The 121896-nt window shown below is 37.3% G+C and overlaps 3 protein-coding genes, 3 long non-coding RNA genes and 1 pseudogene across 10 annotated transcripts; 2 read left to right on the top strand and 5 right to left on the bottom strand.

Annotated features, from left to right (window-relative positions):
- Positions 1–768: 768 nt before the first annotated feature.
- cldn15b (claudin 15b) lies at positions 769–90065 on the top strand. Its single transcript, XM_058775098.1, has 6 exons — positions 769–925; positions 32315–32374; positions 33072–33236; positions 88951–89032; positions 89263–89373; positions 89544–90065. The coding sequence occupies exons 1-6, from the start codon at positions 769–771 to the stop codon at positions 89644–89646; spliced, it is 678 nt and encodes a 225-aa protein (XP_058631081.1). The 3' UTR covers positions 89647–90065.
- LOC131540374 (uncharacterized) lies at positions 25399–26745 on the bottom strand (annotated as a pseudogene).
- On the bottom strand, positions 47494–65099 carry LOC131540378 (uncharacterized). 3 transcript variants are annotated; one of them, XR_009271262.1, is made up of 6 exons: positions 64113–65099; positions 63795–63949; positions 57892–57948; positions 57312–57410; positions 57137–57199; positions 47494–47706 (listed from the first exon to the last, which is right to left on the bottom strand). It is a non-coding gene; the product is annotated as an uncharacterized LOC131540378 (long non-coding RNA). The 3 variants fall into 3 exon arrangements; XR_009271261.1 differs by having other exon boundaries at positions 63795–65099; XR_009271263.1 differs by lacking the exons at positions 63795–63949; positions 64113–65099 and adding an exon at positions 58416–61382 and having other exon boundaries at positions 57892–58341.
- LOC131540377 (uncharacterized) lies at positions 71749–78697 on the bottom strand. Of its 2 annotated transcripts, XR_009271260.1 has the most exons (6): positions 77529–78697; positions 77378–77428; positions 76990–77081; positions 76626–76704; positions 75352–75466; positions 71749–73264 (listed from the first exon to the last, which is right to left on the bottom strand). It is a non-coding gene; the product is annotated as an uncharacterized LOC131540377 (long non-coding RNA). The 2 variants fall into 2 exon arrangements; XR_009271259.1 differs by having other exon boundaries at positions 77378–78697.
- Positions 90066–90227: 162 nt separating the features above from the next.
- naa38 (N-alpha-acetyltransferase 38, NatC auxiliary subunit) lies at positions 90228–109221 on the bottom strand. Of its 2 annotated transcripts, none has more exons than XM_058775100.1 (3): positions 109008–109137; positions 108671–108839; positions 90228–91102 (listed from the first exon to the last, which is right to left on the bottom strand). In XM_058775100.1, the coding sequence occupies exons 1-3, from the start codon at positions 109011–109013 to the stop codon at positions 90987–90989; spliced, it is 291 nt and encodes a 96-aa protein (XP_058631083.1). In that variant the 5' UTR covers positions 109014–109137; the 3' UTR covers positions 90228–90986. The 2 variants fall into 2 exon arrangements, with proteins under 2 accessions (XP_058631083.1, XP_058631082.1); XM_058775099.1 differs by having other exon boundaries at positions 90237–91102; positions 109066–109221.
- A 2696-nt stretch (positions 109222–111917) lies between these two features.
- LOC131541466 (uncharacterized) lies at positions 111918–114863 on the top strand. The gene is made up of 8 exons (XR_009271516.1): positions 111918–112082; positions 112393–112511; positions 112601–112735; positions 113128–113262; positions 113367–113584; positions 113690–113872; positions 113970–114039; positions 114642–114863. It is a non-coding gene; the product is annotated as an uncharacterized LOC131541466 (long non-coding RNA).
- A 637-nt stretch (positions 114864–115500) lies between these two features.
- Positions 115501–117751, bottom strand: sat2b (spermidine/spermine N1-acetyltransferase family member 2b). The gene is made up of 6 exons (XM_058776433.1): positions 117538–117751; positions 117404–117455; positions 117228–117311; positions 116105–116206; positions 115989–116029; positions 115501–115779 (listed from the first exon to the last, which is right to left on the bottom strand). The coding sequence occupies exons 1-6, from the start codon at positions 117598–117600 to the stop codon at positions 115606–115608; spliced, it is 516 nt and encodes a 171-aa protein (XP_058632416.1). The 5' UTR covers positions 117601–117751; the 3' UTR covers positions 115501–115605.
- Positions 117752–121896: the final 4145 nt, after the last annotated feature.

Genomic DNA, 121896 nt, shown 5'->3' with positions numbered 1-121896 from the left:
GTTTATGATAGGTCAAGTACTGATTAAGTTGAACCAATTGAACTTTAATGAACTGATTGAACTTGCCTGAAATACTGAATAAATTCAAGTAATTTAAGCTTGTGTTAGGTAATGAAATTATCATCTTAATATCAACTCTTTAATTTATTATTTTTTTCTAAACATCTATATCTGTTATGTAAAGATAATCCTGACTACCTCATGGTTAATAAAAGTATCTTTAAATGAAAAATTATTAAAAGACAAAAACACAATTTTGAAAGAAATCTCTTTTTACATAATTTTTATTTTGAATCTTAATTTATACATACTATAAACTATACTGAATTTCCTGAAGTTGAGTAAGTTGTATAGGTTTTTCTATGCGGTACCATATTTGTAACTTCTGGCAGCTACCAGGCATTGAAATCAAACAGCTTAGTCATAGACTGTTGCACAATAAAATCATAAACGGCCCCTAATGTTCATTACAAGGTTAAATTCCATTTACTGATGCACCATATCATTGAATACCATATAGATTATTTTATCACTACGCATAGCTCACAGTGGTATTATGAAATTCCATGGTGATGTATAAAAACAAGCATTGATTTTTGTCGGCGATTCATTTTTGTACTTATCAGCCTTAGGAAAAACTCTGATCTATGTTTAACAGGTAACACGGATAGACAAGCAGCATATATATCTTGGAACGTTATGTGCAATAGACAATAGATTGATCTCCAGCCACTCGGAACTCCTTGGAAAAGAAGAAGATCCAGAGATATGAAAGACATATTACAAATTATTGCACTTCTCTTGGGTTTTTTGGCATGTGGCTCTGCTGTATTATCATTACATAATCACTCCTGGAAAGTGTCTACAGACGATGATAGTGTCATCATCACCTCCGACATCTTTGAGAACCTGTGGATGTCCTGTGCAGTTGACTCCACCGGTACTTTCAATTGTTGGAATTTTCAGTCCATGCTCGCTTTACCAGGTAAAACGCCATGATAACTATATAAATAACTGTAATAACGATAATAGTACTATCATTATACTACTCCTATTGCTAGTATTACTTTTTTTTTTTTTTTTTTACTGAATTTAAGAGTTACAGCTAAAAAGTGATTCAGGTTTCTTTAATTTATGTTAAAAACAAAAAGAAAACATGGTTTATGAACAAAAAGTTAGTATTCTATTGAAAACAATGGAATATTATGGAGATTATGTTTGATACAGCACATCTAGGAGTGTAATATTGCTTTTATACAGTTCTATAAACAAGTCATTAATACTGAGTAACTTGCCTTTAAGACAAAAACTGGCCAGTTAGTTTTTATATTCTTCACAAATGAAAACAGCTATAAAAGAAACCAAAAAAAATGGTGCTTTGCCGGTTATCAAGCACTGCACAGACTGAAAGCAAGATAAGAACAGCATTTATGAGTGGAGCAAAATGACAAGAATTTTATATTTCCCACTCAAATTTTCCTGTATTTGCTCAGCATAGCTCCACTCTGGGTTTTCTATTTCTCACTCCCAACTTAGTTGTGTGAGAAACACGCTCTAAGTGATCATGGAGCTAGAGAAAACAAAGGCGCTCTGATGCAATCAAATATAACCACACAATTCTGCTTTCATCAATGAAAAAAAAAAAAAAAATGTTGACTTTCCAAAACTACACTCCCTGCTCTGATTACAGTCTTCACATACTCTGGTCTGCAACAGCAAACATAAAAGTGAAGTGATACAAACAGCCAAAAGTCCTAATGCTGTTGGACTAAATAGAGTGCTGCAGGGATAATTTATTTGTAGGTCCAAAAACAAGCAACCCCAAAACTAGTTAAGGCATTTTAGCACTTCTGGTTCCATTTGTTCAAAGTCAGTAGGCTTTTGGTTATATGCCTGAAATTTAACACAGCACTTTCACATTTTATTATAGAAAATGAAACAATAAATCCTTTTTAATTTAAAAGGACAAAAATAAAAAGCTTTTGCTTGTCTTGGATGAAAAAATGTTGGATGCTAATAAGTGGCTAAATGAGACCACAGAGGTTGTCAGGGACTTTAAATGTCATCACACAAATAGGAAAACTCATCTACTCACTGGTCCGCTTTCATAGTTTCACTGTTTGTAATCATGAATTTTTTTTTTTCTAAATAAAGACTGAAAGAGTTGCCACCACAGTCATGCATCTGTGGTGTAGTTTGTTTATAGCAGAGGTACCCAATCCTGTTCTTGGTAATCAAACTTCCTGCAAAGTTCAGCTCTAATCTGAACCACCTAGTTAAGATATTTAGAAGCACTTGATAATTACAGACAGGTGTGTTGGAGCAAAACAACTTGCCAAACAACTAGCATAAACAACAAATCAAGAATGCACTTTTTATTTTTAACACTATTTTGTCTAAATCATTATGTGAAATTTTTAATAAAACGTTATAAATAATGAAAAGCTTAGTAGTTTAAAAAAAATGTAATGAAAAATTTTAAGTTAATGGTTTTTACCATTTTAATGAGTTCAAAAATGTTTTTTATTGTAAACTGAGTACATATCAACCGCTCACCCTTCTACATATTACTGTCACGGACACAGTCACATGACCAAAATGAAGAGAGGAGGGACACCTACTGGGCTATAAGTCATTAAAGGGATAATTCACCCAAAAATTAAAATTCTGTCATTAATTACTCACCCTCAGTGTTGGGGAGTAACTAGTTACATGTAATGGAATTACGTAATTTAATTACAAAATAAATGTAATTGTAATTAGTTTCAGTTACTGAGAAAAAATGTGTAATTAAATTACAGTTACATTTGAAACTGTTAATGATTACAAAGGGGGTTACATCTGATTTTTTTCACACACGCACACACACACACACACACACACACAGATTTAATTGACTTCTTTCATAAATTGCATTGACCTATAGTGCCATTTTGGAGAGTATCACATATGTAAACAACGTATGCTGTTCTGTGTCTGCAGCACCGTACATGGATACGCTGTTTACGTTGCTTACGTGTTGATCTGAATGAAAACAACGTATCTACGTGCATATGTTGTTTACGCATGCAATACTCTCTAAAATGGCTCTATAGGGTGACGCGGAGGAGATGAATTGTTGAATAAAGTCGTTATATTTGTTTTCTTTGCGCACAAAAAGTATTCTCGTAGCTTTATCACATTAAGGTTGAACCACTGATGTCACATGGATTATTTTAATGATCTCCTTGCTACGTTTTTGAGCCTTGATTGTGTAAGGATCCTTGCTGTCTATGGAAGGGTCAGAGATGCTCTCGGAATTCATCAAAAATAACTTAATTTGTGTTCCGAAGATGAACGAAGGTCTTACAGGTTTGGAAAGACATGAGGGTGAGTAATTAATGACAGAATTTTAATTTTGAACTATCCCTTTAAGTCATTCAACATTTAAATGCTGTTGCCTAACAGGACAAAGTGATCAATGTTAATATCAGTTCATTTCTGAGTATCTCTAGCCTATTGCTCAAAATTTTATTTACATGAGAGACTCTGAGAAGATTGTAAACAAGGATACAAACAAGCCATCTTTCATTGAAAATTGCTGTTTTGAATTCAAAATAGGCCATTTGTCAAGTCAAGTCACCTTTATTTATATAGCGCTTTTAACAATACAGATTGTATCAAAGCACTTAACAGTATCAAATTGGAGGATAGAGTGTCAGTAATGTATAATTGATAAGATTAAACACTCAATTTTCAGTTAAAGGCATTTCATTACTGAATTCAGAGATGTCATTGTCTAGCTCAGTTTGTTTTAAATACTATCTGTGCAATCAAATCGGCGATAATCGCTAGAAATTAAGTGTCCCCAACTGAGCAAGCCAGAGGCGACAGCGGCAAGGAACCAAAACTCCCTCTGTGACAGAATAGAGAAAAAAACCTTGGGAGAAACCAGGCTCAGTCGGGGGTCAGTTCTCCTCTGGCCAGACAAAACCCGCAATTCAAAAGTTTATATTTCTATTTTTTCTTTTGTTGCAATTTCTAACAATAATAGTATTATGTAGTTAGGTATTTTATAATATTTTTAGTTATTTTGTTATATTTTTAGTTTTATTGTATTTTAATCTAGGTCTTCACTGGGGATATAACTCTGGGGCTCATCTAGGTGTCCTGGTCTCCGCTGACGATCAGGGCTGTAGACATCATCTCTTGGTGCTTATCCACCATCTGATCGGATACGGACTGAGAAACAGAATAGGAAAGAAACAGACAAATATTAGCGTAGATGCCATTCTACTTACGATGTAACAAGTAAATTGTGTGTTATGGGGAGTGTTCCCGGTTCCGGTTGATCTATTTAATGCAGCCTAATAATCCTTTAACGGATTTGAATAATAGAAGCGTATTAGTATGTTATGTGTAAGCCAGGCTAAAGAGATGGGTCTTTAATCTAGATTTAAACTGACAGAGTGTGTCTGCCTCCCGAACAGTCTTAGGTAGACTGTTCCAGAGTTTGGGTGCTAAATAGGAAAAGGATCTGCCGCCTGCAGTCGATTTTGATATTCTAGGTATTATCAAACGGCCAGAGTTTTGAGAATGCAGTGGACGTGGAGGACTATAGTGTGAAAAGAGCTCGCTCAAGTACTGAGGAGCTAAGCCATTCAGGGCTTTATAAGTAATTAACAAGATTTTAAAATCTATCCGATGTTTGATAGGGAGCCAGTGCAGTGTTGACAGAACCGGACTAATATGGTCATATTTCCTGGTTCTAGTAAGGACTCTAGCCGCTGCATTTTGGACCAACTGTAGTTTGTTGATCAAGCGTGCAGAACAACCACCCAATAAAGCATTACAATAGTCTAACCTTGAGGTCATAAACGCATGAATTAACATTTCTGCATTTGACGTTGAGAGCATAGGTCGCAATTTAGATATGTTTTTGAGATGAAAAAACACAGTTTTACAGATGCTAGAAACATGGCTTTCAAATGAAAGATTGCTATCAAACTTTTTGAATTGACAGAGCAGCCATCAAGTGTTAGATAATGTTCTAGATTATTACATGTGGGGTTTTTAGGTCCGATAATTAACACCTCTGTTTTTTCAGAATTTAGCAGTAAAAAATTACTCATCATCCAGTTTTTTATATTGACTATGCATTCCGTTAGTTTCTCAATTTGGTGTGTTTCACCGGGCCGCGAAGAAATATAGAGCTGAGTATTATCAGCATAACAGTGAAAGCTAACACCATGTCTCCTAATTATATCTCCCAAGGGTAACATGTAAAGCGTGAAAAGTAATGGCCCTAGTACTGAGCCTTGAGGTACTCCATACTGCACTTGTGATCGATATGATACCTCTTCATTCACTGCTACGAACTGATGGCAGTCAGATAAGTACGATTTGAACCATGCTAAGGCACTTCCACTAATGCCAACAAAGTTTTCTAGTCTATTCAAAAGAATGTTGTGGTTGATAGTGTCGAATGCAGCGCTAAGATCCAGTAGAACTAATAAAGAGATACAACCACGATCAGATGATAGAAGCAGGTCATTTGTAACTCTAATGAGAGCAGTCTCAGTACTATGATACGGTCTAAATCCTGACTGGAATTCCTCACAGATATCATTTTTCTCTAAGAAGGAATATAATTGTGAGGATACTACCTTTTCTAGTATCTTTGACATAAAAGGGAGATTTGAGATCGGTCTGTTATTAACTAGATCTTTGGGGTGAAGTTGTGGTTTTTTAACGAGAGGCTTAATAATAGCCAATTTGAAGGTTTTGGGGACATATCCTAATGACAATGATGAATTAATAATAGCCAAAAGACGATCTATGACTTCTCGAAGCAGAGTAGCTTTAGTAGTTGGTTTAGATGATTTAACAAGTTTATACAATTCTTCCTCTCCTACAGTAGAGAATGAATGGAATTGTTCCTCAGGGGATCTATAGTGTGCTATCTGATGCGATACTGTAGCTGACGGCTGCAAGGATACAATTTTATCTCTGATAGTATCGATCTTGGAAGTAAAGTAGTTCATAAAGTCATTACTGCTATGCTCTTTAGTCACTGTATTGAATAAATACAGAGGGTTATGTTTGTTTTCTTCTAGAAGAGACGAAAAGTAATCAGATCTAGCAGTTTTTAAAGCTTTTCTGTAGGATAGGGTACTTTCCCGCCAAGCTAAACGAAATACCTCTAGTTTAGTTTTCCTCCAGCTGCGCTCCATTTTCCTGGCTGCTCTCTTTAGGGCGCGAGTCTGCTCATTACACCACGGTGTTGGACTCTTATCCATAATCTTCCTTAAGCGTAAAGGAGCAACCGTATTTAAAGTGCTAGAAAAGAGAGAGTCCATAGTTCCGGTTAAATCATCAAGTTGTTCTGAGCTATTGGATATGCTGAGGAACTGAGATAAGTCAGGAAGATTATTTATAAAGCAGTCTTTTGTGGTAGAGGTAATGGTTCTACAATATTTGTAACAAGGAGTTGGCTTTACAGCTTTAGCTATATGGAATATACAGGAGACTAGATAATGATCTGAGATATCATCGCTCTGCTGCCAAATTTCAATGCCACTGACATCAATTCCATGTGACAGTATTAAATCTAGAGTATGATTTCGACAACGAGTAGGTCCTGACACATGTTTTTTAACACCAGTAGAGTTTAGAATGTCTATAAATGCTGATCCCAACAAATCTTTTTCATTATCAATATGGATATTAAAATCACCAACAATTAGAACTTTGTCTGCAGTCAGCACTAACTCCGATAGAAAATCTGAAAATTCTTTTATAAAGTCTGTATGTTGCCCTGGTGGCCTGTATACAGTAGCCAGTACAAACATCACAGGGGATTTATCATTAATACTTGTTTCTTTGGATAACGTTATATGAAGCACCATTGCTTCGAACGAATTATACTTGAAACCCAACCTCTGAGAGATACTGAAAATATTGCTATAAATTGTAGCAACAGCTCCCCCTTTACCTTTTGGACGCGGTTCATGTTTGTAACAGTAATCTTGTGGTGTAGACTCGTTTAAAGTAATGTAATCATTGTTTTAGCCAGGTGTCTGTCAGACAAAGCACATCTAGTTTATGGTCAGTGAACATATCATTTACAAAAAGTGCTTTTGAAGAAAGGGATCTAATATTCAATAAGCCAAGCTTTATCATGTGTTTATCTGTATTATATCAGTTTTTTATTTGTTGAACATCAATTAAATTGTTACTATTACTTTGGTTTGGATGTTTTCTGTATTTTCTAGTTCGGGGAACAGACACAGTCTCTATAGTGTGATATCTAGGTGAAAAAGTTTCTATGTGCTGAGAGTTAACTGACTTCTGTGACTTGAGGCGGCTAGCAGATGGTCAGTTTAGCCAGTCTGTCTGCTTCCTGACCTGGGCCCCAGTTAGTCAAATACGAACTCTAAGACTATGTGCCATATTTCTAGAGAGCAGAGCGGCACCACCCCAGGAGGGATGAACACCATCTCTTTTCAACAGGTCAGGTCTGCCCTAAAAATTCTTCCAATTGTCTATAAAGCCTATGTTATTTTGCGGGCACCACTTAGACATCCAGCCATTGAGTGACGACAGTCTGCTATGAATCTCATCGTCACGATAAGCGGGGAGCGGACCAGAGCATATTACAGTGTCTGACATCGTACTTACAAGTTCACACACCTCTTTAACATTATTTTTGGTGATCTCCAACTGGCGAAGTCAAACATCATTAGCACCGACGTGGATAACAATCTTACTGAATTTACATATAGCATTAGTCAGCACTTTTAAATTTGCCAAGATGTCAGGCGCTCTGGCTCCTGGTAAACAATGGACTATGGTGGCTGGTGTCTCTATTTTCACGTTCCGTACAATAGAATCACCAATAACTAGAGCACTGTCATCAGGTTTCTCAGTGGGTGCTTCACTGAGTGGGGAGAACCTGTTTGATGTTTTGATCGGAACGGAAGAGTAGTGTTTTTGACCCGCGACTAGGCCGCCTCACAGTCACCCAGTTGCCCTGCTGCACGGGCTCAACCGAAACCAAACAATGTACAGGACTCCCTGAGCTAGTCGCATCCAAAGCAGTATCTACAGCCCTCACATTCTTACTATCCTCAACTAAAGTTTGGATGCGTGTCTCTAGTTCTAAAACCTTCTCTGTCAGCCTAACTATTTCCCTGCATTTATCACATGTGAATCCCTCGCTGCTGACAGAGACAGAAAAACTGTATATGTGGCAAACAGTGCAAACAACAATAGCAGGAGAAGAAGCCATTACTCACCGTGATTGATGAATGATATCAACTTAACTTACCACTTACCACTGTTGTTTGATGAGCACGAGTAGTTGTATCCAATACGCCACGTCAAAGATGATTTATGACCATGATTTATGACCGGATTTATGAGCATCGTGTCAACGTTGATCGACATGTTGTCCTATGTCAAATGTATACCAGGGTAGATTTCTGACCTGATTTATGGGTATATGACCCCTCTGTCACCCTGACTGTCACGTCACGGGGTCCTGTCACCCCTGACATGACAGTAGGGGTTTGTAAATCAAAAGATCTAAACAGATGACATTTGTTGGATTTATGAGTGGATTTACGTGGGGGTTTCATGGCGTTCCTTCATGGCCTGTAGCTAACGGTCAGTCTGGAGGTGTTGGGCCTCTTCTTGGTTCTGGAAAAAATGGCTGAGCTAAGAATGTGTATTGCCACCTTATGTTTGTTTGATCTGTATGTTATATGTTAATGCCTAGTCAGGTGGGTCTTCCTGGTTGTGGAAAAAGTGGCTGAGTGATGGGTGATGTGGTGGCTCCTTAAGAGGACCAATGTTTGTTTGATTTGTATGGCATATGTTATTGTCTAGACACCAATTTGTTCCTACGGGCTTGTCTACATCCGCCTCTGAATAAGGAAGATTGTCAGGACATCTGCTTTTCCAGGTATGGATCAAGAAAGGTGTCGTGTCTGAGGGTAGTTCTTTGTTTTTGGGGGGATAGAAGGCATCCAAACACGTGTCTAATGTCAAACCCCTAAACGGTTCAGTTCTGCTTGATCTATAGGCTAAATGTTGATAGCTAAGACATCACTGTTTTGATTGTGTGAAAACTGAAAGATAGAATTAAAGAATTCACCAATTGATTAAAATTTCTATATGCGTCTGGAAAAGGTGCTATGTCTGGGCAAGTTTTTCTTTATCATCTCATCGTGTGTATGCTAACACCTCTGTAGGATCAGAACAACCTAATCTGTAGGTTGAATAGATAAACTTATGAGAAGCAGTCTTAAGTTAAAAATTATTCAAACCACCATTTACTTCTGACAGTGAAGGTGATTGTGGGGTCTAACTGACAGCGGACGACAGTATCCTCTTTGTGCTTGTGTTAATGACTTTACAGCATTCGCTCATATAGATGTGCACAGAATCATGCTTTAGTTCAGTTCAGTTCATTTTATTTATAAAGCCCAATAAAACAACAATGGTTGACCATTGTGCTAAACAACATTGTTTAAATGAAAAGTACATAGCATGATATGACAAGACAAACAAATAAACATTTTTAAATAAGCCCTGTTTTAGACAATGAACACACACATACACACACGTAATGGTTTTATAATGTGCAAACTGTACACCAACCTTACACATAAACCTAACCCTTACAGAAAACTTTGTGTGTTTTAAGATTTTCAAAAAACTTTGTTCTGTATGATTTATAAGCTTTGTTTCCTCATGGGGACAAAAAGGACATGGATTTTGGATATTGCCATCTTTGTCCCCCATAACGTAGGGTATACCTGAACCACACACACAAAATCTGAGTATACTAAATTTTAAGTACGAGCAAAATCGTATATGTTGTTTACTTTTTTTGTTGTTATTTAAGAAATGATTTCATTTTAATGTAGCCCGTAGATAGTATGTGTACTGTAAAATAACATATACATTTCACTTAAAACTTCTCAGTAAAACAATTACACCTACGGTTTTAAACATGTTTAAAAAGTTTTAAACACATTGTGTGCTACTAAAACAAGTCATGCTGTCTATTGTCTTTAAATTAAACTTTAGTTTTATTCTTTAATTTCTTTAAAATAGCCTGATGATAATGCACCCAAGTGCTTTTCTCACACAGTAGAAAACTCTTTGGATGTGTTTGTGAAAAACACAATTTTTACTTCAGAAAAGTTTTTTTTTTTTTCTATTTTTATTTTTTTTAAATGTATGACTGAACCTTTCTCATTTGACAGACTTATGTTTTCAAATTATTTATTATTTCAAATTATGTTTAACAGCCACAGGGAATACATGTTGTTTTCTAACGTTCATGAAAACTTTATTGGTGTAAATTTCTCACCTAGAACACAAAACTTGGTTTACTAAACACTAAATGGTTTACTAAAAGATTAAAGCACTAGCATCTGTGATTTTCAAAATGAAAGATATATAAAATATAAGGATGTTTCAACTATTATCATCATTTCCTTTTGACCCTAATAAACTGGTAATGAATTTACTATGACAATCGATACAAAGTAGGCTACAGTTCTCATACTATGCGTGTAAATAGCTGTGGTAAAACATTTATGAGTATTTTGCATGCCAACAGATTTTGTCAGGGACGAGTCTCATCTAAGAATCACAGTGTTTTGTAAATTACATTTTTTTTCTTTTCTTTGTTTTACATTACTAGATTTTATCAATATTATCATATTATCAAGATTTCAGATGGCCGTTCACAATTTGTTTGTTGCACTGTGTATGTTTTTAGGTGAAGACACCTCTTTGTGAGCTGTCATCATAACAGGAATAAATGAAAATTAAGAAATTAAGTAACAGTCTTTTCTTTTTGAGAAATTTCTTTTAGTGCAACTTTGTGTCTGTCCATGATGTGCGAACACACGAAACATCAACACGAAAATTAAGTCTTGCTGTTTTACCCTTAAAACTATTACAATTGAAACAAATCAAACTATTGCACTGAGAGAGATAGTAGTATGCTTTGTGTCCAAATTTTTGATTTATTGCCCCCTCATAAAGATAAGACCCCCACCCTCCCACCCACCCAAACTGGACACCTGTTTGTCCGCCCCCACCCATCTAAATGAGCATCTGTTTTTACTGTCCAGTGATCCTAAGGTATTTATGAATGTTTTGGGAAGCGTGTTTTTGTGTGGGCCATTGAAGACTATTATGTGTTTAAACTTTAAATTGTGAAACTGTGTTAAACGGGATAAAGGGAAGTTTTTATTAGAGTTTTTCACGCACACATATCAACAAAAAAACATCAAACATATACGTAAAATGAGCAACGACTTGCTAGCGTTGTTCTAACGAACTCTAACTAGTTTAAAAACGTTTTAAGTTAAATAAAAAGAAGTGTACGTGTTTGTTTATTTAAAACAAACAAAACACCTTAGTTAAAACAATAGCATAACATTACAAGCTAAATAATGTCGACTCATCTTCTAAAACAAAAAAAGCATACTTTACAACGTTCTATCATTACAGATTAAAGGTAGCTTTTCTCACAAGTTACAGCAAATAGCTCTGACTTATCTTACCCGTCTTCTAAAACAGAAAAAGCATCAGACACGTTCGTTATGTAAGCTACTCGTCAAAATCTTGTTACAAGTTAGGAAATAAAGAAAGAGAAAAATAACTGCGATGTAAAATAAAGAAAGAAAGAAAAAAAGAAAAAGAGCAGACTCCGTCAGATAACCGCACACTAGCGCGTCAAAACTCAGAATGCGTTTACGCCGGTGAATCCAGACCACGCCTTCCGCCACCCCCTAACAGCGTGAGGAGAGACCGATGCAAAGACTTAAAAGAATTAAAGTAATGTTTTAACATTAGAACGAACGTTATTTTAATAAATCTTTAGTATTTCTTAATTAATGAAACAATTCGGCACTCATCCTAAAGCTTTTCATTTTAAAATTAGGTTAGTCTAGTTTTGACCTTTTAAACAAACAGTAGGCCTACCTAACCCGCAGGGAAATGGTGCTTATTTTATTTACTTTAGTTTAGTTATTTACTCTTCTATTTTTGTCAAGTTTAAGACTTCTGACGTGTTATATAACCCAGACTTTTTCACTTTAAAATTTGTTTTTATTTTTTCTTATAAAAATCGCCTCTAAGCCGCAGGAAAAGGTTGTCTGTCTTGTTTTATTTTATTTTAGTAGTGTAATGCCTTTATTTACTCTTGATTTTTGTCAATCTTTAAACTTTCTAGCCTGCTATAACGGTTCAAACGCATACGCGCATGTGAGCGGAAACCGGAATGAAAGCAAATATTTCGGACGTCTTTGGATTTTTCAGCCATAATTAGACGCCTAAACTTTTACATTATCGCACGAAATGTAAAGGGACAACGAAATGAGAACTGCGTGTCTGGACGAATGATTAACGACGCGTCCGTATCAGATCGAGAGAGTTGCTGTAAAACATCTAAAGGTGTTTCTGGAGACGCAACTCATTTGCAATCTAACGAGTTTTGGGGATCTGGCATCGTAAACTTTGGTGTAGCTGTTCATTTATCAAAGGATGTGTCCCCTTTTGAAGTTTTTATATGACACATAGCTGGTTAAGTTAAAAGTTTAGGTATAGTTTAGGAAAAACATACTCAAACATACACAAACAATCCCCTACATTTAAACATGTAAACTTTTATGATGTCTCATACAAACCTTTTAGAAATAAAAACTTTTAGCATCACACAGGGTATCTCTACAAGATGATGAAAAGCAGCATGATTAAACAACAATATAACTATTGTTTTAACAAATAAGTTAAGATTTGTAGTTTTTATATCTCTCAAACCTAACATGAACCTCTAAAGCGAGGATCAGAAGCAGTCAAACGATCCTGTGGTGAATACAGAGAATTTCTTCATGAATTAGACTGAAAATTAATTGTCATAGGTTGTTTACAACAAAAGTAATTCCTAAACAAGGTGCTACAAATCCCTCACAGAATCTTTCTTTCTCACTTTAAAATTGTATTATTTACTGTGGTGTTTAAATGCAGCATATTTATTTTCAAAGTATGATGTTTTATTTTATTAAAATAAAAACGATTGGTCTATATAGGTTTATTTTACTAAGAATTGATCAAATAATTGACAGAAGTAGTAATTCAAATAAGCGATAAGTCCAACTTATCAACCCCGCCTGACCTGTCTGACGGTTTGTGACAAATATCTTACTGATACAGTTGTGTTAAGATATTAAGTATGTGTAAAACATGTACAAAGTTCAATATTACTGTTAAAAATAGTATAATAAAACACAAACACTGCAAACAAACACACACACACACACACACACACACACACTAAAACAAACCTATACAGTTAAACATTTAGACTTGTATGATGTTTCATACGAGACGTTTACAAATAAAAACTTCACACTGGGTATCTCTACAAGATGATGAAAAGCAGTATGATTAAACAATGATATATATCTTTTGTTTTAACAAATAAGTTTTAGATCTTTCAAACCTAAATCATGATGAGGATCAGAAGTTGTCAAATTAACTTCTGATGAATGCAAGTCAGCTACAGAGATTTTCTTTATGAATTAGAGCTAAATAGACTAAAATTAGTTGTCATAAGGTAGTTTGCAACAAAAGTAATTCCTAAACAAGGTGGTGCAAATGTCTCACAGAATCTTTTTCACAGTATAATGTTTTATTTTATTAAAATAAAACAACTGGTCTATATAGGTTTATTTTACTAAGATGTGATCAAATAATTGACAGAGGAAATAATTCAAATAAGCGATAAGTCCAATTTATCAACCCCGCCTGATGTGTCTGACGGTTTGTGACAAATATCTTACTGATACAATTGTGTTAAGATGTTAAGTATGTGTAAAACATGTACAAAGTTCAATATTACTGCTAAAAATAGTTTAATAAACCACAAACACTCACATGAAAAACACACACACACACACACACACACACACACACACACACACACACTAAAACAACCCCTGCAGTTAAACATTTCAACTTTTACGATGTCGTATAAATACACTTTTAGCATCACACAGGGTATCTCTACAAGATGATGGAAAACAGTATGATTAAACAATGATGTAACTTTTGTTTTAACAAATAATTTAAGGTTTTGTAGATTTTAGATCTTTCACACCTAAAACCGTGATGAGGATCAGAAGCAGTCAAATGATCCTGTGATGAATACAGAGAATTTCTTCATGAATTAGACTAAAATTAGCTGTTGTAAGGTTGTTACAACAAAAGTAATTCTAAACAAGGTGCAACAAATCCCTCACAGAATCTTTCTTTCTCACTTTAAAAACGGCATTATTAACCATGCTGTTTAAATGCAACATTTATTTTTCACATGTGAATCCCTCGCTGCTGACAGAGACAGAAAAACTGTATATGTGGCAAACAGTGCAAACAACAATAGCAGGAGAAGAAGCCATTACTCACCGTGATTGATGAATGATATCAACTTAACTTACCACTTACCACTGTTGTTTGATGAGCACGAGTAGTTGTATCCAATACGCCACGTCAAAGATGATTTATGACCATGATTTATGACCGGATTTATGAGCATCGTGTCAACGTTGATCGACAGGTTGTCCTATGTCAAATGTATACCAGGGTAGATTTCTGACCTGATTTATGGGTATATGACCCCTCTGTCACCCTGACTGTCACGTCACCGGGGTCCTGTCACCCCTGACATGACAGTAGGGGGTTTGTAAATCAAAAGATCTAAACAGATGACATTTGTTGGATTTATGAGTGGATTTACGTGGGGGTTTCATGGCGTTCCTTCATGGCCTGTAGCTAACGGTCAGTCTGGAGGTGTTGGGCCTCTTCTTGGTTCTGGAAAAAATGGCTGAGCTAAGAATGTGTATTGCCACCTTATGTTTGTTTGATCTGTATGTTATATGTTAATGCCTAGTCAGGTGGGTCTTCCTGGTTGTGGAAAAAGTGGCTGAGTGATGGGTGATGTGGTGGCTCCTTAAGAGGACCAATGTTTGTTTGATTTGTATGGCATATGTTATTGTCTAGACACCAATTTGTTCCTACGGGCTTGTCTACATCCGCCTCTGAATAAGGAAGATTGTCAGGACATCTGCTTTTCCAGGTATGGATCAAGAAAGGTGTCGTGTCTGAGGGTAGTTCTTTGTTTTTGGGGGGATAGAAGGCATCCAAACACGTGTCTAATGTCAAACCCCTAAACGGTTCAGTTCTGCTTGATCTATAGGCTAAATGTTGATAGCTAAGACATCACTGTTTTGATTGTGTGAAAACTGAAAGATAGAATTAAAGAATTCACCAATTGATGAAAATTTCTATATGCGTCTGGAAAAGGTGCTATGTCTGGGCAAGTTTTTCTTTATCATCTCATCGTGTGTATGCTAACACCTCTGTAGGATCAGAACAACCTAATCTGTAGGTTGAATAGATAAACTTATGAGAAGCAGTCTTAAGTTAAAAATTATTCAAACCACCAACTATCCATTTACTTCTGACAGTGAAGGTGATTGTGGGGTCTAACTGACAGCGGACGACAGTATCCTCTTTGTGCTTGTGTTAATGACTTTACAGCATTCGCTCATATAGATGTGCACAGAATCATGCTTTAGTTCAGTTCAGTTCATTTTATTTATAAAGCCCAATAAAACAACAATGGTTGACCATTGTGCTAAACAACATTGTTTAAATGAAAAGTACATAGCATGATATGACAAGACAAACAAATAAACATTTTTAAATAAGCCCTGTTTTAGACAATGAACACACACATACACACACGTAATGGTTTTATAATGTGCAAACTGTACACCAACCTTACACATAAACCTAACCCTTACAGAAAACTTTGTGTGTTTTAAGATTTTCAAAAACTTTGTTCTGTATGATTTATAAGCTTTGTTTCCTCATGGGGACAAAAGGACATGGATTTTGGATATTGCCATCTTTGTCCCCATAACGTAGGGTATACCTGAACCACACACACAAAATCTGAGTATACTAAATTTTAAGTACGAGCAAAATCGTATATGTTGTTTACTTTTTGTTGTTATTTAAGAAATGATTTCATTTTAATGTAGCCCGTAGATAGTATGTGTACTGTAAAATAACATATACATTTCACTTAAAACTTCTCAGTAAAACAATTACACCTACGGTTTTAAACATGTTTAAAAGTTTTAAACACATTGTGTGCTACTAAAACAAGTCATGCTGTCTATTGTCTTTAAATTAAACTTTAGTTTTATTCTTTAATTTCTTTAAAATAGCCTGATGATAATGCACCCAAGTGCTTTTCTCACAGTAGAAAACTCTTTGGATGTGTTTGTGAAAAACACAATTTTTACTTCAGAAAAGTTTTTTTTTTTTTCTATTTTTATTTTTTTTAAATGTATGACTGAACCTTTCTCATTTGACAGACTTATGTTTTCAAATTATTTATTATTTCAAATTATGTTTAACAGCCACAGGAATACATGTTGTTTTCTAACGTTCATGAAAACTTTATTGGTGTAAATTTCTCACCTAGAACACAAAACTTGGTTTACTAAACACTAAATGGTTTACTAAAAGATTAAAGCACTAGCATCTGTGATTTTCAAAATGAAAGATATATAAAATATAAGGATGTTTCAACTATTATCATCATTTCCTTTTGACCCTAATAAACTGGTAATGAATTTACTATGACAATCGATACAAAGTAGGCTACAGTTCTCATACTATGCGTGTAAATAGCTGTGGTAAAACATTTATGAGTATTTTGCATGCCAACAGATTTTGTCAGGGACGAGTCTCATCTAAGAATCACAGTGTTTTGTAAATTACATTTTTTTCTTTTCTTTGTTTTACATTACTAGATTTTATCAATATTATCATATTATCAAGATTTCAGATGGCGTTCACAATTTGTTTGTTGCACTGTGTATGTTTTAGGTGAAGACACCTCTTTGTGAGCTGTCATCATAACAGGAATAAATGAAAATTAAGAAATTAAGTAACAGTCTTTTCTTTTGAGAAATTTCTTTTAGTGCAACTTTGTGTCTGTCCATGATGTGCGAACACAAAACATCAACACGAAAATTAAGTCTTGCTGTTTTACCCTTAAAACTATTACAATTGAAACAAATCAAACTATTGCACTGAAAGCTGCACATTCATTTAAGTTTGAGCATGTTAAAATTTCCACACTCTTGTATTGATAAATTTAATCCATAACCTTTCATACACTCAAGAGACCAAATCTCTAAGAAAGCGTGTATAGCAAGACAAGAAAATGTTTATAATGCATATAGAATTCGGAAAATCTGTTTCATAAACAATTGTGAAAGGATAACTGAATTTAGTCATCTTGCTCAGATAGCAGATGACACAATTCATATTTCGTATGTTTGGCTGTATTTGTTTTAAGACTCCTCTGGAAGCTCATGCTAATCCTTGCATGGGAAAGAGAGCATGACGAGCACATACTTATTCATTTAAGAAAATGATTGAACATTTGACTGAACTTTTTATTATTTTGACAAACCTCCATTTCAAATTATTTCCCTCAAGGTGTTTATCCACAGAATCTTTTTCAACACAACGACATTAAACATTAAAGAATGTCATCAGTCACTGTCACCATCTTCTTTGACTCAAATAAAGCAACATCTCAGGTGTACGTAAGCATCTACAATGTGTGCATGTGCTAAACATCTTTGTTTCTCCACTTCTGTCATATTTATTTGATGTAATGCAAACATATTTTGAGAACTACGATGTTCCACGCTTTTGTAAATGTTATAGAAATAATTCAAACATAATCTATACATAGGAATTATCTTTGCGCAAAGCAAATTGACTAAAAATCATTGAATTACAAAATGCAAAAATGTATACATCATTTAAGAAAAATTGCTATAATGCATACAGAATACAGAAATCCTCCTCTTGATCTATTGTGACTGACATTTTACTAAGTTAGACGATCAGGATTATGGACGACACGGCTCACATTTTGTTTGTTGGACTGTATATGTCACTACTATGACTGTACTGAAGATGAGGTCTTCTCTCTCTGAGAGCCATCAGCATTCAGTGTTTACAGAAATAAATGAAAATTAAGAAAATTTCTTGAGAGTGTCTGACTAAGTCGGTATTTCTTTTTAGGACGATTATTCATCTATTTGATGTGAGACCCCATTAAGTATCGACACAAAAATTAAGGCGTGCTGTTTTACACTTACAACTGAATTGACATATCTTACCATTGTGCTCAAAGCTACACATTCAGTAAAGTTTGAGGTCGTACACGGTCTTGAAAAGGTATATTGATCATGATCATCTGGGTATATTTTTGTAAATGTTGTTTTAAATTACTTTTTTCTTACGCCACTACATCTAGAGCTCTTGTTCAGATGTGCACATTTTATTTGTCGTACTCGTTTCAACATTTCAGCTTGAGATTAAAGCGTAGGTAATGTGACCGCAATTAAGAACCATGACATTATACTACATTCCCTTTTGAGGGAACATATGTTTGCACAACAGAAATATGTATCAGTATAACAAATACCTAATACTGAAATCCTCTCTTCTAAATTTGTTAAAGTTTTTAATGCCGATTTTGATGGCCTACCTGATACCACGCTATACTTTTTCATTGTTTTTAGAGGAAGACTATTCTCAGAATCTGGTCAATCATGTCGCGAGTGTTTGCAGGAAAATATGAACAAATACATTATAAGAAAATAAAAGCATAGTCCTTCTACAAGAGATTGTTTAAACCGAGATTGTGATGTACTGTAGAGCTTTTTCTGGTCCGTCTACGAAGCGGCCACGAGACACACAGATCTTACAGTTTCTCTGTTACATGTACATCTATTTCATTTAGAACTAGAAGTTGCACATTACAAGTTGAAGACAGTGTGGAAACACTATTTTCTTTGTACGCGTCTCTAAACATGACTTTAATAAATAAATCACAGATGTCATGTAGTTAATTAATTGAAAGGTGCATGTTTTTGACCATTTTAGATGGACTGCACCAGCACACAGACACATGTTTTAGGTATTTATCTGACCATTGTCTTCATAACTGATCCACTTTTATTAAAACAGTGCGGCATGAAGTTACTGTGTTCAACATCACAGTCCCTTGAAATATTGTAGTATATATATCTTTTTTTTTTCCTTCTAAATATCATGTATTTAGCTTAAATATTAGTTGTTAAGTGCTTACAAAGTTGTCATGCCTGTTGTTGAATTTTATAACATACATTTCACCAAACCTAAAGGACTGAAAAATAGGTTTAGCTTAAGCCCGCATTTCAGTTGTTAGCCTGAAAATGCAAGTGAACTGCGATTTCATACTGAGATAATCTACAGAACGTAAAACAAGCTCACAGTTTTGGATTCTAGTTTATGTTGAATATTGTTTGTTACAGTTTCACAGGTTTAACACCTCATTACTTGAAGACACGTACTGTATAAATCACAAAGTTTTTCACTGCAGTAGGCCGACTCTGAAACCTGTGAGACTTAGCTGTATGAGAATTGTTGTGTTTTTTCTTTCTATGATTTGTTCGTGTTCATCATATTTATCAATATTTATGTGGATTTCCATGATTTAATAAAATATTTAACAAAATGTTTGGGTAATGTGTGTGAGTATAGAATGTGGCACAAGGATCTTTGAAAAATTTGTATCCTAAAATATCCATGTAACACTCGGAATCATTTAAGATTGAGAATAATAATACAATTAACACATTAACATTTTACAGGAGATGTGAATGTGAGTTCTTGGCTGATTTGTACATTATTAAATTAAAATAAATCTATTAGAAATTGTCATGAACTGAAGGTGTAAACAAAAACACTGTGCATTTAACAGCGAGATACTTTTAACGCCTTGTTCGCAAGAAAAACATAAGATTGTTGTGAGATATAAACCGCAAAGTTTTTCATAGCGTTACGCTTTGAAACCAGAACCGTTTTTTTAAGTTTCCATGACTTTGTTCGCTCTTTCTGTTTGAATTTGTGTACCGTGGTTTCACCATCCTTATCTTATTTTCCCACCTAATTGTAATTGTCAGGCCTTAAGCTTTGTCTCGTTAGCTCCTCTTTGTTCGCATAAGTAAATATTTCTACGAATTTGGTTGATTTAATAAAATATTGCGTCTTCATTCGAGACATTTACGTTATATTATCATATCATCCTAGTTTATATCAGATATACAAGATTGTTTCTTATTAAATATTATTAAACTGCTAACAACAAACAAAAAAGTATCTTAGGCCTGACCAGCGTTTATGGCTTTCCTGATGACAACCCCACCCTGTGCACCACGCAACAAGTTGAGGGTGGGTCCGTACGCTAAAACCAACGACGGCCGACCCCGATAAACTCAGTTACGCTACCAGGTTTGAAAGCGCAGACGGCGAGCTACTGTAAGGTCTTGTCAAACGTTATTTATATGGATCGACAGAATCAGCTTCAAGAAACCAAATCTCCTGAGCCTGACTTGCTCTGCAATTTTTCTACTAATAACGCTCCGGCAGATCTGAACCATGAACATTAAATCAACCAAATTCGTAGAAATATTGACTTATGCGAAAAAAGAGGAGCTAACGAGACAAAGCGTAAGGCCTGACAATTACAATTAGGTGGGAAAATAAGATAAGGATGGTGAAACCACGGTACACAAATTCAAACAGAAAGAGCGAACAAAGTCATGGAAACTTAAAAAAACGGTTCTGGTTTCAAAGCGTAACGCTATGAAAAACTTTATGTTTATATCTCACAACAATCTTATGTTTTTCTTGCGAACAAGGCGTTAAAAGTATCTCGCTGTTAAATGCACAGTGTTTTGTTTACACCTTCAGTTCATGACAATTTCTAATAGATTTATTTTAATTTAATAATGTACAAATCAGCCAAGAACTCACATTCACATCTCCTGTAAAATGTTAATGTGTTAATTGTATTATTATTCTCAATCTTAAATGATTCCGAGTGTTACATGGATATTTTAGCATACAAATTTTTCAAAGATCCTTGTGCCACATTCTATACTCACACACATTACCCAAACATTTTGTTAAATATTTTATTAAATCATGGAAATCCACATAAATATTGATAAATATGATGAACACGAACAAATCATAGAAAGAAAAAACACAACAATTCTCATACAGCTAAGTCTCACAGGTTTCAGAGTCGGCCTACTGCAGTGAAAAACTTTGTGATTTATACAGTACGTGTCTTCAAGTAATGAGGTGTTAAACCTGTGAAACTGTAACAAACAATATTCAACATTAACTAGAATCCAAAACTGTGAGCTTGTTTTACGTTCTGTAGATTATCTCAGTATGAAATCGCAGTTCACTTGCATTTTCAGGCTAACAACTGAAATGCGGGCTTAAGCTAAACCTATTTTTCAGTCAAGTCAAGTCAAGTCACCTTTATTTATATAGCGCTTTTACAATACAGATTGTGTCAAAGCACTTAACAGTATCAAATTGGAGGATAGAGTGTCAGTAATGTATAATGATAAGATTAAACACTCAATTTTCAGTTAAAGGCATTTCATTATTGAATTCAGAGATGTCATTGTCTAGCTCAGTTTAGTTTAAATAGTATCTGTGCAATCAAATCGGCGATAATCGCTAGAAATTAAGTGTCCCCAACTGAGCAAGCCAGAGGCGACAACGGCAAGGAACCAAAACTCCTCTGTGACAGAATGGAGAAAAACCTTGGGAGAAACCAGGCTCAGTCGGGGCCAGTTCTCCTCTGACCAGACGAAACCCGCAGTTCAAAAGTTTCTATTTCTATTTTAATTTTGTTGCAATTTCTAACAATAGTAGTATTATGTAGTTAGGTATTTTATTATATTTTAGTTATTTTGTTATTTTTGGTTGATATATCTGGGGATATATCTCTGGGGTCATCCGGCGTCCTGGTCTCCGCCGACGATCAGGGCCGCAGACGCCACCTCCGGCGCCGACCCACCATCTGATCGGACACGGACCGAGAAACAGACTAGGAAAGAAACAGACAAACATTAGCGCAGATGCCATTCAACTTACGATGTAACGAGTACATCGTGTGTTATGGGGAGTGTTCCCGGTTCTGGTTGATCTAATTAATGCAGCCTAACAATCCTTTAACGGATTTGAATAATAGAAGCGTATTAATGTGTTATGTGTAAGCCAGGCTAAAGAGATGGGTCTTTAATCTAGATTTAAACTGACAGAGTGTGTCTGCCTCCCGAACAGTGTTAGGTAGACTGTTCCAGAGTTTGGGTGCAATAGAATAGGATCTGCCGCCCGCAGTCGATTTTGATATTCTAGGTATTATCAAACGGCCAGAGTTTTGAGAACGCAGCGGACGTGGAGGACTATAATGCGATAAGAGCTCGCTCAAGTACTGAGGAGCTAAACCATTCAGGGCTTTATAAGTAATTAACAAGATTTTAAAATCTATCCGATGCTTGATAGGGAGCCAGTGCAGTGTTGACAGAACCGGGCTAATATGGTCATATTTCCTGGTTCTAGTAAGGACTCTAGCTGCTGCATTTTGGACCAACTGTAGTTTGTTGATCAAGCGTGCAGAACAACCACCCAATAAAGCATTACAATAGTCTAACCTTGAGGTCATAAACGCATGAATTAACATTTCTGCATTTGACGTTGAGAGCATTGGTCGCAATTTAGATATGCTTTTGAGATGAAAAAATGCAGTTTTACAGATGCTAGAAACATGGCTTTCAAATGACAGATTGCTATCGAACAGCACACCTAGGTTCCTGACTGATGAAGAAGAATTGACAGAGCAGCCGTCAAGTGTTAGATAATGTTCTAGGTTACATGTGGGGTTTTTAGGTCCGATAATTAACACCTCTGTTTTTTCAGAATTTAGCAGTAAAAAATTACTCGTCATCCAGTTTTTTATATCGACTATGCATTCCGTTAGTTTCTCAATTTGGTGTGTTTCGCCTCTGGCTTGCTCAGTTGGGGACACTTAATTTCTAGCGATTATCGCCGATTTGATTGCACAGATACTATTTAAACTAAACTGAGCTAGACAATGACATTTCTGAATTCAATAATGAAATGCCTTTAACTGAAAATTGAGTGTTTAATCTTATCATTATACATTACTGACACTCTATCCTCCAATTTGATACTGTTAAGTGCTTTGACACAATCTGTATTGTAAAAGCGCTATATAAATAAAGGTGACTTGACTTGACTTGACTTGACTTGTTTCACCGGGCCGCGAAGAAATATAGAGCTGAGTATCATCAGCATAACAGTGAAAGCTAACACCATGTCTCCTGATAATATCTCCCAAGGGTAACATATAGAGCGTGAAAAGTAACGGCCCTAGTACTGAGCCTTGAGGTACTCCATACTGCACTTGTGATCGATATGATACCTCTTCATTCACTGCTACGAACTGATGGCGGTCAGATAAGTACGATTTGAACCATGCTAAGGCACTTCCACTAATGCCAACAAAGATCCAGTAGAACTAATAAAGAGATACAACCACAATCAGATGATAGAAGCAGGTCATTTGTAACTCTAATGAGAGCAGTCTCAGTACTATGATACGATCTAAATCCTGACTGGAATTCCTCACAGATATCATTTTTCTGTAGGAAGGAATATAATTGTGAGGATACTACCTTTTCTAGTATCTTTGACAGAAAAGGGAGATTTGAGATCGGTCTGTAATTAACTAGATCTTTGGGGTCAAGTTGTGGTTTTTTAATGAGAGGCTTAATAACAGCCAATTTGAAGGTTTTGGGGACATATCCTAATGACAATGATGAATTAATAATAGCCAAAAGAGGATCTATGACTTCTGGAAGCAGCTCTTTTAGTAGTTTAGATGGAATCGGGTCTAACATACATGATGTTGGTTTAGATGATTTAACAAGTTTATACAATTCTTCCTCTCCTACAGTAGAGAATGAGTGGAATTGTTCCTCAGGGGGTCTATAGTGCGCTATCTGATGCGATACTGTAGCTGACGGCTGCAGGGATACAATTTTATCTCTGATAGTATCGATCTTGGAAGTGAAGTAGTTCATAAAGTCATTACTGCTATGCTCTTGGGAAATGCCAACACCTGTTGATGCTTGATTTTTCGTTAATTTAGTTACTGTATTGAATAAATATCGGGGGTTATGTTTGTTTTCTTCTAGAAGAGACGAAAAGTAATCAGATCTAGCAGTTTTTAATGCTTTTCTGTAGGATAGGGTACTTTCCCGCCAAGCTAAACGAAATACCTCTAATTTAGTTTTCCTCCAGCTGCGCTCCATTTTCCGGGCTGCTCTCTTTAGGTCGCGAGTGTGCTCATTATACCACGGTGTTGGACTCTTATCCTTAATCTTCCTTAAGCGTAAAGGAGCAACCACATCTAAAGTGCTAGAAAAGAGAGAGTCCATAGTTCCTGTTACATCATCAAGTTGTTCTGAGCTATTGGATATGCTGAGGAACTGAGATAAGTCAGGAAGATTATTTATAAAGCAGTCTTTTGTGGTAGAGGTAATGGTTCTACCATATTTGTAACAAGAAGTTGGCTTTACAGCTTTAGCTATATGGAATATACAGGAGACTAGATAATGATCTGAGATATCATCGCCTGCTGCAAAATTTCAACGCCACTGACATCAATTCCATGTGACAGTATTAAATCTAGAGTATGATTTCGACAATGAGTAGGTCCTGACACGTGTTGTTTAACACCAATTGAGTTTAGAATGTCTATAAATGCTGATCCTAACGAATCTCTGTCATTATCAACATGGATATTAAAATCACCAACGATTAGGACTTTATCTGCAGTCAGCACTAACTCCGATAGAAGATCAGAAAATTCTTTAATAAAGTCTGTATGGTGCCCTGGTGGCCTGTATACAGTAGCCAGTACAAACATCACAGGGGATTTATCATTAACACTTGTTTCTTTGGATAACGTTATATGAAGCACCATTACTTCGAACGAATTATACTTGAAACCCAACCTCTGAGAGATACTGAAAATATTTCTATAAATTGTAGCAACACCTCCCCCTTTACCTTTTGGACGCGGTTCATGTTTGTAACAGTAATCTTGGGGTGTAGACTCGTTTAAAGTAATGTAATCATCTTGTTTTAGCCAGGTTTCTGTCAGACAAAGCACATCTAGTTTATGGTCAGTGAACATATCATTTACAAAAAGTGCTTTTGAAGAAAGGGATCTAATATTTAATAAGCCAAGCTTTATCATGTGTTTATCTGTATTATATCGTTTTTATTTGTTGAACATCAATTAAATTGTTACTATTACTTTGGTTTGGATGTTTTCTGTATTTTCTAGTTCGGGAACAGACACAGTCTCTATAGAGTGATATCTAGGTGAAAAAGTTTCTATGTGCTGAGAGTTAACTGACTTTGGTGGCGTGAGGCGGCTAGCAGACGATCGGTTTAGCCAGTCTGTCTGCTTCCTGACCTGGGCTCCAGTTAGTCAAGTACAAACTCTAAGACTATGTGCCATATTTCTAGAGAGAAGAGCGGCACCACCCCAGGAGGGATGAACACCATCTCTTTTCAACAGGTCAGGTCTGCCCCAAAAATTCTTCCAATTGTCTATAAAGCCTATGTTATTTTGCGGGCACCACTTAGACATCCAGCCATTAAGTGACGACAGTCTGCTATGAATCTCATCACCCGTTAAGCAGGAGCGGACCAGAGCATATTACAGTGTCTGACATCGTACTTGCAAGTTCACACACCTCTTTAACATTATTTTTGGTGATCTCCGACTGGCGAAGTCGAACATCATTAGCGCCGACGTGGATAACAATCTTACTGAATTTACGTTTAGCATTAGTCAGCACTTTTAAATTTGCCAAGATGTCAGGCGCTCTGGCTCGGGTAAACAATGGACTATGGTGGCTGGTGTCTCTATTTTCACGTTCCGCATAACAGAATCGCCAATAACTAGAGCACTTTCATCAGGTTTCTCGGTGGGTGCGTCACCGAGTGGGAGAACCTGTTTGATGTTCTGATCGGAACGGAAGAGTGGTGTTTTGACCCGCGACTATGCCGCCTCACTGTCACCCAGTTGCCCTGCTGCACGGGCTCAACCGAAACCGAACAATGTACAGGACTCCTTGAGCTAGTCGCATCCAAAGCAGTATCTACAGCCCTCACATTCTTACTATCCTCAACTAAAGTTTGGATGCGTGTCTCTAGTTCTAAAACCTTCTCTGTCAGCCTAACTATTTCCTGCATTTATCACATGTGAATCCCTCGCTGCTGACAGAGACAGATAAACTATACATGTGGCAAACAGTGCAAACAACAATAGCAGGAGAAGAAGCCATTACTCACCGTGATTGATGAATGATACCAACTTAACTTACCACTTACCACTGTTGTTTGATGAGCTCGTGAAAAACGGAGCGAGGAAAAAATAAAATAATAATAGGCGCGAATAGAAATGCAAATGGAACCACGAGTGACAAGCTAACGGGCTAACAAGCTGCACTCGCGTTTTTTAAAGGAGAACGATCAAATTAGTTAGATTAGTTTGAAAGATAACACCAGAAATATGGTGGGAATTAAGTTATATATTATCACTTTAGACAAAAGGGATTGAAAGTAAAGTAGAGATTCAATAAAAAGCGAAGGTACACGGAGCTACAAACACAAACCTCTCAGCAGCACAACAGACTGAAGCAATCGATCCTTTAGGTTTGGTGAAATGTATGTTATAAAATTCAACAACAGGCATGACAACTTTGTAAGCACTTAACAACTAATATTTAAGCTAAATACATGATATTTAGAAGGAAAAAAAAAAGATATATATACTACAATATTTCAAGGGACTGTGATGTTGAACACAGTAACTTCATGCCGCACTGTTTTAATAAAAGTGGATCAGTTATGAAGACAATGGTCAGATAAATACCTAAAACATGTGTCTGTGTGCTGGTGCAGTCCATCTAAAATGGTCAAAAACATGCACCTTTCAATTAATTAACTACATGACATCTGTGATTTATTTATTAAAGTCATGTTTAGAGACGCAGACAAAGAAAATAGTGTTTCCACACTGTCTTCAACTTGTAATGTGCAACTTCTAGTTCTAAATGAAATAGATGTACATGTAACAGAGAAACTGTAAGATCTGTGTGTCTCGTGGCCGCTTCGTAGACGGACCAGAAAAAGCTCTACAGTACATCACAATCTCGGTTTAAACAATCTCTTGTAGAAGGACTATGCTTTTATTTTCTTATAATGTATTTGTTCATATTTTCCTGCAAACACTGCGACATGATTGACCAGATTCTGAGAATAGTCTTCCTCTAAAAACAATGAAAAAGTATAGCGTGGTATCAGGTAGGCCATCAAAATCGGCATTAAAAACTTTAACAAATTTAGAAGAGAGGATTTCAGTATTAGGTATTTGTTATACTGATACATATTTCTGTTGTGCAAACATATGTTCCCTCAAAAGGAATGTAGTATAATGTCATGGTTCTTAATTGCGGTCACATTACCTACGCTTTAATCTCAAGCTGAAATGTTGAAACGAGTACGACAAATAAAATGTGCACATCTGAACAAGAGCTCTAGATGTAGTGGCGTAAGAAAAAAGTAATTTAAAACAACATTTACAAAAATATACCCAGATGATCATGATCAATATACCTTTTCAAGACTGTGTACGACCTCAAACTTTACTGAATGTGTAGCTTTGAGCACAATGGTAAGATATGTCAATTCAGTTGTAAGTGTAAAACAGCACGCCTTAATTTTTGTGTCGATACTTAATGGGGTCTCACATCAAATAGATGAATAATCGTCCTAAAAAGAAATACCGACTTAGTCAGACACTCTCAAGAAATTTTCTTAATTTTCATTTATTTCTGTAAACACTGAATGCTGATGGCTCTCAGAGAGAGAAGACCTCATCTTCAGTACAGTCATAGTAGTGACATATACAGTCCAACAAACAAAATGTGAGCCGTGTCGTCCATAATCCTGATCGTCTAACTTAGTAAAATGTCAGTCACAATAGATCAAGAGGAGGATTTCTGTATTCTGTATGCATTATAGCAATTTTTCTTAAATGATGTATACATTTTTGCATTTTGTAATTCAATGATTTTAGTCAATTTGCTTTATGCAAAGATAATTCCTATGTATAGATTATGTTTGAATTATTTCTATAACATTTACAAAAGCGTGGAACATCGTAGTTCTCAAAATATGTTTGCATTACATCAAATAAATATGACAGAAGTGGAGAAACAAAGATGTTTAGCACATGCACACATTGTAGATGCTTACGTACACCTGAGATGTTGCTTTATTTGAGTCAAAGAAGATGGTGACAGTGACTGATGACATTCTTTAATGTTTAATGTCGTTGTGTTGAAAAAGATTCTGTGGATAAACACCTTGAGGGAAATAATTTGAAATGGAGGTTTGTCAAAATAATAAAAAGTTCAGTCAAATGTTCAATCATTTTCTTAAATGAATAAGTATGTGCTCGTTATGCTCTCTTTCCCATGCAAGGATTAGCATGAGCTTCCAGAGGAGTCTTAAAACAAATACAGCCAAACATACGAAATATGAATTGTGTCATCTGCTATCTGAGCAAGATGACTAAATTCAGTTATCCTTTCACAATTGTTTATGAAACAGATTTTCCGAATTCTATATGCATTATAAACATTTTCTTGTCTTGCTATACACGCTTTCTTAGAGATTTGGTCTCTTGAGTGTATGAAAGGTTATGGATTAAATTTATCAATACAAGAGTGTGGAAATTTTAACATGCTCAAACTTAAATGAATGTGCAGCTTTCAGTGCAATAGTTTGATTTGTTTCAATTGTAATAGTTTTAAGGGTAAAACAGCAAGACTTAATTTTCGTGTTGATGTTTCGTGTGTTCGCACATCATGGACAGACACAAAGTTGCACTAAAAGAAATTTCTCAAAAAGAAAAGACTGTTACTTAATTTCTTAATTTTCATTTATTCCTGTTATGATGACAGCTCACAAAGAGGTGTCTTCACCTAAAAACATACACAGTGCAACAAACAAATTGTGAACGGCCATCTGAAATCTTGATAATATGATAATATTGATAAAATCTAGTAATGTAAAACAAAGAAAAGAAAAAAAATGTAATTTACAAAACACTGTGATTCTTAGATGAGACTCGTCCCTGACAAAATCTGTTGGCATGCAAAATACTCATAAATGTTTTACCACAGCTATTTACACGCATAGTATGAGAACTGTAGCCTACTTTGTATCGATTGTCATAGTAAATTCATTACCAGTTTATTAGGGTCAAAAGGAAATGATGATAATAGTTGAAACATCCTTATATTTTATATATCTTTCATTTTGAAAATCACAGATGCTAGTGCTTTAATCTTTTAGTAAACCATTTAGTGTTTAGTAAACCAAGTTTTGTGTTCTAGGTGAGAAATTTACACCAATAAAGTTTTCATGAACGTTAGAAAACAACATGTATTCCCTGTGGCTGTTAAACATAATTTGAAATAATAAATAATTTGAAAACATAAGTCTGTCAAATGAGAAAGGTTCAGTCATACATTTAAAAAAAAATAAAAAATAGAAAAAAAAAAAAAACTTTTCTGAAGTAAAAAAATTGTGTTTTTCACAAACACATCCAAAGAGTTTTCTACTCGTGTGAGAAAAGCACTTGGGTGCATTATCATCAGGCTATTTTAAAGAAATTAAAGAATAAAACTAAAGTTTAATTTAAAGACAATAGACAGCATGACTTGTTTTAGTAGCACACAATGTGTTTAAAACTTTTTAAACATGTTTAAAACCGTAGGTGTAATTGTTTTACTGAGAAGTTTTAAGTGAAATGTATATGTTATTTTACAGTACACATACTATCTACGGGCTACATTAAAATGAAATCATTTCTTAAATAACAACAAAAAAAGTAAACAACATATACGATTTTGCTCGTACTTAAAATTTAGTATACTCAGATTTTGTGTGTGTGGTTCAGGTATACCCTACGTTATGGGGACAAAGATGGCAATATCCAAAATCCATGTCCTTTTTGTCCCCATGAGGAAACAAAGCTTATAAATCATACAGAACAAAGTTTTTTGAAAATCTTAAAACACACAAAGTTTTCTGTAAGGGTTAGGTTTATGTGTAAGGTTGGTGTACAGTTTGCACATTATAAAACCATTACGTGTGTGTATGTGTGTGTTCATTGTCTAAAACAGGGCTTATTTAAAATGTTCATTTGTTTGTCTTGTCATATCATGCTATGTACTTTTCATTTAAACAATGTTGTTTAGCACAATGGTCAACCATTGTTGTTTTATTGGGCTTTATAAATAAAATGAACTGAACTGAACTAAAGCATGATTCTGTGCACATCTATATGAGCGAATGCTGTAAAGTCATTAACACAAGCACAAAGAGGATACTGTCGTCCGCTGTCAGTTAGACCCCACAATCACCTTCACTGTCAGAAGTAAATGGATAGTTGGTGGTTTGAATAATTTTAACTTAAGACTGCTTCTCATAAGTTTATCTATTCAACCTACAGATTAGGTTGTTCTGATCCTACAGAGGTGTTAGCATACACACGATGAGATGATAAAGAAAAACTTGCCCAGACATAGCACCTTTTCCAGACGCATATAGAAATTTTCATCAATTGGTGAATTCTTTAATTCTATCTTTCAGTTTTCACACAATCAAAACAGTGATGTCTTAGCTATCAACATTTAGCCTATAGATCAAGCAGAACTGAACCATTTAGGGTTTGACATTAGACACGTGTTTGGATGCCTTCTATCCCCCCAAAAACAAAGAACTACCCTCAGACACGACACCTTTCTTGATCCATACCTGGAAAAGCAGATGTCCTGACAATCTTCCTTATTCAGAGGCGGATGTAGACAAGCCCGTAGGAACAAATTGGTGTCTAGACAATAACATATGCCATACAAATCAAACAAACATTGGTCCTCTTAAGGAGCCACCACATCACCCATCACTCAGCCACTTTTTCCACAACCAGGAAGACCCACCTGACTAGGCATTAACATATAACATACAGATCAAACAAACATAAGGTGGCAATACACATTCTTAGCTCAGCCATTTTTTCCAGAACCAAGAAGAGGCCCAACACCTCCAGACTGACCGTTAGCTACAGGATACAACTACTAGCACGTGAAAAATGGAGAGAGAAAAAAAAAGAAAACAATAATAGGCGCAAATAGAAACGCAAATGGAACCGCGAGTGACAAGCTAACAGGCTAAGCTGCACTCGCGGTTTTAAAAGCGAACAATCAAATTAGTTAGATTAGTTTGAAAGATAACATCAGAAATATGGTGGGAATTAAGTTATATATTATCACTTTAGACAAAAGAGAGTGAAAGTAAGGTAGAGATTCGATAAAAAGCGAAGGTACATGGAGCTACAATCACAAACCTCTCAGCAGCACAACAGATTTGTGTGATTCAAGAAGCAAGATCTGATGAGTTATTTGAAAACTCTTGCTACTTCATGCTTCAGTACAAAACAATGATAAACCTTGACAAAAAAAAAATAAATAAATAAATGTTATAATAGTGATTTCATAATGTCTAAATATAAATCCAAAAGCAAAACATGAAAAGAGCTATATTACGAGTGTAAATGGTAAATCAGACAATGAAGGATCCTCTTCTGTCATCTAGTGGTCATAGTGGAAATATGACATTCATTTTAATAATTAAATAAACTTTTTTTTCCCGATGCAAATATGTTAGAAAGGATGCATCGTGATACAAATGCCAACTTGTATCCAATGCACACTTTTTTTTTAAAAATCGATACATCGCATCCTTAACTTTTATGGCGATGCGCTGATGCGAATCGGTGAATCTTACCATCCCTGCTAGCAAGCTTTCTTTCAGCTGGAGTCTCACACTCGTTCACGATGACGTCGATCCCTTGACCCTACAGTTAACAGGAGATGGGAAATGAATCACTGATTACAGAATATTTCCAAATATCCTTAATCCCTTGGTAAACTAATCTTAAACTCGTTCACACATCAAAGGGTGCAGAGAAACTTGTGTGGGAGCACACTCCAGTTTACCCCTTGAACGCGGGATTGAAAGCGCTATAGACAGTTGATCGTGTGAATACCATACTATATGTATATGATGGGAAAACAACAACAACAACAGATATTTGCAATATGGATGCTGCTGTCGCTGTTTGAATGCCCCACTGACTCCACTGGAGTCCACAACTGCCGGGAATTCCCGTCTTTACTAGCCTTGTCCGGTACGACAGCATGAGAAATAAAGAAAAACTTTATTTCAATATATTTAACATTTTCTAACTAAATACTTAGGCTATACGGGAAAGTTCAGAAGATTTAGCAAAAACAACATTAAAAACTGCCTTTAATGTGGAAAAGTGCTTAGCGTCACGTCAGGGTCTAAGCAGATGTACGCACTTTTTCTTGTTGGAGTAGCCTACTGCAGGTTTTTGAAAATGTAAACTGTTCTAAATTAAAGAATTTGGATGATGACTGGTGATCTTTTATATGGTAATGACATTAATTAGGAGTCATTTACAAGGCAGAGAGCTGAAATCATGCATTTGCGAGCTAGTTCAAGAGCATTTGCGATTCATAGATTTCACATCTGAAAGAGACACGTACGTGCGTTTTCTGTACGTTCATTCTATGAATCACATGTATGCATATTTAAGAGATGATCGTAAGATCAAATTTAGGATGGTTTCCGCACAACATTTTATAAATGAGGCCCAAGATCTTGGTTATTAATAGGCCTAATAATAATAATAATAATAATGTGTTATACACTGTAAGCAGAAATATGGTTTGGGTTTGTCACAACATCTGTGAACAAGAGAAAACATTTTGTGAACAAGGAAAAAAATATTTTAGGAACCTCCCAAAAAAACCACCAACCCCCTCAGCAACTTTTTGTAACTATTCCTTCTCATTTCTCAGGTTATATCCAAGCATGCCGTGCCTTAATGATCACATCCATTGTCCTGGGCACATTCGGACTACTGGCAACTCTAGTGGGTATGCAGTGCTCCAAAATAGGAGGGGAGAATTACGTAATGAAGGGTCGGATCGCTGGGGCTGGAGGTGTCTTCTTCATACTGCAAGGTAAGAACATCACCAAATGACATCATTACTGTCTTAGTAGGCCTACCTGTTATATAGGGAAGGTTGGGGTTAGTTGTCATACTTTTTCTCATGGCATGGTACACTACACAGAGCACACAGAACCATTGATGAAAACAGGGCAACGAAAAACAGCAAACCATAGTTGTGGTCATCAAAAATTTTTATTTAAGGAATTACATAAAATTTCTCTATGAAACGTAACGTTTCATAGTTAAGTTCCCAGTTAGATATATATATATAATTTAGTTGCTCAGCCAGGCAAGAAAAATTCTCTATCACTTGCTCCTTGAAAAAATCCACTTGACCCAGACAAGCATTAATGTCGAGCTCTGTTACCGCAGTGCTTAATAAACATTTACCTGTTCTAATCCTCTGTGTGAGTTTCCTTCCGTAACACTGGCATTAGATCGTGACGGTGCGTGCATGCATATGAGAGTGACCGTGTACCTGCCACTGCTGAAATTCAATATATATATATATATACACATATATACACTGTATATTTAGAAGATTAGAGTTCACAATAGAAGTCCTAATTGCCGTTACTTGGGTAATGTCAGAGTTTTCTTTTTTTTTCTTTTTTTTTACAAAAAGAGCTGGTTAATGCTTTACAACTGGATTAAATTTGTTTTCGCTGGGTATTCATTAGATTTTCAACTAACAGTGAAAAAAGCATTTTTATATAGCATTTGTTAGGTAAATGATAATCTATTTAAAAATACTAGTTTATTGTTGATTTTTAAAAATATTATTCATTGTTAAAGCTGCAGTCCATAACTTTTTTGGTTAAAAATTATCCAAAATTAAACTATCTCCTTACCTTAGCCCGAATCACAACGGTAAGCTTATAATAATGTTTTCTAATTTGAGTGGTACTGGTAGGTTTTCGCAGGAAATTCGATTATGCCGCCGCGATTATCCCTCTCTTTTACTTCAAAATACATGTGAATAAATATGTAATTCCTAATAAAGTCAAAGAATCTCATTTTAAAATAATTCGTAGATATTATGCATGTAATGATTTTATTAGTAAGTTCAAAGAAGGGTTCTCGCCCTATGCTGTTTTTGTAAAGAGGAGTCGGAAAACATTTTTCATTTATTTTTCAGTTTTAATTATACTAACCTATTTTGGTCCCAAATTTCTGTTTCTTTTTTAATTGTTTTACAAGTTTGTCACTATAAATTACAGGTGCATCTCAATAAATTAAAATGTCGTGGAAAAGTTCATTTATTTCAGTAATTCAACTCAAATTGTGAAACTCGTGTATTAAATAAATTCAATGCACACAGACTGAAGTAGTTTAAGTCTTTGGTTCTTTTAATTGTGATGATTTTGGCTCACATTTAACAAAAACCCACCAATTCACTATCTCAACAAATTAGAATACTTCATAAGACCAATAAAAAAACATTTTTAGTGAATTGTTGGCCTGTTGGCCTTCTGGAAAGTATGTTCATTTACTGTATATGTACGCAATACTTGGTAGGGGCTCCTTTTGCTTTAATTACTGCCTCAATTCGGCGTGGCATGGAGGTCATCAATTTGTGGCACTGCTGAGGTGGTATGGAAGCCCAGGTTTCTTTGACAGTGGCCTTCAGCTCATCTGCATTTTTTGGTCTCTTGTTTCTCATTTTCCTCTTGACAATACCCCATAGATTCTCTATGGGGTTCAGGTCTGGTGAGTTTGCTGGCCACTCAAGCACACCAACACCATGGTCATTTAATCAACCTTTCGTGCTTTTGGCAGTGTGGGCAGGTGCCAAATCCTGCTGGAAAATGAAATCAGCATCTTTAAAAAGCTGGTCAGCAGAAGGAAGCATGAAGTGCTCCAAAATGTTTTGGTAAATGGGTGCAGTGACTTTGGTTTTCAAAAAACACAATGGACCAACACCAGCAGATGACATTGCACTCCAAATCATCACAGACTGTGGAAACTTAACACTGGACTTCAAGCTTCTCCACCCTTCCTCCAGACTCTAGGACCTTGGTTTCCAAATGAAATACAAAACTTGCTCTCATCTGAAAAGAGGACTTTGGACCACTGGGCAACAGTCCAGTTCTTCTTCTCCTTAGCCCAGGTAAGATGCCTCTGACGCTGTCTGTGGTTCAGGAGTGGCTTAACAAGAGGAATACGACAACTGTAGCCAAATTCCTTGACACGTCTGTGTGTGGTGGCTCTTGATGCCTTGACCCCAGCCTCAGTCCATTCCTTGTGAAGTTCACCCAAATTCTTGAATCAATTTTGCTTGACAATCCTCATAAGGCTGCGGTTCTCTCGGTTGGTTGTGCATCTTTTTCTTCCACACTTTTTCCTTCCACTCAACTTTCTGTTAACATGCTTGGATACAGCATTCTGTGAACAGCCAGTTTCTTTGGCAATGAATGTTTGTGCCTTACCCTTCTTGTGAAGGGTGTCAATGATTGTCTTCTGGACAACTGTCAGATCAGCAGTCTTCCCCATGATTGTGTAGCCTAGTGAACCAAACTGAGAGACCATTTTGAAGACTCAGGAAACTTTTGCAGATGTTTTGAGTTGATTAGCTGATTGGCATGTCACCATATTCTAATTTGTTGAGATTGTGAATTGGTGGGGTTTTGTTAAATGTGAGCCAAAATCATCACAATTAAAAGAACCAAAGACTTAAACTACTTCAGTCTGTGTGCATTGAATTTATTTAATACACAAGTTTCACAATTTGAGTTGAATTACTGAAATAAACTTTTCCACGACATTCTAATTTATTGAGATGCACCTGTATATAATGGTCTTGTTTTTGGATTGTGATACTGGTCTATTGGAAATGGACAACATAATTAAAATTCTTATTTGGGAAATTACCTTACTTAACTTTATTGTCCTTAAAAGACAAATCTTTATGTAGACAGCAGTATACATATCATATACACAAAGCAAAATGTATGTTAACTGTACCAAATGGTAGACTATTTTCCATTGATTTAAAGATTTTTTATGATTCTCTAACCTACAGAACAATCGTAAAGCTGTTAAGACATCAACATCAACTACTGAATGATGTATTAGATATATAGTTGATTTTTTATGAAAAATGTGGAATTTTTGGGTTGTACAAAGAGTATGCCGCCGCATAAACATAGATCGTTTCATCGTGCGCAGCCGCCTGGACCAAAGCTTCCGGTCTGTGTTTGTTTATTGGTCTGGCTAGTGGCGCCGACTACAAACGCAGTTCAAGTTAAAGTGATGAGTAGACTGAAGTTGGGCTCATGTTGTTGTGCTGTGAGATGTGTTTCCCATGCATTTATTTATTTGTGGAGCCCTGCACAATATCAAAACCACCACAAATAGATTTCAAAAGGCTTTGACATTGTTGAATAAACATGAGCAATGCACGTTTCGTGCCACGTTATCGAAACGTGGCACGGGTGTTTTTATATCACTGTATCTCTGAAGGAAACTGACTGTCTTCAAATGTGGACAGTCAGTTGAAAATGTTCAATGTCATTTTCATTTCATCTTGCATGTAATACCTGATAAAGCAGCGTTTTGTGAGCTCAATGCAGCTTTGTGTACATCCGTTACCAGGGAAACCTCTATCTTTGCCACTCCAAAAGCACCTCTTGCTGGCAGAGAATGAATTTGCATTTGCAATAAACCTGTCTGAATTATGCAGCAAAAATATTTTGCTTGTTATAAGAAATAATCCACTCTAGAGGGACTTTGCTGTTGTTATTGATTCTTTGCGAAAGTCTACCGGAAGTCACCCAGCAAACAATGACCTGGCGGTCCACCAGCGATTTTTGGGCGGCACAAATTCAGCGGCTTAATACGGTCGGACCACCATCGGCACACCATCGGTGAGCCGACCAATCTAAAAATGTTGTCGGTCAGCCAGCGTTTTTTGGGTGGCATGCCACTAGCGGTTTGCCGCGGCTGGGCCTCCGCTCACCAGTGGCAAGTGGAGGGTCTGTGTTTCTACTGAGCTCTTACATGACATCTTTGTTTTATAAATTATATATATATATATATATATATATATATATATATATATATATATATTTTACATTTATGTTTTACATTACATTTTTACAGTTAAAAGGAAACTGAAGCACTGAATAAAAATAGTGAGAGTTAATTATTAACAAAAGTTTAGTATAAAAACTGCAAGCACATTTTTAAATGAAATAAATAGTTTGAATGATCGTAAAAACAACAATACAAAATCTAATAAAAAATAATTTAAAAAAAATCTATAAAAATTTTATAAAAATAAAAGTGCTCCTTTGTCCCACTATCATGTGTAGGTTGCAGTTTACACCTATGTATGAATGGGTCATATAACTACAAAACGATTAAAATTAAAAATTAAATACAAAATTTTGTTGTTGTTTATGTTCTGTATATTGATGTTTATTTAAATGGTGCGTGACTGTGACGTGTTTTGATGGACGCGCGCTCTGAGTCTCATTCAAACGCTGCAGCGAGGGAGTTACTATGGAAACGGGGCGGCAACTCTCCAACTGACAGCTGCAACACTGCGTCTCTTGCTGCTGTTTTCACCGTTTTCAGGTGAGTTTAGTCCCTAAAATCATACAAATATTACATACAACTGTTCCTGACACTTTTCTTTCTTGTAATTGATACGCTTCTGTTGAATATTTACTTCATAAAGACTGTTTAGTGTCTTCGAAAAAGTCCGTTAGCATCTCAACTGTTTTCAGACGATGTATGCTAACTCTGTATATTGAGCTCTGATTTATCAAAGTTTTGACTTTTCATCACATATTTATGTGTAGTTAGGAGATTTTAATAGCTTTGTAAAGAAGAGAAGAGAACAGAAGAGAAGCTCCAAGATATCTAAATTTCTGAAGGAAGCTGCTGACAGAGATGTGGGAAACAGGTAAGCTGCATGAGAAAGCTCATTAAATCACTTCATATATGCAATTACAATTCTTTATTGAAGTTATTTTAAGAAGGTTTTGACATCCAAACATGAGTGAGTGATGTTAAAATGTATTTTATTTCTGTGATCAAAAATGAATTTTCAGCATCATTACTCTTCAGTTTTACATGATGATTATTCAGAAATCATTCTAATATGCTGGTTTGCTGCTCAGAAAATATTCCTGATTTGTATTTTGTTTTGTGTGTATTATTCAGGATTCCTTAATGAACAAAGTTTAAAATGAACAGTTTTTATTTGAAACAAAAATATTTACTCTCACTTCTCATCAATTTAATGCATCCTTGCTGAATAAAAATGAATTTATTAAAAAACCTCACTGACTGTAAACTTTAGAACAGTATTGTACAATACCATTTAAAGGTCTGGAGTCTATTTAACAATGAATCCTGGAAAAAAAAAAGTTTACAATAAAATGTTTATCAGCACATCTTTTTTTAATATTGTTAATAATCAGAAATGTTTCTTGAGCAGCAAATCAGATTTATTTTTGAAGGATCATGTGACACTGAAGACTGGAGTAATGATGTTAAATTCAGCTTTGATCACAGCAATACATTACAATTTTAACATATTAAAAAAATAAAACAGTTCTCTTGAATTGTAATATCATTTCACAATGTTATTGTTTTAACTGTTTTTTGAGTTGTGAGTATAAGAGACTTCTTTCAAAGATGTAAAAATCCTACTGACCCCAGACTTTTTAACAGTTGTGTAAATTAGTTATGATGTTCCTCCCACTTCAATAATACTGCGGCATATGTACACTGTAAAAAATCCAATTAACAAAATGCTGAAAGGGCAAACATATTTGGTTACACTTTATTTTGATAGTCCACTTTAGACATTCTACTAACTATAAGTAACTTTGTAACTACGTGTCAACTAATTCTCATTAATTATCAATTACATGTCTACTAACTCAGTAGGGTAGGTTTAGGGTTAGTAGAATAAGTTGACATATACTTGTAAAGTTTCTGATAGTCAGTATGTTGTATGTTGTGGACCCATCAAAATAAAGTGTTAGAAGTTATTAAGCAGAGAGTCTACTAATACTCTAATGACTGCTAGTTGACGTGTAGTTGCAACGTTTCTTACTGTTAGTAGAATGTCTAAAGTGGACTATCAAAATAAAGTGTTACCAAATATTTAAGTTGAACTCTTTTTATTGCTTGTGCTTAGTTGAGAAGACATATTAAGTCTTCACAAATATATTTTAAATGAGTTATTTTCAAATCCAGTCAACATTCAGAATGCTAAATGTTGACTAAACTAATAAAAACAAATCCAGCCAACACTGAGATCATTCTGCACGTGCACGAGCCTGAGTGACTTCGCGGGAGAAACAGCGCCGCCATCTTGTCAAGTTCACGAGTCAGGTGAGTTGCACTAAATAAATGTTATTTTTTAGACTAAATTTTACGAGAAAATCATGCAACATATCTAATTTTTTTGAGTGGACCTTTAGAAAGTGTTTTATGAGTTGTTAAAAAGTGGATATAAGACAGTGTATGTCAAGTTCAGGCATCAAGTAAGTCAAGTGGCACTGAATAAATATTTGTACTTAACGTGATACTGCATTTCTAAAATGTATATTATAAAGGTGTAAATGTTTTATTTAAAATGTATATATTTATACACAAGCGTACAACATAAATAAAAACATTGAATAAGCGTTGTATGATACGTTATGTCTGAGGGAAGTTTAAGTTAAGGGAACGTGCTCTCACCTTGTTTAATCCATAAAACACAATGTCAAAAGCTGTGTTACTATAATGAATTCTTGTCACGTGAATGGCGCTTCGTAAGAGAACTGAATCGTTTCACGAGGTCGTTTAAAGTGTCTCAGTCAGTTCCCTAGGTAGTGAATCACTAGATAGTGTACACGAGTTCCTGCACAGGGAAAGACCGTGGCTCAGTAAACACTGGGACAACTGATCAATCAATTTGTAAAACGTCACCATTGGTATTTATCAACAACAGGCAGGACCGTTAAATTTTGATATTATTTTAGGCTATTTAAAGTAACTTAGCCCTATAATATGAAATGTACATGTTCTATTACAAATCCAGTCAGCATCAATGCTCCCTGTTGTGCAATGGATGGATTTATGTAAAAAAAAAAATTGTTTCAACTTCTGTTTCGTCACAAATTGACTTAATTAACTGATATTGATACATTGTAAGTGATTTAAAAGGCATCATTTAATTTTTTTAACTTAAAGTGTACTTTTCTTTCTCCATCAGGGTGTGGTCAAAGGTTTCATTGCTGCTTTGTCATCACTGCAAGATTTCAGATGCAACCCAGTCAGTTCTTTCAAGGCACCAAACACCAGACCGCTCCACTGCAACTACATACTGTGTGTACCTTCAAGACTAGGAGTTTATTGTTTTCATTCCAGGTAATGTGTAAATGTTTAGAGTGTTTACTACAATTAAAATGTGCTTTATTGTGCTCAGTGGCATCTATGTTAATATTAGTCTGTTTCATTCTTATTCCGAGGTCACCATAGCCAACCAGATCCAGTCCGTATCCAGATCAGATGTTGGATCAGCACCTAGAGACGACCTCTACAGCCTTGAATGTCAGCGGAGACCATGTCAGCTAGATGAGCTCCAGAGACAGATCCCCAGTGAAGACCTCGTTGGCAATCGAGACAAGACCACGAGAACCAGACAAGTCCTCTGCTCAATCTGACCTGTGCAGGAATTAAACCATGCCATGCTGGTTTCGTCTGGCCAGAGGAGAACTGCCCCTCGACTGAGCCTGGTTTCTCCCAAGGTTTTCTACTCAGTTTCTGTCACCAATAGAGTTTTGAGTCCTTGCCGCTGTCGCCTTTGGCTTGCTTATTTGGGGACGCTTGGCTGATTGCATAGACACTATTGGAAGAGAGCTGAACTGAATGATGATTTCATTGAATCATCAATGAACTGACTTTAACTGGAAAAATGATTTGTTAATGTCCTCTTGCATTATTAACAAACTATTTTCCTGTTTGACTGTAAAGCTGCTTTGACACGATCAGTATTGTATAAAGTGCATTATAAATAAAGGTGACTTGACTTGATTTTATATACTGTAAGATCTGGTTCATTTTTTTTTTTTTTTTTTTGTGACTTCTGCCTCATTTTAAAGATGAGAACAGTAGTAATATTTGTAAATGTTTGTTTGCTAACATTTTGTTTAGCTTGTTTAGGTTTTTCTTAGTTCTTTAAAGTTTAAACTGAATTTTGCAGTTGTATTACAGGTGTAATGTTTGTCAGCTGGAGCTTTAAAGGGATAGTTCACTCAAAAATGAAAATTTGCTGTTAATTTACTGACCCTTAGGCCATCCGAGATGTAGCTGACTTTTTTTTCTTTAAGCCTGTATGTTTAGTCTGTATGACAAATGTTATAAATGGAGATTGTTATTAAATAATGGCTATTATGTGTTGTACATTGTGTTTTTAGTGATTGATAAACACCAGTTAATCATTTCTAATAATTTTGTTAAACTATAAAAAATATATGTTTTAGTTCCCCCTGCAATTTCTTATGATGCCCAAATAATAAATCTTATTTCAGGTAACATGTAAAACACATGGAGTAAATGGTTAAATTTTAATTGACATAACTTGCTGTAGTCTTCTAAATGTTTGACCAATTAAAACATTTTATTTGAATGGACTATAAAACTACTTTTTAGAGTGTAGACTGTGTCTGTTCCCTGAATACTGAGGACACATTATATGCTTACTAAGGGATATAGAATAAAATCAGATTGCGATTTAACCAAATTATAGCAAAGTAAGCTAAACAATGTCACAAAACTCTGGACTATTGATAGTACCCAGAATATCAAAGTCCAGTAAAAGAGGCAGAGCTTTTTCGCATTTTACTCTTAAACTCTCAAATAGCCTTCTGATAATGTTTGAGGCTCAGACACACTCTCTCTCTGTTTAACTCTAGATTAAAAATACATCTTTTGGCCGAGCATTCACATAACAACTCATAACCTTGTACTCTACTAATAAATGCGCATGATCATCTTTTGCCTGAAATAATATGAACAGCATCTATGCTAATTCTTCTCCTTTTGTTTTCCTGTTTCTATCTCTCAGGTTGCCCATCCCAATGTTACTACAGCTTGGATCCAGCCTTACTTGTGGTTACTTCAGATGATGCCAACACCCATGAAGACTCCAGATGATGGCAACTACAGATGAACATACCAACCAGACAAATGTTATGTATTGTAATCATTGCCTTAAAGCATACGTTGAGTGATTTTCAACCCACTTTGTATTGTTACTATGATGGTAATATATGTGAACGAACAATGTTTAATCTTTCTCTGAGTTCCATGAGATATTCCCATTTATTTGTCAGCAAAATAATGTTTTGCATTATCCGAATATTGTTTATTTACGTATTACAGACTTTGTGACAGTATAAAGTGGATTTAAATTCCCCGAACCTACCCTTTAATGGTTGTCCCTTTAACTGAACATGACTTTGAACACATAACTTGTATTATCTTAGAGTTATTGACATATAGACATTATTTTTTTGCCAGAAGATTCTCCCCATTGAGTCACAGTCACCTCAGGCTGTTGGCTTTTTTTTTTTTTTGAAACCTTGAAATTTTCTAAAGCTGCTTTGATTGTGAAAAGCAGTGTACCCTTACAACAGTTAACCATGTTTTTACTATGGTAAAACTAGTAACCATAACTGTAGTAATCAGGTTTTTTTTTTGTTTTTCTCAAACTAAGGTTTTGATATCATGGTTCTACTAAAGTAATATTTTAGTAATGCTTGAGTAAAACTGTGGTAACCATAGTTTTTGAAACCATGGTGAAGTTTGTGGTTACTATACAGTAGGTTTATGTTGTAGTAAGACCATGGTTATGGTAGTTACTGTGAATTTAAAGTGGTGGCTGCCGCTGGTGGTCCGCTGGAATAACGATGAGCAAAACGCTGGTGAACCGCGGGTGGCGTCCGCCAGAGGGCCGCCGACTCTGCCACCAGTGAGCCACCAGTAACCTGCGACCTTTAGCCAAATAAAGCATAACGGCTAATGCTAACAATTTTGCTTTGGCAGTACATGGGAAAGGAGACCAAAGCCGTTTTTTTAATGGATGTCAATGGAGGAGAGGCTTCACTACACTGAATACAAAGCTTTTTATAGGAAACAGCTCATCATTTAATGAATCGACAGCCTATCGGCTAATCTCCAACATGTTTTACACTAACCAGTACTTTTAGAGTTTACCATGAAAAAAATGCTGTTTTATAAGAGAAGTCGCTGACATTTTGTGACAGATTCATCTTACGGCACTTCTCATTCATTCCTATGGTATTCGTACATGGCAATTTGCTGGCAATATTACATACTGCACCTTTAATCTGTATGATCCTGCCCACTTCCAGTTGTCGGAAAACACAGGATATTTCTGTCAAGGAATCATGTTATATAACATGAAAAATAATGCTATAGCCAGTAATTCTACCCTGAAATGTGCGTTCCGGGGCGGAATGCCTTTGTTTTTGCAGTACCCATTTCAACCGCTAGCTGTCAATCTTACATACTGCACCTTTAAGGCACACGTAATCCAAGTTGACCATTACGCTTTCTTTAAAAGTAAGTAATACAGACCCATTCATCTTCCTATAGTATATAGACTTGTTCGACTTCATGCGGCGCCACAAAGATTGGCTGCCGCCTGACAAAAGCAATGCATTCTGGTTAGAAAATTTGTCCGAATTTGATCAGCGCTAAAGCCGCCTTGCGATCACATGTGCCATCAAAGAACAGCGAGAGCAAAACGAGATATAATATGCTTCCATAGTAAAGCTTTTTGTTATGTTGAGTGAGTCACCTTTATCAAAAAACACTGATAAAAGCATATATACCCGGGCCATTCCACCTAATATAGGTGCCATTTGCTTCCAAAACTCTTCTCAAAAAAATAAATTTTAAAAAAGACTGAATAATACACATATTTTACTATTCAAAATATGTATCGGTCCATCTTAGGTCATTTTATTTAATTTTCTACACAATTTTTAAGTGGTAGATGGATGCATTTTTCTCAGTCCTGTTACCAAAACTAATGTCTTTTGAAAACATGTTTAAAAATATGTTAACAAATTCCTTAATTTTTCCCTCAGGCAGGTGTTTATTTTAAAGAAATTGTTGGTTTCATGGTCAAAAAATATTATTTTTATCATTAAAAAAATCACTATTTATCTACACAAGGTGTATTTTTCTGAAGTACACAAACGCATTTTTTCATTTTAAAGGCGACTCAAACCTCAAGTGTATAAATTTTCTTTGATGCAATTTATTAAATAATGGGATATATTATAGACCAAACTTAATTTAAAAAATAGTGGTTTAACTTAATTTTTTTAAAGAAAAAAACTATTTAGTAACAGGAATGAGTATCCATTGTGTTAATGGCCGATATAATGAACGTGTTGAACATTGACTAGTGAGCTACCCTCACTGCTAAAAAAAAAAGAAGGCCAAATCATGTTTCTATTTAAATCTAGTGGTCTGCAGAGGTTTTTGTTAGGGGTTTTGTTTGGGTCACGTGACGAGGGTGATGCGAGAGACACTACCAAAAGCGCTACTTTTGTTAATAAAAGTTTAATTTCTTCATTTAATATAAGCAAGTTCGTCTTTATTGTTGCTGTGTTTTCATTAAAAATAAAAATAAAAATAAAACATTCTTCTTATTCATATTGTTAATAAAAGTTCAAAGTTTAATATAAGTGAATTTGTCATTGTACTGTTTTATTGTATAGACTTTTATTATTATTATTATTAATAATAATAATAATAATAATAATAATGAGCCAAACTAAGCATTCGTTTGAAGTAAGGAGAAAATCCAAAAACCTTTTTATTTGTTACAACGCAGGTAGGCTATGTCTTATTCGTTCTGTTAATAAAGGTTTTGTTGTTTAATATAAGCTACTTTGTCATTGTAGTATTGCTGAGGTTGTGTGTGGGATTTTTAATTTTTTTTCCCATTAAGAGTAATACTGAATCAACCTTAAGCATTAATTTTGTTCCAAGAATAGGATCTAACGTTAAAGATCAAAATAAGCGCTGCAGATGCGAGAATGCGAGATTGGTTGCTGAGGTAAATAGACGCTCTCTATCTTTCTTTGCTGTATCTTTGCAATGGCTGTAGAAATGGTTGTTAATTCTTGATTTGGGTAGCCTACGGCACAGACATGTTACAGGTATAATATGATCAAAAAGTCATGGCAACAAACGACTTCCTAAGTCAGTTTAAGTTGAAACGACTTTCACAATCAATTTGATTCAACTTAATTCATGTTTTACTACTTATTGTCATTGTAGGCTTAGGCTTCTTTTTTTCTATTAATTTTAATGAATATACAAATTAATCAAATGAGTTTTATTCATTTTTGTTGCAAAATTTTAATTTATTTATTTTTAACACCGCACCCCCAGCAGAGATGGCAAAAGTACACACATCCTTCACTCAAGTAGAAGTACAGATACTCATGTTTAAAAATACTTTGGTAAATGTAGAAGTACTGGGTACACTTTTTTACTTAAGTTAAAGTAAAGAAGTATTGGCTATGACATTTACTTAAGTAAAAAGTACCTGTCGTGGAAAATCTGATTTAATGAAATTGTGAAGACTGAAAATGAAAAGACCAAACAAAGTTTGTCTTTGTCTTGCTTTTAATTTCTGCAGAAATTATCAATCTATTCACAGAGGAAAAATAGCTGTGAGCAGAGTGATACCCCACTCTCCCAGCACCTGTTGTTTATACCATCCAAGAAGATACATTGTTGAAAAGACTTCACCTCATAACACATGCACACCTCATGCACAGCACATGTACATCATCATCATATGTTTAGTTATTAATTAATGATTAACACACATATATATTAAAAATGTTATATGAGATTAGTACAATTTATGGCAATGCATTAAAAATTCCCATAACATACCAATTACTACTACCTGTTTTAGTGTCACGCTGGTAACTGGACAAAATAACTTACATTCAATATTTTGTTAGCTAATGAATGTATATATTTTTTTTTCTCCTGTATGGCCATCACTTTTAAAAAAAGGTTTAAAACCTTAGGCTGGGGCCATGCAAAATAATTAAAAGGTGCTCCATTCTGCACCTTCACTTCCATTTTCCTTTTCAAACTCTTTATTTTCCATGATATCTCTCTACATCTTACTTTGTGTGTGTTTACTTTTTCCACTAATTTTCTTGTACCTGTCAATTTTCCCATCAGCCATCTGCTGTTATGAACAGAACTGTTTTCACCTTGTTGCAAAACAACCACCTCATTGTATTCTATTTGCAATAACATAACTTTTTTTAGTTCAATTTAAAGTATCACATTATGACCATGTGTTGTTGTTCTATCTAACAATGACTTAACCCTCTGGTTGTGTTCGGGTCAAATTGACCCGGAGAAGATTTTCTTTTTCCCGAAAATACTAGTTAACATTATCGCATTGGACTCAAACTTACTGATTTTGTTCACACAGGGTATAAGCACTTCTTTTATTTCACCTAGTAACACTTGTGGTTTTCCCGGTCAAAAATGACCGAACTCCAAACAATTGCTTATAAATATCTCATTATGCTATATTATCACCAAATATTGGATTCATTCTTTTTGTCTTGTTTTCTTTAATTTAGGACTGGTTTTGTGTTTCTATTTGCATCTGATTGATCGTAGGCCTCATTTATCTGAGAGTAGGTACCTCATTTTTTGAGTGAATTTTTTTTTTATGAATAATTTTCACAATATTAAACAAAAAATTATAAAAATTTGCACTGTTTATCACACTTGTGTGCGTTAAAGTTTAATGAGGAAGTTTGCTTTTAAATGCTTTTATTTTTTACAAAACTGCACAAAGTCACACTCGTCAAAAAGTGAATAGGGAAGATCACAAAAAACAGCACCAGTACCACGAAAGCCTCAAAACCTATTGTCAATGTTTTGTCTAGAATATGTGATGAAAGAAAATATTCTTTTGAAGTCAATGCAGGCTAAAGACAAGGCAGTTTGACCGTGTGTGTGTGTCAGAGAGAGAGAGAGAGAGAGAGTTATCATAAAAGCATATTTCATGCAGTTCAGGGTAGGATGAAATAGGTGTAATACTTACAATAGTTTGTATGCATGTGTTACGGTCCCTAATATAAGTGTCTAGAAGCCAAGAGGGAACATAACATAATAGACGGACAGCGGCTAGAGTTTTCCAAATGAATTATTTATTTAAACACAAATTACTCACAAAAGTAACCAAAAATAAGAGATGGGGAGCCCAGCAACAAAGGAAAGAATAACTAAACTAACAGAAACAAGCAGGGACTCCCCGCTCCAAACTATAATTACAAACGAAGTAAAAGTACGCGGTGATGTGGCTGTGGAGAAAGCTGTGGCCGGTGCGAGAGGGTCCGCCTCCTTCCACTTTATAGCCTCGTATCCCCAGCTCAACCAATAAGAAACTAGAAAAGACAAAAAAAAAGATATAACAATAAGCACTAATATTTATTTGAGGACTCTGGGCCAGGGTGTACGCAATGCACGCGTAACACCCCCACCCCCAGATGGTGAATGGTGAGCCAAAAACCCACCAATCACCATGTAACGATGCGCGACAACGCATCTGCCAGGACATTATTTTTGCCGGCTACATGTTTTATTTCTAGACTAAAAGCTTGGACAAACAAAGCCCATCTCATTAGGCGTTGATTGGAATTTGATGAATAAAAGTGAGAGAGTTGTGGTCTGTATAAACAGTAACCGGACGCGAGGAGGAACCAATATAAACCTCAAAATTATTAAGGGCCAGAATTAGAGAGAGGGCTTCTTTTTCATTTGTTGAGTACGACTTCTGATGTTTTTGAAACTTTTTAGAAAAATAGCACACAGGGTGCTCAACGCCATCAGGCCCATCCTGCAACAAAACAGCAACTGCTCCCGCATCGCTAGCATCAACAGCTAGTTTAAAAGCAAGATCGTACACTGGGGCAGCAAGGACAGGTGCATGCATCAGGAGGGCTTTAAGAGACTCAAAAGCATGCTGGCATTCTGGTGACAACTTAAACGCAGTTTTCGGACTCAGCAGGTCAGTGAGTGGGGCAACCACAAAAGAAAAGTTTTTACAAAAGCTACGGTAATACCCCGCCATTCCCAAGAACCGCTGTAATTCGCAACGAGTGGCAGGAACTGGGAATGACGTGATATTTTTGCATTTACCGGCTTTACCATGCCACCACCCACAATTTTACCCAGGTAAACTACTGTCGCTTTAGCAAAATCACATTTAGCCAAATTAACAGTTATATTTGCCTCAGCCAGCCAGGAAGACCTGTTTTAACTGATTGATGTGCTCGTCCCATGTTGCCGAATGAACAACTATATTGTCCAAATACGCCTCACACCCCTGCACCCCCCACAAAATGCGGTTAACTAACTGCTGAAAAGTAGCAGGTGCATTGCGTACCCCAAAAGGCATACTGTAAAAATGCATCAGGGGTAACAAACGCACTAATTTATCTGACATGCAGAGTTAAAGGCACCTGCCAATAGCCTTTAAGGAGGTCTAACTTTGTCACAAAAGCTGCTGACCCCACATGGTCGACACAGTCCTCCATGCGAGGAAGAGGATGACAATCAGGCCTAATGACATTGTTAACCTATCTAAAGTCTGTACAAAAACGATCAGACCCATCAGACTTTATGACGAGAAGACAGGGCGAACTCCATGAACTAATACTGGGTTCCGCAATACCATGTGACAACATATAGTTAACTTGTTTTTGGAGATGCTGACGTTTTTCAGGGTTGACATGATAAGGGTGCTGTTTAATCGGCGTGTTGTCACCAATGTCGATGTCATGCTGCAATACGTGTGTTTGGGACAGCACATCTGAAAACAACGAAACATGACCATTAATTAGTTTTATTATATCTGTGCGCTATGAACAGGGGAGATGCAAAAAACAAGAATCAACAAGCATCTCAGAGTTTTTTAAACGGCCTTGTACTGTAGCAACAGAATGACTCTTAATATCACAACCAATTTCAGGGGCAGATAACGACTCACAGGCCTCAAGGACAGTTTCAGCACCGGATGGCAACACAGAAGGATCACGTACCTGCAAAGCACTAGACAAAAATGAACACAAAGTTGGAGAACACTCAGTATTGGACAAGGCCAGAACTGTGTTTAAATCACCAGAACTGGGTTTGTTCAACTGCTCACGATCATAATAAGGTCTAATCATATTGATGTGGCAAAGTCTGCTACGACGGGCATGGTCAGGAGTAGCAACGATTTAATCCCTGTCACTGACTCTTTGACATAAGGACCACTATAATGTGCCTGAAGGCTGGAACCAGGGATAGGTAAAAACACCAGAACTTTATCCCCAGGCTTAAACTGTCTGACCATGGCCTTTTTGTCAAACCAGCCTTTCATCTTGGACTGAGCAGAAGACAAGTTTTGGGTTGCCAGCTCACAAGCACGATGTAACTTGTAGCGAAAAAAGCTGACATAATCAAGCATAATTTTGCGGTTTAGACTCGTTCAACCAATTCTCCCGAAGCAGTTTTAAGGGACCACGCACATTATGAGCAAATACTAAATCTGCTGGGCTAAAACCAGTAGACTCTTGCACAACTTCTCGAGCTGCAAAAAGCAGAAGATGTACGCCATCATCCCACTCTTTTTCAAATTCAAGGCAATAGGCACGGAGCATGGATGAAACAGTGGGTGATGTTCAACTGATCGGCGGCCTGTGCAAAAACACAAGACATAAAGTTTGTCCCCTGGTCAGTTTGAATTACCTTAGGGAGTCCAAACAATGAAAAGAACTTAACAAGTGCTCTTGCAACCGCAGGTGCAGTGATTTTACGCATAGATATAGCTTTGGGAAAGCGTGTTGAGGCACACATAATGGTCAATAAGAACTGGTTGCCAGATTTAGTACGGGGCAATGGACCCACACAGTCGATAATAACATGATCAAATGGTGAATCAACAGCTGGAATAGGATATAAAGATTATGGTGGGATGGGTGGATTTGACTTTCCAGAGATTTGACATGTGTGACATGTTCTACAGTGTAACTTCACATCCCGTTTCAACCCTGGCCAAAAGAACTGGTGCAAGATACGATTGTAATTTTTGGTAACACCTAAGTGACCAGCTAAAGGACTATCATGTGCCAGACTGAGTATTTCATTTCGAAACTTGTTTGGAACCAGTGGCGGTTTTAGGCATGGGCGAACCGGGCAGCCGCCCGGGCGGCATTTTTTCAAGACACATGGGGGGCGGCACAAGCACTTGGAAAAAAATAAAATAAAATCATCTGCACCGCTAAGCGGTTTTCTATTATCTATCATATAACTGTGTGGGGAATTGGCGCCCCTGCTTGTTGAGAAGGTACCGTGCACAGAAGCTGTGTGAGAAGTGGAAAGGGGAGGGGGCGCGGCCACGGGGGACAGTTCACCTCTCCCAGTGGGACAAGTGGGCTAAAGTCAGTCACACCCAGGGGCGCGGGAAGTGAGTTGAGTTTTTGAGTTGAGTTAGATGAGTTTTTTTCTGTGGGCAACTGTTTAATTGTTGGGAATATAAAAAAAAAAAAAAATCGGAGTGTCTATTTAAGTGCAAATAGCTATGTTGCTGGCAGAGGCTATTTACATTAACTCCACCCACAAACGTATGATTGGGATAGTCAAATTTGCAAAAGACGGTTGCTAGGTGTCAGATTCAGTGGCGCAGATGGAAAAGTTTGCGTTACACTTCTTTTGACACGATCGACCGGTGTTCTAATCTGACTTTTGGCTAACTTTTTTTCTCCCTTTTTAAATTTCAAATCACATCAGAAAAGCATTTATTTTTTAATAAAAAATGAAGGAAATGGTAGGTGTAGAGAGGGCTTTTGTCCCAATAAGGTGGCATCCATTTAATAATTAGAAATAAAATTTAAAAATTACACTCAATAAGTTATGGCATACTATTTTATAATGCATTACAATGCAGAAGTGCAGATAATTACCACTATTTTTGCAATAAGTAATGTTTTTCTCTAATAATGTTTTTCGCCATGTTTTTATTTTATTTTAACATAGAATAAATAGAATCTAAAGCTATTTGCACTGTGTAAATAACATATCACTAAAGAATACTGCTATTTTCACTTTGTGGTTTAGTCTTGACTTCTGGTCGTGAGTGAAAGTGCTGGGGGATGGGAAATCTGTTGATTGTCGAGTGCCAAATAAACACATAGTGTTTATTATGTATATAGAGTATATTTATTTAAGTTCTGATAACTTATACTGTTTTGTGCAGAATTGTGTTTTTCATGTTGAAGGATTTGTGCAATTGAGAAATATAAGCTTGTCTTACACTTATATTGTTATAGTAAAACATGTTTGTGCAAAATTTTTAGCAAAAAAAACCTACAATTATTAGGGGAGGAGGTCTCGCCCGGAGAGTAATTCAATGTAGAACCGCCACTGTTTGGAACAATGACCTGTGTGACAATGCTCCAGTCATCCTGTGTGGAAGCATACAATGGTGTCCACTTACGCCGCAGGACATCATGTTTAAGAAAATAGCCAGATGCCATGTCTGCCAGCTCTTCCTCAGAGGCAACCAATTCAAATAAAGAGGAGATTGACGGATCACACTTCTGCTCAGAAATCAAATGTTTCCAGGACATGTGTGTGGCACCAAAGCTCTCCAATCGCTTCTTCGGCTCTAGCCCAGTATGGAGCGAACTGTACACGCCACCTTCACATGATGCATTGGGATCAGAGGCTGTAGTTGGAAGACAAGCAGCAGGGTTAATATCAGGGGATAACTTCGACTCTATGTCAGGATCTATCATAAAGCTACCCTCTAAACCGTCATGCTCTAAAACATCAGCTTTAGCCATAGCACGCGTGACAGCACACACAGGAAACACTGTGGGATATTTCATCTGCAATTCATCTGGGCCTTCAGAGACAAGGGGCACAGTAGTAACCTCAGGATTTACTCGAATTTTACCTCCAGCCAAATCATTGCCTAAAAGGAAATCCACTCCTTTAATGGGAAAAATGGTGCATGCAGCCACCGCAACTGGACCAGACACCAGGTCCGACTCGAGCAAATTAACTTCATTCCAAAACCCTTTACCAGCTCACCACAATTTAAGGAGGTTTTATCTGAAAGAGGTAACACACTTTGAAGAATAATAGACCTAGAAGCAGCAATATCACGTAAAATAGTTACTGAAACTTTTATGCAGCTATCAGGCAATGAAACTGCTCCCTTCATAATAAAGTGGGAATAAATGTCCAAGTCCATAGTATACATTCAGATTGAGGGGGCTGTGGCGCTGTAGATGTTTTGACCAACGCAACTGCCTTAGGTTTCTTTTTATTCAATAGAAAACAACTATTGATTAGATGGCCACGCTTTTTACAGTAAGCGCATACAGGCCTTGCCTTAGATGAGCGTGCATGACGGAACCACGCTGTGACAGAGGAAAAGAAGGCTTTTCAAAGCTCTCTCTGTGGATCAGAACACATTCATCAGCTAATATCGCAGCAGCAGACACATTAATGACTTTGTTCATTTAAGTATGTTGCAATTTTGTCTGGTAGACAATTTTTTAGTTCCTCCATGAGAATTAAATCACGAAGCTGCTCAAAGTTCTTCACCTCTTGTGCAGAACACCAGCGATCAAACAGTACCATTTTCTCACGACCAAACTCAACATAACTTTGGCCCTTTGCTTTCTTATAACATCCAAACTTTTGCCTATAGGCCTCAGGAACCAACTCATAAGATCTTAGAACTGCAGACTTCACCTGGTCATAATCTAAGCTTGCCCCAGTTGAGAGAGAAGCATATGCCTCCTGGGCTTTACCCGTAAACACACACTGCAGAAGGAGAGGCCAAACCTCTGTAGGCCACTTTAAAGTAGTTGCTACCCGCTCAAACAGCACAAAATAGTTGTCAACGTCTCTCTCAGAAAAAGGCGGGATTAAACGAATGCATTTATTAACATCAAAATCTGTCTCCATAGTAGCAGAATCCCTGCTCAACTGTCTAGCTCTAACGTGGACTGATTCACATCTTCCTGTCTCCTCTATTTCAAATTTAAGCAGCTCATACTCATGCTGGAGCTCTTTTTCCTTGAGCTCTAAGCGCCGCATTTCCACCTGTAGCTCCAATTTACGCAGCTCAGGGTCGTGATGCCCAAAAGCATGTGAAGGGACAGCACTGATGGGAAGGAGGAGTTTTTTTTCAGCTAACGCCTTGTGCAATTGATACTTAATATCTTGCTTTTTATCTTGTTTTGAAATAGGCACTTTGAAATGAGCAGCAATAGAGAACAGATTATTTTTAGTGCATTGCTCAAATTCTTCTAGGCTCAGGTGAGCCACAAAATCCTCTAGACTAAATTCCATAACAAGACCGAAAAACACGCAGTCAAATTCAAAAAAAGAAATGCTTACAGAGGACAAAACGACCACGTCAAGCCTCAGCCAGCCAACAGCAAAAATATAAAACAGCCACAAAAGCCAAAATACTCAATAAACTTTTCCATGGAAAGTGCACTGTAAAGTGAAGTGGTGACTCAAAATAGTGTACAGCATAAACCAGAAACAATTATGCACCCCTCTAACTGGGCCTGCCTAACAAAACCTCACCTATCTCACTAAACCCCTAGTCTTCACACAGGATCTGCGGCGGGTTCTTATGCACTGAAAACCAGTAGGTTTGTGAGGCAATCTGCAATAGACAACCACCCAAAATCCTATGGACATGCTCCCGAGATAACTGCTTTCGCAGCTAACACTAACTGCTCCCCCTGCGACACTATTAACACCCAAAAAAACAACAGCAGGTGAAACCCAAAAGGCAACACCTCTTCAGCCTAACAGGGGAGCAAAAACCGCTATACACCAAAGAACGCAGTACATGGGACAAAACACTTCACTCACCTGCATTTCCTACGAAAACACTATGTAAAAAACGCCAAAAATAAGAAAACACTCCAAAAAAGAAAAAGTAGCCATCCACCAGCGCACTCACGCCTCTGCTTATAAAGCAACGCACGGAATTCCCGCTGACTGGAAATCCCCTCAGCAACTATGTCCCTACAGTTCTGCTCATTCAAAAATAGATCAAAAGCTTGGCGCCAACAGGGAACAAAGAAAGTGTCGAAAAGCACACCAAAGATCCCATTTAGCGCAAAAAAAAGCATTTTGACTATGTATAAAAAATGACTAGAGCATTTTGAAATTCCCAACCATATAATTTTGGTGGACAAAAGAACTTTAACTTGACTTGAAAAATGTTAGGATGAGCCCCCAATTATGTTACGGTCCCTAATATAAGTGTCTAGAAGCCAAGAGGGACACATAACATAATAGACGGACAGCGGCTAGAGTTTTCCAAATTAATTATTTATTTAAACACAAATTACTCACAAAAGTAACCAAAAATAAGAGACGGGGAGCCCAGCAACAAAGGAAAGAATAACTTGTAACGGAACATTACACTTTGATGCTGTCAGATTTCGTTCACTCATCCTGTCAGATTTCGTTCACTCATCCCTTTCAATGAACAACATAAATAATGAAGTTTCAAACCAATTCATTATGATAATTATCCTTACTTATTTATCTTAACTAAAATCATCGCAGATTGGATGAAAACGGGGTGTGGTCGGGAAAAAATTCGACAAAAAACAGGTAGGAGACGGAAGTCGAGTCACGGGAGTGAAAGCTAGGTGGAAATGGCGGGATTGAGTTGAACGGATTAATTGTGGTCGTCTTTGGGGAAAAACCGTTATCGTTTGAGTTTCAATCGTAAGGGATACACCAGGAAGATTGTGTTAGTATCTTTGGATGTATCTGACTCTGCACAAGGAGGAGATGAGACTATCAAAATGGACTATACTCATTTTTTTCGTTTGAAACTGGGATCTAAAGTATTTTTTTTGCCTTGTGTATTGTGTTCCATGAATGCTCCAAAAGAATCTTTTTGGTAATTGTATGTATGACTGAAGTGAAATAATAACTCTTGACTTTGTATTTGTTTGGAGAGTTCTTTATTTGGTAAACGCTGAGTGGGGTCATCAAATTTATTTTTGACAGTTATTTAACTGTCTGGCGCCCGAACGAAAACGTTAAATTGTGTGGCCATGCTACAGAGTGGCGCCCGAACAGGGACTTGAACTTGAAAGTGAACTTGAACTGTGAATTCAAAGAACATTTAAGTGCGTGATTCGGTATTGAACTTTCTTTATTTCGGTTGATGAACACTGGGACTGAGTTAACCGGTTAAAAAAAAAAAAAAAAAAGAATCTGCCTGAAAAAGGAAAATAATAAGGTGGGGCTTTTGCAAAAAGGTTATGAACATTATATACAAAAAGTTGTCATAAAAAAAAAAAAAAAGGGAGAAAAAATCAACAAATCCTTTGTATATATTTGCATACATGTTGGTTGATGTTGATGATGTGTACATTACATTGAGTGCATTCTGGTGTCTGAAAGTATTGCTGCTGTATATTGGTTTTCTTTTATTTGACTTTTTTTTCTTCCTCTGGCCATGTTTTCCCCTATACGTCCCCAGCCTTCTCTGCCTCGTTAGACTTGGAGCATTTTCCCCCTGACGTTTCTACTCCTGAATATGTGCCCCCCTTGGCCCCTTCCCGTAACATAAGTCATGTGTCCCAAACACATAATCAGGCCCAATATTCCTCCATCACACAGTCTCTAGAAATGGACCTAGTTTCTCCTGAATCTGCAAAATCAAGTTGGGAAGACCCAAATGAACCTCTTGGAGTGCTCTCTACCCGTGAAGGTGTTTCTACTGACTCTGCTCAGTGTGAGCTTCCGTTTGTGCTTCCTACCCCTGGAAAGGAACTAGGTCGGCTTACGGATCAGGCCCATGCCCATCTAGACAAACTGCAACAGAAACAGGATAAAGTTTTAAATGAGCTGACGAAACAAGTACAACGCAGTCGATTTCATCTTGAATCGAAATTGAATAAACTCACTGAACAAACTGGACAAAGTATCCGGAACCTTCATACAATAGTATCAACTAGTAAGGACAAGTTTGACCATGAAATGGATAGCTTCATGAAGGCCAATAAAGCTGTGATTTCAAGTGAAATGGATAAAGCCAAAGTTTCTATTGTATCTGAGCTTGGATTTATGATTAAACAGATGCAAATTGAATTTCAAGATGAGCTACAAGACACACAGAAGTTTTTTGAGGAAAAGAATGTTGATCTGGTCAAATGCTTGAGTGACTGCTCATCAATGTTAAAAGTCTTGTCTACAAAGATGGATGATGTAACTGGGAAAGTGAATTCAATCGATACAACTCATAGGAGGGACATGGAGGAAATACAAGACAGAATCAAGCAAATAACCCTGCCAGCAGCCTCTTTTCCGCAAAGCAGTTCAATAGTGATGCCTGCTGTTTCTGGTTTTACGCCAGTTTCCAAAACCGATCACATCAGACTAACCTTTCCTACATATGGGAGACCAGGAGACGATCCTGATCCATTACTTTATTTATCAAAGTGTGATGATTTCCTTGCATTACATCCCTTAGCAGACGGTGACATTCTTGCTACATTCAGAACCGTTCTCTAAAGCACTGCTCGAGATTGGTGGGAGATAACTCGCACTAAAGTAACAGCTTGGGAATAATTTAAGACCTCGTTCGTCTCAGCATTTTTGGCTAAAGACTATGAGGACGAACTTGCTGAACGTGTTCGGACTTAAAAACAGGGAGAAAATGAATCCATCAGAGATTTCGCATACTCATACCGAGCTGTCTACAGAAGATAGAACCCTGATCTCACTGAGTTAGACATTGTAAAGTTAATTGTGAAACACATAAAGCCTTACCTTGCCAGTCAGCTCCGTGGAAGGGTAAATTATGTGGATGAACTTGTACGTCTTGGACATCAACTGGAGAGAGATCATTTTCAGCAGAGTGAATATGAACATCAACTTCATGTGAGAAAAGTAAATGCAATGCAGAAAGGAACTTATTCTGGAAGTCAGCAAGGAGAAAAGCCACCTCTGTGTTGGCGCTGCAAAGGTTTGCATTCTCCTGGTTCATGTCCTCAATAAACTTCTACCTCTTCTCAATTTGTCAATCAACACAATAAGCAAAGATCTGAAAATTCAAAAACCAGAAGACACTCCAGTAAATCCTCCGCATCAACGGTGACCTCCAAGCAAGCTCCTGAGAAAGACCTTCAGACATCTCCCCACAGTTTTCCTTTTAATTCAATGGCTACTCCACCCCAAATTCTTGTACCCATACATATCAAGTCTTGGTATGGAAAGGATATTCTTGATACAGGAGCCAGCTATACCTTATTACATGAAGATCTCTGGGCTGAACTAAATAGTGCAAAAGAAGGTCTTAGGCCTTGGACTTATGGACTTTTGTATTTAGCCAATGGGGAGTCAGAGTCACCTCTTGGTTGGACTGCTTTAGAAATTTATCTTACATGGGCATGTTATTAACATCCCTGCAGCTGTGCTTCCAGCCAAAAGCCTTGCATATGGAATTGTCCTAGGTCTTGATTTCATTTTTTGCAGCCAACTGCAAATAAATGTGGCAGATCAAGAGTATGGTTTCAAAAACACACCTTCTGTTGTCCATCCCTTCCAACCTGGTAATGCCTGGGTGTCTGGATGGAAAGGATCTAGAAATAAGAACAACAAAAGATATGAACAAAAACATCAACTTGGTCTCATCAGCTCCATTCCACTGCCTATGTGTTCTGGAGAAGTGGTTCGACTAAATGTACACGATTAAATAGATCAAGCTGTTTCCTCTGCCCAACTACATGAATCTGTAAAACCAAAACTGCGGGAACTTCTGAAATCAAACCCTGAGGTATGTACCCACACAACTGGCAGAACAAAGGTACTTCAACATCAAATATACTCTACAGTCAATGTCCCCATAAAACAAAAACCCTATCGGATGTCTCCAACTAGACAGGACATAATCAAGGAACAGCTCGCAGAGATGTTATCCTCAGGTATTTTTGAACCATCACATTCTGGTTGGTCTTCTCCTGTAGTGTTGGTTCCTAAAAAAGATGGCGGACATAGATTTTGTGTGGACTACAGAAAGCTCAACTCATTCACTGAAAATGATGCTTACCCTCTTCCTTCAATTGCAGAGATTCTAGAGTCCCTCGCTGGTTCAGTCATTTTTACAACAATTGACTTAAACAGTGGGTATTGGCAAGTGCAAATGGCCCCAGAGAGAAGTCTAAGACTGCCTTCATAACCCCATCTGGCCTCTATCACTTTAATGTGATGCCCTTTGGGCTAAAAAATGCTCCAGCTACTTTTCAGAGGCTAATGGAGTTGGTCTTGGGAAATTTACGGGGTCACTGTTGTCTGGTTTACTTGGATGATATTATCATCTACTCCTCTTCTGTGTCCCAACATTTCTTAGACATCCAAAAGGTGTTTAACAAACTACATGAAGCACGTCTCACAATCAACATGAAGAAAAGCAAATTCTGCTTGGAAGAAGTCAAGTTTTTAGGACACATTGTGAGTATCAAAGGTGTCACAGCAGATCCTGGAAAAATACAGAGCGTTCAGGCTTATCCGGTCCCCAAAAACCTCAAGGAGGTACAAAGATTTCTTGGGTTGTCTGGATGGTACCATCATTTTGTTCCAGGGTTCTCCAGGATCGCAGAACCCTTGAATGACTTGAAGAAGAAGGGGCGTCCTTTCTTTTGGTCTTCTGAATGTCAACAGGCTTTTGATCACCTTAAAGCATGTTTGACTTCACACCCAATCCTTGGCCACCCCAACCAAAACCTTCCATTTACTGTCTATACCGATGCGAGCGAGACTGGTCTTGGAGCGGTTCTTGCACAGAAAACGGGGGCCTGATACTGAACAAGTGATAGCATATGCTAGCAGAACCTTAACTAAATCAGAAAAAAATAATTCTGCTACAGAAAAAGAGTGCCTTGCTGTAGTGTGGGCCTTAGAAAAGGCCCACACTACTATTTGGAACAAAAATTATTCACTGTGATCACAGATCATTCTGCCTTGTAGTGGGTCCTGACTTCCCAGAAAACCACAAATCGCCTGTTAAGATGGGCCCTGAGGTTACAGAGATTTGATTTTGTAGTGGAGTACCATAAGGGTAAGCTCAATGTCATTCCTGACGCGCTCTCCCGGATTCCCACCACCACTGGATGTGTTCTGTTCTCTTCGCAGAAAGAGAAGAATGACCTTCCTTTCACTGCCGACCTTATTTGGGAAGAACAACACAAGGATCCTGAGATGGAGAAATTGTTTAAAGCAGTAGCAGAGGGAGACAAAGAAGCTGAGGAGAAATACACAGTCTTGGAGGATGAGTTATACAGGAAGACACAGGTGACTGATCAACAATTCCACTACCGCATATACATCCCATCCTCACTTACTTTCCAGGTATTCAAAGCATACCACAAGAATCCTTAGTGACTGTAGACTATCATACCCGATGGGTGGAGATTTTTCCCATGCATACTGCAACGTCTTCAACTATTGCACGTATCCTCAGAGCGGAAATATTTACACGAATTTAGATTTGCATTGAACTCTGCGGTACAGGAAACCATTGGCCTGACACCTGCCGAATTACACATTGGAAGGAAACTTCAGAGTCCTATAGATAGAATACTTCGGGCAGATATTGCAGTTCATCCGGACACTTCTCCCTATGAGACTGTCCACCATCTGAAACAATTTCAGAAGAATGCTGAAATCAGTTCTAAGAGAGCACATCTCCGTCAGCTTCGAAACTATGATAAAAATCGAAGGGAAGTGTCCTACAAATTCCAAGATCGAGTCTGGGTAAGGAACTTTCCACAATCAAGTGCACTGCATCATTTCACCGCTAAACTAGCCAAGAAGTGGAAAGGACCTTACCGGATTGTACGTAAACTGGGACCTGTGAACTATCAGGTGACCCTACTTGACTAACTGGGGCCCAGGTCAGGAAGCAGACAGACTGGCTAAACCGATCGTCTGCTAGCCGCCTCACGTCACAGAAGTCAGTTAACTCTCAGCACATAGAAACTTTTTCACCTAGATATCACACTATAGAGACTGTGTCTGTTCCCCGAACTAGAAAATACAGAAAACATCCAAACCAAAGTAATAGTAACAATTTAATTGATGTTCAACAACTAAAAAAAACGATATAATACAGATAAACGCATGATAAAGTTTGGCTTATTGAATATTAGATCCCTTTCTTCAAAAGCACTTTTTGTAAATGATATGCTCACTGACCATAAACTAGATGTGCTTTGTCTGACAGAAACCTGGCTAAAACAAGACGATTACATTACTTTAAACGAGTCTACACCACAAGATTACTGTTACAAACATGAACCGCATCCAAAAGGTAAAGGGGGAGCTGTTGCTACAATTTATAGCAATATTTTCAGTATCTATCAGAGGTCGGGTTTCAAGTATAATTCGTTCGAAGTAATGGTGCTTCATATAACGTTATCCAAAGAAACAAGTATTAATGATAAATCCCCTGTGATGTTTGTACTGGCTACTGTATACAGGCCACCAGGGCACCATACAGACTTTATTAAAAAACTTTCTGATCTTCTATCAGATTTCATCATTGTCATTAGGATATGTCCCCAAAACCTTCAAATTGGCTGTTATTAAGACTCTCATTAAAAACACAACTTGACCCCAAAGATCTAGTTAATTACAGACCGATCTCAAATCTCCCTTTTCTGTCAAAGATACTAGAAAAGGTAGTATCCTCACAATTATATTCCTTCCTAGAGAAAAATGATATCTTTGAGGAATTCCAGTCAGGATTTAGATCGTATCATAGTACTGAGACTGCTCTCATTAGAGTTACAAATGACCTGCTTCTATCATCTGATCGTGGTTGTAGCTCTTTATTAGTTCTACTGGATCTTAGCGCTGCATTCGACACTATCGACCACAACATTCTTTTGAATAGACTACAAAACTTTGTTGGCATTAGTGGAAGCGCCTTAGCATGGTTCAAATCGTACTTATCTGACCACCATCAGTTCGTAGCAGTGAATGAAGAGGTATCATATTGATCACAAGTGCAGTATGGAGTACCTCAAGGCTCAGTACTAGGGCCGTTACTTTTCACGCTTTACATGTTACCCTTGGGAGATATTATCAGGAGACATGGTGTTAGCTTTCACTGTTATGCTGATGATACTCAGCTCTATATTTCTTCGCGGCCCGGTGAAACACACCAAATTGAGAAACTAACGGAATGCATAGTCGATATAAAAAACTGGATGACGAGTCATTTTTTACTGCTAAATTCTGAAAAAACAGAGGGGTCAATTATCGGACCTAAAACCCCACATGTAATAACCTGCTCTGTCAATTCTTCTTCATCAGTCAGGAACCTAGGTGTGCTGTTTGATAGCAATCTTTCATTTGAAAGCCATGTTTCTAGCATCTGTAAAACTGCGTTTTTTCATCTCAAAAGCATATCTAAATTGCGACCTATGCTCTCAACGTCAAATGCAGAAATGTTAATTAATGCGTTTATGACCTCAAGCTTAGACTATTGTAATGCTTTATTGGGTGGTTGTTCTGCACGCTTGATCAGCAAACTACAGTTGGTCCAAAATGCAGCAGCTAGAGTCCTTACTAGAACCAGGAAATATGACCAAATTAGCCCGGTTCTGTCAACACTGCACTGGCTCCCTATCAAACATCGGATAGATTTTAAAATCTTGTTAATTACTTAAAAAGCCCTGAATGGTTTAGCTCCTCAGTACTTGAGCAAGCTCTTATCACATTATAGTCCTCCAAGTCCACTGCGTTCTCAAAACTCTGGCCGTTTAATAATACCTAGAATATCAAAATCGACTGCAGGCGGCAGATCCTATTCCTATTTAGCACCCAAACTCTGGAACAATCTACCTAACACTGTTCGGGAGGCAGACACACTCTGTCAGTTTAAATCTAGATTAAAGACCCATCTCTTTAGCCTGGCTTACACATAACACACTAATATGCTTCTATTATTCAAATCCGTTAAAGGATTGTTAGGCTGCATTAATTAGATCAACCGGAACCGGGAACATTCCCCATAACACACGATGTACTTGTTACATCGTAAGTAGAATGGCATCTACGCTAATATTTTTCTGTTTCTTTCCTATTCTGTTTCTCAATCCATATCTGATAAGATGGTGGATCAGCACCAAGAGATGATGTCTACAGCCCTGATCGTCAGCGGAGACCAGGACACCCAGATGAGCCCCAGAGACATATCCCCAGTGAAGACCTAGATTAAAATACAATAAAACTAAAAATATAATAAAATACCTAACTACATAATACTACTATTGTTAGAAATTGCAACAAAATTAAAATAGAAATATAAACTTTTGAACTGCGGGTTTCGTCTGGCCAGAGGAGAACTGGCCCCCCCCGACTGAGCCTGGTTTCTCCCAAGGTTTTTTTTTCTGCATTCTGTCACAGAGGGAGTTTTGGTTCCTTGCCGCTGTTGCCTCTGGCTTGCTCAGTTGGGGACACTTAATTTCTAGCGATTATCGCTGATTTGATTGCACAGATACTATTTAAACTGAGCTAGACAATGACATCTCTGAATTCAATAATGAAATGCCTTTAACTGAAAATTGAGTGTTTAATCTTATCATTATACATTACTGACACTCTATCCTCCAATTTGATACTGTTAAGTGCTTTGACACAATCTGTATTGTAAAAGCGCTATATAAATAAAGGTGACTTGACTTGACATCTTTAAAATGAGGCAGAAGTCACAAAAAAAAAAAAAAAAAAATGAACCAGATCTTACAGTATATAAAATCAAGTCAAGTCACCTTTATTTATAATGCACTTTATACAATACTGATCGTGTCAAAGCAGCTTTACAGTCAAACAGGAAAATAGTTTGTTAATAATGCAAGAGGACATTAACAAGTCATTTTTCCAGTTGAAGTCAGTTCATTGATGATTCAATGAAATCATCATTCAGTTCAGCTCTCTTCCAATAGTGTCTATGCAATCAGCCAAGCATCCCCAAATAAGCAAGCCAAAGGCGACAGCGGCAAGGACTCAAAACTCTATCGCTGACAGAAACTGAGTAGAAAACCTTGGGAGAAACCAGGCTCCGTCGAGGGGCAGTTCTCCTCTGGCCAGACGAAACCAGCATGGCATGGTTTAATTCCTGCACAGGTCAGATTGAGCAGAGGACTTGTCTGGTTCTCGTGGTCTTGTGCCGATGGCCAACGAGGTCTTCACTGGGGATCTGTCTCTGGAGCTCATCTAGCTGACATGGTCTCCGCTGACATTCAGTGCTGTAGAGGTCATCTCTAGGTGCTGATCCACCATCTGATCTGGATACGGACTGGATCTGGTGGCTATGGTGACCTCGGAATAAGAATGAAACAGACTAATATAAGCGTAGAAGCCACTGAGAACAATAAAGCACATTTTAATTGTAGCAAAGACTCTAAACATTTACACAAATTACCTGGAATGAAAACAATAAACTACTAGTCTTGAAGGTACACACAGTATGTAGTTGCAGTGGAGCGGTCTGGTGTTTGGTGCCTTGGAAGAACTGACTGGGTTGCATCTGAAATCTTGCAGTGATGACAAAGCACCAATGAAACCTTTGGCCACACCCTGATGGAGAAAGAAAAGTACATTTTAAGTTAAAAAATTTAATTATATCCACTTAACAACTCATAAAACACTTTCTAAATGTCCACTCAAAAAAGGTGGATGTGTTGCATGATTTTCTCGTTAAATTTAGTCTAAAAAATAACATTTATTTAGTGCAACTCACCTGACTCGTGAACTTGACAAGATGGCGGCGCTGTTTCTCCCACGAAGTCACTCAGGCTCGTGTACGTGCAGAATGATCTCAGTGTTGGCTGGATTTGTTTTTATTAGTTTAGTCAACATTTAGCATTCTGATTGTTGACTGGATTTGAAAATAACCATTAATTTAATATTTTTTTAAATATACTTGTGCAGACTTAATATGTCTTCTCAACTAAGCACAAGCAATTAAAAAGAGTTCAAATTAAATATTTGGTAACACTTTATTTTGATAGTCCACTTTAGGCATTCTACTAACAGTAACTTTGCAACTACACGTCAACTAGCAGTCATTAAGAGTATTAGTAGACTCTCTGCTTAATAACTTCTAACACTTTATTTTGATGGGTCCACAACATACAACATACTGACTATGAGAAACTTTACAAGTATATGTCAACTTATTCTACTAACCCTAAACCTACCCTACTGAGAGTTAGTAGACATGTAGTTGCAAATTAATGAGAATTATTTGACACGTAGTTACAAAGTTACTTATAGTTAGTAGAATGTCTAAAGTGGACTATCAAAATAAAGTGTAACCAAATATTTTTGCCCTTTCAACATTTTGTTAATTGGATTTTTTACAGTGTACATATGCCGCAGTATTATTGAAGTGGGAGGAACATCATAACTAATTTACACAACTGTTAAAAAGTCTGGGGTCAGTAGGATTTTTACATCTTTGAAAGAAGTCTCTTATACTCACAACTAGGGCTGCAACTAACGATTATTTTAATAATCGATTAATCTGTCGATTATTTTTCGATTAATCGATGAATCGGGTAAAAAACAAAAAAAACCAAGAAAAGCATTCATTTCCAACCCTTTATTCAAAAACAGAACTAAAATCTTTAGAAAGTGCACAAACATGTTGCTCCTTGAACATCCCTGAGCTGTTATAATAATAATAAAATAAAATAAAAATGGAGTAACACAAAAAACATACACATGTTATGCTTTACATCTGCCAAATATATAGACTTTTTTTTTTTTAAATAAAGTGCCACCTGAGCTGCCAGAACAATAAATAATTCATAAAAAATAAAGAACAATACAAATCAGAAAATGTAACAGGATTTGTTTGAATGTCAGAACTTGTTCTCTACACTACACTGCAGACGCACACACTCGCAGACGCACACACTCACAGACGCACACACTTTTGCAGACGCACACACTCACAAACTCTCACACTGACACACACACACACTCTCTCTCTCTCTCTCTCTCTCTCAAGTTCACTTGAAGCTTATTCATTAAATTATTACCATCATTGTAGTAAGTGCAAGGTTCATTTATACACCACATTTAAACACAGCTTAAGATGACCAAGTGCTATAAAAGAACTTTAAAATTAAATACACACACAAATATATTTGTCAATAATAATCTATATGGGACAAAGCACAGAATATACACTGCAAAAAATGCTTTTCTGACTTAGTAGTTTTGTCCTGTTTTCAGTCCAAATATCTAAAAAATCTTAAATCAAGATACATTTACTAGACACATGAAATAGCATAAGAAATTATGTCTTGTTTTCTGAAAAAACACCTCAAAATTAAGTGATTGTTTGCTTAAAACAAGCAAAATTATCTGCCAATGGGGTAAGAAAAATAATCTTAATGAGATATAATCTCAAACAGAAGTTTTAAGCATCACTTAATTTTCTCATGCCATTTTCTTGTCTAGTAATCTGGGGCAAAAAAATCAATAATTTAACAACACTGCGTCCTTAGCGTTGGTATTGTATCAGACACTTGCACTTAACATTATATCAAAATCAAGCCCAAATGGAGTTAATAATGTTTTTGAACAGAGAATGACGGAGATGGAGTGTTTTGTCTGTCATAACGGCTGTGACTGTTATCTGAAGCAGCAAGTGTATTGCATTATATGCTTTCATCAACTTTTACAGGTTATATAACTTTTATTGTAGCTATATGGGCGCTTAGTTTTTTCTTGTTGTTTAATACACTTGGCCAAAATCTCAAATTAAGCGTTTATGCACAGGATATTTAAAACGTATATAGACGGCAAATAACTAATTCTTCTCCACTCTTCAAACACACATAAACATTATCCTTTACTGACATAGTGTTTGAGTAAAGAAAACGCTGTATTATTCAAACACCAATTATTTATTCACCCTTGCATTGCGAAAAAGCAGAGATCTCATCTCCAGGCTGTGCGCGGCGCGTCCATCTGAACGGAGGCGGGATGAAGGTACGAGGTCTCGCTGAGAGCTTGATGATCCAATGGCGTTACGAAGTTTTACTGACAAGTTATTTTAATGCTTATCATTGGTTTACTATTTTTAAAACTCTCTGATTTAAAATAATAAAAACGAATTATAAGCGACTCAAGTTTGGATAATTTTTCACAGCACCTGACTGGGCTAAGGTATGGCAACTGCCATACTCTGCCATACGCAAACGCCGCCCCTGCTCCCACACCTTGGTCCTTGGATGACTTGGGTCGCACGGATTTCTCTGCCTTCGCCATGTATCTTTCCTCTACCTCCGCTGGTTTTTTTTTTTTTTTGCTCCGCCTGTCTATGAGGCGCCGAACTCTGCTAGCGTCAGTGCGCGAGAGAGACCGAGTGTGTTCACTCCGCTCCGCGCTCAACTAAAGTTTTTTTTAATCTATTTTTTTTAATAATCAAACGTCTCCGCGTCGCGCGACACAACGAATCGATTATGAAATTCGTTGCCAACTCTTTTAGTAATCGATTTTTATCGATTTAATCGATTCGTTGTTGCAGCCCTACTCACAACTCAAACAGTTAAAACAATAACATTGTGAAATGATATTACAATTCAAGAGAACTGTTTTTTTTAATTATTTGAATATGTTAAAATTGTAATGTATTGCTGTGATCAAAGCTGAATTTAACATCATTACTCCAGTCTTCAGTGTCACATGATCCTTCAAAAATAAATCTGATTTGCTGCTCAAGAAACATTTCTGATTATTAACAATATATAAAAAAAGATTTGCTGATAAACATTTTACAATACTGTTCTAAAGTTTACAGTCAGTGAGTTTTTTTAATAAATACATTTTTATTCAGCAAGGATGCATTAAATTGATGAGAAGTGAGAGTAAATATTTTTGTTTAAAAAAAACACTGTTCATTTTAAACTTTGTTCATTAAGGAATCCTGAATAATACACACAAAACAAAATACGAATCAGGAATATTTCCTGAGCAGCAAATCAGCATATTAGAATGATTTCTGAATAATCATCATGTAAAACTGAAGAGTAATGATGCTGAAAATTCATCTTTGATCACAGAAATAAAATACATCTTAACATCACTCACTCATGTTTGGATGTCAAATCCTTCTTAAAATAACTTTAATAAAGAATTGTAAACGATGCATGGTGATATGCATTTTTTCACTACATATTTGCATATATGAAGTGATTTAATGAGCTTTCTCAGCTTACCTGTTTCCCACACCTCTGTCAGCAGCTTCCTTCAGAAATTTAGATATCTTCGAGCTTCTCTTCTGTTGTAGAAGTGTTACTCCTGAAACCACAGAACAATTTTTTATCAATAATTGTTTGCCATTAAACTAGCCATTTTAACTAGATTCAATTAATACATGCTCCTTTTAAGTGACGTCACCGATTAACAGTAAAGTTACAGCACATATTTTAGGCTAAATAAATTGGTCTAATTCCAATAACCTATTGACAAAACCTTTACAAAGCTATTAAAATCTCCCAACTACACATAAATGTGTGATGAAAAGTCAAAACTTAAGTAAGATAAATCAGAGCTCAATATACAGAGTTAGCATACTTTTTCGAAGACACTAAACCGTCTTTATGAAGTAAATATTCAACAGAAGAGTATCAATTACAAGAAAGAAAGGTGTCAGGAACAGTTGTATGTAATATTTGTGTGATTTTAGGGACTAAACTCACCTGAAGACGGTGAACACAGCAGCGAGAGACGCAGTGTTGCAGCTGTCAGTTGGAGAGTTGCCGCCCCGTTTCCATGGTAACTCCCTCGCTGCAGTGTTTGAATGAGACTCAGAGCACGCTCAAAACATGTCACAGTCACGCACTATTTAAATAAACTTTATATAGAACATAAACAAAAAAAAAAAATGTATTTAATTTTGAATTTTAATCGTTTTGTAGTTATATGACATAGGTGTAAACTGCAACCCGCACGTGATAGTGGGACAAATTAGCACTTTTATTTTTATTTAATTCTTTTTTTTTTTTTGTGCTATTTTTTTATTAGATTTTGTATTGTTGTTTTTACGATCATTCAAACTATTTATTTCATTTAAAAATGTGCTTGCAGTTTTTATACTAAACTTTTGTTAATAATTATAACTATTTTTATTCAGTGCTTCAGATTCTTTTTAACTGTAAAAATGTAATGCAATACATAAATGTAAAATATATATAATTTATAATACAAAGATGTCATGTAAGAGCTCAGCAGAAACACAGAACAGACCCTCCGCTTGCCACTTGTGCACCGACGGAGGCCCAGCCGCGGCAAACTGCTGGTGGCGTTTTTAGATTGGTCGGCTCGCCGATGGTGTGCCGACGGTGGTCCGACCGTATTAAGCCGCTGAATTTGTGCCGCCCAAAAAACGCTGGTGGACCGCCAGGTCATTGTTTGCTGGGTTGCTACCCCACAGCTGAAGATGTGGAAAGAAAAGAAAAGCAAACATTGCTAGAACTCTTTCAGGGATCCTCAGAAGAGGAGGATTTTCTGGGGTTTTAATGCCAACCATGGGTGGACTTTCCAAGGGGGGAAGAGAGTGTAACGGAACATTACACTTTGATGCTGTCAGATTTCGTTCACTCGTCCCTTTCAATGAACAACATAAATAACGAAGTTTCAAACCAATTCATTATGATAAAATTATTCTGGCACACAACCCCTCTTTTATTCTGGAAAATAGAAGAGATGCAATAATGCTATTTCCATGCTTTTAAAGCTTTTGTCGATCTCTCATCCCCTCACAAAACTTATCGGCCTTAGCTAGAAGAAGCCACTCATATAATTTGTTTTGGGAACTTAGTTTGATTGATTCTTTTCATTTTAATTTTTTTCGTTTGAAACTGGGATCTAATGTATTTTTTATTTTATTTTGCCTTGTGTATTGTGTTCCATGAATGCCCCGAAAGAATCTTTTTGGTAATTGTATGTATGACTGAAGTGAAATAATAACTCTTGACTTTGTATTTGTTTGGAGAGTTCTTTATTTGGTAAACGCTGAGTGGGGTCATCATATTTATTTTTGACAGTTATTTAACTGTGTGGCGCCCGAACGAAAACATTAAATTGTGTGGCCACGCTACAAACTAAACTAACAGAAACAAGCGGGGACTCCCCGCTCCAGACTATAATTACAAACGAAGTAAAAGTACGCGGCGATGTGGCTGTGGAGAAAGCTGTGGCTGGTCGAGAGAGTGCGAGAGGGTCCGACTCCTTCCACTTTATAGCCTCATATCCCCAGCTCAACCAATAAGAAACTAGAAAAGACAAAAAAAAATATATAACAATGAGCACTAATATTTATTTGAGGACTCTGGGCTAGGGCGTACGCGATGCACGTGTAACAGCATAGACGGATGTGTGTGTGTGATAGCGTGAGTATACATGCCTCCACACACGCACAGGTCCAAGGCTTTTATGTTTGCAAGCACAACATGCTCCTGACACTAGCTGTTTCTCTTACTTTCATTCCTCCCCATTCACTTTCAATGGCCGGCTATTTGTGTGACTTTGTGCAATTTTGTACAAAATTAAAGCATTTAAAAGCAAGCATCCTGATTAAACATTAAAGCACACTAGTGTGAGAAACAGTGCAAATTTTCATAATTTTTTATCTCATATTATGAAAATTATTAATAAAAAATGCTTTTTTCACTCAAACTGCCTACTTTCGGATAAATGAGGCCTACGATTAATCAGATGCAAGTAGAAACACAAAACCAGTCCTAAATGAAAGAAAACAAGTTGACAAAAAGATTGAATCCAATAGTTGGTGATAATATAGCATAATGGGAGATTTATAAGCAATTGTTTGTAGTCCGGTCATGTTTGACCGGGAACACCACAAGTGTGACTTTTTGCAATTTTGTACAAAATAAAAGCATTTAAAAGCAAACTTCCTGATTAAACTTTAAAGCACACTAGTGTGAGAAACAGTGCAAATTTTTATAATTTTTCCATCTCATATTGTGAAAATTATTCATAAGAAATGCTTTTTTCACTCAAAAAATGAGGTACCTACTTTCAGATAAATGAGGCTTACGATTAATCAGATGCAAATAGAAACACAAAACCAGTCCTAAATGAAAGAAAACAAGTTGACAAAAATATTGAATCCAATATTTGGTGATAATATAGCATAATGAGAGATTTATAAGCTATTGTTTGGAGTCTGGTCATTTTTGACCGGGAACACAGCAAGTGTGACAGGAATCCGAACACAACCAGAGGGTTAAATAATATAGATTTAGCGAAACTATATTTTAAATGGCCTAAATGTCAAAATTAGTACTATAAATATATTGTCATGATGTAATTATTAAAGAAAAATCCTAACACTATACATGTTATTGCATTTTCACGAGTCATATTTTTCTCTTACCAAAGTTAACCATGGTTTATTACAGTAAAATTATAGTAACCATGTTTTTTTTTTTTGGCAGATTGAATACAATCTGTTTTAATTTACAACCATAGTTTTACTACACATTTCAAAAGACTATAGTTAGTGTAGCAAAACCATGGTTAATTTGCGGTTACCATGGTTAAATAACCATGGTTTTTGGTTTGAATTTTTATAAGGGTTGTGTTTTATGTTTTATAACATTTGTTTGCTAAATTACTACTGTAACTTTACAGTAGATAATGATGTCCTTTATCATACAGTATTTTGAGTGATGATAGTAATTTAGTTTACAGTAGGCTAGGCTATTATTAATCATCTGGCTGCTACTGCTAAGAGTTGCTAGCAGTTTAATTCTTAACTAATTAAACAAACACAAAACTACAGCTTATTTACAGATGAAACTGACCTGCACTTGAAGTCATGAACAGGTCAGTAGTTTTGCCTCTCTGATCCACTCCATTCTCCATCCATACATTTTCCTCAGCACCCCTACTTCCTGCGGTAATGCTTATATCCAAGGATAATACACCGTACATGCACGCAATGCTAATGTTGGTAACATTAACAGTTTGAGAACAAAGTATAATTTGCACGGTTTGATGTGATATGAGCTAACAGATCGTTAGATTTAATCACCATTGGAAGCGCGATTTATTGTAACGTAGTGATTTTTTTTTCTCAGTTGGTTAGAATAAAAGTGGCAGACTTGTTACTTACTTGTTCAGATAACAATATCCGGTGAAAATTCTTATTTGGGTCATACTTCCAAGATGTAGGCTGTATCCGAAATCGCCAAGAGTCTGGGAATGTGTCGTCACAGCGGCAATGCATTCTGGGAATTTAGGTCACGGGAGCTACAGCAGAGACTGAGTGGTAGTGAATGTAGACGCTTTATATTATTTAATGTTTATATTATTCTACTTAAGATCGCGTTGCAATGGTTAAGGCTTACTGTATCATCAATTCACTTACGAAAATTAACCATGGTTTTACTATAGTAAAACTGTAGTTAACCATGACTGTAGTACCCGTGGTTTTTTGGTGCATACCGTTCTGATACCATGGTTTTACTACATAGAACTACTATTCTATGATACAGGCTTTATTATAGCAGTTACATCATCTGAAACAAAATATTGTTGTCACATGTCAAAATGATTCAGAACTATGAACTATAACTTTATTTAAAAAATAGTGATAAAGCACTGCAGTGGTAGAGATGGTTTTCTGCTAATTTACAAAATAAAAATAGCTAATTGTTTCACTGTAATAATGCATTATCTCTATAGAAATTAATTACATGTTGTACAAATAAACATGACTTCGTGTTCACACATAACATTATACCGCCGACCTCTTTAACAATATCTTTTGTAGGGCTGCATGCAACTAACAATTTTTTTTGGATAACCAATTTATTTGTAGATTTTTTTTTTTTATTAATACTAGTAATTGGATGACAAATAAATAAATAAAATATATACATAATTTTTTAATTAAAATAATTTTAATCCATTATTTTAAAGAATGTCATTTCACATCCTGCCTATGAAAACAAATAATGAATGTATCTATGTAGGCTCTGCTGTTCATTATAAGCATTAAAGTGTTAAAATACAAACATTACATTCTAAACCTAAAAACAACAGATTGCTTGTTATTTTGAAACAGAATTTAAAACAATTTAAACAAAAAAACACAATGTTAACTTGTAAGAGGTACGAGGAACAAACAATCATTCGTCTGAACAGAGCTATTATATTATATTAATGGACAGTTCCAACAATAGTGCCTTTACTGTTACTGCTCTCATAAATATGATTACTTGTGTTACATGTAGGGTTTTAAACCTACACTTAATTTCTAGCAAAAAAATATTTGAGCAAAATGTGTATTTTAGTCAGAATTATGAGCGGTCTGTTTGTTTGGATGCACTATTCAAATTCGTTGATGATTATTTTAATTGTCGATTAGTTGTTGCAGCCAGGCCTAGTTTTATACAACCTGTAAACACAAGCCCAACACAGGCTTTTGTGTGCAGTATCATCGGGTGCATCAAGGTCGCATTAACAACCTTGATTACAATATCAATGAAGGTAAAAAAGGTTCTTTCAGTGGAAAAGTTTTACACATACAACAAAATACATTCACAAGAAATGAGAAGTACTTTAAAGAATGTTTAAAATGATATCAACTCACATGAGAAGATTTCAGTCATTTCAAGCCTAAAGCAAGTTGATTTATTCTACATCGAGTCACCTCATGGGGGCCGATGAAGGCCAGATGAATCCTCCACACTTTTACTTGGTGAAGGAAATGCCCCTCTTTTCAAAAACTTTTCATGCTGCATACATGGCAGTAGTGGTCAGTATGAAGTCTATCATATAGTCCAGTAGGTTACAGTCCACCTTTGGTTTGGTTGTCTTGATCTTCACCCCATATGGTCTCAGGACCTAAAAATGAGAAGAATATATACACAATATTAATAAACAACTTGCTGGAATACTCAGTTGTTATTGGTCAGTTGCACACTCACAGGGGTGTGGACTCGAGTCACATGACTCAAGACTTGACTCCAAATTTGATGACTTGCGACTCGACTCGACATAATTAAAGACTTGAGACTCGACTTAGACTTTGACAGCAATGACTCGAGACTTGACTTGGACTTGAGCCCTGTGACTCGGAAAGACTTGATCAGATCAGCGTCGTTATCACTCTAAACGGGTGCAGCGTACTTGCGCTTGACTGGCAGTAAGCCAGAGACTGCGTTCAGGGAGCGCTTGATATACAGTATATGCTAGTATAAATTAATGGAGTAATAGCATAACTTGCAACAAAAGAACCGAGATACGAAAAAAAAAGTAGTTGCTTTCTCCGCTCGTGAAAAGCGCTGCCCTGCCCGTTTGATTGCCGCCCAGCAGACACACGGAGCAGGCAGGAGAAAGGAGATCACTGGTGCTCGCCTCATCATCACCGTGACCGCTGCTGTGAAATGCTAAACATATTCTTCACTTCTTTTGTTTGTCCGACGCCGAGGTGGACCATGAGTGACGGATCCGCATCCCGCCACGACCCCTACTCGATGTGCTTTAATTTTCATTTTTATTGGTAAACACCTCTCTGAGACCCTTTTTTTTTTTTTGTCAGATCTCCACTGTTTTTGTTCAATCAGTTGCATATTTTAATTGCATGTGCATTTTATTTTTCATTTAAACCTCAGTTAAGTTTAAAGTTAATCCATAATCAAGATTTAAATATTATTTAAATCCAGGATCAAAATGATGGGTTAGAATGTAAACCTGCTTATTTTTAAAGGTTTAAAGTTTGGTGCAAAATAATTATTAGATAAACCTTGATTTAAGCTAGGTTTAAAATTTATTATTGCAAAATAATTAGCTATAATTTGAAGAAAAAAAATAAAGGAGCAATTGGCCTAATGATCATTTTAAAATATAATTTGAAGAAGTGTTCTTTCACAAAATGATTTGTGAATTGTAGTCTAGATATAACTATAAAATATACTAAATTTTTCTCCCCCTTCACCAGGCACTCATTTCACTTTTATTTCTTTCAGGATAATTAATTGAATTCACATTAATTGTAAATCAGTCTGTAGCCTATAGCACATATAGCCCCTAAATTTAGCGATCAACTATGCATATTATATACTTAACATTTAACGTACAACATTTTGTCTTTGTTACTCTTAGTTATAAAGAATGGTAGCACAGCATTTTTGAATGACTGTCTTCATGAGTTTGTCTGCATCCATATTGCAGGTTTCCTCTCACATAAAGTATGGTAGCAGTTATTTCTTCTAGTTCTTTCAAAGCGGTTCTTTCTGAGTTTCTGCTCATATGTTTTAAATCCGTTTCATTGAGGTTCCAAATAATGGCTCATTGGCTTAGATATAACAAACACCTAGCATATATTCTTCTTATGCACACATGCAAAGTATTTCTAAAAAAAGTATTTCTTTTAATTTTAATTACTTTTGAAGTATTTCATGTAATTTCTATAAAATTATGTTGTCTTTGATATTCTGTTACTAATAAAATAGTTTATTTATTTTTTCTCCACTGCTTGTCCTATTTTGGCACAATCCCTAAATTGAACCTGAGTAGTTTTAGTAAGTTTCTCACATGAAATTAAACTATGTAAAAACATATTCTACCCGACTTCCTGATATAAATTACTATAAATTTGATATGGGAATTAATACTGAGACACTAATTTGGGCAAAGAGCACTAATGACTTGTTTAAGACTTGAAGTTAAAAGTTGAGGACTTGCAACTCGACTTGGACTTGCCTATTTTGACTCGAGACTTGACTTGGGACTTGTCTGTCTTGACTCGGGACTTGACTCGAGACTTGAATGCAAAGACTCGAGACTTACTTGTGACTTTCAAAACAATGACTTGGTCCCATCTCTGCACACTCATCTACACTCTTAAAAAAAGGTGACAGAAAGAACCAAAAAGGGGGTTTCGCGGCGATGTCACAGAGGAACCTATTTTGGCAGGTTAATGTCAGTACCTCATCATCCACTACTATGCCCTTTATCATCCCGTGGAAACTGCCACTGGTGGTTCAAAGAGTTCCTGCTTTCACAGTCCTTCTGATGAATGGTTGAGGCTGGGTACATAGGATCCTGTAAAAAAAAAAAAACCTTTCATTAGTTTCTTAATTTTAATAGGTTTAGCACAGGTATAATGATGCAAAATGACAAACAACGATAATGGAAAGGTATTTTTAAGCTGAACAGCAGTCGGAATAGAAACAAAATCAAAGCAAGTCAAAGTATTTTGGAAGTTCATGCATCCATCTATTCACTCTCCGAACCACTTATCCTCTCTAAGGTCTTGGGGGCTGAAGCCTATCCCAGCATCTTGGACCACAAATCCATCCAATTAATGGTATTTAAGCAATATAGTAACAATTATACAGTAACTGTCAAGATTTTGGAAACATTACAGTGTTTTTGGGAAAATATATTGTAATATTGCAAAATATAATTACACGTTAAAAAGAACTGTTGTCTATTTTAATATATTGTAAATTGTAATTTATTCCTGTGATCAAAGCTGAATTTTCAGCATCATTACTCCAGTCTTCAGGGTCACATGATCTTCAGAAATCATTCTAATATGCTGATTTGCTGCTCAAGAACATTTCTTATTATTAAAACAGTTGAAAACAGTTTTTTGCTTCTTAACATTTTTGTGGAAACGGTGATACCTTTTTCAGGATTCTTTGATGAATAGAAAGTACAATTAACAACATTTATTAAATGTATTAAACAATTTAGTAAATAGAAATCTTTTCCAACATTATAAATGTCTTCACTGTTACTTCTGATAAATGTAATACACCCTTGATTAATAAGTGTATTAATTTCTTTATTTTCTTACCACAAATGTTTGAATGGTATTGTATCCATAATAATGTTAAGCAGCAAAAACTGTTTTCAACAAAGGTAGTAATCAGAAATGTTTCTTGAGCAGCAAATCAGCATCTTGGAATGATTTCTGAAGGATCATGTGACACTGAAGACTGGAGTAATGATGCTGAAAATTCAGCTTTGATCACAGTAAAAAAATTACATTTTAAAATATATTCACATAAAAAAGTGGTATTTTAAATGATAATATTTTACAATATTTCTGTTCTTATTGTATTTTTAATCAAATAAATACAGTAGTGGTGAGCAGAATACTTACTTAAAAAACACATTAAAAAAACATTTAAAAAAATCATTGAACAGTAAACTTTTGAACAGTAGTGTCCTGTATGTTTGAGGTTTTACTTACTAGTAACATGGTACATAGCAACTTAGAGATGTTGTCCGACAGGAGACTCTGCGCTCCTCTGCAGCACGGCCATCATAATCTAGAAACATAATATGCAATTTATCACAGAGCCAACGATATTTAGCTTTATTTAAAGGAAGCAAGTTAGAGCAGAAGTGAAATGCAGAAAAGAAAACATTACATGCACACACACATACACAAACAATTTCTTTAAAATAAAATTATTAACATTCATGTATTTAGGTTTGTGTCACTACCTGTCAAAACCTTCCTTTAATGAACTGTAATATAACAGATGCATGGTGATATAAGAAAATATGTTGTGAAAAAAATGCATATGAATGCATATTTCTTCTATGCTCACCTGTGTTTTCTGCATTTCTGTCAGCAGCTCCCTTCAGAAATTTTAAAATCTTGGAGCTTCTCTTCCTTTGTAGAAAGATTATGTTATCACTCCTGAAACCACAGAACAATTTTTTTTTTAATCAATATTTGTTTACCATGAAAGATCAAAGCACTTTTGAACTAATGTTAGATTCAGTTAATTCGTGCTTCTGTAAGTGACGTCACCCATTAACAGTAAAGCACATATTTTAGGTGAAATAAGTTAGACAACTTCCAATAAACCATTGACAAACTGACAGCAAACCCTTTACAAAGCAATCAAAACCTCTCATCTACACATAAAGATGTGATTAAAAACCCAAACTTTCATAAATAAGAGCTCAAGCTTCAGAGTTAGCCTCACATACCTCATCTGAAAACAGATGCTAGCAGACTTTTTCGAAGACTGTAAAACATTTCTGTGAAGTAAATATTCAACAGAAACATGTCAGTTACATGTAAGAAAGTGTCTGGAACAGTTATATGTGATATTTGTGTGATTTTAGGGACTAAACTCACCTGAAAGCAGTGAAAACAGCAGGAGAGACGGAGATTTACTGTTCGTCAGTTACAGTGTTGCGCACCGTTTCCATGGCAACTCCCTCAGCTGCAGCTTTTGAATGAGCGCGCGAATTCAGCGCTCGAGTCCATTTAAACACGTCACGGTCATGCAGCATTCATAAACCTCTTAAAATCTTTCTTTAAATCGCGAATTTGAAACTCATTTTGTAGTTCTACGACCAATACATTGGTGCAAAATGTATGATAGTGGGATAAATAAATAAAAAATAAATAAATTATATTTTAAGATTTGTATCACTCAGTCTTTTTATTTCATTTTAAAACATGATTTTTATACTAAACTTTGCTTTTGCTAAATAAGCATAATACATTTTTTGAGTCATGCAAAACAGCATTAAAATAGGAGTAAAAAGTATAAAAGGACTGATCTACTGGTGTTTTTTTAATTAAACACTATTTATAACTAAAAATTAATACTTTATTGAGCTTTAATTGAACACAACTAAAAGAAAATGAGTCTGGAATGAGTTCTGGACCAGGCAGCTAGGAACATTTATCTCACTTGATCTCACTTTCCAGAAAAAATATTTACAAAAATGTTGATTGTGAAGAACCATTATATAGTCTAAAGAACCTTTTGTGCAATGGATAGGTTCTTTTGGATATTAAAGGTTCTTCATGGAACCATACACCCTGCCAAATAACCATTTTTTAAGAGTGTATTTTTTGTAATAACTGACAACACATTTGCCAAATTTGATTGTTTCATTTTCAGAAATCATGAGATTAATTATGATTATTTTATTGAGCCCTATTTTTTTTTAAGAGTAAGAAATAACTAAATATGTAGTTAATACTTTTGAAAAACCATGGGTTATTTTGTAATGGTTCTACTAAAAATGCTGTGGTAAACCATAGTTCATTTTGCAATTACTATGGTTTTCTACAAAAACTATAGATAAATCATGGTTACTGCAGTAAAACCATGATTAATTCCGTAGTTACTATGGCTTTACTACTAAAACCATAGTTAAACCATGGTTTATTATGTAGTTACTATGGTTTTACTACAAAAAACATAGTAAAACCATGGTTTATTATGTAGTTATTATGGTTTTACTACAAAAACCATAGTTAACCCATGGTTTATTATGTAGTTACTGTGGTTTTACTACAAAAACCATAGTTTAACTATGGTTACTGTGGTAAAACCATGGTTCATTTTGTAGTTACTATGGTTTTACTGCAAAAACCATAGTTAAACCATGGTTACTACAACAAAAACCACGGTTACTACAAAAAAACCATGGTTAATTTTCGTAATGGGTTGCCACATCCCTTTGCACGGCCGGTGTGAAAAACGTGCTTTCTCCGCGTTAGAAAGCTGAAAAATCTGAGGTTTTACCTGCAGACATTGATGATAGGGCTAACGTAATGGAAACTGATAATTCCAACGCGATCTAAGTTGAATCATATAAACATTAAATATGTCTACATTCACTACGGAACTTGGATGAAAATTAAACAAACTCGTCAAGTCATCTTTATTTATATAGCGCTTTTAACAATACAGATTGTGTCAAAGCACTTAACAGTATCAAATTGGAGGATAGAGTGTCAATAATGTATAATGATAAGATTAAACACTCAATTTTCAGTTAAAGGAAATTCATTATTGAATTCAGAGATGCCATTGTCTAAGTCAGTTTAGTTTAAATAGTATCTGTGCAACCAAATCGATGATAATCGCTAGAAATGAAGTGTCCCCAACTGAGCAAGCCAGAGGCGACAGCGGCAAGGAACGAAAACTCCCTCTGTGACAGAATGGAGAAAAAAACCTTGGGAGAAACCAGGCTCAGTTCTCCTCTGGCCAGACGAAACCCGCAGTTCAATTCCAACCACAGCCATGTCAGATTGTGTAAAGGGCTTATCTGATTCCTGTGGTCTTGTCCCGATGGAGCATTTTAATTGGTAAACTGGTAAGCATTTAATTTAATTGGTATGGTAAACATCTAAAATAAAATGTGGCTTTATAATTAATCTCTGTAGATTTAATATATTATAGATACAGTGATTTGCATTAAACTGTAAGCCCTCACACCACATAGAAGGAAATCATATATGGCAGGGGTCTTCAACTAAAACAGCTCGAGGTCCAGTAATGAATCCTCCCCACCAGCCGAGGTCCGAACAATTATATATAAAAAACATATATTATACATGGTTTTTGCCAGGCCAGGGTATCTGCAGGATATTTAAGCTTAAATTCAAGAGTTTTAAAGACCTTTTTTAAGACCTGCACAAAAAAAAAAAAAAAAATTAAAAATTAAATGACTGTAAAAAGCATGATTTACAGTTCATATGCAGGTTTTCACAAAAACAATCAAGTATTATATTAATTAAATAACATATAAATATGTTTTACTTTTACTGCCTTAATGGTTTACATTTTATAACACGATCCACCAGTTCACATTTACAACTCTGCGTGTTTGTTGCTTAAAAACATGGGTTGATTTTCACACTGGCCTTTGACAACAGCAGACGTACGGGCTGATTGAAAATGGAAAATCATTCTCTTCCAGCAGGTGGCGCTTTGGGAATGGCAGTACACAAATCCCAACAGACAGACTACACAAAGCAGCAAAGCAGATGACTTTGAAACATGCAGGGCTCATATTTATTTATTATTCATAGCCTTTTTAAATTCTTATCTTTCAGTCCCCACATTTAAGACCTCCTGAAATCATAATTAAGACTTTCTTGTAACATTTAAGATTTTTAAGGACCCGTCAACCTTCCTAATTTTTGAAAATGCCATCTGTCTGTGCGCAGCGGGCCGCTCTCTGCTCTCATCACTGCTCGCACGACTGCACCCAAACGGCTTTTATTAGCGTTTAGAAATTAGCGTTTGGTATATTTCATTATGTCAAAAGCCTTCACGGATTCGGACCGGAGTCCACTACCGTAAAGACTACAAAAGCTGCGCCAGTTGAAATAGAAGCTAGATATGTAGGTCCGGGTCCATATTGGACGGCTTTTGGGTCCGGACCCGGACCGCGGTCCGCCTGTTATTGACCTATGATATATGGAAATGTTATTTGCGGCAGCTTGTTAATCCCCGGCCACTTTTTGTACGGATTAAGTTTCGTTCATTCATTTATTTGATCGCTCACATCGATGTTCGGCATCGCTAGTAGGGATCTTCAACTTGGTTCGGTCAAACCAATGTATTTATTTGCATAGCATCCACAATACACATCGTTTCAAAGCAGCTTCAAGTTCTGTTACCTCTATAATGGCTTAATTCTTAACACTGAGCAGTTTTACTGGGCAATATGACGATATAACAATGATCCACTGTTTGAGATCTAGCTATAGTGTATTCTCCCCTTACAAAATTAGCCATGGTTTTGCTACTCTAACCATAGTTTATCCATGGTATTTAATAAGATTGTGGTTATACGAATGGTAATACATACACCAAAAACACGGTCGCTACACTATAGTAAAACCATGGTTAATTTTCATGTGTTTTAGCAGTTAGCCTATATCAGTACCACTGTAGTAAAGGAGATGAATAGTAATGAATATTTGCAGCCTCAGACAAACAGAGCGATTTTTTTTTTTTTTTTTTATTTAAGAGATTTACATATTAGTCTGTTTTATTCTAAGCGTATGTAAGAACTTCTTCAAAAAACATTAATGTAAAACGGTCGGCTTTTTCTGTGGTGATTTGCATTTGTTTATGCTGTGTGCTTCTGAGCGTGACCTAAAACAATGCGGAAATTCATTCGGCGCGTGACTCTCACAGTGCATTATTATCTCTAACAGTTAACAGTTGGATCCAACTGTATATAAACAGTTGGATCCAAGATGGCGGCGCGATCAGACGCAGCGGCTGCTCCAGGTCCCAAAGACGGTGCTTTTTTGTCTTTTAATGTCGTCTGTTCGTCTCCAAATAGTGTAAATTTACCGCTAGTTCATAAGGAAATCACTCCTAAACTCAAATATGTTCGCCAAAGACTTTTGGATATCGGCAACGCATACAAAGACCAACTCTCGCCGGCGGCTACTGAGAAGCTACGAGGCCTCTGTTAACTGCTGAAGCCGGACCTCGAGACCGCGGCCTCGCCTACTGTCGCTACCCGCACAAGGCGGCGTCGCAAGCGGTGTGAGAGAGGACGGAAGCGCGGTAAGCGCGGAGGTATACGAGCTAGGCTGAGGGAAAACCCCACAAGACCGGCTCTTCCAACACTCATGCTCTCAAACGTTCGCTCTCTGGAAAACAAACTGGACTTAATTCAACTCAGTCGATCTACACAGCATGAGACAAGGGATTGTTGTGTGTTTGTTTTCACTGAAACATGGCTGAACGACAACATCCCGGACTCCGCCATTCAGCTGCACGGACTAACTTGCTACCGCGCGGACAGAGATTCATCACTGTCTGGTAAGACTCGCGGCGGTGGCTTGTGTGTGTACGTCAACAAAGAATGGTGTAACAATGCTGGGGTAGTGACAAAACACTGTTCATCGCTGGTGGAGTTTATGTTTGTGAAGTGTCGACCGTTCTATCTGCCGCGGAGTTCACGGCCATTGTTATTGTCGCGGTATACATCCCACCGCGCGCAAACGCAAAGGACGCGTCATGAGCTGTACAGCGCCATCAGCGAACAACAAACAAATAACCCCGACGGCTTTTTCATCATAGCCGGTGACTTCAACCACGCAAACCTAAAGACAGTTTTGCCAAAGTTCTACCAACATGTGAACTTTGCAACAAGGGGAAATAACACACTGGACTTTGTTTACACAACAGTTAAGAGCGCATACAAAGCTGAACCCCGCCCCCACCTCGGGTACTCAGACCACATCTCTGTTATGCTAATCCCAGCATACAGACCACTTCTGAAACTGGCCAAACCGGTTCACAAACAGATCAAGGTATGGCCAGACAATGCCACCTCAGCACTGCAGGACTGCATCCAGGACACAGACTGGAACATGTTTAAAGAGGCGGCCACCTACAACAACCACACAGACCTGCAGGAGTACACTGAAACTGTGACTGCTTACATCCAAAAGTGCACTGATGATGTGACAGTCACCAAGACCATCACCACACGCCAACCAGAAGCCATGGATGACAGCAGAGGTTCGTGGGCTGCTAAAGACCAGAGATGAAGCATTCAGATCAGGAGATAAAGCAGCCCTCAAAACAGCAAGAGCCAATCTGTCCCGCAGCATCAAAAATGCAAAACGGTCATATGCTCAAAAAATCAACAATCACTTCACAGACAGCAGTGACACACGGAGCCTGTGGCAAGCTATTCAGACCATCACAGACTACAAGCCCCCGCCACAGGCCTGTGATGACGACACATCCCTCCCAGATACACTCAACCACTTTTACTCACGGTTTGAAATGCAGAATGACACACCTGCACAAAAACTGCCCACACCTCCCAACGACCAGGCGCTCTGTCTGTCTCCAGCCGACGTAAGGAAGTCCCTATCTAGGATCAACCCACGCAAGGCTGCGGGTCCCGACAACATACCTGGCCGTGTACTGAAAGACTGTGCTGCACAGCTGACAGATGTCCTAACAGATATCTTCAACACCTCGCTGAGCCAGGCAGTCGTCCCCACATGTCTCAAATCCACAACAATCATACCGGTACCAAAGAAATCACCTGTGTCCTGTCTAAATGACTACCGTCCCATAGCACTGACTCCAATCATAATGAAGTGCTTTGAGAGGTTAGTCATGCACAACATCAAAACCAGCCTCCCCAACACACTCGATCCGCTCCAGTTTGCATACCGTCCGAACCGCTCTACGGACGATGCAATTTCCTCCACTCTCCACCTGGCTCTTACCCACCTAGAAAATAAAGACTCCTACGTTAGAATGCTGTTCATTGACTTCAGCTCAGCATTCAACACAATAATCCCACAACAGCTCATAAATAAACTCAACCTGCTGGGCCTTAACAATTCCCTCTGCAATTGGATCCTGGACTTTCTAACCGGAAGACCTCAGTCAGTCCGTGTCGGCCACAACACCTCGAGCACTACCACACTGAACACAGGTGCCCCACAAGGCTGTGTGCTCAGCCCGCTGCTCTTCACGCTGCTGACCCACGACTGCACTGCCAAGTCCAGCTCCAACCACATCATCAAGTTCGCTGATGACACAACAGTGGTAGGCCTCATCAGCAACAACGATGAAACGCACTACAGAGAGGAAGTGGCACAGCTGGCTGAATGGTGTGGCACTAACAACCTGTCCCTCAATGTGAGTAAGACAAAGGAGGTTGTGATGGACTTCAGGAGAAACTCCGTGATCACCCCCACTGACCATCGACAGCTCGCCTGTGGAGAGAGTCAGCAGCACTAAATTCCTGGGGGTGCACATCACAGAGGATCTCACCTGGTCCACCAATACCATGTCACTCTCCAAGAAGGCACAGCGCCTACACTTCCTCCGCCGGCTGAAAAGAGCAAGTCTCCCTCCACCCATCCTCACCACTTTCTACAGGGGCACCATTGAGAGTGTGCTGACCAGCTGCATCACTGTCTGGTACGGAACTGTACTGCAGCAGACCGCAAGACCCTCCAGCGGACAGTGAACACCGCTGCAAGGATCATCGGTGCCCCTCTCCCCTCCATCCTGGATATTTTCCTCACACGATGCTCCAGCAAAGCCAATAGTATCGTGAAGGACTCCACACACCCTCCCACAGTCTCTTCCAGCTCCTACCATCAGGAAGACGGTACCGGAGCATCAGAGCCCGCTCTGCCAGACTGCTCAACAGCTTTTTCCCCCAGGCTGTGAGAGCCCTGAACTCAAATCACCCCGCCCCTCTCTGAACCCCCATACAAACCCCTACCTCCTGTAACATGTAACGTGCAATTCAAGTGTGCTACACACAGGTGAGTGGGCCTGTACAAACCACCTGTAGTAGCACACTCTCCTCCTCTATGCGCACTAGTCACTTTTCACACACACTGCTGTGTGTACACAAATCCCACAAAAGAACTCCGTAATATATGTATGTTTACATGCTCATGCACTACAAATCATCCTGCACTGTTCCCCAGCCAGCTGCTTGAACTCAATGTTTCTCCTTGCACATGTACAGTACTTATCTGAAGCATTCGTATAGTTTGTATAGTTTGTATTTTTTAGTTTGTATAGGTACTTTTTTATAGATAGTATATTTATATTTATAGTCAAAATCTATCAGTAGGATAGTTGTGTATAGGTTTATATTGTCTTACTCCATTGTTGTATGCCTGTATTTATGTAGCACCGTGGTCCTGTGAGGCACGACATTTCGTTCCACTGTATGCCCCCGCATGTAGCGGAATGACAATAAAGCTCAACTTGACTTGACTTGACTTGATCTCTAGCCGTTGAGTGTACATCAGTTGTACACTCGTTTTTGTGGTGCATTGTGGGATTGAATGAGTGCACTCGAGAACATCCACTATGGTTTCGAACACCACTTAAAATGGCTGTCCCCTCAAATAGTGCACTATTACAGGTAGTATAGGGGGCGATTTCGGATACAGCCATAGGCTAGGATCTGTGACCTATCCACACCAGTGTACTGACAGACAGCCACACATGAAAACGTACTCGGTTACTGTCGTAACCTCGGTTCCCTGAGATACGGAACGAGTACTGCGTCTTGTCTAAAGACGCTACGGGGAAAAGCCTTTTTTCCTTCTGACTGAAGCCTTATTTAATCACGCAGTGAAACTGCACGGCCATTGGTTCGTGCAGTGTGTAAAAAACGAACCAATGGCTCGGCAGCGGAGCTGCACGAGCCTATGGCGACGGAGCCCGCCAGAATGGGCGGAGCCATCTGGCTATATAAGCGGCTGTTTCACCATAGGAACTCAGGTTTCTTCGACTGAAGCGGCGACCGAGTCGTGCAGCTATCCAGCACGGCAAGTACGCAGTACTCGTTCCGTATCTCAGGGAACCGAGTTTGCGACAGTAACCGAGTACGTTCCCTGTCGATACTCCACTCGGACTGCGTCTTGTCTAAAGATGCTATGGGAACACAATTCAATCACGCCGTGCTGATAGAGGAATGACTCAATTACACCACCTTAAGAATTCAATGCTTAAGGGAAGCATAAAAAAGACTCAAGGCTAAAATGGGCTAAACTCAAGGAGGTCACACCCAGCCTGGATAATCGTTCCAGAACCTCTTGTATTCCGACACCGTGGGCCAAATATACAAGTAACCAATCAGAGAGCTTGAGAGCCATGCGGTCAAAGGTTCTCCGTCAGAAAGTTCCCATGCATACTGTGCCTTTAAGCAGAGAGGATTCTGGCCTGTAAGGCCGGTACCTCCAGGTTATAAAACCTAGCAAATGTGGACGGTGAGGCCCAGCCGGCCGCCGCACAGATCTCTGTAATAGACACACCACTAGACCGCACCCACGACGAGACGATGCCTCTTGTGGAGTGGGCTCATACTCCGATGGGGCATTGTAGGCCCAAAGACGAGTACGCTAGCGTAACGGCATCCACTATCCATCTGGAGAGCCTCTGCTTCGTAACCGGAAGCATTCTGGCACGGTTACCGAAGCTAACAAAGAGCTGTTCCGACTTCCTGAAGGGGGCGGAATGCTCAAAGTAGACTCTCAAAGCTCTGTCAGGGCAGAGCAAGGATAACTCCCGGTCCTCATCAGAGGGAGGAAGCGCAGAGAGCGTGATGACCTGAGCTCTGAATGGAGTGGAAAGCACCTTGGGTACATAACCCTGCCTCGGTTTCAGGACGACTTTGGAGTCGTTAGGTCTGAATTCCAGGCAGGCAGGGCTAGTGGAGAGCACCTGCAGGTCTCGACTGCCGCTAGTGCTAAGAGCAGAGCAGTCTTTAGCGACAGTGAGCGCAGGGTCGTGGACTGTAGCGGCTCAAAGGGAGGGCCCTTCAGGGCTCTCAAAACCGTGGGCAAGTCCCATGTAGGGACTGTGAGGGGCTGAGGCGGATTCAGCCTCTTGGCACCCCTCAAGAAGCGGACAACCGAAGTGTCCCTGCCCAGTGATTGACCTGCTATGGGGCGTGTGAGGCCGCTATAGCTGCTACGTAAACCTTGAGTGTGGAGGGGGAACGTCCTTTATCAAGCAGTTCCTGCAGGAAGGACAGAAGCACCGATATGTCAGAGGTAGACGGGTTTTCACCACGGTTTAGGCACCACGTGGAGAACATGGACCATTTAAGGGCATAGAGGCATCGCGTAGACTGTGCTCTAGCCTCAGAAGTGGTTTTCAGCATGCTCTTTGATAAGCTTGCGGGCTCCCGTCGAGCGGCCAAAGGTGCAGGGCCCAGAGGTCGGGCCGAGGGTGCCAAATTGTCCCGTTCGCTTGAGACAGGAGGTCCCGAGCAGCTCAGTCAGCTCTGACAACCAAGGTTGATTTTTCCACAGGGAGGCCACCAAGAGGACCCTGTGTCCCTGCTCCTTGATTCGCCTGATAACCTGCGGGATCAGGGCGATCGGGGGGAAAGCATAAAGGAGGAGGTTGGGCCATTCGTGGGCCAGCGCATCTTTGACCTTCAAATAATAAGTCAGGCAGTGAGAGTTGCCTCCTTAGGCGAAGAGGTTTACCTTGGCCTCGCCCGAAGATCTCCCAAATTCTCTGAACCGTCTGCGGATGGAGCGTTCACTCCTCTGAGGGGACATTGCTCCGAGATAACTTGTCCGCTCCGTGGTTCAATCTGCCCGGTATGTGTGCTGCTCTCAGCGAGCGCAGATGGGGTAGAGACCACTCTAGAAGGCGTTCTGCTAATAGGCAAAGGCGCTTCGAGGAGAGGCCTCCTTGGGGATTTATGTAGGACACTACAGACATGCTGTCCGAGCGGATTAGCACATGGTGTCCTTTCAGGTCTGGCGGGAAGAACTGGCATGCTCAACATACTGCTAGCATTTCCAAGCAGTTGATGTGAAGCCGCTTCTCCGCTTTCGACCAATGGCTGAAGGCTGGTCTGCCCTCGCACAGTGCTCCCCAACCTGTGTTGGAGGCATCTGTCGTGACGACCTTTCTCCTGCAAACCATTCCCATAGCCACTCCTTTTTCCATCCAATGAAGGTTTCTCCAGGGAGCTAGGGCTGTCACACAGGCCTGGCTCACCCCGATACGCAGGCGTCCATGATGCCATGCATGTGATGGAATTTCAGGTTTCAATGACACTGCGGCCATGAGGCCTAGCATTCTTTGAAACGTCTTGAGAGGGCGAGTGGTACCGATCTCGAAGGAGGTCGCGAGTTCTCACATGGCCAGAGCACGGTCTGGTGCGACTACGGCTCTCATTTGAGTCGAATCAAGAACTGTTCCCTGGAACGATATACATTGGCTGGGAGACAGCTTGCTCTTGGCGAAATTGACCCTGAGTCCCAGGCGCTCTAGGAGGCTGAGGACGAGGGTTCTGTGCAATAAAAGTTTCACCTCTGACTGGGCCAGAACGAGCCAGTCGTCGAGGTAGTTGAGAATGCGGACTCCCATCTGTCTCAGAGGGGAGAGAGAGTGCGGGGGGCCAGAGACAGTCCAAAGGGAAGGATTGTGTACTGATAACCCACTCCCTCAAAGGCAAATCTCAAGAATAGTCTGTGGTGGGGGCAATTTAGACGTGAAAGAAACCAGTCCCCTGGCCAAATCTGCGAGAGGATCTGTCATCCTTTTTGGGGACGAGGAAATAACGGCTGTAGAAGCCTGACTCGCTCTGAGCTGGAGCAACTCTTTCTATTGCTCCTTTTTCCAGCAGAATCATCACCTCTGAGCGTAGAACGTGGGTGTTCTCGCTTCGTACTGAGGTGGAGAGCACGCCGCTGAAGCGCGGGGGTCTTCTAGCGAACTGAAGTTAGTAACCTCATTTTATTATCCCCATAACCCACTCTGACAGTCCGGGGATGGCCTGCCAGGCCTCGGCCCGCGTGGCGAAGGGTTGGATAAACTCGAGTGGCTGGCTGCATGGGAGCAGGGCACTCGTGAGACACGGAAGAGGAATTTTGCTCTCTTTTTGAGAATGTTTGTGTTTTATTTTTCCCACTATAACAGCGGGTGGTTGCTTGGGCGCTCAAACAGAGATGGCGACAAAGAGGCAAAACTTATGGACTGCAGCTTTAATTGTTTATTCATAATACATTAATGTATACAAACATATGTAGAGGGTAACATTGGTCAAGATTAGTAAGTACTGCATAAGTAATGATACCCAATGCATTAAATAATGTTAATGAACTGAAACTAGTAAATCTTCACAAAGAAATATAAAGACTGTTTTCATAATATAAATGTCTTCAAAAAGGCCTACTATAGACTATCTAAGAAAGGAGAAGCAAATGTGATTAAACCTTTTGTAGTTTGTCTAAAGAACCAAAATTAATGTTCATGTTTCAGGTCTGTGCACAATGATTGCAGTGTCTTGGTATGCTTTCAATATCACTCAGGAATTCTTTGACCCTCTTTATCCGGGAATAAAGTAAGTAGAATACAAAATTATCATCTTAGTATGTAGAACTATTAGAGAAAATATTAAGACCCCAAAAAATCATTTTCTTTATCTCATTTCATCCTATTTGTGAGAGTTTTCTTATTAAGAAATATTGAAAGAGTAGGAGCACGGTTTCAGACAAAATTGGCCAATCATAAAATATCAGCAGTCTTGGAATGCCGCTGCGGTGTAACTTTTGATGTGTTCTATGTCTTTAGGTATGAAATTGGAGAAGGGCTGTACATTGGTTGGAGTTCAGCCACAATGGCTTTATGTGGTGGCAGCTGCTTGCTGTGTTCCTGTGGATTGCGCAGCCCAGAGGACAAAAAGTGGGTTTAGTGTGCAACGCATGCCGTTAAAATGACACTTCATTCACTAACCATTTCAGTAACTCTATATTAGTACCCTGCATAAGACATGTGAGTGTGACAGCAGGTAACATCACTTGTTTGTTTTTACAAATGTCTGTTTACAATCTTTTTTCATTTTGTTTGTTCAGATCACATCTTGAGAACTTCAGATCATACTCCTACCAGCCTCAATCCAGCCATATGGTTCAGACTGTCTCTGGAACATCCAATAGCCATTCCAGCCAAGTTTGACTCAATGCATAAGTAAGAAACTTACCGAATACCTGGGATCAACAAAGTCAAGTTACAGACAAAACAGAGAACACAATGCAAGACCCTTTTTATGCAATATGGTCAGTAAAGCATAAATCTCACATTTCTAATGTAAATATTCTCTGAGGTTAACTGGACAATGGAGATATGTAAACAGGTTATTGGAATTTTTTCTAAGATTAAAAAGTATTTGCATGCAAATAGTTGTGTACAAGTGAGTTTGCTTGTTTTTTGAAAACACTAAAATGGGTGGGAGAAAAACAATTGATTTTCTGATGCATCTTTTTCAGTATTTTACTTTCCTAAATGCTCTACGAGGCCATCATTCATTTGGAATGCAGTACATATTGGATGCATGACACTTACTGACAACCAGCTGCTTTCAAATGCTCATGCTTTCATTCTGAAGCGGAACTGTAGCTGTGCATAACTCTGAGCAGTTAAATACACTTAAATACACTCAAAATACTTTTATGTGATTTATTAAGTATTTATTTATTAAGTACAAAGTCAGTTATGTCTTGACAGGATAATACATCATGTTAAAATAGAGCTGTGCATTATAATGTGTGAATGCAGCCTATTAGACCTGCCTCTGTCTATGATGTCATCAATAACCAAACAACAAAAATGTTTTTATGACTAATATAACAAATTTAATTAAAATACACATATAAATTTGATATTCATGGTCAGTAAACTCATATAAAACAAATAAAACATTTTCTTTGAATTTATTCTTTTTTATAAGGAGCATTTGCCTATTTAAATAATGTACTGTACTGGTACATAATAATGTATTAGCACCCTAAATCACTCAATTTCAGCACCACTAAAATATGCTGTTATATAGGCAATAATAATAATCATCATCATCATCTAATGCAATAAAGTAATAATAGTAACTAATAATACATTTAATGCAATAAAGTCTGTGATAACGTCTGAATAACCTCAGCTGGTGATATGAGGTTAAGAGGGAAAATTAGAGATGCAATGATTCTCAAATATGAGAAACATGAAAGATCTGTCTCTTACTGAAAAATAACAGTGTCAATATATACAAACAATGTGCTCACAAGCAAGCAAACACAAACAAAAAGGTACAGTCATGTTATTATTCTTGTTTCAACATAGAGGACTAACCCACTGTGTATGGAATGGGAGTTTCCTACAAATTAGGAAAACACCATTTGGGTCAATAACTCCAGCTTTAATGGATCTTAATTGCCATCTCTATATTTGCAGACAAAATGTGTGCGTGTGTGTAAACTACATGCTCTGTAGTCCATATGGTGATCCAGAAGTCTCTAAAGTTGTCAGAGTCCATGGGTGGTCGTCTGAAGGCTTTCAGATTCCACTTCTATAGAAACCACATGATGGCCAGGGATCATCGCCAGTCCTAACACTCTGGGCTCACCTTGTGAGAAAGAATCTGCGCAAATTTTGATAATAGGACAAATCAAGACCTGTAGACTCCCAACTTATTTGCAATTTTTGATGTTACTGTTGTTATATAATTATGAATGAATGAATGAATGATGCATTTATGTAGCGCTTTATTGTGTATTGCTGTACACCCAAAGCGCTTTATAATCATATGGGGGATGATGCATCCGCTTGGATGATGCAACGACAGCCACAGGACAACAGCGCCAGTGTGCTCACCACACACCAGCTACAGGCAATGCTACACTTTTCATGGCCAAAAATATTGGCACCCTTGGTAAATATGATCAAAGGCGGCTATGAAAATTAATCTGTGTTGTTAATCCTTTTGATCTTTTATTTAAAAATTTCACAAAATCTAAACTTTCATTGGATAATAAGAATTTAAAATGGGGGGGAAATCTCATTATGAAATAAATGTTTTTCTCAAATACACGTTGGACACAATTATTGGCACCCCTAGAAATTCTTATGAGTAAAATATCTCTCAAGTATATTCCCATTCATATTCACAATTTTCAGCACTCCAGGGTGATTATGAACATGAAATTATCCAGCCATGGCTTCCTGTTTCACAGAAATATAAGTAGGAGGGAAAACAAAGCACAAATTCCCTTAATCATCCATCACAATGAGAAAAAACAAAGAATATATTTCTGATGTGTAGCAAAAGATAACTGAGCTTCACAAATTAGTGAAGTGGCTTTAAGAAAAGAGCTAGAGCAGTGAAAGTTCCCATTTCCGACATCAGTGCAATAATTAAGAATTTCCAATCAACATAAAATGTTACGAAACTGCCTGGAAGAGGACGTGTGTCTATATCGTCCTAATGCACGGTGAGAAGGAGAGTTTGAGTGGCTAAAGACTTTCCAAGGACCACAGCTGGAGGACTGCAGAAAATAGTCTGCAGTCTCGGGGTCAGAAAACCTTTAAAAAAAAAATTGTCAAACAGCACCTACATCACCACATGTTGTTTGGGAGGGTTTCAAGAAAAATTCTCCTAGCTCATCCAAAAACAAACACCAGCATATTCAGTTATCAGACACGAATGGAACTTCAAATGGGACTGGCTTCTATGGTCAGATGAAACTAAAAAATGAGCTTTTTAGCAGCAAACACTCAAAATGGGTTTGGTGAACACAGGGATAAAAAGTACCACATGTGTACAATGAAATATACTGCTGTATTTTTGATGTTGTGGGCCTTTATTTCTGCTGGAGGTCCTGGACATCTCGTTTAGACACATGGATTCTATGAAATACCAACAGATAAAAAAAAATCAATAAGTGACTGAATCTGTTAGAAATCTCATAATGGGCCATGTTTGGATCTTCCAACCGTACAATAATCCAAACACAAACCTCAAAAACAACACAAAAATGGGTCACTGAGCACAAAACCAAGCTTCTGCTATGGCCATTCCAGTTCTCTGACCTAAACCTTATAGAAAATGATGGGGGTGAACTGAAGAGAAGCAGCACCAACATGGAGCTGGGAATCTAAAGGGTCTGGAGTGATTCTGGATGAAGGAATGGTCTCTGATCTCTTGTCAGGTGTTCTCTAACCTCATCAGGCATTATGGGAGAAAATGTAGAGCTGTTAAACTAGCAAATGGAAGTTTAAAAAAGTATTGAATAAAAGGGTGCCGTTAATTGTGGCCAATGTGTATTAGAGAAAAACATTTATTTCACAATGATATTCCCCCCATTTTAAATTCTTATTATCCAATGAAAGGTTAGATTTTTGTGAATTTTAAAAATAAAAGATCAAACGGATCAACAATGCAAATTAATTTTCACAGCCATGACTATTACTTAAAGGAAGTTCACACAAAAATGAATCTTTGCTGTAAATTTCAATTCAATGTGTGCTTTATTGGCATGACAATTGTTACAATGTATTGGCAAAACAGTGTTTACATTAAATATAGAACAAATACGTATTTAAAAAAAAAATACTACTACTAATAATAATAAATACATGCATGCATGCATGCATATATATATATATATATATATATATATATATATATATATATATATATATATATTAGTGGTGGGCATAGATTCATTTTTAATCTAGATTAATCTAGATTAATCTTGGAATTAATCTAGATTAATCTAGATTAAAATGGCTCATTTGAATTCTGCCAAGTAGATCAGAATAAGTTCACTACTAGTAGTAAACAACTAGCAGTCATCAAGAATTTAATATTGATAATAACATTGAAGACATTGTATGATTATTCCTTAAAGATAAGGTTTTAATAGTTTTAATAGTAGTAGCCTATTATGTTCTGCCCAATGTCTTTAAGTGAAACCGAACTTTTTTTTTGACGGGTTGCCGTGAATACCTTTACGTTTCTGTGTATATGATATGAGGATAGTTTTTCTCAAATGAAACGCCGAGTGCTCGTGAAGTGACTCTCAGAGCAGTTCTGGAGATGTTGTTCATGTATTTATGTCCTCATTTAGTGAGACGACAGACGTTAATATCACCGCAAGCGCCACGCGGGCTTCTGTATGAGTAAACAAACCCGCGTCTTGCGCCATACATTAACACAGAGACACGCAGAAGTCATATTTAAATAGACGTTTTGCGGCTTAATATTTACAAATAGGAGTGGGAGTGTGCTTACTTGTGTGTGTGCTTACGTGTGTGTGTGCGAACCGGGCGGAACTCCGCTGTGCGCGATACAGAGAGCGTGACCATGTAACGAGACAGAAATGACTTGCCGATCTTCATTGGCAAGCTTCTTAAAATACATTTTCCTGAAGCAAACCCGGCTGCTTCATAGCTGCATCCATTTTAGCACGCATACACACAGGTTCGAAGACTCGTTCTCGCCCCCTACAGTGCAATTCTGCTAGGTATACATCCGCGCTAAAATATCAGGTGAAAGTCATCATAGCTTGCGTAGTATAGACCCAGCTCCCAACCCAACTTTGAGAATAGATTAACGGCGATATTTTTTTTAATCGCCCGATAAGAGTCTCGCGTTAACGCAGCACGTTAACGCCGATAACGGCCCACCACTAATATATATATATACATACAGTGGGTACGGAAAGTATTCAGTCCCCCTTAAATTTTTCACTCTTTGTTATATTGCAGCCATTTGCTAAAATCATTTAAGTTCATTTTTTTTCCTCATTAATGTACAAACATCACCCCATATTGACAGAAAAACACAGAATTGTTGACATTTTTGCAGATTTATTAAAAAAGAAAAACTGAAATATCACATGGTCCTAAGTATTCAAACCCTTTGCTGTGACACTCATATATTTAACTCAGGTGCTGTCCATTTCTTCTGATCATCCTTGAGATGGTTCTACACCTTCATTTGAGTCCAGCTGTGTTTGATTATACTGATTGGACTTGATTAGGAAAGCCACACACCTGTCTATATAAGACCTTACAGCTCACAGTGCATGTCAGAGCAAATGACAATCATGAGGTCAAAGGAACTGCCTGAAGAGCTCAGAGACAGAATTGTGGCAAGGCACAGATCTGGCCAAGGTTACAAACAAATTCCTGCTGCACTCAAGGTTCCTAAGAGCACAGTGGCCTCCATAATCCTTAAATGGAAGACGTTTGGGACGACCAGAACCCTTCCTAGAGCTGGCCGTCCGGCCAAACTGAGCTATCGGGGGAAAAGAGCCTTGGTGAGAGAGGTAAAGAAGAACCCAAAGATCACTGTGGCTGAGCTCCAGAGATGCAGTCGGGAGATGGGAGAAAGTTGTAGAAAGTCAACCATCACTGCAGCCCTCCACCAGTCGGGGCTTTATGGCAGAGTGGCCCGACGGAAGCCTCTCCTCAGTGAAAGACACCTGAAAGCCCGCATGGAGTTTGCTAAAAAACACCTGAAGGACTCCCAAGATGGTGAGAAATAAGATTCTCTGGTCTGATGAGACCAAGATAGAACTTTTTGGCCTCAATTCTAAGCGGTATGTGTGGAGAAAACCAGGCACTGCTCATCACCTGTCCAATACAGTCCCAACAGTGAAGCATGGTGGTGGCAGCATCATGCTGTGGGGGTGTTTTTCAGCTGCAGGGACAGGACGACTGGTTGCAATCGAGGGAAAGATGAATGCGGCCAAGTACAGGGATATCCTGGACGAAAACCTTATCCAGAGTGCTCAGGACCTCAGACTGGGCCGAAGGTTTACCTTTCAACAAGACAATGACCCTAAGCACACAGCTAAAATGACGAAGGAGTGGCTTCACAACAACTCCGTGACTGTTCTTGAATGGCCCAGCCAGAGCCCTGACTTAAACCCAATTGAGCATCTCTGGAGAGACCTAAAAATGGCTGTCCACCACCGTTTACCATCCAACCTGACAGAACTGGAGAGGATCTGCAAGGAGGAATGGCAGAGGATCCCCAAATCCAGGTGTGAAAAACTTGTTGCATCTTTCCCAAAAAAGACTCATGGCTGTATTAAATCAAAATGAAAAATTTAAGGGGGTCTGAATACTTTCCTTACCCACTGTATATATATATAAAATAGAACAAATCAATTCTATGAACAATTAAATTTAGTGTGGTGTGTGTGTGTGTGTGTGCGCATTACTAATTTGTTGACTCCTCCCTCTTTTTTTGACATCCGTCAATGTATCTTGCTGCTAGTAAGATACAATCTTGTTTTTGCCCTAATAAATATTGAAGTTGTGTTTTCTTGTTTAACATTAAGTCCGGTAAAATATTTCAAATTTGGGATAAAATTTATTTCTAATTTCTTCATAGTTAGGGCAGCTGGTGAGGAAGTGTTGCTCTGTCTCCACTTCCCCATGGGTACAGTATGGGCAGATGCGGCTCTCTTTGGGCAGCCAGTGCTGTCGATATCGGCCCGTCTCTACAATCAGAGTATGGTTGCTCAGTCTGTATCTCGTCATTTGTCTTCTTAATTTACAGTCTTTCACTGTACTCAGATATTCTGCAGTTGTGTTATCTCTATTTAGGGCCAAATAACATTCAAGTTTACTTTGTTTTTCTGTTGTTTCTTTCCAATAGGTTAGATAGTTTTCTTTTTGTGTTTTTATAATTTGTTTGGGCCGAATTTTGTGGATGGATGTTTCAGTGTCCTGATGCTGGATGTTGTTAGTCATGTTAGTTTGTATTTGCAGGTTCAAGACCATCTGAATCAGGGGACTTTTTTCAGTGTTCACTTCATGGTTTTTAAGGGCTTTAAAATCGCAACTATGAATGAGTTGGGGTCGCTCATTTTTTCCAAAATCTGATGGCTCATTTCTCAATGCACATTAGTAGAGGATATTGGCCTAATTCTGCCCTGCATGCGTTGTTCGGTGTGTTCCTCCGTACTCTGAGGATACTTTTACAGAACTCAGCATGTAGGCTGCGATCGGATTTTTGTCCCATTTTTCAAATTCGTGATTTAGGAGAGGACCCCACACTTCACTGCCATATAATGCAATAGGTTCTATGACTGATTGGAATATTTTGAGCCAGATTCTAATTGGCATTTCAATTTGGATTGATTTTTTGATGGCGTAAAAGGCCCTTCTTGCTTTCTCTTTCAGTTCATTCACAGCCAAATTTAGCTTACCAGTTGCACTTATTTTCAGCCCGAGGTATGTGTAGTTTGTGGCATATTCAATTTTGGTTGTACCAAGGGTGAAATTGTGTCTATTTCCCTGAAGTCTAGGTCTTTTCTGGAATGTTATTACTTTAGTTTTGATAGTCAGGGCCCAGGTCTGACAGAACTTGTGTAAGATGTCTAGGTTCTGCTGTAGACCCTCTTCTGTTGGAGACAGCAGAACCAGATCATCTGCAAACAGCAAGAACTTTATGTTGGAGTCATGTAGTGAGGCCAGGTGCTGCTGATTGTTCCAGGAGTTTCGCCAATTCATTAATGTAAATATTGAAGAGGGTCGGTGATAGTGGACAGCACTGCCTCACACCCTGCCCTTGAGTGAAGAATTCTGTTAGTTTATTTCCAATTTTAATTGCGCATTGATTGTTTGAATATATTGTTTATATGTTTTCATGTTCTACCCCCAATACCTGATTCTAGAAGTTTTGAAAGCAGACCTTCGTGCCAAATTGAATCAAAGGCCTTTTGGAAATCTACAAAGCAAGCAAATATTTTGGTTTTGATTTGGTTATTGTATTTGTCGATCAGGGTGTGTAGGGTGAAGATGTGGTCTGTTGTTCTATAATTTGGCAAGAATCCAATTTGACTGTTGCCGAGGACATTGTGCTCTGTAAGGAAGTGTACAAGTCTTGTGTTGATGATATTGCAGAACAGCTTCCCCAGATAACAGCTTACACAGATACATTAAAAAAAATAAATAAATAAAAATAAAAAAGCAATATACAAATATGAAAAATTAATTAATAAATTATTTTTAGGGTTTTTTTTAAATTATTTTTTAAATAATAAATGATTAAGCCCTTTACGCAATCTGACATAACGGGTGAACTGCAGGTTTCGTCTGGCCAGAGGAGAACTGGCCCCCCGACTGAGCCTGGTTTCTCCCAAGGTTTTTCTTCTCCATTCTGTCACAGAGGGAGTTTTGGTTCCTTGCCGCTGTCGCCTCTGGCTTGCTCAGTTGGGGATACTTAATTTCTAGCGATTATCGTCGATGTGATTGCACAGATACTATTTAAACTAAACTGAGCTAGACAACGACATCTCTGAATTCAATAATGAAATGCCTTTAACTGAAAATTGAGTGTTTAATCTTATCATTATACATTACTGACACTCTATCCTCCAATTTGATACTGTTAAGTGCTTTGACACAATCTGTATTGTTAAAAGCACTATATAAATAAAAGTGACTTGATTTGACTTGACAGATGCCTCTGTAATATTTTGGGTTTGATTTGTCTCCATTCTTGAATATGGGTGTTATGAGTCCTCGGTTCCAGGTTTCAGGGAAATGACCAACACTCAGAACAAAGTTGAACCGTTTTAGTAGGGCCAATCTTAATTTGTGCTCTGTGTTCTTGAGCATTTCGTTGAGGATGCCATCTGGTCCACTTGCTTTTTGTTTTTTTAGGGCCTGGATTTTATCAATCTAATGGGTATTGATATTTACCAATTGTATGTTCCATATACGGCTGGGCGATATATCGAATATTAGCGATAATATCGCAATAATTTTGACGACGATGTAAAATTTGAAAATATTGTGAATATCAAATATTTCAAATTCAAGCATACTTTCCCAAAAGAACGCGCCAAACGTCCAAGTCCCCTTACATATTACCGCACAAGAGACGTGAGGTGGGGGAGGGTGTCTTTTTTTTTTTTTTACACATTAGCAAAATGGAGACTAGTGTTAATTTCATTAATAAAAAATATGACTAAAAATGTTTGTTGACTTTTTCCCATGACTAAGATGAAACGAAGACAAGATGACAATAAGGTCAATAAACGAAAACTATGACTATCAACATGTAATTTCGTTGAAAAAAGACGAGACTAAAAAATGTATTCAAAAAAATAAAAACTTTACCAAAAACCTCTCTGTATTTTCCTCAAAAAAAACAAAACAAAACAAAAAAGATAAAATGTTATTGCGGACCGCTCTACACGCCTCTGCTACGCTTGCTTTCATGAGTGCGGTTGCCAGATATCAAGAGTTCAAATCCCCGAATCAGAGCTTCGCTGTACATTTTCTACTCAGTGTCATCTGGCAAACATGCGCAAACGCTCACTCCTCATTGCGGAAATGCCACCACCGATGATCTGAAAACACTGACAAACAAGCTGGAGTTAAGCGATCAAAGTGAAAGTGTCAACAGTCTGTGTTCTGTTATGAGATCTCGACTGTATTGTTTGCGATTGTGATCGCTGAATAAATGCACTTACTCAACCGCTGTTGTTTGAATACAGAAACATAGGCTATTGCAATTTGGAATTACTATTAGGAATTTCACTGTTATGATATTTTTCCATTCCATTTTCCAGAGAGAGTGCATAAGTCTTTGGTATGTATGTATATATATTTATTTATATAAATAATATATACAGTCATGGCCAGAAATATCAGCACCCTTGGTAAATATGATCAAAGAAGGCTGTGAAAATAAATCTACATTGTTAATCCTTTTGATCTTTTATTTAAAAAAAATTCACAAAAATCTAACCTTTCATCGGATAATAAGAATTTAAAATGGGGGGGAAAATGTCATTATGAAATAAATGTTTTTCTCTAATACACATTGGCCACAATTAATGGCACCCTTTTATTCAATACTTCTTGAAACCTCCATTTGCCAGCTTAACAGCTCTAAATTTTCTCCTATAATGCCTGATGATGTTAGAGAACACCTGACAATTGATCAGAGACCATTTCTTCATCCAGAATCACTCCAGACCCTCCTTCTCCTCTTCAGTTCACCCCACTCACTTTCTATAGGGTTCAGGTCAGAGGACTGGAATGGCCATAGCAGAAGCTTGGTTCTGTGCTCAGTGACCCATTTTTGTGTTGTTTTTGAGGTTTGTGTTTGGATTATTGTACGGTTGGAAGATCCAAACATGGCCCATTTTAAGGTTTCTAACACAATCAGTCACTTATTGATTTTTTATCTGTTTGTATTTGATAGAATCCATGATGCCATGTGTCTAAACAAGATGTCGAGGACCTCCAGCAGAAATATAGGCCCACAAAATCAAAAATACAGCAGTATATTTCATTGTACACATGGGGTACTTTTTATCCCTGTGTTCACCAAATCCATCTTGAGTGTTTGCTGCTAAAAAGCTAATTTTTTTGTTTCATCTGACCATTGAAGCCAGTCCCATTTGAAGTTCCAGTCGTGTCTGATAACTGAATAAGCTGGAGTTTGTTTTTGGATGAGCTAGGAGAATTTTTCTTGAAACCCTCCCAAAACATGCGGTGATGTAGGTGCTGTTTGACAATTTTTTTTTTAAGGTTTTCTGACCCCGAGAATAAACCATTTTCTGCAATTCTCCAGCTGTGGTCCTTGGCGAGTCTTTAGCCACTCAAACTCTCCTTCTCACCGTGCATTAGGACAATATAGACACACGTCCTCTTCCAGGCAGTTTCCTAACATTTTATGTTGATTGGAAATTGTTAATTATTGCCCTGATGGTGGAAATGGGAATTTTCACTGCTCTAGCACTTTTCGTAAAGCCACTTCACTAATTTGTGAAGCTCAATTATCTTTTGCTGCACTTTAGAAATATATTCTTTGGTTTTTCTCATTGTGATGGATGATTAAGGGAATTTGGCCTTTGTTTTCCCTCCTATTTATATTTCTGTGAAACAGGAAGCCATGGCTGGATAATTTCATGTTCATAATCACCCTGGAGTGCTCAAAATTGTGAATATGAATGGGAATATACTTCAGAGATATTTTATTTTCTAAGGGTGCCAATAATTGTGTCCAACGTGTATTTGAGAAAACATTTATTTCATAATGAGATTTCCACCCATTTTAAATTCTTATTATCCAATGAAAGGTTAGATTTTTGTGAATTTTTAAAATAAAAGATCAAAAGGATTAACAATGCAGATACATTTTCACAGCCTTCTTTGATCATATATATATATATATATATACACATATACACACACACAGGTGCATCTCAATAAATTAGAATGTCGTGGAAAAGTTCATTTATTTCAGTAATTCGACTCAAATTGTGAAACACGTGTATTAAATAAATTCAGTGCACACAGACTGAAGTAGTTTCAGTCTTTGGTTCTTTTAATTGTGATGATTTTGGCTCACATTTAACAAAAACCCACCAATTCACTATCTCAACAAATTAGAATATGGTGACATGCCAATCAGCTAATCAACTCAAAACACCTGCAAAGGTTTCCTGAGCCTTCAAAATGGTCTCTCAGTTTGGTTCACTAGGCTACACAATCATGGAGAAAGACTGCTGATCTGACAGTTGTCCAGAAGACAATCATTGACACCCTTCACAAGGAGGGTAAGCCACAAACATTCATTGCCAAAGAAGCTGGCTGTTCACAGTGTGCTGTATCCAAGCATGTTAACAGAAAGTTGAGTGGAAGGAAAAAGTGTGAAAGGAAAAAGATGCACAGCCAACCGTGAGAACGTTGCCTTATGAGGATTGTCAAGCAAAATCGATTCAAGAATTTGGGAGAACTTTTTGGTGAAGGAATGGACTGAGGCTGGGGTCAAGGTATCAAGAGCCACCACACACAGATATGTCAAAGAATTTGGCTACAGTTGTCGTATTCCTCTTGTTAAGCCACTCTTGAACCACAGACAACGTCAGAGGCGTCTTACCTGGGCTAAGGAGAAGAAGACCTGGACTGTTGCCCAGTGGTCCAAAGTCCTCTTTTCAGATGAGAGCAAGTTTTGTATTTCATTTGGAAACCAAGGTCCTAGAGTCTGGAGGAAGGGTGGAGAAGCTCATAGCCCAAGTTGCTTGAAGTCCAGTGTTAAGTTTCCACAGTCTGTGATGATTTGGGGTGCAGTGTCATCTGCTGGTGTTGGTCCATTATGTTTTTTGAAAACCAAAGTCACTGCACCCGTTTACCAAGAAATTTTGGAGCACTTCATGCTTCCTTCTGCTGACCAGCTTTTTAAAGATGATTTCATTTTCCAGCAGGATTTGGCACCTGCCCACACTGCCAAAAGCACCAGAAGTTGGTTAAATGACCATGGTGTTGGTGTGCTTGACAGGCCAGCAAACTCACCAGACCTGAACCCCATAGAGAATCTATGGGGTATTGTCAAGAGGAAAATGAGAAACAAGAGACCAAAAAATGCAGATGAGCTGAAGGCCACTGCCAAAGAAACCTGGGCTTCCATACCACCTCAGCAGTGCCACAAACTGATCACCTCCATGCCACGCCGAATTGAGGCAGTAATTAAAGCAAAAGGAGCCCCTACCAAGTACTGAGCACATATACAGTAAAAGAACATACTTTCCCAGAAGGCCAACAATTCAATAAAAATGTTTTTTTTTATTGGTCTTATGATGTATTCTAATTTGTTGAGATAGTGAATAGGTGGGTTTTTGTTAAATATGAGCCAAAATCATCACAATTAAAAGAACCAAAGACTTAAACTACTTCAGTCTGTGTGCACTGAATTTATTTAATACACGAGTTTTGCAATTTGACTTGAATTACTGAAATAATAATAAATGACATTCTAATTCATTGAGATGCACCTGTATATATATATATATATATATATATATATATATATATATATATATATATATATATATATATATATATATATATATATATATATATATATATATATATATATATATATATATATATGTATGTATGTATGTATATATATATATATGATGTATGTATACACATATACACATATACACATATATATACATATTGTATATATATGTATATATGTATATATATGTGTATATGTGTATATATGTATACATACATATATATATACATATATATACACACAGGTGCATCTCAATGAATTAGAATGTCGTGGAAAAGTTATATATATGTATGTATATATATGTATATATATATATATATATATATATATATATATATATATATATATATATATATATTAAATCAGGGGTGAAAAAGTCAATTTGACAATTTTTTTCTGAAAACAAGACAATTTTTACTTGTCTAGAAAATGCTTTTTGATTCAGGAATTTTTAGATATTTGGACTAGAGACAAGACAAAAACATTCTCAAATCATTTTTTTGCAGTGCACCATTCAAGGATAAACACCTTTATATGATTAAAAGACGTTTGAGCGACAACTCAACAAGGACTGTTGTTAAGATACATGAACTTAGTCAGGGCAAATAAACCACTGTAAATCTTTATTTCAGCACTCGAATTATTGAAGCAGCTGACGGGCTAAACGCGAGGTGTTTCTCCGTCTTGAAATAGGCTGTTACAGTCATGTCAGATACATGTACGAGTTGAACGCACATGAACGCCACCACAAAGTCGTTATTACGAGTGGGAAACTCGAAATTTTCTTTAAGCCCCGAGTTTCTGATTGGGCGGTTTGAAAAAACGTGTCGGATGCAATGGACGCAGCCAAAGACTATATATGCAGTGTCGGTAAAGTTGTCGAAATGAATAAAATGAAAACTATATAAGTTACATAGCCTACACACAATATTATTATATAATTATAATAGAATATATAATTATTTAGTTTACATCACCTTCATAAATGAAATAAAACGGAAAAAAGAAAAAAACACACTGATGCACATTCTTCATTCGGTCATAAGTTGCTTGCCATTAGCTTGTTCCTACACGTTTTACGTAGCCTCTGGAAATATGGATAGCATGCCTGCAGCCATAGACATAATATGCCTGCAGCGTCTAAAAGTTAGGCTTCAGGAGTGAGATTGGTTGGTTGAGGGAAAGGACATTAAGGTAGGCCAATCAGAGGCAGAGTAGGGCGGGTCCATTCCTTTGCCAACAGGGGAAAAAACGCTACAGGTGACGTGACACAGATGACACGCAGATACGATTATCATTATTCTTTTGTTATTATTCAGCCATTTATATTTATACTGGCAATAAAACGTTTACCAAGTCACATCGCTTCAATCCCAGCATACATTTACCCAACTATTATCAAAAGTATTTCTAAATAAATACAACAAAACATTTCTTGCGACCTTACGTGAAGTATTATGACAAAATGCATGAAGAAGAAGAATTGGACGTGTTCTGCAGCTGCATTAGAGCTAACATTAGCATCATGCTACATAAGACAGTTTATGAGATTAATAATAAACTTTTACTCAGAACTCACTTCAAACCACCATCGAGTGTTTGTAATAACTTCCTTTTGCGATCACGTGTGGAATTTGGTCGTTTACTGTTGTTAAAATATGCTATTTATAGCCTTTTATATCGCTACACAAATTAGCATTTCAGATGTACACATTCCACTCAAAAAAATCACATACAGACCATATCTATCGTAATCGTGTGTTTATTATCTTATATAATCTATAGTGGCTGTTGTCATGTTTATTTCTGCTGTGTAAAAGCCTTAACATGTATGCTCTGGCTGAAACTCAAACATTGTTTGATGTTACAACCGCCTGTCCATTCTTAAGTTGCCAGGGATACATTCCAAGTATAATACATATTAGTAAAAGGATCTATTTTAATTTTTATTTGTCTATATACACTTTGGGCGATCGCGGTACATTATAAAAGTAGGCCAAAAAAAACGTTTTTGTTGTTTTTTAATGGGGCAAAAGAAAATCATGTTTTTATATTATTTAAAAGCAAATGCAAACATATCAAGATATATATCGAATATCGTAAAATGGACAATATCGAGATATCTTTTTTTTACACAAACATATATACATACATATATATATATATATATATATATATACAGTGAGGAAAATAAGTATTTGAACACCCTGCTATTTTGCAAGTTCTCCCACTTAGAAATCATGGAGGGTCTGAAATTGTCATCGTAGGTGCATGTCCACTGTGAGAGACATAATCTAAAAAAAAATCCAGAAATCACAATGTATGATTTTTAACTATTTATTTGTATGATACAGCTGCAAATAAGTATTTTAACACCTGTCTATCAGCTAGAATTCTGACCCTCAAAGACCTGTTAGTCTGCCTTTAAAATGTCCACCTCCACTCCATTTATTATCCTAAATTAGATGCACCTGTTTGAGGTCGTTAGCTGCATAAAGACACCTGTCCACCCCATACAATCAGTAAGAATCCAACTACTAACATGGCCAAGACCAAAGAGCTGTCCAAAGACACTAGAGACAAAATTGTACACCTCCACAAGGCTGGAAAGGGCTACGGGAAATTGCCAAGCAGCTTGGTGAAAAAGGTCCACTGTTGGAGCAATCATTAGAAAATGGAAGAAGCTAAACATGACTGTCAATCTCCCTCGGACTGGGGCTCCATGCAAGATCTCACCGTGGGGTCTCAATGATCCTAAGAAAGGTGAGAAATCAGCCCAGAACTACATGGGAGGAGCTGGTCAATGACCTGAAAAGAGCTGGGACCACCGCTTCCAAGGTTACTGTTGGTAATACACTAAGACGTCATGGTTTGAAATCATGCATGGCACGGAAGGTTCCCCTGCTTAAACCAGCACATGTCCAGGCCCGACTTAAGTTTGCCAATGACCATTTGGATGATCCAGAGGAGTCATGGGAGAAAGTCATGTGGTCAGATGAGACCAAAATAGAACTTTTGGTCATAATTCCACTAAACGTGTTTGGAGGAAGAAGAATGATGAGTACCATCCCAAGAACACCATCCCTACTGTGAAGCATGGGGTGGTAGCATCATGCTTTGGGGTGTTTTTCTGCACATGGGACAGGGCGACTGCCCTGTTTTAAGGAGAGGATGACCGGGGCCATGTATTGCGAGATTTTGGGGAACAACCTCCTTCCCTCAGTTAGAGCATTGAAGATGGGTCGAGGCTGGGTCTTCCAACATGACAATGACCAAGCACACAGCCAGGATAACCAAGGAGTGGCTCTGTAAGAAGCATATCAAGGTTCTGGCGTGGCCTAGCCAGTCTCCAGACCTAAACCCAATAGAGAATCTTTGGAGGAGCTCAAACTCCGTGTTTCTCAGCGACAGGCCAGAAACCTGACTGATCTAGAGAAGATCTGTGTGGAGGAGTGGGCCAAAATCCCTCCTGCAGTGTGTGCAAACCTGGTGAAAAACTACAGGAAACGTTTGACCTCTGTAATTGCAAACAAAGGCTACTTTACCAAATATTAACATTGATTTTCTCAGGTGTTCAAATACTTATTTGCAGCTGTATCATACAAATAAATAGTTAAAAAATCATACATTGTGATTTCTGGATTTTTTTTTTTTTAGATTATGTCTCTCACAGTGGACATGCACCTACGATGACAATTTCAGACCCCTCCATGATTTCTAAGTGGGAGAACTTGCAAAATAGCAGGGTGTTCAAATACTTATTTTCCTCACTGTATATATCGCCCAGCCCAATATGAATCATTTTTCATATTTTTGGGTTTGTTCTGGGTTCATTTTAATTTCACTATAAAGTTGTTCAAAGTGATTTTTCCAGGTGTCTCCATTTTATATGGCTGCTTGTTCATGAATTTTTTTTTTTATGCAGGTAATTCCATTTGTCCCAGAAATTGTTAGAATTTACGGATTCTTCAATAGTTTTTGGATGTACTGTTCTCTCTTTTTTCTGAGTGTACTTTTATACTGTTTAAGTTCTTCACAATATTGATGGCATAAATCTGCATTGTTTGGTTGTCTATGTTTTTGATTTGATGATTGTCTTAATTTTTTCCTTATGGTTTTACAGCCTAAATCAAACCATTTTTCATTTTTTTGTGTGGTTTTATTGATTTTTTTAGAGGATGTGAGGTTAGATAAATTGGCCAAATATTCAAATATATAATTTATGTTCTCTACAGCAACATTGACACCATCTCGATTGTGAGGATAAATTCTGCCAAGAAAGTTGTCTAAAAGCAAGCACACTTTTGGATGGTTAATTGCTGTCGCATATTCTGTGCTGTTTTGTGCCCATCTGTAATTCTCTCTAATATTGTACAGCTTACTGGGCTGTGAGTGTATGTTCGTATTTGTTGTCCTTTTTAGGTAAACAGTAATTTGGCTGTGGTCTGATAGGGGTGTTAGAGGTTTGACTGTGAATGCTCTGAAAGAGAATGGATCTAAATCTGTGATCATTAAATCAACTGTTGAGCAACCATGAAATGAACTATAGGTGTACCTTCCAAGAGAGTCTCCTTTCACCCTACCATTGACGAGGTACAGACTGAGGCTTCGACAGAGCTCGATCAGAAGCTTCCCATTTTTATTCACTTGGTCATCAGAGTTATTTCTTGGGAAGTTTACAATGTTTTGTGGGAAGCTCTGTCCAAAAATATAGTTATTCCCATTATCTGTGGTGTAGTCGGGAAGAGATATGTCCTGGCATTTAGATCTCCACAGATCAACACACTTCCCTGGGCCTGGAAGTGGTTAATTTCACTGTGTAGAAATTCAAAGATGTCCTCATTATAGTATGGAGATTCAGAGGGAGGAATATAGAGAGCACTAAAATTTAATAAATGTAAATTTACTCACACGCAGGCCCTTTGAGAGTCAAAAAAGCAGATACAGGCAACCCAAAATTAATATAGTGTAGAAGAAAGTCAGTCACCTACATCTTGAGTGTAAGTAAGTGAAAACCAAATTTTCATTTGTGGGTGAACTACTCTTTTAAATATGAAATATTATTAGTGACTGCACTTATTTGTGAAGTACTACACAGGGCTCTAGACTGCGACCATTTTTTGAGAATGTGCGAGTAAAAATTTAACGTGGTCTTGCAGCACATTGTAGCAGGAGTCAGATTTCACTGATTACATGAAGAGAGGCACTTTCAGCGCGAGCGCTTCGTGGGTAGAGCCTGGTTTATACTCGCTGCATCAGCACGAGCACGAAGGTGCACGCAGCGGACGGAGCGCAACGGATGATTTGGTTTTCAAGCTAAAGTAAAAGGCCGCTTCTTAAACCAGAGAAGGTGAACATGTTGGTATTCTTGTAGAAAAAAACATGCAAGTCCTGTCAGCAACAGCCAGTTTAGTTTTACTTTTCTTTTTGTTTTCGTTTTGAAAAGCTTGTCATCTTTGCTGTTTACCTCAAATTACGCTATGGCTTTCCTTAATTTTTTTAATATTACTTTATTTCTCAGTGTTTGCTAAACATTCTGTAATTTATTAGTCGGTATATAATACAGCATGTGATGTATCATATGCCATGCTTCGTCTTATTCGTTTTTGTTAAATGTTATGCAAGCTAGTTGGTTAGCCTACTGTTTTATTGTTGTTGTGCTTTTTAATTAAGAATAATGAATCCATCTTTGTTTTAGTTTTAAAAAGTGAAAGGTGTATAGATGTAAGCAAACCAGGCAATTATCTTGTAAAACGTGACACCAAGATCACGAATTTGAAAGTGCACGAAAAAAGGATTTCCTGTTCACAAAATTTAAATCACAAATATGAAAAAGAACGGGTTGAATGTTGAACACTTTCGTTACCATAGAACTATAAACTGTGATAAAAGTTCATCAGCATGCATTGATTAATCAAATGTTGTAGAAAAATAAATAAATAATTGAGACCAAATTATGTGCTTGTGCGACCAACTGAGAAAGTTAGTCGCAAAAGTGCCACCAATGGGAAGAATGAGTCTAGAGCCCTGCTACAGTATTTACAGCATCCTCCCACACTACCAAATCAGGTGATGTCAGCATCTGTAGAAGTCTGGTGCCTTGCCTCTCCTCAATAATCTGAATCATTTGACGTTTTGAAGTAGCCATTAGCAGAAAATAGTTTGTGGTAAGTCTTTAATAATTATGATTGTGGTTCGAATGCCTGACAGTATACAGCAATAGTAGACTTCCATAAACAAGCACGACTAATAACCTGTTTTTTACAGTCTATGCTAATAACAGACAATAACGTGACACTAAAGAGTAATAAGGAGTACCCAAATATTGATAAATCATAAGGTGTGTGTCTAGGGTGAGCTAGGTACCTGTGGATTTGAGAAACTCTTGTGCAGATCCCAGGATGACGTTGCAGTCTCTGTCTGTGCACAGGAAGAGCCCCACCAGCGTTCGGCCGTCAGTCATCCGGATCCTCATGCTCTTATTGAGGAGGTTCTCCAGTTTACACCGAGCTAGCGAATAAGCAGACGTCTCCACCTGAGACACAACATATGCTTTACATCGACTACAGAGATCAGTATATTTATCCACGTCAATGTATTCCTTTCAAACCTAATCGTATATCATAAAGGTTTGATAACATAGAAATATTCGATTAAAAAAATATATCCTAATGAAGCACTGACATAAATTCATAGTGCTTACTAGCATTAGCTTCAACGTTAATATTTCACTGGCCTCTTATGTGACAACGTATTCAGACCTCAGTTTGCATATCCGTGCCGTTCTCTTCGCTTTCTGTTGCCATTTGAGCCTTCGTTATGTTAAAGTCTTTGTATAAATGCGAGTCAAACGGAAAAGCGATGGCAACAGTTACTCAAAGAAGCATTCTTCTTCTTCTTTTTTTTTTATTGGCGGCTCGCAATCTTAAAAAGAGCATTACCGCCATCTACTGTGGGTTATGGAACTCTTTCTTCTCTCCCAAGATCTTGCTAGTTATTCAGCTCCTCCGTCCATCCATCTCTGTCTGTCTGTCTGTCTACCTACCTACCTACTTACAGTTGTTTTTTTTATTATTTTATTTCCATTTTTATTATTGATTTGAGTATTTGCTAATCTAAATTTGCTTTTGCTATAACTTGTTTTGCTTATTTATGCTTCCTCATTCCCTGACACTCCAGTATGCACAAGAACCCATACAAACTGAACTCCGAATCTTATTTGTTTGTTGCATTATATGTAATATCTGAAGTATTTTCATCAAAATATCACGCATACATTCAGACTATTGAGCATCCACAGGGCTGAGATTAAATCTGAATATCAGTGTTTGTTTAATCCCATATCTTTTATTTTATTATTTTATTTTTTTCATTGCTATCAGAATTGCTAGTAATTCTCTCGTAAACACTGAAACTTGATCTGATATCATTTTTTCCTCTCCTTCTTTCAGTCTTGGGATGATGTATGCAAACCCCTACTTGACCTTTCCCTGGATCTTTAGATGCATCTGTAAAAACCTGTGTGTAATGTTTATACTTAGTCCATACATACTCTTTTGTTAAAGGGATAGTTCACCCCAAAATGAAAATTCTGTCATTAATTTCTCGCCCTCATGTCGTTCCAAACCTGTAAGAGCTTCGTTCATCTTCGGAACACAAATTAAGATATTTTTAATGAATTCCGAGAGCTCTCTGACCCTCCCATAGACAACAAGGATCCTTACACGATTAAGGCTCAGATATGTAGCAAGGGCATCATTAAAATAATCCATGTGACATCAGTGGTTCAACCGTAATTTTACAAAGCTACGAGAATACGTTTTGTGTGCAAAGAAAACCAAAATAATGACTTTATTCAACAATTCGTCTCCTCTACGCGTCACCATATAGCGCCATTTTGGAGAGTATGTACACGTTGTTTACATTCAGATCAAGGCATAAACAACTTAAACAACGTATTCGCGTACGGTGCTGCAGACACAGAACAGCATACGTTGTTTACATATGTGATACTCTCCAAAATGGCACTGATTTTCGCCACTGACCAAAATTGCCAAAATGGGGACAATTTTCCTTCTAATCTTGAAATTTGCCAAATATGTCAATATCAGCTGCTTCCTTCCTTTAGTGGATTGGCATCTCCACTCATTTCCACTTGTAATGCTGGAACTGGAAAAGAAGGATAGGCACTACAACTTTCTTACACATTGTTTTATGAATGCTCTGTGCACAGTGAATCAGAAGGTTCAGTTCAATTACAATATGTCTACACTCTTAGAAGAGATTGAACCTTTAGAGTTCAAAAAAGAACTTTAAAGTGCAAATATGAACTTCTAGCTATCAAAAAGGTTCAAAGTTGAACTTAAAAGTTCTATAATGATCCACTGGTTATTTAGCAGTTATTTTTTGAACCTTTGTTGTGGTAAAAGGTTCATATTAGAACCTAGCATAGTTAAGGTTCTTTCATGAACCTTTTCTAAGATGTACTGTAAAGACTAGACTGAGTACAGTTAGAACACCATTTGCTTGTTACATTAGTAAATTAATCATTCACAAACTCAGTATTAATGAATTTACTCTTATTCAGTTACTAATTGTGATGTCAGATGCAGTTGTGGCCTCCATCAGTTTAACCAAAATGTTTAGGCCTTGAGTTGATACAATGTGTTTCGTCTGTGCCCCATGCACCTCACATATCTCTAAATTGCACAATAACCTTTAGGGCACCATGTTGTTGTCAATTTTTAGAACACAAATTAAAAATCACAAAAATCAAAGTTCAGTTTTATGTTCATAAATGAACAAGAAGCTATTCTGTGTTAAATTGAGAGGGTGAAATTCTTACCCCTAAAAATAAACTTTAGGTCACACTTTATATTAGGTGGCCTTAACTACTATGTACTTACATCAAAAAATAAGTACAGTGTACTTATTGTGTTTATATTGTATTGTAAAACACTTTTGCTGCTATTGAGGTGGGATACAGGTAAGGTTAGAGACAGGTTTGGTGGTATGGGTAGGTTTAAGGGTGGGTTAAAGTGTAAGGGATGGGTCAACAGTGTAATTATAAATGTACTTACATAAATTAATTACAGATGTAATTACATATAGGTATTTTTAAAAATATAAGTACAATGTAAAAACATGTATGTACACAATAAGTGCATTGTACCAAATGATTAATAAAAAGGCCACCTAATAAAATGGGACCACACTTTATATTCAATAGGCTATCTTCATATTTTACACCTGTGCATCCTTTAACATTTACCATTCAACCTTCAAATCTCAGAAAGCCTACTAATTCAGCTCAGAACAAAACAAGTGACAAAATTGAATTATTTTAAATGAATCTAGTTAGCAAACACCTTTTAGACATGATCAGGTTGGGCACGTGTTTATATGATTGAGGAACACCATTATGTCATTATGTAACACTCCTTCAAATGTGAAGCAAATCTATGTGTTGTGTAAGGTTTCATCAGAAAGATTTTTCTTTCTTTCTTTATTAGTAGTTTTATTATTGTTGTTGTTTTTATCATTATCATTATTATACTATTATTATTACTATTTTGATTATATTGTTTCGATTTTGAGAATAAAAACAAACAAAACAAAAACATTTTAACCAGGCCGAGGGTTTCTGGGCTTGATGTGTAACGCAACGCAAAGCACTGAAACTGTTTCACGCCAGGTCAGAGGTCGCGCGGAAAAACCGTTACAAACAAACATTCAAGCGCAAGCAGCGGCACTCAGTGGAGCAGCACGAATATCTGAGGTAAGACAACAAAACCTTTCAAATAAACTACGATCTTTTTGAAAAGCTATGAAAATAACACCTACGTAATGTCATAATTGTGTGTTTCATAATGAATAAATGACGACGGGCCTACTCAATAAATGAGTACAAACGATGTTATGTGGCCACAATATTAAGTCAGTTTACCTGTCCAGAGTTATTTATTCCACATATACCATGGTTACTACACCTGAAGACCTTTTCTCAGTTGTTTTATTTCAAGATATTCTTTAAGATTTTAGCCTGCTGGTTACCGGAGTACTCGTGTATTGATTATTTTCACCAACAGAGGGCGCTGCGAGCTACATTCAGTGCTTGGTCACGTGCCGCTACTTCATTCGTGAAGAACCTGGACGACAGACGATATTATAATCAATTCTCAAAAGAGACACCATTGTCCCTATCAAGGTAGTATGTTGAATTAAAATAATACTGTTTGTATGTACTTTATAACTGCCTTTATAACTATAATTTCATGACTCCTGTTGTTTTAACAGACTGAAATTGATGGAGATATTTTAATGAACCTAGCTGAGACTACGAAAGCTGAAATATTACCAAAAATGAAGGATTAAGTTAAAAAAAAGTTAAACCTAAAGACTGAGATGCCAGCAAGACCACAGACACCACGAGTAAGTTACTACTCTACGGGTTAAAAAATTTGGGGGCACATTTTGGCTACTAATTATTATTAACTATTATAACTGTTGCCATCTGGTCGACGCTACGGAGCTCTGAGAACCAGAACGACCAGACACAGGAACAGTTTCTTCCCTCAGGCTAATTATTTAATGGGATGTACGGAAGAACTTAGCGACTTTAACATTTTCTCACATTTATGCATTTGGTTAACATTGTTATTACAAAGCAACTTTCAGTGCATTCCCACTTTTAATGGGATGCTCAGTTAGGTGTAATGGTCAGGTGTCCGCATATGTTTAGCCGAACTATATTGTGATCTTTGCAAATCATTGAGCTGTTTTTACCATACTAACATGCACCTTTCTTCAAACTTTTTTTGTAGGACTTCTTATTGATATTTCACCTGGATCAGTCTCAAGACAACATATTGCTAGTTTGTAGCAACATATTGTAGCAATAAAAAAAAGACTTTAAAAGACTGAAAGGACAAAGCAAACAAGATCAAAAATAATTCAAGGTCTGTTTGATTAGATGTGCACATATACATGGTAATTTCCACAATGCAGTAAGTTTATAATTGTAGAGAATGATGAGGGTAAAAATGTTTTTCTCTATTTTCAGGTATGCAACAGGTGAACACAACAAGATGTCTTCAGCCCTGGTTACCAAATACCAGTTCTTGAGAGTAAAGACTGGCAGAGGATGTGCTTAAAAACAAATTCCAAAAGAGATCACCTTTGATTAATGTTGAAGAAATAAATGAAATTTGCTGCAGGTTCAGCAAAGAAAACAGATCATTTTACCAGGAGTCCATCAAAAATATGGCAGCCATTGTAGACGTAGGTTTGCTAAAATAAAGTGACACTTCGATACTTACATTTCTATTATCAAGTGAGAATGTTTCATGTATATGTTTATTTTTCTATTATTTATTTATTTTGTAGATGGATGATCTATCTGGCCAATATTTGTATCAAAAGAGGCCAAGGCCAGTAGGGGTAAGTGTCACAGACAGAGTCTGGTGGCACAGACAGTGATCAACGAGTGCCAAAGAAGAGCAGTTGGGGTAGATATTGTTACTGAGTTGAATGAAGAAAAACAAATCTGCGTTGGTTTGGCACACAAAGGTAATAAATCACTGATTTACATGAACAGTAATGCTAAGAATCACAATTATCAGAAACATAGTATGCCATATTCAATTTAACACATTTTATATTTAAGGTCTCAATGGTTGCTGCTGTTTTCACTTCTATTAAAGGAGAATCAGAGATCTCTTCATGTCATCAGTGAGGTGAGTGCATTTGGAACAGTGTATCCATAATATTTAAATCTATATTTTTTTCTTTTTCAACCCCTTCTCCTGGTTATCATTTCTTCTAAACATTTAGTTAGGGGTTATTCTGTGGAACGGTTTGTGTCTGTGCATGTTCCACAGTAAAATCAGCAAGAATGAATAAAGGGAATATTCAAACAAAAATTTAAATTCTGTCATAATTTACTCACCTTCATGTTGTTTCAAACTTGTATGACTTTCTTTCTTTCTTTATCCCTTTAATGGGTCATAAACTTTACAATTTGTTATATTTAGAATTAATTGTTTTCTCACTGATGTCAACTTATAATTATTAGTAAGGGATTCTTGCAACCAAAAAACTCATAATGTAGTTTTTCATGACTACTTGCCACCCTCTCTATTATGTTAATTATGTTGATAATACAATTTACACTGCCTCAACTTTCTTTTCAAAGCCTCTTTTACATTGACAGGTTCAAAAATAGTCAAAGATTTATTACTGAAGATTTATTTTTTAATCTTAATTAAAAAAAAATAATAATAATTCACTTTAACTACTAAATATTGTTATAGTATAACATTATTTTCTCCTTGTTTAGGAACCACATACACCCAACCCCGTGCTGTTTATAAAGGGACGTGCCTTGGATGCAGAGACTCTTTCAGAAATAATGATGGAAGGAGGAGGTCTGAGAAGTAGACGATGTGAACACCGTTCTACACTTCATCTTCAACACTGAATATGCTTCAAAGTTGAGAGACACCCTGACATTCATTGAAAACTGTTTAATGTATCATAATGCCAAAACCAATATGCCAGCCACAATGGACAGTTTAAAAAAAAAATTAAATTAATGTATATGTATATAAATGCATGCTGTTGATTGTTGTTTATTTATTACTGTGTTTGTTGGTTTGTTTGTAACACATATTTATGTTTGATTGTTGTTTATTTATTTATTTATGTGTTTGTTGGTTTGTTTGTAATATATTTATGTTTGATTGTTGTTTATTTATTTATGTGTTTGTTTGAAACATTTATGTTTGATTGTTATTTATTTATTTATGTGTTTGTTGGTAACACATATTTATGTTTGATTGTTGTTTATTTATGTGTTTGTTGGTTTGTTTGTAATACATATTTATGTATTAAACAGTTTGTGGACAATCACAGTGTTCTGTCTATATAGTGAAATTGGATTAGTAATGTATAATGTAATATAAATTGTATTGCTATCTAGAAAAAGGTTAAAAAAGGAACCCATGAGGGTCATTAATGCACCTTTAAGTAAAGGTTCCAATTTGAACCTTTAAGGTTCCTCCACAGTTGCAATCTCCAGGAACCTCAAAAGGTTCATTTTTGAACCTTTTCTTCTGAGAGTGTAGGGACAAGTGCAATTTGAATTTGAGGACAGAAACTTGAAATATTCCAACTACTAACTACAACAAAAACAGTATTTGCGAGATGTTTATTACAAAATGGTATTAAAACATGAAAAGAAAAACTATACAGTAAGTATTCCTACTGACATTAACTAAACTTGTCACATGTCTTAATGTTCTTTAAGGTGCTTCTCGTGCTAGATTATCCAGAGTTATTCCATGAAAACGGAGAAAATGCCAGCCCTCTTTAGCTGTGAGGTCCTCTGCACCTTTAGCCAAATAAAAGTCTAGAGAGGGCTTGTTCCAGTCCAGCACAGAGAGCTGTAAACGCACACAATGCTGCTCTTTGGCCACCTATAAAGTAACAAAACCTACATTTTACCTTTTTACATTAAAACCATACCGATCATTCATTGAGATAACTAGCCTTGTTTAACCACAAAAAAATACAGTAAAATTAATTTAATTAGCATAATGCATTTATACAGATCATACAAATACATATACAGATCATATAAAACTATATATTTAAAAGAAAAAAGAAAGAAAATGTAAAAACTTACTTTGGCAACAGTTGCCATTAAAGCCTTTCCAATGCCTTTACCTGTAGTGTAAGCAGAGATGACTGAATTCTGCATTTTGGCTAAAACTCTTCAACATATTGATTAAGTATACACACCTCTGTACTCTGGCATCACATACAGATCTTCCATATACACAGTCCTCCCTTTCCAAGTGCTATATGTATAAAAGAAGAGAGCGTAGCCAACCTTGGTATGTCCTGTGGGATGACAATTGCTGTAAGAATACTTGTGATAACATAAATATAAAGTCTTACAAACTCATAGTACACATTTACTGTGGCTGTTAATTACTAAGGAGTTAAAATGCAGCAAAACTATAACCAGAAAACTGTGCAGTCTCAAACCAGGATGGGGGGTGCTGCTCATGCATTCATCTCATGAAGGTGCGACTTTTGAGCTTTGTCATAGCAACTGAGATTAATTATTGCTGGGGGCTGATGAGCAGTGAACGTTTTCGTTCACAGTTCCTTGCTGGTGGAATGATATTCCCAACACTAGCTGAAATGGCAAATCCCTGACAATATACAAGAAACATATAAAAACTCACACTGCTGAAAAAAAAAGAAAAAAAAAAGTCTTTGTCTCTATGCTTTCACTATTCCTTAATCCATCCCTTTTCTGGCTGTATTATTTTTAACGATGCCTGAAGCTTGGTATTACTAACACTTGCTTATTGTTTATTGCCTCTTTATGATGAATCGCTTGTTGTATTCCTGTAAGTCACTTTGGATAAAAGTATCTATAAAAAAATGTAAATGAAGAGTTCAGATGCAAAAGCCTCTTAAGTGACGTCTGAAATTTTCTTCTAAAATTAGCATTTTTATCAGACTCCTATATTAATGTTCAGTTATTTCACTTTTATTGCATCGAAAATGACCTATACATTGCCATTAGAGTAAAATTACTGAACCTAAACATAGAAGCATGATAAAAATGCTCATATTAGATGAAAATTTCAGATGGCACTTACAGGTTTTTGCATCTGAACTCTTCAAATGTAAATGTAATGAGTAAAGATCTTTCTTGGTGGAACTAATAATTCAGACTTTATGGCACAAAAATCCTAAAATATCTTGTGATAAGTAAATAAAATAAATATAAACTACATGTAATAAGTTATTTTAGGTAAACCAAAGATTATAAGTTATTGTTTACCATATTCCTGCCCTGTTTTCACTTGACATTGTGTGGTTCTGGTCTTTTAGGAGTCATTATTACCATCTTTAGACTTGTGCTCCTCAGGTACCTCGGCTACAAGACATTGGTAAAAAGGATTGGGGCCAAATCCATCCCTCTCCAACTCTTAAGAGAAAACCAGTAGAGTCAAACTTAGTAACAAATATTTGACTTCATTTTAACTTTAATAACTTGAAATGGCTTATTTAAAAAATAACCTTTATGGGAAATCTTCACTTGGTCAGGCATCTTTTCATAAACGGCCAATTCCTATAATAAAACATCCAAAGATAATCTAAAATCATTCTGCACTCAATACACGCATAACAAGTTCTGAATGGCGTTACCTCACCATAATCATGCGCGCTATATCTCGACAGTCTTCAGGTTTGGCTGCACAAATAGTAAACCTCATTTTGCATATGCGAACAGCGTTTCCCGATTTCCTCCACTAACTTCGGTCAGTGAACAATATTGCACTAAAGACCTGACTGTACACAGCGTCGGAAAAACAAGCGAGTGAGACGTGTTTAAGAGCGTCATATATCACAAATTTTGCGCAGCCTCTCCAGCAACCCACGCTCAGATCATTGCTTGTCTATGGCAAGCCATTTTATCATTTAATCTACAGTGAGGAAAATAAGTATTTGAACACCCTGCTATTTTGCAAGTTCTCCCACTTAGAAATCATGGAGGGGTCTGAAATTGTCATCGTAGGTGCATGTCCACTGTCAGAGACATAATCTAAAAAAAAAAATCCAGAAATCACAATGTATGATTTTTTAACTATTTATTTGTATGATACAGCTGCAAATAAGTATTTGAACACCTGTCTATCAGCTAGAATTCTGACCCTCAAAGACCTGTTAGTCTGCCTTTAAAATGTCCACCTCCACTCCATTTATTATCCTAAATTAGATGCACCTGTTTGAGGTCGTTAGCTGCATAAAGACACCTGTCCACCCCATACAATCAGTAAGAATCCAACTACTAGCATAGCCAAGACCAAAGAGCTGTCCAAAGACACTAGAGACAAAATTGTACACCTCCACAAGGCTGGAAAGGGCTACGGGAAATTGCCAAGCAGCTTGGTGAAAAAGGTCCACTCTTGGAGCAATCATTAGAAAATGGAAGAAGCTAAACATGACTGTCAATCTCCCTCGGACTGGGGCTCCATGCAAGATCTCACCTCGTGGGGTCTCAATGATCCTAAGAAAGGTGAGAAATCAGCCCAGAACTACGGGAGGAGCTGGTCAATGACCTGAAAAGAGCTGGGACCACCATTTCCAAGGTTACTGTTGGTAATACACTAAGACGTCATGGTTTGAAATCATGCATGGCACGGAAGGTTCCCCTGCTTAAACCAGCACATGTCCAGGCCCGACTTAAGTTTGCCAATGACCATTTGGATGATCCAGAGGAGTCATGGGAGAAAGTCATGTGGTCAGATGAGACCAAAATAGAACTTTTGGTCATAATTCCACTAAACGTGTTTGGAGGAAGAAGAATGATGAGTACCATCCCAAGAACACCATCCCTACTGTGAAGCATGGGGTGGTAGCATCATGCTTTGGGGTGTTTTTCTGCACATGGGACAGGGCGACTGCACTGTATTAAGGAGAGGATGACCGGGGCCATGTATTGTGAGATTTTGGGGAACAACTTCCTTCCCTCAGTTAGAGCATTGAAGATGGGTCGAGGCTGGGTCTTCCAACATGACAATGACCAAGCACACAGCCAGGATAACCAAGGAGTGGCTCTGTAAGAAGCATATCAAGGTTCTGGCGTGGCCTAGCCAGTCTCCAGACCTAAACCCAATAGAGAATCTTTGGAGGAGCTCAAACTCCGTGTTTCTCAGCGACAGGCCAGAAACCTGACTGATCTAGAGAAGATCTGTGTGGAGGAGGCCAAAATCCCTCCTGCAGTGTGTGCAAACCTGGTGAAAAACTACAGGAAACGTTTGACCTCTGTAATTGCAAACAAAGGCTACTGTTCCAAATATTAACATTGATTTTCTCAGGTGTTCAAATACTTATTTGCAGCTGTATCGTACAAATAAATAGTTAAAAAATCATACATTGTGATTTCTGGATTTTTTTTTTTTAGATTATGTCTCTCACAGTTGACATGCACCTACGATGACAATTTCAGACCCCTCCATGATTTCTAAGTGGGAGCACTTGCAAAATAGCAGGGTGTTCAAATACTTAATTTTCCTCACTGTATAAACTGTACAAGTAGGCCTATCTATTTTCATGCTACTAGTTCTTATTTTTTTAGATTCTACTAGTATCTTTCTATTAAGTAGGCCTACGAGTACTTATTCGTATTTGTACGCATCTGCTCTCCACCGAAGTTAGGAAGGATTGGCGTATCATATGCAAGCAAAATTGGCATTTGGCATATGCATTATGGTCATTTGCGATCAGAGGCCGAAGTCGCTGCGACATATTCCCGATTAGCAAACGCTCCCTGAGCGACATCGTGCCGATGGAATTTTGTACATCGGGTCGACTTCGGCCCGATTCATGTGTGCTGTAGGGTAGATCCATCCAGCGCGCATTATCACCAGTCAGCGGTCTGATTGGCCATATAAGTTACAAACAAGTAAAATGATATTATATAACAACAACTTGGAAAACAGACAAAACAGAAAAGGTAAGAAGCATTATTTGAGAAAAGGGCACACTGATATAATAGGAGCAGACCTGTAACAGAACTAACTTTACCCTGCGCTGACATAATTTCCGATTCTTGTGAAAAAGGCTAATTGTTTGATTTATTGGCTACACATTGAAACTATTGATATGTATGAAACAAACAAATGAATTGTACAGACAATTTACAACTTAAATAAAAGGGTGTATAAAATGAATAAAAATAGTGCAGAAAAAAACACATACAGGCTATAAAACGTGCACAGAGTACCTTAACACGGAGAAAACTACACGTTCTTTACAGAACAAAAACCGGCAAACACTAAAATATTTATATATATATATATATATATATATATATATTAGGCATGGGACGATAACCGGTTTCAAGGTATACCGCGGTTTGGAAAATTCACGGTTTCAAAACCACTAAAATTTTCCGTTATACCGTTCCTGCGGTATGCGCAGTTTTTTTACGTGTCGTCAAAGACTGAAAGTGCCGGACTCCCTCAGTTGTGAGCAGTGAAGAGCTTAAAGCCTCGTTTATACTCGCGCCTGGCTCCGCTTCGCGAGCCTCCGCTGACTGCGCGCGCACCTCCCCAAACGGACGAGGCGTTTATACTTGACGCGTTCGCCTTGAGATATTCTTTGAAACGACAGGAGGCGCACAAACGAAATCGTCCTTTAAATCCGCAGGAAGTAGAAGAGAAGTAGGAATTTTACCGGAATTAAGTCAGGACAGGACACTGTCATCAGGAGAGAGTGCTACAGTAAAGAATAATGCGAAAGATGTTTGTGTTGACAAATACGAACTACAGTCCCACACTAATTTTACAGAGACTACACACTTGTTTATTGTCCTTTATATTTGCATTTTTATATGTTGCAGCTTTGATAGTTGCTGGACTATCGTTTGTTGATTTAATAAAATTTTACATCAAACTTTTTGTTCACTCTTTCATTTCTGTGCATAATGCAGACACATTTCTACATATTGCAGTATAGCTAACGGTATGTGGGTTATTCCACAGTGTTGGAATTACAGGATGTCTTATTTCTTATTCTAACATTTAAAATTAGACCACATTATTAGAGTACAAGTTAGACAAAAATATGGCCACGTTGAGGCTCAAGTAGGTGTAACTGTTCAAATACAAGATTAATGTTATAATGTATATCAATTGAAACCCTACAGTGTTTTGCAAATGTAACACTTCTATAAAGGTTAGGGACTGCAAAATGTACTTTGCCATAGATTAACCCATGTGCTGTCTTTATGTTATATAAAATGAGAAGATATAAGAACAGCTCAAAAGAGCAATGTTGATAAATATTGTTTTATTCTGAATACAATATAATACAGACACATTGTTTTGTGGTGCATAGAATACTTTGATATAGTTACAGTGCTACAGGCATATATGTGAATAATTATTTTAAAACTATTATAAAAATTACAAAGAAAATATAAGTCCACAAAAATAAGAAGAATGGGTCAACTTAAAGAGCAAACAATTAAATTATATGACAATTTGGAAAAATGCTAATGGCACTTTTTAAACGTGAGGTATAGTCTGTTACAACTATACAAACAATATTACACATTGATGTTGTTGTAACAAGCTTTTATAATTATTTAGATTCATGAATTAACATTGTTAAACGTGTCACTTCAAGCAGTCTTGGTTTGCTGCTTGTCCTGCTTGTTCAGCCAAAATCTCTTCAAAGCTGTTCATGTTGACTGCGGCGCCGCGCGAACTGTTCGCTCGAGTCACAAAAAATGTCGTGCATACCGCCACGCGAAATGAGGTCGCGCTCACCCAAAGCGAACTTCCGCTAACACCGAACTTGCGGACGCGTCGAGTATAAACCAGGCTTAAGGAGTCACACGACTCCTCCTCCTCCGGACAGCGGTCAGTGAGAGTCACCTGTGTGTAGGATGATGGCCGAATGAGGTGAATCCCTGGAACTTTTTTCCCCGTCGAAAAAGGCGAAGTCTGCCGTATGGGAATTTCTCGGGTAACGTAGACCAATCATGTTCCATGATGTTCCGT

Source organism: Onychostoma macrolepis, chromosome 05 (genome assembly GCF_012432095.1).
Source record: "Onychostoma macrolepis isolate SWU-2019 chromosome 05, ASM1243209v1, whole genome shotgun sequence".
Taxonomy (NCBI): domain Eukaryota; kingdom Metazoa; phylum Chordata; class Actinopteri; order Cypriniformes; family Cyprinidae; genus Onychostoma; species Onychostoma macrolepis.
Note: the sequence above shows the minus strand (reverse complement) of the source record. Positions and strands in the feature narration are given on the sequence as shown.

Coding starts and splice junctions, on each gene's coding strand:
- cldn15b (XM_058775098.1), top strand. CDS start 769: ATGAAAGACATATTACAAATTATTGCACTTCTCTTGGGTTTTTTGGCA. Junction 32,375..33,071: donor GTCTTTACTAGCCTTGTCCG/GTACGACAGCAT, acceptor CTCATTTCTCAG/GTTATATCCAAGCATGCCGT. Junction 89,374..89,543: donor CGCAGCCCAGAGGACAAAAA/GTGGGTTTAGTG, acceptor TTGTTTGTTCAG/ATCACATCTTGAGAACTTCA.
- naa38 (XM_058775099.1), bottom strand. CDS start 109,110: ATGGCAACAGAAAGCGAAGAGAACGGCACGGATATGCAAACTGAG. Junction 108,840..109,065: donor GCACGGATATGCAAACTGAG/GTCTGAATACGT, acceptor GTTGTGTCTCAG/GTGGAGACGTCTGCTTATTC. Junction 91,103..108,670: donor AGAGTTTCTCAAATCCACAG/GTACCTAGCTCA, acceptor AAATTTGCGCAG/ATTCTTTCTCACAAGGTGAG.
- sat2b (XM_058776433.1), bottom strand. CDS start 117,600: ATGAGGTTTACTATTTGTGCAGCCAAACCTGAAGACTGTCGAGATATA. Junction 116,207..117,227: donor GGAGCACAAGTCTAAAGATG/GTAATAATGACT, acceptor GTCATCCCACAG/GACATACCAAGGTTGGCTAC. Junction 115,780..115,988: donor TAATGGCAACTGTTGCCAAA/GTAAGTTTTTAC, acceptor GTTACTTTATAG/GTGGCCAAAGAGCAGCATTG.